Source organism: Sciurus carolinensis, chromosome 15 (genome assembly GCF_902686445.1).
Source record: "Sciurus carolinensis chromosome 15, mSciCar1.2, whole genome shotgun sequence".
NCBI classification, from domain to species: domain Eukaryota; kingdom Metazoa; phylum Chordata; class Mammalia; order Rodentia; family Sciuridae; genus Sciurus; species Sciurus carolinensis.
The window spans coordinates 69,139,478-69,283,656 of record NC_062227.1 but is presented as its reverse complement, the minus strand read 5'-3'; the positions used below and the strand labels follow the sequence as shown (position 1 = coordinate 69,283,656).

Here is a 144,179-nt window from a genome sequence, read left to right as displayed (position 1 = left end):
TGGTGTTCTTACTCCTACTTCATGGACAAGGGAAATGAAACTTAAAGACATTAAACCACTTGCTCAAAGCCACACAGCTGGTAAAACATGGAGCTAGTGGGGATGAACCCAGGGGCATTTTACACTGAGCTTTATCCCCTGTCCTTTGTCATTTTAAGACAGGATCTCACCAAATTTCCAAGGCTGAACTTGTGATCCTCCTACCTCAGCCTTCAGAGTTGCTGGAATTACAAGATTGCAGGCATGTCACACATTCCTGACTTGAAAGCCCAATTCTAACCACTGTTATCTTATGACCCCAACCAGGTTTAAACACCCCCTTTGACCTCCCTGAGTGACTTACCAGTCACATAACCAGTTACCTATCTCCCTATCTATAGAATGGTGTTTCATAGGAGCTATTATGTAACTTTTGTGTATGGAAATTAATTGAGACAATACACAGAGTGTTCATTCAGTGTCTGGCACAAAAAGTAGCTATGTAAATGCAAGATTATGAGAATCTCATTATCTCGAGCGTTTCCATCGCCATCGTAACTTGCTACATTGATTGTTAGGTGACCGTCTCCTTGTTCATTTTAATATCCTCAGAAGCTCGTTGACTGTCTTCAATCTTTATGTTTTTAGTGTACCTGAAACACGTAGTGTGGTGGACACTTAAAAAAGCGATTCCTGATTAAATTGTGACTGAATTACAATAGTCAGAACTAGTAAGACCCTCAGTTTACATGTGATGGGATTACAGGTCCTACTGGGAGTGTGTAATAGTGAGAAGCATTTTCCTCCCTACATCTCAAGTCACCTCAGCTGCACCTCCAAGAGAACATGCCAGAATATAGGTATTCATGTCTCTTGTGATGGCATTTAATGCCACAGCTGCTCTGTATCCTTCCCATGGTTGGACATGCAGATTGTATCCTGCCATTCCAAAATGGTGCTGGTAAAAATTCAGAGAAACATATGCTTATATCTTTAGTGACAGATACCTAAAAATGAAATTCCTAAGTTAAAGGGAATAAAACTTGAAAAAAATCTCTCCAGGCCTATTTTCAAATTTCCTTTTAGAAAAATTGTATTAAAATGCTTTTTTTTTTATGGCCAGTTATTGATCGGTATTTTTGAAAAGTTATTTAATAGTAAAGCACATGATAACCTTGTTCTAATGGCATTTATTGTGTTGTTAAAATGATTAGTATTTTCCAAATGTAGTAATCACTTTTCTCTTATAAAGTATTCTTTTAGGTCCACTGCACATGAACATATTGTTTTAAGGAAGGAGCTTCTTTTAGGTAAAGCATAGTAACCTTTTGCCTATTGGTTTTGACACTAAATAGTTTTCTCTCACATTCCTCTTTAAAAACATTCTGAAGTTCCACCTTGTTTTTAGATTTTTTTTTTTTTTTTTTTTTTCGGTACTGGGGATCGAACTCAGTGCCTTGTGCTTGTGAGGCAAGCACTCTACCAACTGAGCTATATCCCCAGCCCTAGATTTTTAAGTATGTGAGTTTTCTTCCTGAGATTTCAGCCACTCTCATAGAAACTTCTTGATCCCATCCAGAAATGAAACACATACTGACCAAAATCTTCTTTCAATAATTTTCACTGAGCTCTTGAACTAACTGGTAACTCATATTGGTGATTCCAGTAGTTTGGGGTGATTCTTGAAGAACTGTGGTGAGCGGGGGAATCCTAGCTGTTCAAAGCTGAAGCACATGGTGAACATGGTGGCCCTTTGCATAGACAACAGGGATGCCAGGCCATACCTGGATGTGGTCCTCAGGCCAGCAGCACATGAAGAGGAGCATCTCCGGGGACACACAGGTGAAGTTGACCAGAACCATAGGTGATAGGAACTGCATCATACAATGTGACAGTTGGTCTCAAGAAGACTCAGAGAAGCCAGAGTAGCTGCCCTTAAGTATCTGAAATGTTGACATGAAGAAGAAAGCATAGAACAATGAGTCAAAAGGGAGCAAAGGAAAAGTTACAGGAAAGCAGAATTTAGATAAACATGAAAAACTTTCTGACATTAGAATGTTCTGTCTGGTCAAAACCCTTTACTGAAAGCATTTAGGTATTCAAAAAATGCTATCTACCTGATCTGGCCTCATTCTGCACCTTCAAACTGGCCTTCTTTTACCACACTTGATAAATATGAGCTCATAAGGGAAATAGATGCACACAGGAATTGTCTGGAATGAATACACCAAAACATTAGCAATGCATTTCTGAGCATTGGAAGATTATGGTGAATTTTTATTTTCTTCTTTATAAAATTCTGAATTTTCCAAATTTTGTATAGTGAACATCTATTATTTTTATAAGCAGAAACAAATGCTACTAAAAATGTCCCAACTCTCCAGACTAGCCCTCTTATATCACGCATATCAATGTCATCTGTCTTTTTGCTTACTCCTTCCCTATCCTTAGATTCCTATCTCCATCCTGTTTCTCTCTGTCTTTGACTTTGTCCCTTGTTGACACTTCCCGGGTACCAACCTTGGCTTCTCTTTATTCACTGCCATAGGGTCTAACAATTTTGTATGATTAATGTCAACCATGTTTATTCTTGACAGACAGAATGAGACATGGATTCCAGCCACGAATGCTCTTGGTAGGATTAGTCTGCTACGTTAGACAAATTGATGTCTCCAATCCTGCCATTCAATGTGGTCATTGTCTGCCTTTCTCTGATACAGGGTACTGTGTTGCCCTCAGAGTTAGGCTATCAGCTCATAGATAAGGACAACTGGATGGCCCTGTCAGTCGTTGGAAGGGGAAGGAGGTGTTAAGACAAAAAATACAGTTCAGAAGTAGGCTGTGGGTACAGCATGGGAGGGAACCCTATTTCTCTCCAGGCCTAAAGTTAAAGATTCTGATGCCTGGATTTGCAATCCTGGGTGGTAGGCACTGTGACACTCTCATGGGGCAGGAGAGCCCAAGATCAGCATGGCATAGTGCCTTCAACCCCAGAGGGCAAGCCTATTTTGTAAGAGATCGTTGAGTTTTGTGTTGCTCTGTCAGGTTGATTCTGCTGTGTTATTTCGAGGTAAACAGTTTCTACTTTGACTTGCTATTTCTCAGCATATTAAAAAGGAACAAGAATTACCTTCAATCACTGACCTTGAAGGAGCCAGGTTTTATTTTAAGGAAGAACGGTACTTTTATACTTGACTCTAGAGAGTATTATTGGTTTATTCACTGGATTATTTGGTCACATCCCCTTTATTTGAAACTTTAAGCTCTTCTATTATTTTTACAGTAACACTTAAATTGAGTTGTTTTTTTCCTTCTCTTTTACTGGATTGGAAACTGTGATAACAGAGCCCTAGTCTTCCTTCCCCTTAACATCCTGCATCCTCTCACTATTCTCAAATGATGTCAATCAACAATGGTCCTGCATGTTTGTGCAAATCAGGTTTCTCAACCCTGGCACAACAAAGGCTGGCCAGCTCTTTGTTGTGGGGACCATTGTTTACACTGCAGGTCGTTTGATGTCATCTCTGCCCTCTGATGACTAGATGGCAGTGGCAGCTCCCTCACCCCAAGTCTGACCATCAAAAATGTCTCTTGCCAAGTGTCACACGGGGCAAAACCACTCTTGGTTGAAACCAGGATAAGATGATTGTAGCATTCAAAATGCTTTCACATAAAAGGTGGTCATTAAAAGTCGAATGAAAAGAGCTCATGTTAACTTCACATCAAACGGGGTCCATCAATAGTGAGACTTCAGAGGCACAAGAATGCTCACTTAGCATTTCTCTGATAACTAATGTTCTGGAGTCCCTTTTCATGTGCTTATTGGGCACTTGTATATTTCCTTCTGTGAAGTAAGTGTCTGCACAAGCACTTGCATATTTTTTAATTGAGTGTCTTTGAACCTTTACTGTTTTGAATGCAGGACCTTTATCTAAAAAATGTATGCAAATATTTTCTTCCAATCTGTGACTTGCCTGGTTGTTTTATTAATGACTTTTTTCAAGGAGCAAACTTTTTCTATTCTGATATGTTAAATTTTCTTTTTTTTTTCCATTTGTCCTGTGTGCTCTTGGTATTCTGACGAATCAATTTTTTTCCGGTGTTCCGTTTCAAACGCAGGGCCTCACACATGCAAGGCAAGTGCTCTATTGCTGACTTGTGTTCCCATCCTAGTATTCTGAGGAATCTTTGCCTACCCCAAGCTTCTGAAGATTTCCCAGTAGAAGTTTTTCCTGTGTACATTTAAACCTATGATCCCCTTCAAGCAAAACAGATGAGATATATTTAGACAGTAGAATACTACTCAACAATAAAAAGAAACAAATTAATAAACCCAATTCAGATTAATCTCAAAATTACAGGCTCAGTTAATGAAGCCAGACATGAAAGAATGCACATTCTAGAAAATGTGCACTCATGCAAAAAGCAGATTAGTGGTTTCTGAGGAAGGGACCAAAGGCAGGATGGTTTGTGAAAGGGTAGGAGGAAACCTCAGGGGGTGAAGGCGATCTTTTGGAGCTTTGTGCTAGTACATTTACAATTGCCCAACTGATCAAATGTTTCAATATAAATATGTGTAGTTTGTTATATGTAATTAATATCTTAATAAAGTCATAAAAATTCATTTGAGATCAAGAAGATAAGGGATTTTCCTCTAGACAGAATTAAGGTTTTATGCCCACGCCGTGCCAACCTCAGCACCCATCTGACTCTGCTGCACCTAATGCTCTGAAACCTGCCAGTAGCCGGTGATGACTCAAAATCACTCCCTGTGACTCCTGTCCTCTAGGGGTCAGGCTTAGCCAGGCAAAGGATTCAGGAAGCTGGTGAAACATGGGCTCACCTTCATCTAGAAAGTAGCCTTACATGTATGGGAGAGTATGTGTGTGTGTGTGTGTGTGTGTGTGTGTGTGTGGTGTGTTTAATTTGCATGAGAAACCAGTGTGGTTTATTATGAGACCCCCTCTCCCTCTCCACAAAAGAGCATCTCCCCAGAGTAAGGATGGTGACAGTGAATTTTGATGTGAGGGAAAGAGTTTGAGGAGTCCGAAGGGGATCTTATTGGGAAACCCTGGTTCCAAGCAGATTTTCAGCCAGAAGCACTTTACCAAAAATTAATCCCAAGTACCAGGGGATCAGGGAGTGGAAAGCACATTTGCCTAACTACGCAGGGTTTTATGTGCCAAAATGAATGTTGGCACTTAACAAACCATCTCACTCGCGGAGCTTCTGTTATGTTCTGGGATATACATAATAGAACTGCATGTCACCGCATTCACCCTTACAACAACCCTTGAGGCTAACACCAGTCTTATAACTTGGGGGGAAAAGAAGCAGAGGTCCAAAAAGCCATACAGTCTTCATATCCACATGGTGGTAGAAGCTGGCTTGAAGACCAGCCCTTGCTGCCTCCAAAGCTTAAACTCTTCCTACCACAAGATTCTACTTTTTTATTTTAATAAGACTTTTCACACTTGAACCTAAAGGTGCAGTTTTCATATATATGCAATTTTCAGCCATGACTAAAGATTTTGACCAGAGGATTTTTCTTTTTCTCTAGTACTTCCCTTTTCCCTCTCCTCTTCCCTTCCCCTGGCCAAAGGACTTTAAAAAGCTACATGTATCACACTCTGGGACAAAAAGAATCATTGGCTTTATTATTTAATGACTTCCTTGAAGACATGGACAACAAGTCCTTTGGATTTATAGGAGAAAAGAAGAAGCTAAGAGAAAAAGTCTGCCTAGCAGAATATATCAAATTTAAAAATATTAAATCTAAGAGGGGTAGATTTTTGAAAGCCTGTGGAGCTTTGTGAGAAGGACTTAGAGAATACCAGCATCTGGAAAGGGAGCAGCAGACTGCAGGGTGTGAGGTGTGACTCCCTCACCCTACAGGGGCTGAGGGTCCAGACCAGAAAGGGATTATCCAAGGCTCCCATTCAGGCCCTTTAGAGGAAGCAGGGAAGAGGGTAAGTCAAAGCAAAAACTCTACGATTTCTATCCCAACGAAAGTAGAACATACAAGATGAGTGATAGAATTTGGAACTATTTGATGTCATCCAGAGGGACCTAAAGTCCTAATTATCAAGAATACCTATTGGGATCTAGGGATACTGCTTCTTAGTGCTTTATGGAACCAGATGGAAGCCTATTTGCTGGTTTGATTTGAAAATCTGCAAAGGCCCCAAGAAAGTAAAAATGGCCCATATGTTGCACATAATTCCTCCTTCTCTGAGGCAAAAATAGTATTGTGATGAACTAAAAATCTAAGAACCAATTATAAAGGCAAATATTCAGTTCAGAGGGCTCTAACTGCCATAAGGTTGGCCTGTTATACAATCTGGGGAATAACCTTATATCTCAAAGCATCTGAGACACAACTATCCAAGTATGCAAAATTCAAACTTAGGAATTTACATGTCAGTGATTGATCAACAAAATCTCTAACAGCTCATCATCTCCAGAACTCATTGCGCGCCCCCATGGAGACTGAGCTGAGGGACTTTGCTTTCTTACATGACTACTCAGAGCTGATATTTGGTTGGCTGGTCCGCACATAATAGCAGTCCTGCCAAAGTCTGGCAATACTTCCATACCGTAGAACTCCTCCAAAACCCCTCTGAGACCACCACCCTGCCGCCACCCTGCTCCAGCCCTGCCCTGTGCCTCCCTTGAGAATTCCTGGTCACTTTGTGATCTGGTAACTTTACAGTGTCACAGCAGAGGCCTCCGGGATCCTGCTCCTATGCTGCAAACTGGAGTCATCTTGATGGGTTAATGCCCATTGACAGAAGCTATTAAAAATTTAATTAAACAATTTGAGTAACACCTCCCTTTACCTCTTTTGTTTCAATCACTAATTTTAAGCTCTTTAAAATACTGTGTCTTTGTCCACTAACTCAACATTAGAATTAAGTGAGGAATGTTACTGAGAATCTAAAATAGCTGTTTTAACCACTTCTCCTGCAACCTTGCCCAGGATGGTTACCATATTCAACATGCACCGAGAGACTGGCATGAAGGTGGCTGTTGGTTGTGCCCAACTGCAGTTGGCAACTGTTGCTCTGTAGCCCTCCTGTCTTGCATAAATGGAGGCCATCAGTATGCCAGGACCCCAGGATTGAGAACTATTGACCTAGAGATCATGGTAGTTCCTTATCTACTTCCTCCACAGTCTTCTGCTACTCAACCTAGAAGAGTCTTCATATTTGAATAGGTCCCTACTCAAATGTCTCTTCACTATCCCAGAATGCATAGTATACCACATTGTGCTGGGTACCAAAGGACTCTGCAGCCGGGATGGCGGGATCCCGGATACAGCCTTCTACATGTTTTCAGACGCAACTCTGTAGCATCCATGTTCCAAATGTGCTTGGCACACCCGCACCCTTGGGTCTTTATTCAAAGAGTCCTGCTTCTGCAAATGCCCCTTGTCCATCAGATTTCAGCTCAGTCCCAGTGCTTTCATGACGTGTCCTTATTTTCCCAGTAAGCCACCATCCCTCCAGGTTCCAAAAGTAGATTCAATCCCCCTTCTCCCATGTCTCTGTTTAATTTTATAGCACATTATAATGCCCATCAAATAAACCATTAATGCTAAGAGGCAGGGATGCCCTTACCCATTCCAACAGCACCTTCAAACCTCTCACAGTCTTTTCACAGGTATTTCTAATAAACGCTTCTTGAACTGAGGGAATATGTTATGATTTCCTCTTACTACTCACATATGTTACCTGGAGAATCGCACCTCCTGCTTACCTCCTTCAGTTCAGGTAAGTGGGCTGCGGCATTCAGTTCTGGAGGTAAGAAGACAGGTAACCTTGTGAGTTCCTTCTGAATTTGTCCTGATATCAAGACACACTTATGTTTCTCGAAGTGTGCTCTCTTCCAAGAACATTAGAATTCCTATAGCAAAGTGCAATAAAAATGCAAGTATGACCTTCTTTCAAACTGAAAAAGGAAATTTTCACTTTTTCTGATGAAGATCAGCTAAACTGATACTTGTGAGGAGATTATCAGTGATTGGTCATATTTTCAGTGTAACAAAACCCAGCCCTGCCTGGTTCATTTGTCCATCTTGATGATGAAATGATACTTTCAGGACCGCATCATAATAACAATTATTCTAAATGTTTTGTTTGAAAATTGCATAGCAAATGATCGAACTCTATAGGAACGAATTCTATAATCCTAGACACTTGGACATCACCATTAAAAGAACATCCTGAAAACCCCTAGTGATGACTTATCTTCCTTATTGGAGGGTTAGATATTTATAATTAGAATGCATTTGTACTAACATTGCTTCAACCCCAAGTCTCGGTAGACCAGTGACTTCCAACCAGGAGCAATTTTGACCTCTAGGGTTGTTAGTAATGTCTGGGAGACATTTTTTGATGGTCACAACTGGAGAGCATGTGTGTATCTAATATATAGAAGGAAAGAATGCAGCCCGAATGCTTCCACACACAGGACAGCCCATCACAACTCAGCGTCACCCGGTACCTGAGGCTGCGAAAACCTGACGCAGAAGAGGCAAACTCCCTGTGGATAACCATTTGAAAAATTCAAGAGCAACAAAGTAAACACTAGGGGTCAGTAGGGAGACATGAAATGTCACTTTGTAAACAGTTTTCAAACTATCAAAAGGAGTTCAGCTTTGTTTCTAAAATGTTTCTTACATGTCTTGTAGGAAACAAATAAATATACAGTAAAATCTGGGACAGGGTGCGGAACTTGTGGGTTGGATTTGATGTGTAGATTTGTAGATTTTCAGTCTAAACCCATGGACAATGTAATGTAACAGTATTACATACAATGATGTCATGTGTCAATTTTTTGTCTCTATGTAGAGATTTACACAAGAAGATGACCCTAAAGCAAGAAGTGCTCCTCACATCCAGGTCTTACTTTCTAAATACTACTTTCTCTACTCAAAGGAACTAGTTTCTCCGTGGAGTAGGTGATTCCAGGAACTAGACTGGAAGAAGTTGGAATAAATCACTGAGCCAGAGAGTAGGAAAGTGCTTGAAACCGAAATGGAAGACCCTCAAAAGGACACAGGATTTGGCTTGAGGGGCCATATTTGACACAACTGGTGTATGAAAAAGAAAAATTCTAATAGATACAAATCAATACTTTTTGATAAAAAGTATTTATTAATGAGAGAAACTATTACCTATTGAAAAATGACAGCTGAATAAACATAGAAAGGTAGAATCTTAAAACGTGTGATTTTTTTTATCCCAAATGGGGTTGTTGCTTCCAACAAGGATCATCAATGTGATAAAACTACCAGGTGAAAGTTTTGGGGGGAAGAGTATATTCACAGTCTCAGAGCTTCCCCCAGACTGCTTATAAAAACAGGGGAAGTGCATTCTAGGACAGAGAGATCCAACAGCAGGTGGCCAAACAGCTCTGTCAAAGTGGACACCCCGACATCTTGTGTATCTGATGTGACCCTGAGGAAACACGCCACCCGCATAAACACCTTGGGAAAGGTTTAACTTGAATCTAACCACCAGGTAACCATCAGAGAAATCCAGGATGTGGAGCTGTATAAAGACCACTCTCCTGGACCCTTCAGATAGAGTCAAGTTCAGAAAAAAAAATGAAAAACCAAAAAAGTCAAGGATAGATCCAGGTCAATGAGATAAATGGAATATAAACCAAATATAATGTGCAAACTTTTGCTGAATCCTAAGCACCTCCCCCCCCCAAAAAAAAAAAACTATAAATGGCATTTTAAGGGAATTTAGAAATGTAAGTATCATGTATTATGCTTAATTAGGCTTATTTTCTCAAGTAGTATTGCATTGTGGAATGATGGAAGGGGTCCTTATTTTGGGGAGAGATGTATTAAAATGTTAAAAGTATCCCTGTATTTGTAGCTTACATTCTAATTGTTTAAAAGATGATAGATAGATAGATAGATAGATAGATAGATAGATAGATAGATAGACAGAGAGACACACAGGTGATAAAAGCTAGCATATGTAACAAAATGTTGCTGGTGAATCTGCACAGTGTGTTCAGATGTTTGCTGTACAGTTCTTTCAACTATTCTGAAGTTTTGAAACTTTTTCAAAATAAAAATGTAAAGCTTTTGTACAAACCATAACAATTAAAAAAAAAAAAACCTGAAGACAGTTTTCACCTTTCATTACCATTACTAGCCTCGGTGAATTTTTTTAAACTCCATCAGCTTTTGAAGAACACTGACATGTACATGAATGTATTTTTTACATACAGAACAGTGCCTTGTCCTGGATCTGCAAAAATGACAGCCTTAAGTTTTAACACATAAAGCAAGGTTTTCAAACACCTGGGTTTTAAGCAACTTTCTAAAGCTTCATCAGAGACATGCAGCAGCTTCCTGTGTCATTCACTGGTGGCTCCAGGTTGAAGGGAGGTGACCTGCAGGGGCTTGACCCAAGGAGGAGATGAACGCTCCCAAGAAGCACCGGGTGATCCAGGTATTCCTGTAGGATCCCAGTCAGGATGCATGCTCAACGGGAGCTGGATTTGACTCAGAGAACGCTCCAATCAGCCAAGTACCACGATCAATGCTTTGCTACACACCGTTCCCTGAGGACACAAGGGAAGTGAATTTGTGATAATATTGACATCCTCACCGTTCAAAGCAGATGTTCACCCTGGTTGGGGTCCATTGCTAACTCGATTATTTTCCTCAGAGAGGCCTTCCTGGGAATTCACTCTGAGAAGGTCCTTTCTTTGGTTTCTCTTCTAACACACCACACTTATCCTTTATAGTCTGCATCAAAAGTGTAATCGTATACACACTGCCCTATTTGGCTTTTTTAAATATTTCCAAGCTCACAAAGGCTGGGCATTGGCCTTTCGGTCCTCACTGTGTATCTAGGCCCAACCTGGCACCCAGAAGAAGTATCTGCTAGCAGGATGATGGCTCAGGTTGGCCAGACTGCTCCTGGGCATGCCCAGAGGGGGAAGCAGTGTGCCTCACACCCAGGGGCCTCAGGTGTGAATTCTACGCCAAGGTGCTCCCAAAACCAGATGTGTGTGGAGGCCACATTCAGAGCTGCAGGAAGCAGGTGAAACTGCTGAAAGTCAGGGACAGATTCCAAAATATGAAGGACTGACTATAAACTTCCACGTGATTTTATCTGATAATCATTCCACAGCCAGTCTTGCACAAAACACACAATTGCAAGGAGCTGGTGTGTTAGGCAGATGACTGGCAACCCTGTAAAAAAAATCTCAGAAAACAAACCAGTGAACAAACATGTTAAATGCTTGAAAAGAATTCAATCACTTCAGTTTTTTCACCCAGAAATAAACATTTTTAACATTTTATTGAATGCATAAGCAAGTAACAAAGAAATATTAAAGGAAGAACTCGAGGCAGCAAACTGTATTTAATTCATTGCTGTTAAGGGATGACCATTACATGATTTTTAGGACATATAGTCACATAGTCATATTATTTAGTCATATAGTTTAGTCATATAACATGGTCATATTCATATAGTCACATAACATATAGTCATATATGTGTATATAATATATAATATATGTATGCACATAAAGATACGCATAAATGTTCAGGAGAATAATTTTTTCTGAAGTATATATGGGAATAAATGCAGGTGGTGTTCCACAAAGATGATCACAATGTTCAGGAGTGCCAAAAACTTCTGATAGAAATGTTTGTGCACATATGTATCAGGACATCTTTGCCTGGGATCCGTGAACATTTGGAGGTCTGGAGAGTGTGTGCCAGGGCACCCCTCAAAGGCACAGCTCCATGGGTTTGTGTTTAGTGCCCAATTGCCACTTTAAGAATGTTGCTTCCTGAATGTGAAATTTAATTCACAAAAACTCTTGGAAAAAAGCAATGCTATTTGTCGAAATTAAATCATTGTGTCTTTTTGCTCCACCTAAGATAGAAAGATTCTGGAGTTTTATCCTGCATTCACCTTTCAGCCTCCACCCTGCAGATGGGGGTTTCAGGTGCTTCTGTAACTTGGAAGAGCTCTCAGGGGCCACGTTTGGGGTCCAAGGGCTCTGCCCGTTCTGTCTCTGAGTCTCAGACCATGAAAGAAAAACAAACGTGCTTCGTTTCTGTATCTGGCATTTCCAACCATGAAATTGATAAAATTCATAGTTTTCATTCAGTAGAAATGCTCTGATATTCCAAAGGGAAGTGAGTTAACAACTCTGAAGTGCTTCCAGGGCTGCCTGTCCTGGTGGGTTCCTTTCAATGCCCTTTCAAAACTGTGTGTGATGGGGGACAGCAGGACAGAACCCTGAGAAGAGGTGCAGAGAGCCTATGCCCACGTGGCTTCCTCCCGTTCTGACCTGGAAACTTCCAAAGATATTTCACTAAGATGAAATCCGGTCTTTAGTCAGAGTTGTCATTCATCTGTCCCATCCCTCCTGATCGGGCCTGAGTCTAGATTTGATGATGGTCAACTTTTTAAAGGTATGATCAGAAGGTAGGACTACAAACTGTAGGGCCTGGATAAGTCCTGTATTTGAAAATGCCCTCAGCCCAGGGCCTGTATTCTCTAAGAACAGTATACAACCTATAACAGAAAAGATCTTTTAAACTGAAAAAGAGTGTAGCCTCAGCTGAAATGGAAGTAGCCATGGTATTACAAAGGAATAAGCGGTCTTGAGAACAGATTTGGTGAACAAATTCTGGGAGAAAATAGTATTTTCGGTGTTTACCCATTGCCTCATTCTATTTATAAATCTGAATAGTTCCACACAACTCCCTAAGTAGCTTGGCAAAATAGGTAATGCAATAAAATAATATGAGGCATGCATTAAATAATTTAGGTAACATACTGTAACAGTATGTAATACTATCACTATGGCTTCTTATTCATAGAATCTATTAGATCCTGTTTCAAAAAAGAGCTGCACAAAAACTAAACCACTTATAAATCAGAATTATCTCTGAAATCTGTATGCTAAAGGAATTATTATAGTTTCAAACATCCTTCCTCACTTGATTATTGATTTGTTACCTCATCTAGGGTTTTAATGAAAAGAACATTATAACAAATAAAGATCCCTGGCCAGGTTGAAAATGAAACTCATACACCCGAGTTGTTCCTTTTAAAATGGCAAGAAAGGAAACGTCGGCCACCATGACGGGCCACTGCAGGGAGTGCCTTCAGGTCCCCAGGGAGTTGCATGAATTCAAGCACTTGCCTCATTTCACCTTTCTTATGTGGTTTCCTCTTGTTTCTCCATAGATTCAAAATTCTACACAATTTTATAAATATGAGTGTCAGCCTCCAACTTAAGCAAATCATGACCCAAATAAAATCATTCATTAAAATTTGAAGCAAATAAGTACGATTTATATTATCGTATTTTAATTTTTTCATTATTGTTCATTATTACTTATTACTATTATAATAACTATTTTATTGCCTGTATTAAAATTGTTCATCAGTTGGATGAGAGAGTATAGACCATGGGTTCTATAGAACAGTTCCAGGAATGGAAGCTTGCTTCTTTTCTAGAAATTTCTATATTTCAATAGAAAAAAATGTCCAGAGCTTTTATGATTTTCTGTTTCAGAAACAATCCTAAGTAGAAAGCTTGATTCTAGACAACAATTTTTTTTATTTATATCTCAGACAATATTATAGAAATATATGATTTCTGTTCTGAACATTTAATTATTCCCATAAAATCAGCTCCTTACTCCCTCTGATCCTTTGAACATCAAGTTCTCTTAGTCTGAGCTAGCGCCAGGTGGAGTTTATTTTCAGAGTTCAATGTAATGATTTATTCATTATTTTCACATATTTTCTACCCTCATTCATTTTTCTCAAATTTTAAATGTCAAGATCCAGGAGATTAGTTCATGATATATTTCATTTCAAATGTTATCTTTCATCTGATGCCAACATTTTCTTAAGACAGACATGCAGTGACTCAACACGTCTGCTGGTCCAGGGCTGCTCTGAGAGCCGCAGGCAGCCTCTGTGCATCCCGCCCTGTAATGACAGCTCTGAGGAGCCGGCTTCTTAAGCAATGGAGTCTCCTTATTGCTGTGCTGAAGGCTGGGAATCTTTGGGTGGCACCGTGTTGCCTATGGATGCTCAAACAACAGGCTGTGGTGACTGACTTTCTGACTAACTTCTTCAATGTTCTAATCTTCTCTAATATAAATCCAAGTTTAGCTGCCCCTTAAGAGAGTGAGTGATCTGCAGCATCAGGTATGAAAAGATGGAAGTTTTGGTGAAACAGTTTTATTAATTACAAATAAGAAATTTCTTTGAGCCAAGACATGAACTAGAACTTTCTTTGAGCCAAAGGCATGAACAAAAACTTCATGCTATTATTCAACTCTAGGGTGTGTGTGTATTCCATATATATTTCACATTCCAGACTCTTAAACATGATTTTGTTCTGTTTTGTTTTGTTTTTGGATGCTAGGAATTGAATCTAGTTGTGCTTTACCACTGAGCTTTATCCCAGTCCCTTTTTATTTTTTTATTTTGAGACAGGGTCTCACTAAGCTGCTGAGGCTGACCTTGAACTTGAGATCCTCCTGCCTCAGTTTCCTGAGTTGCTGGAATTACAGGCAGGTTTCAATCAGAAACCCACGCTGTCCACTCAACACTGACATCCAAGGCTCGGAAGTCAGAATGGCTTGAATTTCAGAAAAGAAGAAAATATTAGTGGAATAAGGAACCGATCAGGTACCTCGGGACACAGTCCAATGTGAAATTCAGAAAGAACATAATCAATCTAACCATTCAGGGACAAATCCATGAATTTGGCGAATTCATTCATGAAATATATCTGAAGTGATTTCAATACTTTTTTCTTTTTATCAATGTCTTTTGTATAATTGGAGCCAAAAGCACCCCATAAAAAGTCAATTAAAAATGGGGGTGGGGTGGGGAGGGAGAGAAGAATGGGGGAACTTTAGATTATGTAGAAGGAAATGAGAGGGAGGGGGTATAAAAATGGTGGAGTGAGACAGACGTCATTACCCTATGTACATGGATGATTACACGAATGGTGTGAATCTACATCGTGCACAACCATAGAAATGAAATGATGTACCCCATTTGTGTCCAATGAATCAAAATGCAGTCTGTAAAAATAAAAGATAAATTAAAAAAAAAAAAAAAAAACTCAGTTAAGCTCTGTGCCTCCACTTGCCGGGAGGGGCCTGACAGACATTCCATGACCAGCCATCTTCCCGTCAGCAGAGCGAGCCACACCCAGCAGGCAGTCACACCCTCCGGAAGCATGTCTCTGGCAATGAAAAGCCTTGGGGAAGGGTACCTTTCCTCCTCAGCATTCATTCTTGGGAAGCTGTGCATTCTTGTTTGCGTGTTTGTTCTGTTTTTGTTAGAGAGAGGGCTGGTGTAGGACTTGGCTTCTCTGTGTGCCATTTGAACTAAGCATTAGACACTTAGACTTTTTTTGGGGGGGGGAATAGTTTCCATAAACATGTGTGTGTGGGGGTGTCCAATTCCCCTAATACCATTTTTTTGTTTTGTTTTGTTTTGCTTTTCTCTTCCCCTATTGAGCTGACCCACAACATGGGTATAAATTTTTAAGGAGAAGAAGGAAAGGAGAAGGAGGAGAAGGAGGAGGAGAAGACCCTCAAAATTAAAATGAGGAAATAAAAAGTTGAAATGCTTCTATGCATGGTACACTTTCCCCCTGTTCCACAGCCCTGTTTCCTTTCTTACTTGCTTGGGTTAACCAGCATTAGTTGTCTCCTGATACCTCTTTGGCTGCTTCTGGAGCTACTTAATTTGGAAACTACAGTGACTCAGATGTCAGCAAAGGCAGTGGAAGGTACTAACAGATTCTGGGAATGTGTTCTTAGGGTGTAACAAGCCACTTGTGCAGCACAGGACACAGAGTTACTGGATGAGGAATACTTTCCGTGACCAGTAAGCACGTCACAGTGCAATATTCCTCAGTTATAGACTTTTTTCAGTTCTGTCGAAATACAATTGCTATCCCACCTACGAAGCTATTAAAATCCAGATTGAGAGACTGTGGGGTTGAGAGACAATCTCATTGCACTGCACAGGCCCCTGGGAATAATTCCCTGGACCAACATGATCAATCAACTGAGTTAAGGGAAGTCATGAATGTTAGGTTCCTTGTATCAGAATATTTTACTTTGAACAGTAGGAATGTTTTAAAGATTCTGACATAAGCCAAGAGATTGAACTAGCTGTGAGTTGCAATGTGTCTCCAACTCCCTCTCCTCCTCCTCCTCCTCCCCCTCCTCCTCTGTGAGGCAGAATTTACATTCAGGAAATGCTCAACTTTTCAGCGAGCGTACTCAGTTGTACTCAGCTGTTTTTGACCAACGCACATCAAGACAGGCCATTTCCAGCACCCAGAGTTCCTATTCATCCGCTCCAAGGAACCACTGATTGAATTTCTATCATCAGAGATTAGTTCTATCTATTCTGAAATTTCAAATAAATGGCATCATACGGCCTAGACTTTCATATGTTCTGTTTTTTAAACTTAACATATTATTTTTGAGACCAATCTACACTGTTGAGAAGGGGTAGAAATCTGAGCTCTGTTCTTATCTTTGGTCTTGTTTTCAACCCATAAATTAATTTACATTCTGGCTTCTTCTATATTCTAATACAGATTTTCAGGTTTCAGTTTGTATAATTGTTCAATGCAGTCCAAGTATTTCTCTAAGGTGAACATAGAAAAAAATAGACACAAAATAAATATAATCTTAATACATTTAGATCATACATGATAGAAACTATTTGTAAACAGAGGCAGAAATCTATCAAGTATCCTTATGAAGGACTAGACCAAATTAATAAACGTGCATTTTTGTCATGTTTGAAGAAGACGTTCAAGTAAACAAACATAGAGGTTGATAATTCAATTACAAGGACATTTATCTTTTTCTCAGTCTCTGAGATTGTACTTTATGCCTAGAACTGCCCATATCTTAATGATGGATAGCAAAGATAGGATAATTAGTCTTCTCAGACTGGACTTCCAAGACATCAAGTCTAATTTTATTTCTAATATCAAAATTTTACTAATGTTGTTGTTCTTAATCATAAACTATGTAAATTCTTGGGTTTTCTGCAGTCTAAAATAAGATTGAAATTGTCGTAAACTGGCATATAAAACGTAGAACATAAACCTTCATATTATGTAGGAAAAGCAAAGTATATATAAACTATTTTTAAATGATGTCCATCTGTCGATATATTTTCTATTGTTTTAATCATACAATGCTAGCAGAGATTAAATAAAGAAATTAATCAGGGAAATATGTGTTATTTTAACTCACCAGGAGAAATGGATAGGCTTCTTGTGCAAAAAGTCCACTTGTCACCTGAACTCAATTGCAGCCAGACTTGTTGAGTCCAGAAAGGAATGCTTGCCATGTTCATACTGAGATACAGTTTAAAAGATTTGAACATGGGATTATGATATACAGCACTTTAGTATCAACTGAGGTTGACAAGAGGGTTTGGGGTTTGCATTATGGCATGCTTATTGCAGAATAAAATAGAATTAAAAACTACTCATTCCACCACTTGTACTTACTGACATACTTGGTTTTCACCAAAATGTGTACCTCGACAGTCTGCACACAGGTGGAGAGCAGGCACTTGGCCAGGCAGTGCAGACCCTCAGAGAAATGAGGGGCCACTTGACTCCGTCCACATCCCAGTCAGAACTCATCCTGTCTTCTGCACCAGCTGGCTCAGAGTGCATGATACTGACATGAATCTTAGTACAAATGACATCAAGAAAAATGTATTTGCCATATGTTATGATTTAGATACGAGGTATTCCCCAAAAACTCCTGTTTTAATTCAGGAGTATTCGTAAGTGAAATAACTGGATTGTGAGAGTTGTAACCTAATAAGCCCATCCCAGTTTGAATGGAGTAACTGGGTGTTAACTGCAGGCAGGAAGGGCATGACTGGAGGAGGTGGGCCAGTGGAGGATGCCCTGAAAGGGTGCATCCTTCCTGCAGCCCCTTCCTCTCTCTCTCTGCTTCCTGACCCCACCATGAGCTGAGCAGTTCTGCTCTGCTGGGCCCTTCCCCATGATGTGCTGCCTCACCTTTGACCCAGAGCAATAGAAGCAGCCATTTATGGACTGAGTCCTCTGAAACCATAGGCCCCAAAATACTTTTCCTTCTCTAAGTTGTTCAGGTATGTTAGTCACAATGACAAAAACTAAGATACTGTATGTTTTAATAAATCAGAATTACAGACAATAAAGTTTGGTCTTGGTAATCCCACCACAGGTAATAACAGGGAAGGCAACATCTTCTAGGAAACTTCAGACCACCTAGACTATTGAAGGTATACCTTATGTAATTTCCCCAGAAATTAACAATATGAAAAAAAAGCAATGAAATTCATAAAGTTAAACCATCTTTACATGGTTTTATATTCAAAAATATCATTTATGTTTTTATACTTAGTATTCCCACAGTAACCTACATGTTCCTTGATCCTCAATCAACTTGATTAATATTTTTAAAGCAGCATAGTAGGAAGTGGAGTGTTTATATCTAATTCTGTGCTCAAACGACATGTGAAGTAAATACAAATGTTCCACAAACTTTTAGACCTCAAAAACTAAATATGCACTGCCCTAAAAGAAGGAAGAAGGACAGTTGGGATAGTAAGTACCTTTGCATTTCAAGAATTTGAAGTTCTTGTTAATTCGTGTCCAGTGGAGCACCTGCAATGGGAAACGAGTAGTTAGGTCCACAGACTCTGCAAAGTCGGCTCCAGAGGCTGCAGGGTGGCAGAGCAAACTGTTTTGTACTATAAATGTGGTACTCTTTAGATTTTATGAACTTTTTATTAATCACTCCACTTTTATCTGCTTAACTTTACTCCCATTTACTTATTTATTTATTTGGGGGAGGTACCAGGGATTGAACTCAGGGGCACTTGACCACTGAGCCAAATCCCCAAACATACTTTGTTTTTTTAAAAAAATTTTTATTTGTTCTAATCTGTTGTACATGATATAAGAATGCATTTATACATTTTGATAGATCATACATAAACTGTACTTATTGAAGGATCACATCAGTCATACAGTCATATACATACATGAGGTAATAATGTCTATTTCACTCCACTATCACTCCTTCCCCTATGCCTCTTCCCCTCCCTTCACTCCCCTCTACCTAATATAAAGTAATTCTATTCTTCCCTATCCTCCCACTTATTGTGAATTAGCATCGGCATATCAAAGAAAACATTCACCTTTGTTTTTTTGGATTTGGCTTGTTTCACTTAGCATGATATTCTCTAACTCCATCCATTTACCAACAAATGTCATAATTTCATTTTTCTTTAAAGCTGAGCAATATTCCATCATATATATATATATATATATACACACACACCACATTTTCTTTTTTTAATTAATTATTTTTCTACATTGTAAACAAATGGGGTACATCTTGTTTCTCTGTACATGAAGTAAAGGCATACCATTTGTGTAATCATACATTTACATAGGGTAATGGTGTTTGATTCATTCTGTTATTTTTCCTTCCCCACTCCCCTCCCACCCCCTTTTTCCCTCTATACAATCCCACCTTCCTCCATTCTTGCCTCCCTCCCACCCCCTATTATGTATCATCATCTGCTTATCAGCGAGATCATTTGTCCTTTGGGTTTTTGAGATTGGCTTATCTCACTTAATATGATATTCTCGAATTTCATCCATTTGCCTGCAAATGCCATACTTTTATTATTCTTTATGGCTGAGTTATATTCCATTGTGTGTGTGTGTGTGTGTGTGTGTGTGTGTGTGTATCACAATTTCTTTATTCATTTATCAATTGGTTCCACAATCTGGCTATTGTGAATTGAGCAGCTATGAACATTGATGTGACTGTATCTCTGTAGTATGCTGATTTTAGGTCCTTTGGGTATAGGCCAAGGAGTGGGATAGCTGGGTCAAATGATGGTTCCATTCCAAGTTTTCTAAGGAATCTCCATACTGCTTTCCAGAGTGGTTGCACTAATTTGCAACCCCACCAGCAATGTATGAGAGTACCTTTTTCCCCCACATCCCCGCCAACACCTATTGTTGCTTGTATTCTTGATAATCGCCATTCTAATTGGGGTGAGATGGAATCTTAGGGTAGTTTTAATTTGCATTTCTCTTATTACTAGAGATGTTGAACACTTTTTCATATGTTTGTTGATTGCTTGTAGATCTTCTGTGAAGTGTCTGTTCATATCCTTAGCCCATTTGTTGATTGGGTTATTTGTATTCTTCGTGTAGAGTTTTTTTGAGTTCTTCATATATTCTGGAAATTAGTGCTCTATCTGAAGTATGAGTGGCAAAGATTTTCTCCCACTCTGTAGGCTCTCTCTTCACATTGCTGATAGTTTCCTTTGCTGAGAGAAAGCTGTTTAGTTTGAATCTATCCCAGTTATTGATTCTTGCTTTTATTTCTTGTGCTATGGGAGTCCTGTTAAGGAAGTCTGATCCTAAGTCGACATGTTGAAGATTTGGACCTACTTTTTCTTCTATAAGATGCAGGGTCTCTGGTCATATTCCAAGGTCCTTGATCCATTTTGAGTTGAGTTTTGTGCATTGTGAGAGATAGGGGTTTATTTTCATTCTGTTGCATATGGATTTCCAGTTTTCCCAGCACCATTTGTTGAAGAGGCTATCTTTTCTCTATTGCATGTTTTTGGCACCTTTGTCTAGTATGAGAAAATTGTATTTATTTGGGTTTGTGACCATGTCCTCTATTCTGTACCATTGATCTACCTATCTATTTTGGTACCAATACCATGCTGTTTTTGTTACTATTGCTTTGTAGTATAGTTGAAATTCTGGTGTTGTGATACCCCCTGCTTCACTCTTCCTGCGGAGGATTGCTTTAGCTATTCTGGGTTTCTTATTCTTCCAGATAAATTTTATGATTGCTTGCTCTATTTCTGTAAGGTACATCATTGGGATTTTAATTGGAATTGCATTGAATCTGTATAGCACTTTTGGTAGTATGGCCATTTTGACAATATTAATTCTGCCTATCCAGGAACATGGGAGATCTTTCCATCTTCTTAGGTTTTCTTTAATTTCTTTCTTTAGTGTTCTGTAGTTCTCATTGTAGAGGTCTTTCACCTCTTTTGTTAGATTGATTTCCAAGTATTTTTTTTTTTTGAGGCTATTGTGAATAGGGTAGTTTTCCTAACTTTTCTTTCTGAGGATTCATCACTTATGTATAAAAATGCATTAGATTTATGAGCATTGATCTTATATCCTGCTACTTTACTGAATTCACTTATGAGTTCTAAAAGTTTTTTGGTAGAATTTCCTGCTTCCTCTAAGTATATAATCATATCATCAGCAAATAGGGATAGTTTGAGTTCTTCTTTTCCTATTCATATCTCTTTAATTTCTTTGGTCTGTCGAATTGCTCTGGCTAGAGTTTCCAGGACTATGTTGAGTAGAAGTGGTGAAAGAGGGCATCCCTGCCTTGTCCCAGTTTTTAGGGGGAATGCTTTCAGTTTTTCGCCATTTAGAATGATATTGGCCATGGGCTTAGCATAGATGGCCTTTACAATGTTAAGGAATATTCCCACTATCCCTATTTTTTCTAGTGTTTTGAACATAAAGGGATGCTGTATTTTATCAAATTCTTTTTCTGCATCTATCAAAATAATCATGTGATTCTTGACTTTAAGTCTGTTGATATACACCACATTTTCTTTATCCATTCACCTGTTGAAGGGTATCTAGGTTGGTTCCATATTTTAGTATATTTTGTATTTTATTTAGAGACAGGGTCTCACTAAGTTACTTAGCATCTCGCTTTTCCTGAGGCTGGCTTTGAACTCTCAATCCTCCTGCCTCAGTCTCCCAAGTCGCTGGGATTACAGGCATGCACCACCGCTGAGTTTGCTCCTATAATTTTTTAAAAAATAGGAGGAAAAAGTTAGTTTGGAAAACAAAATTTTTCCAGTGCTCTTAGACAGGAGATGTGTGGGGAATAGACAGTAGCTCATATATAAGTGCAGTCATCTCTACAGCCCTCATGGTAGAATCCAAGCTGGAAGCTGAAAAGGTGTTTAGAAATCATTCCAGGCTTGCTCCTTCATGCTGTCACTGAAAAATATTTTGTTCATACCTGTATTACTAGAAACACAGTAAGAAACCCACAGATATGTATTGAAACTGAGTATGGATAGATTCATGAATCTTAATATAATTTGTAGGCAGTTAGTATCATTGGCTACTCACTAGGCATACAAAAACACTGGCTTGAACTCATTTAATATTTAATTATTTTCAAACTACTTTCACAAACATTATCTGATTTGGTGCTCATAGTATTTTTCTCAGATTCTAGTAGCTTGCATCATTTTCTCTTGCTACTAGTTAATAGGGTTCCTATAGTCCTCTAGTTACAAGGCAGTCTTTGACTTAGTCGAGACCTAGCTATAATTTCCTAAGGCCTCCAACAGAGAACAATTGAAATAAAACACTACAATTATCTTCAAACATTTAAAGACTGCTTGTTTTTAACATATTTTGTGTGGTTCCCAAGAATGGAAATGGGAAAAGAGGGAGTAAATACAGGGAAAATACTATAATTTGATTAATGTAAAAATGGAAGAGGGACTATTTTTGCGCAAGTGTCTTTTATGAAGAGAAAAATTATAATGGAACAATGATTATTGAAAGGCAGACTTCAGTTCAAGTCAAGGAAGACATTTTTAACATTTAGAGTTGTCTGGACACTTATTAATGGGCTCCTTTGTCACCTTAAGTTGTGCCTTATTGGAGATCTTCAGACAAGCTGAACAAATCTTGCCTACTGAGCTACAGTGGAGATTCCATCATGGAGGGTTTGAATTGCATGAGTCTTTCCATTTCTGAGATTGTCTACTGGTCTTCTATTGTCAAAGAGGTCACAGAGCTTCATAATCCAGGGATGGCATGAATGGTACCCCTGGTGTCCCTTCCTTCATGGTAACCACCATGATCAAAAGAAGAAACAATTTTTCAACCTGGACACTCTCAGCATTCCATTCAGTGTTGTAGGAGAGAAGCATTAACAAGACAAAAACACAAGGGATTTGTCTCCATTCTGTGTGAGAAACAACAAAAGAAAAATTTGAATATTGGGGCTCTCCTGTAACTGAGGTCGATTGGCTGTCAGTGAGATGAAGAATGATTTCCAGTCCAAACTCTCTCTTCCTGACTTGTGCCTGCAGCCCTGTGGGACATGCCATCTTTCTGGATGCACACTCTGAAGCAAGTGCATGGGTAGATGGAGCCATCAGATGGTCTCTCACATTGATGGGAGGGTGGGGCAGGAGTGACTCCACCCTCACCCACATCCCAAAGCAACTTGTGGAGATCACGTATCTTCCTCGTTCCCAACTACCTTTCCATCTCCACAAGTGTGGATCTACAGAACACCTACACCAGGTGAGTCACTTGGAAGCTACTTTTCCAGTGCATGGACAAAGAAGCAAATGAAACAAGGGAGTTTTCACATTTTATTTTTCTCCTGCTTAAAATTTTTTAATTCAGCGTTAGATTCTAGCTTTTCAAATTAATTGCCAAATTAATCGGGAGAAACTTGGCTCCACTTGTTGACCAAGCCTTCGAACCTAAGCAGGGAGGTGAATGATGTTGAAAGATCCCTACTAAGAAATACTTCTTGCACTCGCTTGCAATTCTCAGTTGAGTTAAAATACTAGCGATGCCCTTGAAAATGGAATTGTGTAGAATACAAATTCTTCCCTTGAATTACTAACTCCTTGGAAGAAGCCTTGTAAAAAACCCTTTATGGGATACACAGCCATTCATTTATTTAACCAGCAATTATTTCAACAGTCTATAGTCAGAACAGCTCTTGAAAGGCTCCTGAGTGCTGGGTGCTGGGGCATCTGCTAACCACGAGAGTCAGTTTAGCACAATCTTGAGCAGGTTATCCATATGTTTCTTAAAACTTTGCATTCAGTCCACTTAGCACAGCATTGTGTTTTGAGCAAACAGAACATGTAAGGAACAATAGGTAGGATGGTAAAAGTTCTGAATTTGAGAAATATTTTGGGATGATGACCTATGGCAAGAAGGTTCTGGGAATCTGAAAACGCACAGGTTGGGTGGAGTAAGACTCCCAATTTCCCCTGGATCAGGTTGACATTGCTGAGTGCATCCATCTGCTCAGAGTTCTGCTATGTCCATTCTTCCTCTGCACTCGGGACAAAGCTATGGGAACTCTTACCTCCTATATCCCTTTATGAAGAAGGTGGTTTTCTAGGAACCCTTCAGTGAAAGTGGGCATATTTTCATGCTGACAGAGTTGGGTGCTTATGAAAGCTTTGTAAGAAAACTGGAATCAACACTTGATTGTCATGGATTTAAGTGTACTTGTGATGTACCTTGTCCATCTGACATGCACTGTCACCTCTGGCCCTAAAGAGCACCACAGCCAGGGCACATAGGAGAGCCAAGGGAGAAAAGAAGAGTTTCTCAGGTCATAGGAAATGGTCATAGTTCATCTCCCTGAAGACACTGAAGGAAAACTGTGCATTTGCTGCACTGAGAAAGCCCCCTCCTGCAACTGGGGAATGGAACGCACACAAACACCAATCCCAACACCACCTGGTTGAAACTCCATCATTTAGCCCTTTGCTTCGAATTAAGGCAAGAGTCCCTTCTACCTATCAGCGCAAATGCTCTAAAAGGGGCTTTTTGGAAGCAAAAAGAAGGCAGACATTAAAATCAAAGGCATATTCAGCTCTGCCACGCTCTAAATTTAGGAACAATATCTGAAGATCTCCTGGCCTCTGTTTTCTCTTCTGTGAAAGTGGATAAATAACAGCTTCTTTAAGGATTAGTGTGATGATGAAATGAAGCCATGTTTGCAGAGTTCCCAGGACAGTGCCTACCTATAGTGGTGGGCGACAGTGAATAGTGTTATATTGTTGTGACTCTTAGCTAGTTTAGCTCACTAGGTCAGGCTAATGACAAAGAGGGCAGGGTAATAGTTTTGATCCCAATAGCCACATGACATCACTGAGTCTTACAAAAGTACACAAAGGGCCAGGCCTGGCCAGGCACACCTGTAATCCCAGTGACTCAGGAGGCTGAGGCAGGAGGATCGCAAGTTCAAGGATAGGCTGGGCAACTTGGTGAGATCCTGTCTCAAAATTAAAAATAAATAAATAAAACGTGCTGGGGATGTAGCTCAGTGATAGAGCACCCCTGAGTTCAATCCCCGGTACCACAAAATAAACAAGTAAATAAATAAATAAAAGTTGTTTAAAGGAAAGCTGTGGTTGCAGGGTTTTGGTGAGAATATTAATAGGAAAGTCATAATCCTTGCTTCTGGATTATTTATTTTAAGTCATGTCATGCCAATATCCAAACTCCCAGCAGGAACCATCCCAGTCTAGGGGTGTGGTTCCAGTAAAACAGCTTTAAAAACTCCTACGCAGAGGAGAGCCAGCTTAAGCAATTTGTGTGGTTGCCTGATAGATATTTCATAGGAATTGGAAATTATATCACTTGCTTGGAAAGCTACGACTCTTCAGGTCAACACAGAAACAAAAGCCTCAGAGACCCACTTCTTAAATAAATACTGATAGAAATTCAATAAATTGTTTTTACAACCCACTAGAAGATCCCATTCCACAGCTGAAAAACACTGATATAGCCTAGTTGACTAATTTTTTAAAAGGAGAAACTAAGCAGTAGGTAAGTCATTTAACGTAGTACATAGACTAGAAAGGATCAGTCTCCTGGAATTGTTTAGTACGCAGAGGAAATTTATTTGCAGGACAATTTTGTACATTTTTGTCCAATCCATTCACAGAAATTGTTATCTATATGCAGATAGTAAATATCCTGGTTGACTTAATTAACTTCATCTGGATTCTCTAAGAATCTTTGCTTTCATTCTACTCCTCCCTATTCCTTAAACTACTATGCCTTTTAAGATTCAAGATGGCAGATTAGAGGAAGGTTGCATTTCCAGTTGCTCCACAGATTGAGATTCAAGCAGCAAGAACACTGCTTCTCATTGAAGTGGGTGAAAGAGATAATTCACTGAAATTCAGTCTTAGACAGAGACTCTAAAGAGACTCAGAAAGTTGGGTGCATTGAAGGAAGGACAAAAAAGGGTGCATTGGAGCCAAGCTGGCCACAGCCGCAGTGAATCCAGTTCAATAGCGAGGGAAGGAATAATATAAACAGAGAAACACGATGGACACATTTGGCATGGCAAAGCAGAAAACAGCCTGAACCTACCTGAGGCAGAGCCTGCGCAGTGAACTGGAATTTGGAAAGTACTGTTTCTTAACTGGCAAGCAGAGAGCTGAGGCTGGAAGCTGAAGCCATGCTACAGCTTGCTTCTGTGGAAGCCCAGGAGATCATAGCAAATATGGCCACAGTGTCCCAGTAAGCACCTACCATGAGGCCTAGGGTGCACCTCAAGGAATGTAAATGAAACAGGCACAGAGAAGATTGTACCCAGAGGGATTCAAGGCAGTCCAGCTCACTTTCCCTTTGAGTCTTGTAGCTCGAAAGACCAGCTGAAAAGAGTTGGGAAACTGAATAGGTGGGTATGAATACCCTCAAGGACTGAGCCTGGGAAGGCTGTATTCACGGGCAGTGGGGTGTGTGGAGGGTTGTCTTCCCTGTTCTAAAGTCTTAGGAGATTCTTGAGATCCAAACTTCCTGCAGGGATCATCATCTGCCCAACCCTAGGTTTGTATTGATCTAATCTCTCCAGAGCAAATACCCCCCAAAAAGTCCCTATGGCCAGATTAGACCTAAGCCTCAGCCCCCAAACATCCCACTTGGACCCCGGCAGCAGCCCCATCCTGGAAGTGCATTGATCTGGTCTGTCCAGACAAAACTCCAACCCATAGTACTTCCCACTCCATCCTACCTTATACAGTTGAGAACACAAGCTGAAAGCTGCTTCAACATTTCAGTTTGGGACCACTTCAGCTAGCAGCTCTGTGAGCAACACTAAAAAAGGAAGTGAAGGGGCAATGGGTTAACAAGGCTGCAGCCATTTCTCCCCTGATTCTGCCCCTCGCCACACCATGCTACAACCTAGTTTGTTACTGACTGTGAACAACTGAGATAACTCACTACCTTCCTAGATGGTTAGCCTGCGATCTTCCTCATCAGTCATTGATCCAATTGTTATTAGCCCACAAATTTCCACTACTTAAGAATAGTTCCCCCACCTACCTACCCCTCTCTCCTCTCTACTCTCTCCTCTCTCTCTCCCTCTTTCTCACCCTTGAGGGCAACACTCTGTTCACCTGCTTAATAAATCTCTTGTGTGTGTTCCCGCATCCGGAGTGGTTTTTGGAGTGCTTTCATTGGTGCCGTGACTCAGATAGGCTCTTCTATCACCACTTAGGCGAGTGGAATTCCATTTGACGCCCCAGAGCCTGGGACACTGGGCTCACCTTCCATTTGCCCAGTCCTTGGTTCCACATCCACAACGGTCTTCGGATTGGTGAGTTTTCCCCTAGGTCAACTTAAACACTCCTCTACTGACCTGAGATGCTACCATTGATCATCTGGTGCCCTCAAGGTTGTTGAGGAGTGGGCTCCCCTATCCTTGACTTTTACAGTTAAGGCTGGCCCTTTTAGTTGACCTTATCTGACGGGTGGGTCCCCGGACTTTACGGTAGAGATTCCCTCCCTGGTTTGAGGCTCCTCTTCACTTTTCCTCTCAAACTTCCTGGCTCCAGGTCCTCAACCCCCTCAGATTTTTCCCAGCACAGGCTGATGGGGGTGATGACCCCCATCATTGTGCTGCTTCCTCAATCCCAGCCAACGAGTCTGTGACCTCGGGACACCTTGGACAATGACTCTGCTGTTTATCAGTCTCCACCGTGGGATCTGGGTTCTCCATTCTGGCAGATTCACCCCTGGAGTACTTACTAGACAATCTTAAACCACTTCACCTGACCCCCATCCTAGAGTCACCAAAACTTGTTTGCTTGTGTAATGGTATTTGGCCACAGTATCCTTTAGCTAATCAGTCCAAATGACCAATTAATGGCACCCTGAATCCCAACATTTTATGGGACTTATACAACTTCTGTGAGCGAGCAGGCAAATGGAAGGAGACTCCTGACCTTTAAACTTTCTTTCTTGTGCACTAAACCTGATCTTTGATCTTCCTGCAAACCCAAACACCTCCTTTTGGCAATGAAACCTTCACTCCCCACTACTTCTTCTTCCCCTCTTAATCCCTCCTCCTCCTCTGACTTCAACTGGGCTAACCAACCACCCCCATACCAGTCTCCTGCAGCAAAGGCCCCTCTGGCCCCTGCTGCTCCATCTCCTTTCCCCACACTGTTTCTGCTTCTGCTCCCCTGCCCAGCCCACCCAGTCCTCCCACCACATGATCCCACACACATGTTCTAGCCCCACTACGGGATGTGGCCAGTGTGGAGGGAGTGACCAGAGTCCATGCTCCTTTCTCACTCTCAGATCTTTCCCAGATAGAGAAGTAGTTAGGCTCCTTCACCTCCAACTCTGCAAATTTCATTAAGGAATTTCAATATCTTATGTAGTCTTATGACTTTACCTGGCATGGCATTTATATGATCATATCCAACACCTTAACCTATGAGGAGTGCAGGAGACTCTGGGAATAGGCATGCAATTATGCAGATGAGGATCACCAATCAACCCTGGTCCACCTCATTGGGGCTGAAGCAGTACAGATAGGGAACCCCAATGGGACTATAACAAGGGGACCAGGCATCTGCAGCAGGTCACGTTCAAAACCTGCATCCTTGCAGGTCTCCAAAAAGCTGTCATTAAGCCCATTAATTATGATAAACTTCAGGAAGTAACACAGGACAAAACTGAAAACCCATCCACCTTTCTGAGTCGCCTCATAGAGGTCGTGCTCAAATATACTAATCAAGACCCTGAAACTGTGAAGGGATGACAGCTACTCATGACTTATTATTTTTCCCAAAGGTACCCAGAAGAAAAGGCTAAATTGAGGTGGTTGGATAGGGGGTCCCTTACCCCACAGCTACAGGTTCTAGTGGTAGCATTCAGGGTGTATAACAGAAGGGAAGAAAAAAAAACAAAAACTAAAATACCACATGCTGGCCAAAGCCTTTCAGCCAGCTAGACCTGCCCAGCTGGTCACTACTAGGGGCACCCTAGCTCCCAGAAGACCTCCAGGCCCATGCCTCAAGTGCAGAAAAGAGGGCCACTGGGCACAAGCCGGCCCCAACCCCCAGCAGCCCCCAGGTCCTTGTCCAAAATGCCACAAACCGGGACATTGGACAGTGGATTGCCCTGGTGCTCAGAGATGTGCCAGGTCACCTCACTCCCTTCCCCCAGTGACTTACTGGGGTTGATTGAAGGGGCCCGGGACTTCTATACCCGACAACCATCACCACTCAGGAGCCCCGGCTGACTCTTACAGGGGCAGACAAGTAGATCCCTTTCCTTATAGACACTGGAGCCACCTTCTCAGTGCTGTGGGAGTTCTGGGGACCCACTTCCCCTGCCAAGTCCTCTACTGTTGGGGTAGAGGGAAAACCACACAACCCCCCACAAACCCCTCCAATAAGTTGCCATATAGGACAAATCTGCTTCACTCATTCCTTTTTGATAATTCCTATGTGTCCTATTTCCCTCCTGGGAAGGGACATCCTAACCAAATTGGGTGCCTCTATTCCCTTCTCACCCACCATGTGCCTCCACCAAGACTCCTCTGCTATTCCTCTCTTCATGACCTTGCAGGCATATACAACCCAACATAAATCTTCATATCCCCTTCCTCCCTCCCTTGCAGGACCCCAAGGTCTGGGACACTCACACACCCTCTGTAGCCACATGCTTGCCTATACTCATTTGCCTAAAGGATCCAACATCCTATCCAGTCTAGGCCCAATATCCCCTTCCCCAAAGGAGCCTTTTAGGGCTTCAACCAGTCATCCTGCACCCTGCCAACTCACCTTATAACACTCCCATCTTGGCTGTTAAAAAGCCTAATGGATCTTACCATTTGGTGCAAGATCTGCTCATCATCAACTTGGCAGTTGTCCCCATCTTCCCATCATGCCCAATCCTTACGCCTTGCTTTCCTCCATCCCCTCCTCCACCATGCACATCTCTGTGTTGGATTTGAAGGATGCGTTTTTCACTGTCCTCTTCATCCTGACACACGGGATCTCTTTGCCTTCACCTGGACTGACCCTCTCACTCAAATTGCTTCTCAGCTGACCTGGACGGTTTTCCCACAGGGATTTTGGGACAACCTTCTCCTCTTTAGCCAAACACTAGCTCATGATCTTGCCTCTCTTACTTTCATTTCCTCCTTCCTCTTACAGTATGTTGGTGATCTTTTTCTATGTAGTCCCTCTCTCTAGGACTCCCAAGGGGACACTCCTAAGCTTCTGGCTCTCAGAGGGTATAGGGTCTCTCCAGCAAAGGTACATCTTTTACAACCTCAGGTTATTTACTTAGGAGTCAACCTCTCACCTGGATTTAAGGCCATCACTATAGAGAAAAAAGTATTGTTGTAGGACATGCCCACTCCATCTACCAAGGAAGAAATCCTTTCCTTTCTAGGGCTAGCAGGATGTTTATGATTCTGGATCCCAAATTTTTCCATCCTGGCAGCCCCCTTGTATGAGACTTCAAAGGGCACACTCACTGAACCTCTTCTCAACCCGGTAGAAGCCCCTTTCCAGACCCTAAGGAAATCCCTTCTTCAAACCCCGGCCCTATACCTCCCTGACATCACCAGACCATTCTACCTGTTTGCCTCTGAGAAAAGTAGGTTCACTCTGGGGATCTTAGGACACATGTTCAGCCCCACAGTCAGCCCAGTGGCATACCTATCAAAAAGGCTAGACCCCACCGTAAGAGGCTGGGCACCTTGTCTTAGGACATCGGCCGCAGCATTTGTCTTAACCCAGGAATCAAAAAATAAAAATAAAACTTTCCTTCGGGGCTCCCACTGAAGTGTTCTCACTTCATCATCTGTCTGAGCTTCTCACTTATAAGGGTCTGCAAATTCTGTTGGGTGTTAGCTTTGCAATCTGCTTCTATTGAGAACTCTTCCATTTCCTTTAAGACATGCTCTCCTTTAAATCCAGCCACCCTCTTACCCCCGCCTCTGACATACGTGCTTCAGCAACCCATAGCTGCCTTGAGATTCCATAAGAGTTACTCCCCTGCCCCTCCAATGTTCAGGAGGGGTCCTTCCACAACACTACTTTCATATGGTTCACTGATGGGAGCTCTTTTCTCCATGAAGGGATCTGATGGGCTGGATATGCCATTGTCTCCCTGGAAAAGGTTATAGAGTCAGGACCACTACCTAACAACACCACCAACCAACAAGTGGAACTAATCGCCCTCACCTGTGCATTCACCCTCGCAAAGGGAGAATCCCTCACAGTCTACACTGACTCCAAGTACACTTTTCACATTATCCCTTCCCATGCCATATTTGGAAATAGAGTGACCTTCTTACCATGAAAGGGAACTCCATCACCAACTCTAGCTACATCCCAAACCTCCTTGAGACTCTTTGCCTCCCAGCAACCACAGGCCTTATACATTGCCAAGCCCATCAGATAGACCAATCATTCATCTCTTCAGGCAACAACAAGACAGATGAGGAGGCTAGAAGAGCAGCCCTATCATCCACACCAGTCCTCATCATGACTCTCCATAATCCCTTACCTCCACTGACCCCCAACAGGGAGATACTTTCCTACCTCCACCAGCTATTCTACCCCAACTTTTCTTCACTCTCACAATTCGCTAAGACTCATTTGCAACTATACTCCTCTGACATCTCATTTTTGAAGGAACTCTCTCCCACCTGTGAAGTTTGTCTACAATCCTATCCAACAGCCATCAGACCCCCCCAATTTTCCAACTCATCAGGCCCATTGTGCCATTCCAGGGGTAGACTGGCAACTTGACTTCACTCACATGCCCACAGTAAGAAAATCTAAATACCTTTTGGTCATGGTAGACACCTTCTCAGGATGAGGTGAAGCCATCCCCCCTCCAACAAAAGGGCACTGTCTCTACCTTCAATCTTCATGAAATCATTTCTCACTTTGGAATGCCTACCTCCTTCCAGTCAGATAATCGGCCTGAATTCATCTCCCAAGTTTCCCAACTTGCCAAGGCTCTTGGAGTCCCTTGGCATTTCCACATTCCCTTTTACCCAAAGTCATCTGGTAAAGTAGAACAAGAAACCAAACTCTTAAAAAAATGTCTTAACCAAACTTTCTTTAGTACTTTGCCTTGACTGGTTAAACTCCTGATTCTTGCTCTTCTGCATCTTCACTCACTCCTAAAGAAAACTGCCAATATCTCCCCTTTTGAGTTGATGTACAATCATCCCATCCTTCCCCCCCTGGGATAATGCCCCTTCCTTCCTCTCTTTCTTTTCTTATATTCATTCCTCTCCCAAACCACATTCAGTCACTCCTATGGGATTACGCCAACTCCTCCCTGCCTAGACCCTTGTCTGGCCCACTGGCTCAACCTCTTCAAATAGGAGACCAAGTTCTTATCTCTCCTCCTCAGGAGGCTACAGCCCCTCTATCTCCCAAATGGCAGGGACCCCATATGGTGATCCTGGCTACACCAATGGCTGTCAAGTTGCCAGGTTTACTGGGATGGCTACATATTTCCTGGGTTAAGCTCTACTTTCAATCCACAAACTCCTCTCCAGCTTCTAACCTGCAGGTTTCTTCCAACCAATACTCAGTCACCTTGGTGGGACCTCTTTGCCTCAGACTGAAGGCCATCAAGCCCTGTACCATTCTTCCCATTTTGGGAACTGAGGACCAAAACACTGAGACACGAGACAACCACACCCAGCCATGAGGACTGGACTGCCAGCTACATTCTTCTCTCCCCTACCATTTGCCCTGTCTGTCGTTTTCCTCCCAAATAGATCTGTCCAGGTGTTAGCCATTTTCTCCCTCCCAGATTGCCTTCAGGACTGCTGGATGACTGACTCCTACTGTCCCCAGGGATGATTTTACCCATTTTAAAGGATGAATCAGAGCCTAGCACTTCCCAGGGGAACTATCCAGTCCCCTGCAATATCATATCAATATCCACCTACTGCAATAACATCTCCCTCCCCTGAATCAGCTCTATGTCCACACCCAGCTGGAAGTAGTTACTGAAGATGGATATTCACCCATATGCCAAAAAGGGATCTTCTTATAAAAACAAAAATGGGGGAATGAAGGGACAATAGGTTAACAAGGATGCAGCCATTTCTCCCTGATTTTACCCCTCCCCACACAACCTAGATTGTTACTGACTGTGAACAATCAATTGAGATAACTCACTACCTTCCTAGATTGTTAGCCCTCGAACTTCCTTGTCAGTCATTGGTGAGATTGTTATTAGCCCGTAAACTTCCACTACTTAAGAATAGCTCCACCACCACTGCCTCTCTCTCTTGCCTTAAAGACAGACACTCTGTTCTTATGCTTAGTAAAATCTCTTGTGTGAGTTCCCACATCTGAAGTGACTTTCTGGGTGATTTCAGGAAGTGTTTAACAACCCCCAGTCCTTGCTGTAAGGGGTACACACCCAATAAGAAATGGAAAGAACAATAGTAAGACCCATAGGCAGTGACCACCCATCCTTCTTGACAGTTTTGACCACATCCATGGATACAATTTTTCATTTTTCATCACAAATGTTTCCTTATTTATTTATTTATTTAGGGTGGAGTCTTGCTATGCTGATTGGTTCACACTTTATGTGCATATGTATAGACATACATACATATTTGTTTCTTTTCCACTTTGGCATTTTATTGCTATTTTTCATTGTCTTGCCTTTGGAGGGTTAGGATTTTTTATTCTTTTTTTTTCTTTCTTTCTATCTTTGTTTTTCTCACCTTTTCTCTTCAATAGTCAGTTCTCTTGTTCTCTTGTTCTCTCTCTCTCTCCCTTTCTACTTATTTTGTTTCTTTTATTTATTTTTTCCATCCTCCTCTTTAGCCATCATGCAACATCTCTTCTGAATCCTCTGTTCACAATTTGAACTTTCTAAACTTCATCTTACCTTCCTATCACATTTTTTTCTTTCAATGAACAGTATTTTTTATCATCTTTTAAGACTATTAGGTTTATATAAATCCTGCCATCATAATTCATGTTGCTACAGATATTAGTACTGTATATGGTATTGTTGCTATCTTTTGTTTATTCTAATGCCAGATATAGTTCATGGAAATTTATTGTTTATGCTGTTGGCAATTGCTGACCCCAACAATCAAGTTTTGGGGCAATTAGTATTGTTTATATCATAGTGTGTGGGAAGCCATCCTTATTTAGCAGAATCAGACTAGGTTGAACCATGGGACACAGAGGCCTGACTTCTAGGAACTGCCAAGAAGCACATGGCACTGTGTGGGAGTGGTTCCCTGTCTCCTTCTGCAATTTCCCCCCTAAGAGAATAGCTTCCCTAACTCCACCCTATCCTGTTCATCACAGAAGAAGCTCCTCCATGTCCTTGCCCCCTTTACCTGTATATTATAAATAAAGGAGAGTTGTTGTTGTAAGAGGCCAGGGCTGGTATTGTCAGACCTGTCATGTCCCCTTTCATATAAAAAGAATATTAGCTCTTGGGTGTTTATTGAGTAGATAAGTTTTTGGGGTAATAGGTAGAAAAACTGCCAACATCCTCCTCCAGCAATTAACACTTTTCTCTTTCACAAGGGACATGGCAGATAAAACCCACACAATAGTGGGCATCAGGTATTTACTTTAGTGCTATAAACTGTTTACTGAAGTTGTTGACATCATTTCCACATGCTTTTGAGGTAGGGAATCTGGGAACACTTCAGGTTCACAGGGTAGAGATTTTGCTGCTGAGCTAAACCCAGCCAAGAGACAGTGCACCTTTCTCCACACACAAACTAACCATGCTCAAATTTCAACAATACTTTAATACAAAAAAAAATAACAGAAAAAACCACCAAATAAATGAGCAGTTCCCCAAGTAGGAAAGGGTAAGTGGGGTTCTCAGGTCCCACTCATGGGCACCCACTCCTACAACAAAAAGAGATAATTAATACAAAGGTTGTGGGTGCCTACAAGGGGTCTCAGTCTATATCACTCCCATAACCCTCTAGAATATACAGAGTCTAAGAAGAGCAACCACAGAGTTTGTACCTCATATACCCTGCTGTATACAACCCAATTACCAGATCTATAAGAAAGACCTCACAATTTTGAGACCTGCAGGGACAGTGAGATCCTCAAGCTATTACACAGGGCACAGAGTACCAAACTACACTAATCATTAAAGAGCTAGCAAGGGAAATGTACTACAAAACTCATTTGGAAATATATTGAAAATTCACAATGGTCTGATATTCCAAAACACTTTGGTAAAATAAGGCTGTGTCCTAATAAATCCCACAATAAGAGTGGAATTTAAATCTATCCCAACAGATGCATAAAACCCAACAGAGTAATATAAGAAATATGAAAAAATGAGGTAAACAACACTTACTAAAATTCACAATTTGCCACCAATGGATTCCAAAGATATATAAGTGTATTAAATACCAAATAAAAAATTCAAAAGAATGTTTATTAAAATGATTAATGAATTCCAAGAGAATACAGAAAAACAACTGAATGAATTAAGGAAGTCAGTATAGGATATGCATGAGAAAATCAATAAGGAGATAGTACTATTGAAAAAGAATGAAAGGGAAATCTTAGAAATGGAAGACCAAATAAAATCAAATAAAATGTTCAGTTGAAAATCTCTTTAATAGACTATCCCAGGCTGAAGACAGAATCTTAGAACTGGATGACAAAGTGGTCAACCTTGAACAGACAATATTAAAGAAAAGAAAATATGTAATGATGACCAAAATATACAAAACCCCTGAGATAAAATTCAGAGAACAAATTTAAGAATAAATGGAATTGAAGAGGGTTGTGAAATGCAGGCTAATGGCATGGATAACCTCTTCAGGGAAATAGTAACAGAAAAATTTCCAAACCTTGAGAATGAGATGGACATCCAGATACAGGAACATTCTGAATCCTAAACAGATAAGATCAAAAAAGAGACTTGTCCACAACACATTATAATTTAAATGCCTAACATACAGAGCAAGGATAGCATTTTAAAAGCATCAAGAGAAAAATGTCAGGTTACATTTAGAGACAACAAAATCAGAATCACTTCTGATTTCTCAGCACAAACTCTGAAATACATGAGTGCTTGGAACGATGTGTTCCAGGCCCTGGAAGAAAATAACTGTCAACCAATATTGCTATATGCAGCAAACTTATCTTTTGGAATCAAGGCAAAGATTAAAAACTTCAAAGATAAGTGGAAACTTAAAGAATTCCTCACTAATAAGTGGACACTACAGAAAACACATAAACAAATAATGCACACAGAAGAAATCAAAAACAAACTCCAGAGCTCACAAATGGACAGCTCTCATTTGAAGAATAGCTAAGCAAATGAGAAACAGGACCAAATAAATATTAGAAATAAAACAAAATAGCAGGAGTTAATAAACATCTCTCTCTAATAACTTTGAACATAATCACTTCAACTCTCCAATTAAAGACATAATCTGGAAGAATGGATTAGAAACAGACTAAACTATATGCTATTTGCAAGAAACTCACATTACAGGCAAAACCCACAGCTGAAAGTGAAAGCATAGAAATTGATAGATCATGTAAATTGAGCCCTAAAACTAAATTAGGTGCATCTACTCTCATACCCAACAAAGCAGGCTTCAAACCAACATTAATCAGAAGGGACAAAAGTTATTTTTTACTAGTAAAGGGTATAATCAAACAAGAAGTTATAATGATAGATATTTATGCTCCATATGTAGGTCCACCTAATTATAAAATTCCAACACTACTCAAAGACTCAATAATACTGGGTGAATTCAACATGCTTCTCATCAACACATAGGTGTAATAACTTAACTTTTTAGACTTAAACAATATTATAAATCAAATGGACTTCACAGATACCTATAGAATATGTTATACAACAAATGATGAATTAATTCACTTTCTTCTCAGCAGTTCATGAAATCTTTCTTCAAAAAAGACATATTTTTGGTTGCAAAGTAACTCCTATCAAATATAGAAAAATCAGTGTAATTCCTTGCATCTTATTTGATCATGAGGAAATGAAATTAGAAATCAACACCAAAAAAAAAAATACTACAGAAACTATATAAACACAAAAGCATTAAACAATGCAATTTGGAATAATGAATGGGTGGTAAAAATCAGGGAAGAAACTGAAAAATACTTAGAATCAAATGATTACAGTGACCCAAGAAACCAGAATCTCTGGTACACTAAGATGTTGATTCTAAGAAGACAGTTTATAGTTATGAGTGCCTATCAAAGGAAATCAGGAGTCAGGCAAAGTGATGCACACCTGCAATCCCAGCAGCTTTGGAGGCTGAGGAAGGAGGATATCAAAATAAAGCCTGCTTCAACAACTTATGCAGGTCTTAAGCAATTTAGTGATACCCTGTCACAAAATTTAAAAATAAAAAAAAGAAGGGTTCGGGTTGTGGTTCAATGGTTAAGCACCCTGGGCTCAAACCTGGTTAAAAGAAAGATGGACGGAAGGAAGGAAGGAAGGAAGGAAGGGAGGGAGGATGAAAATCAGAAATATCTTAAAGAAACAAGCTAATGATTCATTTTGAGATTCATGAAAAACAACATCAAACTAATTTCAAAACCTGTAGAAGAAAAGGAATAATTAAAATCAGAACTGAAGTCAAAGAAGTAGAGAATGAAAAAATACAAAGGATCAATGAAATGAAGACTTGGTTCTTTGAAAAAAAGAAATTGAATAACCCTTAGCCAAACCAACCAAAACAAAAAAATAGAAGACCCAAATTAATAAATTTTGAGATGAAAAAGGAAAGATCACCACAGACATCACAGAAATCCAGAGAATAATTAAGGACTATTTTAAATTGGAAAGCCTAAAATAAGTGGATACATTTCTAGACACATCAATGAGTAGAATCTCCAGTCATTAAAGTGATATAGAATATGCTGGAAAGGAATTATAAAGGGAACTAAAGATAACTGTCCCTTCTCTCAAAGAGTTAATAATCAGGAGAACTTATTATTAAATTTATTACTGTTATCATCATTATTATATAAAGTCTCAGAACGTTTGTTATTATAAATAATACCTAGCCAAATGAAGTCACCTAAAAGTGTAAATGACCCAAACATAAGAACACAAAGTCATGTCATTATGCACTTGATCAAATTTGTAAGAGGCGTAGTGTCCCAGGAAATCCTGAGGCCATCAGAGGTGCTTGGTCCTTCACAGGCACATGCCAAGGCAGGAGTGAGCCAGCTGAAGTGCTGGGTCAGGAGAGGACCCTGAGCTCAGTTGGGGCACAAGCCAGACTTGGTATGAAAGTAAGCTGCCTGTTCTGAGGAAAAGGGCACATGAATTGGGGACAATTGCCATCCTCCCTAAACCTTATTTTTCTCATAAAGTGAGGATGACAATCATAATCATAGTAATTTTCTCTTCACAGGACGATAGTGGCCTTGGGCCTGGGTCTGTGGCAGTGTCAGGATGATGAAGATGAGGATGGTGAAGGCGCTGGGGGAATGTTTCCATCTGCCTTGAAGCATGAGTGGAAATCACTCCTTCCTCTTACAGAAACGGATCCTCCCTGCTCCTTCCCCACCTCAGCTCCTGCCTTTCTGTGGCTTGTGAGCAGCAGAGCACAGAGTCTCCAAGGAGCCCCTGGTGGAGCTGGGAAGGAGAGCTGGCAAGGGAGCCTGCCATCGGGCCACCAGAGTCTGCATTTGCAATCTGTCTGGTTTTGTTTCCTTCTTGGAGCCATAAGGGAACGTATTCATTTAAAATGAGGACAGCATGCTTTCCATATGCCATTCTCTTCCCTTCCAGGGTTTATAATCTAGACACACACACACACACACATGCAAACACACATGCACACAAGCACGGACAACATGGCAAGAAATTAGAACACAGCTCTCATGTCATATTTCCTCCCTTCGGCCATGTTCATGGATTCCACAACATCTGCTGAAAATCACGTAGCTGCCAGGCCTGGTACTGAGCGCCACAGCGCTCCGCCGCAGGCTACTCTGATTTATCGGTTTCTATTTAGGAGACAATATTTTGTGGTGAAAACACAATGCAACAAGCTGGCATTGTTTATCAACTGCTAAGTAAGCTCAGTCTGGTCTACTGGGTTCCACTCATGATTAATCTATTTGTGAAGTTACTTATGGCTTATAGTTATATTGATGAATCATTTCCCTCCTGAATTTAAATCCTAGTACTGATGATTAGCTCATCAGTCTGTAGAGCTGTGAAAGTAATTTTATGTGTAATAAATTAGTGAAATTGAACCAAATCAGACTTATTTTACAAAAACATTTTTTCCTTTCATAGCTTTTCTGTTAGGCCTAGAAAAAAAAAGAAGTGCTGTTAGTCTCACAATTGGTCAGAGGAGAACAACCACACTGTACAGATGTCATATTTCTTTATTTTGATAAACAAAGGAAAAACTTGTAAACTTTACAACATTGATCCAACAGTTGAAAGGTGTTTAATATCTGCAAAACTATGTACATATTAAGTCTCCTAAGGAGAGCCCAAAAATGTCAATTTGAAATCATTAATGAATTATTTTTGTTGATCCCAGTCCCAAGTCCATATTTTTTTAGCATCTAGAGTATACACTGAGTTAAACAAATGCATTAAAGTCAGCTTCACACTGATTTCTAGGAAGCACAGGGCTTATTTCCTAGATCATTCATAACCACCCTAGAAAATCTGCAGTATCTGGAGTTTCAAAAAGGATTCCTAGTGCTGCTTCTACCTTCTCAGTGCCAGTAAGCAAGCTCCGTAATCCCCAGATGGGCCATAGGAAAGAAGTGCAGAAACGAGTGAGGTGGAAGGCCAATGAAATTAGAAGCCAGGGGAGCAAATGGAAGTAGAAAGGCTAAGCTCAGAGATCAAGACAACCAACCAGGCATCTGAGAAGGGTCGGATCACCAAAATTATCTGCTGGCCAATATTAGGAGGAAAGAAAGTCAAAGGAAACACCATGTGATTACAACTAAACAAATCTATTCACGTAGGTCTTTGATGTCGCAGGGACTATTATAATAGAAACATATGATGTTCAAGGACAAGCAACTTTGCCACCAAATAAGATAATGTCATTCTTCCTGATGACAAACAGGAAGGGGTGATCGGCCCTAAACACCGTCGAGTCGGGGAGCTGCTTTTCCACGATGTTACCTTCTGTGGCAGCGGTTGCCAGGGAGCCCTCCTCGGTGACCTCTATGTAAGACTTGTGCATTAGTTTGGATATATAGAGACGACCTCCCGAAGCTATTCCAGAGAGGTCAGCTCTGGACTCATCGAAGATATCTTTCAGCCCCAGGGCTCTCAAATGCCCTTTCATTTCATAGTTCTTCTCTATCTTGAATTTCGGAAGAAACACCTCCACATACTGAGAGGTCATTTTTCTTGGATTGGTCCAGTCCATTAGGTTACGAAAGGACAGTTTGTTCTCAACCTGTAAGGATATTTAAAATGTAATTTACAATCATATTGTTAAGAAAATATGAAGCAGCAAAAACAAAGACCCATGGTTTTCCATGATTACTCCCCTCTTGAATTTTCGTATTTAAGCACGTGAATGGGCCCTGGGGAAGCCTGGAAAGGGAATATGATTTAAATAATAGTTCAAGTACTTTTTCAAAATAAATCTCATATTTAATTTCTCTGCTATGACAAGGCCTGACTCATGAGCACTTCCAGGTTTCTCTGTTCTCTACCCACATTAGGAACAGATACAGCCAAAGTGAAATATGAATGGATGAAAGATCTACAGAAAATGTAGATCATCCAGTTGAAACAAGAGCTCAGCAGTCATTTAAATCAGTGTTTTCTAATTAATCATTTGCCTTTCGTGAAAGACAGAAAATAATAATGTTTGCACGATTTACAGGGTAAACCAATGAAAACCAGAATGGCTTGAATAAAAAGACCCAGAGTCCCAGCCCTGGGAGCTTGGGTGAGCAACCCAAGTACAACCACCCCCACAGGGAAGCTTGGATCCAATAACTCTCTTGCCCAACACATGAGACAATGGAAGTTCAAGAGGATGTCAGGAGGTGTGCCCAGGGTGCACAGACCACAACCTCATTTACACAACTGGAAGCCCATACCTCCCTCCAATGTCATTGCCACCCCAAACGACTCACAAATTGAATTGCCAGTTCTTGAATACTAAGAATTGACCAGATTCTTCCAGATTTAGAATAGGGATATTTTTCATGAACATTGTTTAGAAATCTCATATATGGATGTTCTTTTCAAATTAAGATTCACTGAAATCTTTTAACATCACTTTTCATACATATCAAACTTCACTTGTATTTTTATCAAGAACATGAATTTATATAATCAAGTTCAGTACATTTGAAATTTCTGTGTGTAAATTTTCCAGTTTGTGACTAATCTGTAATGACTTTTTATTCTAAGTTGGAAAATTTTTCCTTAACTTACTAAGTGCCAACTTCCTCATTGTTATCTGGTTATGTAGAAATATGTAAGTATTTAAGTTTTTATTGTATGAAAATTTATATGAATCTAATTCACACATTATTAGGTAAACTATTAAAGGAAAAAACTCAGATAATAAGTACAAGAGCAAATCTTTCTTTTGCACTAATTTTTGTTTTATGTGGGCTATTTTTTCCATTAATACTGATAATTTAAGGTAAATAATGTATGTGTTATAAAACCTAATTGTCATGAGGATTATCAAGTGAATTGTTGATTTCATCTAAGTACTAATATTTGATATTAGCATGTTTTAGATTTAATCATGATTTTTCTCTTGTGGTTCCTTACTAAAAAGGATATTAAGTTGAAAAACTAAGAAAAGTCATTACAAAAACTCAGTGGCCTTCTATGTAGAAACTAAATTACCAAAGCTTTAAAGTTTTGGTTTTGAATCACAGGTAGAAGATACAAATAATGCCCCTGGATAGTGAAAACATCAACTTCCTTACACTGTTTCTACTTGTTCTACAATGAACTTTCCTTGAGTTTCAGATCAAAACATAGCCAATATTTTAAAATGTACTTGTAACTTTCTACTGTAGCTGAGATACATATGTGTGCCCCCACACACAGATACATATGTTTGCATATATGTGCATATAAATAGTCCTTAATAATCATATATTTGTCTATCAGACTAATTAAATCCCATGAGTCTCCTTTCCCTTTCTCACAAGGTTGCTGTAAGAATCAAATGAAATAGAATAAATGAAATGCAGAGCACATGGCCTGGAATGTAGGAGATATTCAATAAATGGTATTGATTATTTGTTTTTATCAGGAGAACAGAGAAGGGAGAGGTGACCAACCAAGGCCTCTGCAATGGCAGGTCGCAAACAGAAAGAGCCAAGTTCAGGGGGAGGATAAATGGAAGAAGGGCTGGAAGAAGAGCAGGATCTGAGACAGAGTGATGGCACCTGGTTTGCACAGCCAGCACCATCTGTTCCTGCACTCTGCTGGTCTGTTTCTCCTGTGACATCAGTCACAGGGCAATCCCTAAGCACCGCTTCACACCAGAGACACAGTGGCATGACCTGATACTATACATTTTATTCCCAAAAGCTTGCAACTCCACCATTTCATGTTATCTAAAAGTGGTTAGCCAAAAACTTGCATGACATTAAAGGCTATTCTTAGCCAAGAATTAAAAAAGACCTAAGCTCATGTATTTTGAACTTCATGGCTAATCTAAGAGGGTCCCAAGTTTATAACTATTCAACCACCATTGTGATAAACTGAGATATTTCAATCTCAACATCTGTAATGGTGTTTGGCACATTAGTAGGTATGTATTTGTCAAATAAATGAATCAGTATCTAATATCCTAACCTGACATCTTAAAATTGATGGATAAAAACACAATGAAGAGTATCCTAAAGGTCCTCTTATTCCCCAGGAGTGGAAGTGGCAAGTCACTTACTTGGGATAGGTCGCTCTCAGGCAGCAGAATGTACATGCTTATACCACCATGATATCTGAGCTGGAGAACCTGCATGGATGGATCCTGAATAGTAGACAAGTTGAACTTCCGTTCCTGATGCATCATGGCAATTGCTTTCCCAGAACACTGCAAGTCAAGTCACAAAGAGTAATTCATAATCCCACTTCACTTTACTTACTGGTTGAATGCATAAAAAATATTGTACTTGGTGAGTCAATGCTGTAGACTTTTTCTGACATGCTTCTTTCATTGATACACATCCTAGTGATAAAAGCACAGACTTTGAGTTTACTCTCTGGCCTCAACTATGTGACTTGGGTAAGCTACTTCCCCTGTCTGCATCTCTGTTTCTACACCTACATGACGGAGATGGCAAGAATCCTTGCTGTACTAGATGGTGAAGACTGTGTCAGCTAATGTATCCTGCAGCTGGAGCTTGGCCTTGCACTTACTGTTAAAACTGAAAAGTGTAACAGGTTATGGATAATTACTAAACAGTGATACAATGAAACATGAATGCTATGGATTTTTTCTCTTATCAGAAGTAAAATATAGACTAGTATTATCAAAATTACACAATTTAAGAATGAAGTCTTAGAAAAATTAAAAACCTGCGAAATATTTGATACTGCCCCTTAAGTTCACTTGAGGAAGCACAATAGCCCTTGTCTTGAAGATGCTGTTTGTAGAGTTAGGAACACCAGAGAGGTGCAAGGGGCTGTCTTTTGGCTAATGATATTATGATCTGCAAACTGGTCAACATTTCTGTAATACCTCCTTTCATGACAAAAGTTTTCACATGGGAGGTCAATCCTCTGTCCTTGAACCAAAGGTCCTTCTCCCTTGGGAAAGTTGCCCTTTTTGACTTAGAGTCTAATCCTCAGAAAGGACACATATAAGCAATGAAGAGGTAGCATTTGCCTAGTGAGTCAGAAGAATCAAGCTTGGTACAAGTGGGAGCTGGGATTTCATGCTATAACATTTCATTTCTATCTTGAGGCAGAGAAAGAATCACAGATGCTAAAGAGGTGATTTCACCAATTTTTAATTTGGTGCAACCAACATTAATTGCCAGCAATCAAGATTCCATCGCGTATTCCATGATGGAGCTTGCTGCGGTTTGGATATGAGGTGTCCCCCAAAAGCTCACATGTGAGACAATGCAAGAAGGTTCAGAGGAGAAATAATTGGGTTACAAGAGTCTTACCCCAATCAGTGAATTAATTCCTGATTGGATTAATTGAAGTGGTAGGGTGTGGCTGGAGGAGATGGGAATTGGGGCATGGTTATGGAGTATGTATTTTGTATCTGGAGGTTTCTCTCTTTGCTTTCTGATCTCACATGAGCTGCTTCTTTCTGCCACACACTCTGCCATGATGTTCAGCCTCACCTCAAGTCCGAGGGAATGGAGCTGGCCTTCTGTGTACTAAGACCTCTGAAACAGTGAGTCCTCTAATAGGCTTTTTCTCCTTTAAAATTGTTCTAGTAAGATCATGTAGTCACAGCAATGAAATAGCTGACTAAAACAGAGCTGTATTTTATAGCTATGTTACACAGGGTCTGTGATTGGCAGGAAGAGTGTTGAAAACAAGGTTATTATATGGTAATACTTTAGAAAACCAAAACTCCATTAGAAGCAAGACAAAAAACCCAATCCAGAAGACAGGAATGTTTTATGCTTTGCCTTCACTGTTGGAAAGGAGGCAACAAATGCAATGTACTATAGAACGGTGCCATCGCCTGGGGGAAGCACTGCAGGAAGGAGTGGGAAACAAGAGCTCACTTGGAATCCTGTCCCTCCCAGTCACTGAAGTTCTAATACTCCCTGGTGTGCTCCTATGACTATTATACGGGTAATATCTTTAGAAGACGGAGCTGTATTTTGTTAGGATTTATCATATGTATTATTTTGTCGTATACAATTTTCAAAATATATCTGTGCCCAACTCTTTCTTCCCACAGAGACACATACATCATGAACTTGCTCCACCAGGCTCTGACTTAGGACCCCCAGGTCAGGGACACAGAGCGGGGCTGGCCTTCAGTCCAGGCAGGCTGCCAGAGGCAAGTCTTGGCAGCCAACCCGGCCCAGCCTAGTCCCAGTTCTGCTCTGCACTCCAGTCTCCTCTCACTGTCGCTGGACTCACCCTACCTCCACACACTGCCTGCCTCGCTCACCTTTTACTTCCCACCTCCTGACTCATCCACTAATCTTTAACTGTGGTCAACTCTCAGTACTTCCGTGTCTAAAACTTCCGAAGTGAGAAAGTGCAGACAATACCAAAATGCCACTTGAAAAATAAAACTAAGTTTTAAAGTTAAATCTGAATTTCTCTGCTTCAGCATAAAAGGCTGAGTGAATTGAAAGGAATCATCTTAAATATCAACTAAGCGAATCACTTCATTTTGCACGTGAGGAGGAGGTCCATCAGGTTGACTTGCCTCAGACAACACAGCTTCAGCGAAGCAAGGCAGGGACCCCAACGTGGCACGCCTAACTCTAAGGCTGCCGATGTTTCCACTATGCTATTACAGACACATGGCTGAAACAAAAAAGGAGCCGCGTGTAAAGCAGCCAAGTGTAAGCTTATGAACTTGGTAATAAGATGCTTTAGGTTAAAAAAAAAAAAGAAAAACAACTAAATAAAGAAGTAGATATATTTATAAAGGTATAACTTTGCTAACTATAACTTTATCCTTTATAAAAAGAAACATTCATTCTTTGACTCAGGAAAATCATCAGTGGTAAATAACTGTTAGAACCACAGTTAAAAATCACAAAACATAAGATACATTTTTGTCATGTTTCCTTTTTCATAGTCTTCCAACTAGAATACCTTAAAATAAATTCATACTTCAATACTTCTTTCGATACAGACTATATCTAAAGACATATCAATTTCTGAGGGCCCCTTCGGTCGTGCTTTGTAACCTGAGCTAGCGTTGGCTTTGTAAAGCATTGCTTGGTAATGCTGAAGAAATGGCAAGCCCACCATTTGCCTGTGTAAATACCACAATTTCCTGCAAAGAACTACTCCTGGGGAAGAGCCTCCCAGGTTAGGCAGGAGATGTACAAACCTTGGGAGACTTGAACCGGCAGTTTAAGGTCTCGCTCTTGGTGAAGGCTGACTCCCACTTGCCCTTGAAGTACACGGCGTTCACCAGCACCATGACCGCGGAGGAGCTGATGCTGCCGTCGCTGAACACCTTCTTTATTTTCCCTTTTGAAAAATAAGTTGAGGAAAAAAATGTTCATTCTTAATGTAAAATGTAAAACCTGCTTTCAAAGATCATTAATGGGCTTGAAGTTTTTCTCTAACCATAATAATTATACTGATAATCATGATTATTAGTAATAATCATGTTATTACTAATGTTATCCATAAGCAAAGAATGGGTCTGGCACTTTCTAAATGCTTCAAGCACAATATTTGGTTTAATCCTTCTAAAACCTCTATGAGGTCGGCACTATTACCATTATCTGTTTCCTGTTAGAAAACTGGGACACTGAGAGATTAAGGAACTAATATAAAGTCACACGACAAGAAAGCAGTGGCCATAGGATTTCCCACCTGGGACAACAGTCCCCAGAGCCCCTGTTCCAGGCACCAAACCACCTTTACTGCACTGATGAGGCCACCTGGGCCACTGTAGCACTCCAGGTGTAAGTAACTTCATTCAGCTGAAAGGGCTGGTTCTCTCCTTCATTCCACATCAATGAGATTTTTTGCTAGATGCATCCACTATTCTAAGAACTTGAATTGAAACCATAAAAGTCATAGTTCATGCCACCTTCCAGCCCATAGTCTAACACAGGATTTAACAACCAAACAAGCAGTTTGGACAGTCCAGTAACACAGATAGGACCAGTTTAGGGGTATGTCACCGTAGAAAGGGCTCTCTGCTTGAACTGAGGGCAATTTAAGGGAGCAAAGGGATCTTCCAGAAAGCAAGACTGCTTATTCAAAGATATGGAAGTCTGGAAGGGGAAGTATACATGGAGAAATCCTAATTCATTCCTATGTGTTAGGTAGAAAGACTGGAAAGGTTGAAAGCAGGTCTGGTAAGAACTTTGGATTGTCCTGAAGGTGATGGGAGACATTCAGATTTCACTGAAAGACAAGGAAAAGGCAGGTCATGATGGGTGAGATCTACTTCTCAAATAATGTTGTATAGAGAGAGGGGCAGTAAGATATGGGTGGGTTGTTTAGAATATTGGCAATGATTTGAAATTTCTTCCCCAAATAAGTGTTAAGGACATATGCTTATACAAATGATAATTATATACAGGTTGCATGAGAAAGGCAGAGAATAAATAACTGAGCCAAAGCAAAAAAGATACTAGCAATCTGATTCTTTTAAATACTACACAGAATTCCATTCAGTTATTGGAAAAGTAACAATTACACAGTTCCTCTGGATTTATAAGTACTATATTTGAAACTCAGGATAACTAAAATCAAAGTAATCCACTACTGATATAATGATGAATGAATGAACAAAAAGGAAATTGAGACATCATATTCTCATTCCCAGGATTAACTGTATACAGCTAAACCTTTGCTTTAGGAGTATAAGTTATATGTTTCACATTTCTGAGGCAAAGACAAACTCAATAAATACAGTTATAATTCTCAGTACAAATCAACCCTTAAGTAAAGAAATAACTACTATCTTTGGAATCAGTTGATTAACAAATGAAAGGATGAATAGATTTCCTTATTTGTTTTGCAATAAACCAAAACATTTTTAGTTGTGAAATAGACTTACCAATAAACAGTTGTACTTTCTCTGGAAGATAACTCCTTTGCCAAATAAGTTATTGTGATAAGTAAAGAGAATTTTAAAAAATAAGAAAAACTGTAATCCTTTAGTGAAAGCAATGACATGAAGATATATTTCTTTGATGGTAGAACATTATCATCTTAAGAGCTAGACCAAGTAGGAACAGTCAGATATGAAAATTAGCCCAATCCTAATGAAGCGTATGGACCCACTAGGATGAAATACTACTTTGTGGTCATGAAAAATGTGCTGTAAACAAATCTTAGTTTTTGTTCCCTAGGTGAAAAATTACTTCAGGTTATTGTTGGTTTATAAAAAGGTCATAATATGTGTTTGTCTCACAGGTTTGTTTCCCAGTCAAAAAAGATAATATAAAAAACAAGATTTTTGAAAAGTACAAAGCATTCTAAAGATTACTCAAAACCACATTGCAGACAAATATTAAGGCAGTTTTAAATGGCAGCAATCATGACTTTGGATTGACAGGAGCCATTCCTTACATGCACAAAAACTCCCAGTTTTAAAGTTGGTAGTTCTCCATATTCATGTATAACTGACATATCTTATAGAAAAATAAGGCATTGCACTCACCATGCGTCTCATTTTCAATCCATTTATTAATCTTATTTCTGGTATCATCTACATCATTTGTAAAGTCCACTCTTTCCACTTTGGCATTATATAATTTTTCAGCACATTCAATATAATTCTAGAAATAAGAACACAGTGCTTGTAGTTACAAATGACCACCAACTGAGTATATAAGAAATGTACCTTTGAACCTGTCTCTTGATTTCTACTGCTTTATTCACAGCCCCACCTGTGCCTCAAACGTGAGTACATGTATGTAGCTGTATACATAGCAACATGACTAGAAGGGGTCTGGAGAATATGAAGTAGAATTTGTATAGCACTTTCAACTTCATATTATCTTAAGGGATTGCAGAGGCTAATGGAGAGTATGCCTGAGGCCCACTCCCTGGGTTTACCCGCTGCTGCCTCATCAAAACCTCCCAACAGCCTCTAACTCAACCCATTCACAGAAGAGAAAAGCAGGCCCATGGACCTAGCCCTTAGACTCTGATCTGCACCCAGCTGGTCTCATTTCCCTTCACTTTTCCCTTCATCCTCGGCCCTCTCACCACACCCAGTTCCTTACAGTCCCTCCAAAGGGCATTGAGGTGCCCTCTCTCCCTTGAGGTCTTTGAACAACATTCCTTCTCCCTGGAATGTCTCACATTTCTCATGATTGTCTTGCTTATTTTCCCAGTGTCACTGTCTCTCTTTGACAGACAGTCTTTCCAAGGTCCCTCCTGTGTCTTCCAACAGTCACTTTACCTTTGTTTTTCTTTTCTTTTTTTAAATTGAGAAAGAACATTTGTACTTCTTTGAAAGAGAACAAGGAGAGCCAGAAGGCCTGGGATCAGGAGATCTGGTTTGTTTATGAGCCTGCAGATGCCCACTGGAGGACATACACTGGGAAGGGACAGCGTTGAGCCTGGCACTGAGGAATAAGGGATGGCTTGTCACATGACTGTGGAGAAATGCACAAATACCGAGGACAAACTCCAGAAACCTCCAGAGACTATATGCTGTATTAATGGATCACCTTTCCCTTGTAAGAAGGTGGACTGAAAGTGGAAGACCACCAAGATAAGATCCTAAAGAACATTCCGGTTTGACTACTCAGTAGTCAACCAAGAGTCTAGCTGGGATGGGAGACCATGGTGCTATAGTGGCAACCACATACTTTGAGGCTTTCCCAGGAACAGTTGCTGAGGGAATTTGTGGCATTGATATAGATTTGGAGGTTTGTTGGGGAAAGAGAGGGTTGGTAAGAGAGTGTTTAGGGAGTGGATCCATGAGTAGTTTGGTATAATGGTGAATATGTTCAGAAAAATTGGACAGGTCAAGAGACTGAATGACTCAATCAAAACAGTAAAGAACAGGTGGAGTGGAAGTGAAAGAGAAGAAGCGTGGGATCCTGTGGATACAGTATGGAATGCTCTTACTAAAACAGTATGGAGAGAGGATCAAGAAACAGAAGTTGGCAAATGGGGCAAAACATCCCCTTACATGGTTGTCCCAATCCTCAGCAACATTGAGGTTAGCCAGACGGTGGCAGAAGTTGAGGAAATATGGAGTTGTATTTAGAGAAGTCTGGCCAAGTCATATTCAGCATAAAAAAAAAGGGAGAAGATACCAGAGATGACAGTTGAGTCTTCTACAATTTCATACATTTTGTAAAAGCTATTATTCTAATAGATTCATTCATACTCAAATATGAGTGGAAAGAGCATTATAAATCAAAATATAAGTAGTTTGGCAATTATTGACCTTCATGCTGATTTAAATGATTAAAAATTATCATTTATTACATTCAATACCAAAAGTGCTTTTCAGAGTAACTAAATGCATTATTTCCCTTACCACCACCCTGCCCAGTATTGGGGGTTGAACCCTGTGGTTACCACTGAACTCCACCCCCAACCCTTTTTTATCTTTCATTTTAAGACAGGGTCTGAAACTGGCCTCAAACTTTGATTCCCCTGCCTCAGCCTTCTGAGTAGATGGGATTACAGGCATGTGCCACCTCACCCGCTTGCATTGCTTTCTTTACATGATATGCATACAAAATAAAAACATGGAAATCTGCTATAAATAGTAGCAAGATTGACAAAGCAACCCCCAATTTAAAAGAGCTAGTAGTCTCTCATGGGGACAGCAGTGAATATAGGAAAGGATAAATCAGATGTGATGAACATACAAACTGGCTCCTGTAAAACTTGTGCAGAATCTTTTTCAAAGAGTAAAAAAATGGACTCATGCTTCATAATTGGCTGGAGACCAAAGATTTGGGAGTGGTTCTGGGAGGGGCAAAAAATTTGAGTGGGTGACAGACAGAGGGGACAATAATGATTGGGTGGAACAGAGAGAGGTGACAAAGATGAAGGTGGAGATTAGCCCAGCAATGTCACTGAGGCAGAGTTTTATAGATAGTTGTCTGAGGAGTGGAGAATTAAAAGGAAGAGAAAATATGTTCATAAAACTATGGGCAGTGTGTGTGCTTCACAGTCCTAACCAGGTAAGCAGCTTCTGGTAGTCATTGCAACCATGGGACCCAGGTATGAGTTGGGCATAGTGACTTAGAGCATTCTGGGCCTCACAGGCCTGGGAGTAGGCAAGATGCTATGACGAATGCATCCATTACCAACATTACACGGAAGTACTAAAACTTAGTCTGCTGACCCCCTTTCCTGCCTCTGCATTGGATTTGAGCTACTCTTTTGCTAATGGCTGATCTTATCTGGCCATATCTCCCAAGAAGAACTCATTTATAAACAGTCTCACTTTAATACAAGAAAATGACTGCTGGAAGGAGAGGTGAAAAGCACAGCTGAGAAAGGAGAACTCACACCAAGGATGCCGAACTGTCTCACTAGACCCAAAGCTCAAAGGAAGAGTGACAGACACTTCCTGTGACCATGGTCTCCCCTAAGTGTGCTGCATGCCCTCCACCTACGGCTCCAAGTTCTTCCAATGCAGAAGTGCTCTTCTAATTTAGAGTCCATCAGTCTGGAGACTCTGCATATGTGGATTCTATATTCAGATATTCATATACGTCAGTCTGGAGATTCATGAATATGTGGAAGGAAAACTTGAGCTTTGGAAACAGTGATGATATTTTGAAGACATTTGGCAATGTAATTAGCCATAAAAAAAAAAAATCACTTTGTATGACTAAGTAGAAAGGCTTGTGCCTTTCTTCACAAAACAAATTCCAGGTCCAGAGTAAAAATAATCTTCTCAAATAAGCAGTTTCACTTACCTTATGAATGTCAAACACTTTTTCTGCAAAAAGACCATTGGCAATGCTGAGTTCATAATCTTTGTGGGATGAATTTATATTGGAAAGAACTCTTTTCAGTTGAGTCTGGAGTCCCGGCTGCTATTAAAAAGAGGTATAAAAAAAAAGTTGTGTAAAAATTTATTCTTGAACTTCAGGTATATACATAATCTCATTTACATGTGAAATAAAACATGTATATTATACTATAAAAGAATTTAAAATGATGCTATCAAAGCAGCAAGCAATGCCATATTCAAATCCAATGTTTTACCTTTCCTCATAATAATGTCTCTTATGAAATTAAAGAATTTACTGAAATGGACTTAGAATAAAACTGTTCATTTGAAACAGTTTGTTTAATATGTGTACCAAAAAATTGATTTTCACCAAAAGTTAACTATGAATAACAAGGGAGAAAGGCATATCATTTAGTTCCATTTGAACATACCAAAATCTGACCAAAACACAAGTAAAATATTGGTAAATTAATAATTAACGAGTAAACTATCAAAAGTTTTATTTGAAATATCCCTAATCTGGGGATTTGAAACCAGTTTCATTGTTTTAAAAGAATACAGGACATACTAAAATATATTCATGAAACAATAATTCTTCTCAATTTAATCTCATTATCTTTTTAAAAAGATCATATTATCTTTACCTGGTTATTGGAAGAGTTTCCCCGTCCTGAGCCAGTGTTAAAGTAAAGGGCCTGCCAACAGAATGGAAGGAGAGCAGTTATCAGAATCAGAGATTACTAGGGAAAAGGTTGGCAAGAGGTCTTATAGATAAAAATATTTCTTCCCCAATACATCTGTCTAATTGCCATTCCAAGTTCACCAGCATCCTAGAGTGCTTCTCCCTGTGACACCAGACAAACACAGTGGGCTGAGGAGGGAAGCGTGTTCTAGTTTTCTTTTTATTTCATTTTCTTCCTTCTCCACATGCTGACTTCTCAGCTTCACCAGGATTCTGGAATTCAAGTTAATGCATACAAACGCTACAGTGACTTGCTTCCAGGAAAACGTGCTCCTGGGTGGTGTGTTCACACTGGATGCTAACGCTATGGTGTCCACCCAGCCTAACTTCACACTGAACAGAAAGCCTAACTGAACAGCTGAACCCAACAGTTGACCATGTAGTCATGAATTCTGCCAAAGTCCTCATGACATAACTCAAGATACCTGTGGACTGTTTTACGATCTGTCAAATGACTCAGTCTTTTTTTTTTTTTTTTTTGACCTGGCAGTTGTCATTTTAGCATTTAAGCCAATACAAATTAGGTCATCCACCCATGAGCTCATTTAATATTTATTTATATTTTATCTACTAGATCCCCACACAACTTACTTTTAAGTAATTTTTGGATCATATAACCCACTGGCATTTCCTACTGATTTTTATTCCTAAATTTCTTGAAATTTAATTTTATAAAATAGCCTTCAGTTTTACTTTGATTGACTAGGTCCTAAAACACTGTGTCATTCCCATTTGAACACTTGAAGGTCTTTCTTCCTTCCCCTTTTTCCTACTCCTTGATCTTACAGAATCCTCAGTATGTGGAACTTCCCTTAATTTTCAAATTACTGGTAATAAAAAACTCAATATTGTGTGAAATACATGCCTTACTTGATCCAAAGGATTTCAGCACAGAAACTCAGGTTTTTGCTAACATTTGATCCTATTCTTTATACCTACACATTGACACATTCAAACAAGACACAAAACAAATTTAGTTCAGGTAGTCACTTGTATTGACCAAATTTTGAAAGTACATGTTGTGTACCAGGTGTGATTTTGATTATGAAAAGACCATTTCAGTCTGATAGAGGATTTCCTTGTATGAATGTGCAGTGTATAGTGGTTATGAAATTGCTTCCTCACCAAAGTTCTTTTCAGTAAAACCCTCCATCACTGCTACCACCACCCCCAGCAGCCCTGCCCTCTGGGTCATTGTGGAAGCTTGACTCAAGGTCACATTTTGGTCACATTCAGACAAAAGAAGAGAACTTTTTAAACTCTTTCTCCTCTGTTCCCTTAATTCAAGATTATGCTTGCAGAGGTTTATTGAATGTAAAATGTTATAAATTTGCAGTTTTATATTAAAGGAGTTTATTTTTTAAAAGATATGCTATATTCATGATAAAATAGAACTGGAAAGCTTAATTTTTTTCAGTTTAAAAACTTCCTAAGTTCAAACATCATTGCTGTATTAAGGTATACTTCTGACCAGCATTAATTCTTTACAAGGGAATTTTGTTCCATTTGTGAGTGATTACACATAGCACATGTTCATCTGTAAAAAGACTATTAAAAGTTTTGAACTAGAACCTAAAGTGACCATGTGCCAGAACATGAACACTTCTGGTCTGGCAGCCCACGGAAACACCAGCATTTGCCATGTGAAAAAAACTTCCCTCATAAATCTGTAGATTTGGTAAACTGTTATTTGTGAGAGTACAGAAATAAAAGCCACAAGTCATACCAGTCCACAAAAAAATGTGTGTGTGTTGTGATGAAGAAAATACGAAAAAGTAAGATATCTTTTTAATCTTAAACTTTCACTATATTATGAGAATCTTGCTTCTTTCCAATATTTCTACTAGATAATAGAATAATTAACCCTCACTGCCCAAATCAGAAAGGAAGAACATAACTGACTGCTCTCACTGTCAATCATCAAGTTTAGGAGGCAGGCAGGTGACTTCAAAGGAGAGAAGTAGAGGCCACTGCACATCCACTGCGATTTTCAGTAAGCAAAAAGTTTTGTTGGATTCCCTTAAAATAGAAGAGCAGAGAGGCATCCAGGTACACTCAAAGGATTTATTAACCTTTTGGATTGATGCTTAATATGTGAATTTTTGGAGATCTTGGAGTTCTGAATTGTTCATTCACTACCTCAGAGAAAAGAAAATTATATCATAATGCGAAACCCAGCAAAAATAAGAGCTTTTCTGCCTCTTTTGGCAAAAGCAAAACAAAACCAAAAAAGTGTTCTAAAACATACTTCTGTGGTGGCCACAATGAAGGAATGAATTTAAATTTTAATGTACTGTTGAGTAAAGGAGAGGATTCCCCTCTTGTAATAGCTTTTATGTTGAAAATGATTTAATGATTTGATAGTCCCTCATTTCCCCCACCAGGAAATTTTAAGATACTCATAAACTAGGATTAGTGGTCCAAAATTCTCATAGCACAATGAATTTTGTCCTTCAAATGGAAAAGACTTTCCCTTAGGAATGTCCTAAAACATCATCATTAGCCTCCCTTGTGGCAGTCATGGTATTAGCTCCTGGAGCCAGAAATCTGTGAAGTTTCCAGCATTACTAAGAGAAAAAGTAGAAAAATATCATACGAAGAATATAATTAAGCAGAGGATTAAAAAAAAAAACCTCTGTACACTTAAAATGGCACTCGTTTATAAAGAATGTCAAAAGAAGTAAGTAACCTACCAGCCTCCTATAAATTTATGCAGTTAATATCCACCACAATAATTGAAATAATATTTCAAGTTACCTTTTTTTAAAAAAAAAAGGTATGCGATGATGATAAGATATTGACATCTCAACACACAAGATGATCTAGAAAGGATTACATTTAAAGCCTGGGCTGGACTCCCTGGGACCACAGTCACCCAGGCAATTTTTTCCAGATTCCAAAAAAAGGCAGAGGGTGGCATTTGGAGGAGCAATCAAAAGCCTCATCCTCATCTCCAGCCCAGAAAGTTCCTCTCTGCTTGTCTTCCTGGTCCTTCGCTTTAGGGAATAAATGCTGTTGTCCTCTAACAAAATCATCTCTGGTACATCCACAAGTACTAGAGAGGTGGAAGCCAAGCTGTGGGGGGAGCACCAGAGGCCACTGACATGGGCCTTCGGTCTGCCTCCCCTCCCAGCAGGTGCAGCAGGGCTACAGAAAGGGCTACCATGTCCCAGCACAGGGTCTTCATCATCATGAACCTCTAGCAGGATGTCTAAATCTCAGTTGTTGCTTCCCTGATGCAAAATGCCTCATTCAGAGACCACAGAGGAGCTGTAGTACTGACAGATGGATAAAAAGAAAGTGGGTCAGACCTCTGCTCTGTATTTCATCATTGAACAGGAAAGGACCTGGTGAACAAAAGCAACAACAAAAGTGACAAGTCGGTGAGGTGATGAATATGTTAATTGACTGGATCTAATCTTTCTGCTGATATACATCAATCAAAACAGCCATTGTACCCTATAAACATAACAATTTTTATTTGTCAATTAAAAATCCATTTTAAAAATAAAAAGCTAAATTATCTTTTTTGAAATGGCAGTGGTAAAATAAAATAAGGAGTGGAGACTTTGTTGGCAGTGGTTGTGTTGATGGGTTGGTTGGTTAGCACACATGGCAGGAAGTAAAAGTACACTGTGCTACTGACTTGGTTAAACAGGTTATTCATCTAGAAAAAGCATAAACTGGAAGAGTTAATTCAATGACTGCAAAATTAAATGTGTTCGATTATTTTTGTTTGCACATTCTGAGGAGCAATTTAATGATTACTCCATGATTCAACCTAGATAATTTGAAAAGAGTAAAATAAAAAATTTAAAATTTCATCAAGTGGGAGACAGGAACAGGGCTCATTACCTAGACAGCAATACATAAAATTCAAAACTAAACATTGAATATCTAGGAAATATAAGATAAAAAGTTCAATCAGGACTTGAGAGATAAAATTTAAGATCCTGCAATTATTTGAAATTAGTCAGTTTTAGATTATTCCTTTTAAAATATGGTTCATATTATAACCCATTTTTCTAATAGTTGCTACTATGCCCAAGTGTGATTTCCTTTTGGACTTTGTATGAGTTTTCCCCAGGTCCTCCAGGTTATGAGATCTGAAATGCAAAGTGTCGCTCTACTGGGAAGTGATAAAATTGTACTGTACATTTTAGGCAAAAAGCACATGCACCTCCCCCAGGCATGGATGAGCCATACCCAGAGGCAGTGATGGATTCATTCCACTTCTGTCCCTCCAACCAACTGAGGAAAGGTCTAAAGAACTGCTAGGCAAAGGTGATATGTTCTGCTGCCCCTGTTTATAACTGCCAGAATCTTGATCATGTTTCTGTAAAACAACAAAGGTGTGGGGTTCCTTAAAGTGGTCATATGTGTTTATTTGATCACTTCGCTACTTTGAGAGGGTAGACTTGAGAAAGGGAGGATCATTCTGACACTGGGGTAATAAATTTTGTATGGGACCCATTAAACCAGCCAGGGTCACCATTAGTGTCTCTGTGAAGGTTTCCAAATAAAGGACATCAGACACATAATAAACAATATCACATCATAGACTAGGGGAAAGTGAGACCACTCAGAAGGAGGTATGAAAACTTTAAAAGGCTCTAATTTTCCACCTTAGTCTTAATAGGCTACAGAGAATTGGAACCTACTTCAATTTCCACTTCCTCTTAATCTGGAATGATAATACAAGAAAGGCGAACTTAAAACAGATTAGTTATTTAAAATTCAGAAGTAAGGTCTCTGCAGACATCACAGTGGCAGTCTGTAATATCCCCTGGGGGCCCCTTATCCCCAGTTCTGCTATTGTGGAACTTGAAGAACATCAGCCATCTTCCTCATTTTGCCTTGGTCAGACACGTGGATTTTCAATGCCTTAAGGGATATGGTCATCATCTCTTCCTAATGGATGGAAACAATGAATTCAGGGTAGAATGTGTTTAAGTTCTCTGGGTCTCTGTTTTATGGTCAGGCTCATAGTGACTGTGACTCCAAGAGAGTTGGCAACTTGTCATTAGGACAGGAAGGTTCAACAAGGACCTTACTCCTCCATGGAATTATTTATTTTTCGCTACACCAAGGGAGGAAATAAAAACATGAATCTGTATAACTTGGACCATGTCATTACAATTGTTTCATTCTTATGGCTTCATGTCATCCGTCTTAGAAAATAAATGAAGTTTGCCTCTCAGTACTCCCAAAATTACAAGGAAAGTTTGCAACTGGAAGTCATTCCTGTCAATCATCCAGTTGAAAAAGGAAAGGGAAACAGTGTCCAACTTGCATCTACCGACCTTGAACATGAGTGGTCCCTTTGTACCTTTTTTTTTTTTTTTTCCCTAAAATGAGGGATCAGGAGTAGGAAGGTCCAAATTTCTGACCTTTGAAACAGTTCAGGGAGAAACATGAGAACACAGAAAAAGCTATATTAGGTTTTCACTTAATATTGTCTTGATTAAACTACAAATGGCTTTGTAAATTTATATAAATAAAATTGTAAAACATAATTTGACTAATGTCTGCTCTTCAGAATTTTAAACCTTTACTCATCACCTTCTAAAAAGAATCTAATAATTAATGTGAAGGAATAGGAAAAGAACCAGGGCTGTGGTTCTAGGAGCATACTTGCCGCCTTCTGGCTCAAAAATAAGGTTGGGCTTGCAGGTGGCTGGGGGTATAGCTCCATGGTAAAGTTCTCACCTTTTATTCACAAGGCCCTGGGTTCAATCTGCAGCACCTAAAAAAATAATGCTGCAAACTACAGAGGGTTCCTGGAGAGGTGTGAAGATGTGACACCCTGTACTCTCACAATGTCCTGCATCGATATGGGGATCATTGTGGTGAGATATTCTCTTGGGGAAAACAGTTTGTCCCAATGATTAATTGCAAAAGCCAAGACTGACCTTATCAATTTGCTGTGCACAGTCCCCTTGAGCGCCCAAACGGACCAGGCTCAGGGCAGTGAAGATGCTCAGAAATGACAAGAACACATTTTCATTTCCCTGATTGTTGTCCATCTCTCTGAACAGGTCAAAGCCAAATTCTGCATTTGCTGCAGCAAGGGAGGCCATTGTGAAATGGAGTGCAGCCTAGGAGACAAGGAAATTCAATGAGTTCAGAGCACATTTTCTACGAACATTGAGATCTTCATATACATTTGTTGATTAAATTCAAAGTTTCATCTCGTCAGACATAAGTGCAATAATCAAAAAGCTTATAACAGAAAGCAAACTTTCCTTTGGCTCAACATTCTTGTTACCAATACTCCAAAACTCTGTCATCAGGCGACAATATCATGATACACTGATTTTTCTCACATTGATATTCTTCAGTGCAGCATTTCTACCTGTGCTGTCCTATTTTCGTATGCAGGGAATACTCCCGATTCTTTTGAGGGGGCATTTCTGCCCTCAAGTAGCCTGGTGACACATGAGCATTTCCACCCTTTGAGTACCTCTGGTTTCAAGTTCCAAGCAGAAGCTTTCAGGGATCACAATCTCTGTGTATACTGAAAGAGTGAAATTTCTGTTTCAACATTAGACTCTTCCATAGTCTAGCCAAGGTGCTATAGCCTTTGCTTTCTAAACCATCTGTAACTGAATAAAGTGTTGAAATTTGGAGGTTAAAATAACACTTCCTTATCTTTTCTCTCCATTATGACCTCCATACATATTGTTAGAGCAATCATTCATTATGATTTTTCCAGGACCATCTTCATTTAAAGTATTACACATTCTTAATCTCATAAGTGTGTTTATTCTTTGAAGACAACTTTCTGACTCTTATTGAAAAACGTGGTGACTGTAGTATTTATTAAGGTCATAAAAAGTTTCCAAAACACAGATCTATCAGTTGGTAGAAAACCAAGGCTGCAGTAGAAAATTAGAGTTGAAAATGAAAACCAGATTATCTTTAAATTCTGGGTAGTGTTGTTTCTGAAATGTAGGCGACTGCCACCACCATGACATTTTCAGGAATCTGTGTTGGTATTTCTTTGAAGAACTTCTCCACAACTCAATGATCTTTTTTTTTTTTTTTTTTTTTTTTTTTTTTTTTCCCTGCAGGGCTGGGGATTGAACCCAGGTACTCTACCAACTGAGCTATCTCCCCAGCCCCTCCCACAGTTTGGGTTGTCTCAGACTAAATGAACTTTTGTGGATGCTCCAAATTATTCCCTTTGAATATTCCAAGATATTACATCTAGTGACAGGTTCCAAGAATTGTAACTCCTTAGGAAGCCCAATCCTACTCTCAATCTTGCTGTTTGAAGTTGTGTGACTTGGATCAAGTCTTTAATTTCTCTGCACTTCTAAGATGCACCACATCTCATGAGGTGATCTGTTTATAGGATCTAGCATAGCTATGCTCAACAGAATATCATACATTTCTCTACCTTTCACCCCATGAGAGGAGCACACCATAATAGCAGGTATCCCACACAGGTTATTTAAGGAGACTTCTTCAGATATTATGTAAGGGAGGTTTCTCTACTGCCCGGTCACTCACACAGGGAGCCTAATACAGCCCCTTTAGTCTTTCTGATGCTCTGTGACCCATTCTTGTCTTACATATTAAATCCCCTTTGTTTGTAATATTTGGTAAAATTGAACGATACCTATTCTAGTAGTAGACATTCAACGAATCAAATCTGATAAAATAGCAACAACATAATCAATCCTAAATGACAACAAATGAGATTTTCTAGAAAGAGCATTCCTGAGGAATTTATACTGTAGGTTTTAGAATGCCAAGCCCGGAGAACATCATCGAGGCAAGAGACCATAAATAATGGTTTCTTAGGGTTAAATTCATCTATTTGTGATTCATTGTACATCCCATTCCTCGGTTACACTCCAGGATAATAAGGTGTGAACGTCATTCACATCCCACATACCCTTTATTTCAAGAAAGATCATCTACATCTTCTAAAAGTTATCCAGGGCTGGGAGCAGTTCAGTGGTAAAGTGCTCTTCTGGCACACATGAAGTCCTGGGTTTAATCCCCCAGCACCACCAAAAAGTCAAAAAAAAAATAAAAATTATCCAGAAAAATATTAAATTGATTTAATTTCTAATGGAAGTACTCTAGGGTGAAGAACTGTGGCAGCCGTCATCGATGCAACAGGAGAAACCTTGCAGGAAAGGAGGGGAGGAAAATGAAAGCTGGAGGCACAGCCAGCTGCACCCGCAGGACCTATGTTAAGGGATTCTAATCATATTTTAGATGTAAAAAAAAAAAAATGAGTTTTGTGCTGGGCGCAGTTGCACACTCCTATAATCCTAGGGACTCAGGAGTCTAAGGCAGGAGGATTGCAAGTTCAAACTCAGGTTCAGCAACTTATGGAGGCCCTAAGCAACTCAGCAAGGCCCCATCTCTAGTAAAATACAAAATAAGGCCTGGGATGTGGCTCGTGGTTAAGCAGCCCTGGGTACAATCCCTGGTGTCAAAAAAAAAAAAACAAAAATAATAAAGAGCATTGCTTCTTAAATATGAAAAAATAAGCTTGATGTTAACAAATATACAATTAAATTTATGAAAATGAAACAAACAATGATTTTTATATTAAATTAAGTAGTCATGATAATATCATTTCTTGTAAGGGGAAATTGTACGCTAAATTCTCTCCCATCTAAAGAATTTCCAAGACTTTGTGCTGATTGCTGAAAATCAGGGGCAGTAATAAATGAAATGAATCATTCTTAGAAAGTAATTTCCAAGGCAAAAATCCCAATAATCTTTTCCAAATATTGACTGTGAAAATTATGTTTGGTTGAAGATTGTAGGTCTATTTCAACACTGAAGTAATGTGGGTAAGATCCTTTAAAATAAGACCTGAAAGATTTTAATGACCCTGTATGCAGACCTGCTTGCGCAGTCCAATGGGGGTCTGCAAACTACCTGGTACCATATCCCAAAGTGCATTTTTCCTTGCTGAAATCCCAATTCTTCTTGTGGATTTGCAAGTTCTGTCTTATACCACTTTATTCCTTGTAAAATAAAAGCATTTTCCTATTTTTCAACATTATTTTCCAATTACTTTCAAAGCAATAATCATAGACGTTCAAGTTTGAAGCTTTCAGTCATCCTTGTACCTTACCACAAAACTGTCATCATATTGAAGAGAAGAAAAGCGACACAGGGATTTGTTCATTCAAGAAACAGGGTATATAATTTTCTTGGCTAGGGTAATCTTATGGCAGAGGAATCAGAGTAGATAAAAAAATAATAATTACAGGAAACCAAGAGCCAAGACATTCCTAGACACTTATAAATTCTCAAGTAATAACTTTTAGAGTGACAGATAGCACTAAATATGATGTACTTAAACACCCTTGTTCAGACATGTTCATGAATGCTGAAAATAAATCCCAAAAATGTGTTCTTCTTCCCATAATTATTTTTATTATCTTTCTTTATGCAGGTGCACTATAGTTTCTAGAAATGAAAATAAGATTATTTCCTCTTTAACTGAGAGCAAGTCTGAGTCCCTGTGGCAAGCAGACAATTCTATGTCTCAAGGTTCCATCAGGGATGACAGAATCAAGATTAGCATGGGACCAAAACTGTGATTTTCCTTCCTCCCTTAATTACTTTCACAGGAACTTAAGAACAAATAAATAAAGCACCAACAAAAAAATAAACTAAATTCAGAAAGCTTCAAAGCAGTACCAAATTACTGGGGGGTGGCAGTTAAATAACTAAGAATACTAAAAAGAAAATAGATTACATTAAAGTTGCAGAAGATGCCACTGTGACATTACCCTGTAAGCCATTGTGCAGACAGAGCAATGAGGAGATTCTTTTTAAATCATAAGAGAACTTGGCTTTAAGAAGCTAATTTTTCAAGCACTGAAACATACAATATTTTGAGGTTTCTTGTGTAAATATCTTAATATACAACTAGGTAATTAATTTAGAATTTTCAAGTTAATACAAATTAGCAAATACTCATGAATGTTCTTACATCCTAAATGTAGACTTGAGGCCCTAAAACCCGATGGCAGACTGAGACTTACTTGATTATTTACATATATTTCAATCCAAGAACTTTTTTACCCTTTCCTTCCTGGAGTCAACATGCTATTGATGTTAAAATAACAAAAATAGACATATGTTCACTGACGCATTGTTTTAAAAGTCTAATAAAAATACAAGAAAAATAATTTTTAAATAAGGTGTAAGAAAACCAGACACAAAATAAATTCAATAGACATAAAATTATAATGACGATATTTCATGAACCTAGACTTATTACATCTAATTGATAAATTATCTGCATTAAATGCCTGTTAAAATATTATCTAATCTTAGAATAATTTTGGCTGTACACAGAAAATTAATCATAGTTCATGCTGCATTTTTGGCAAACAAGTCTTCATTTACCAAATTGAAATAAATACATTAGAAGTGAATGAATAACTATTGAACATGCTTAGTTTTTCTTATCAATAAGTCAAAGGCAATGCTATAAAAATATTTGCAACTCTACAAAAGTATTTTCAAATCTTTCCACAGATTCAAATTTTGATAAATGTCTCATCAGATGAGTAACTCATTACACTATTAAATAGAGTTCAATTCTAGTCTCAAAAATTAGTATATTCCAACATGTAATGCCTTAAGTAGGAACTCTAGAAATACAGAATCTGGATTGTACTAATTATCTATTTAGAGGTGGGACAAAGTTCTCCACTGGAACTGATCCCCTGTACCGTGGTGTATGCTAGTCTCCAGGTCACCGAAGAAAACCAGGCACCAACAGGCCGTAAAGGAGAGAAGCGAACAGGATGAGATGGTTTGATAGTTAGATGAGTTTAATGTCTCAGATACAGAGAAGCAGCCAAGATTCACTCATTTCTCCTCTCTCTCTCCCTCCTGCCTCCCTCTTTACCTGGTCAGATTTAAGGGTGAACTTTGGAAATATTTACCTTACTGTCTTCATAGAGGAGGTTGGCAGCTGGTTGGGCGAGTCTGAAAGAGTTCCCTGCACATCTTTGAAATATAAAGCCTCTGACTCAGACACTCCCTGCTTGCTTTTGTGATGACCACGATAGGTTTAAATAACGCCATTAAAATGAAATTATGTTCAGGCCCTTTGTGGAATGAACTAAAAGAAGTTTATAGAGTACTAGCTACAGCTGCAATTCAAAATAGTCAAAACAGATACTTTGAACAAATGAATGAACTTTTAGTATGAAATTGTATTTAATCTGATATTTAATATTGCATGGTATTTTTTTATTTTTGTTTAGTATATTGGTCATCTTTCTAATATAAACTGTGAGAAAGCAATTCTGATTTAATGGAAGAGATGCTGAAAGAGTCAAGATTAATGCCATCCATTATTAGCATGTAAAACTGAGGGAAAGATCGGTGAATGGTGCTCATAGAATTCTGCCCCCATGGGTCAAGTTCAAAGCCACCTTTGGGAAACATGAAGAAAGATGGACTCTCAGAGCGTGGGTTTCTGGTTAGAATCTGTTTTTGCTCACTAGGTCAATTTTTTCTCCTAGCCCCCTCAGGCTGATTCTCTAAGCTAACAAGGTGGAGACCTGTTTGCTGTAGTAGAGAAAGGAAGTGGTCCTGGTATTTCTGTATAGTATATGCAGTTATCCCTATGCTAGGCATGACTGGAAATTCAATCACTGATTTTTCTTATTGCTATTTGTTTGATCCCTCCCCCCTCCAGTTTTGGTATAGAACAAGAGACACAACAGAGTCCCTTCTTTGAGATTCATATTCTGTAAGCAGCAAGTTCACCATTACAAAGGAGTACAAGTGCAATCCTAGAGATGTGAAGAAAGCAAAGATCTGGAGAATAGCATGCATGTTTCCTCATCCATAAAACAAGAATTCAGATCAATCACATTTCATTAAATATGTACGTAATATATATTTGATATATATATTAGAGGAGCAATATCATCCTTAGTGTTTGACATTACCTTACACATTATTCCTACAAGCATTTGCCCCCACAGTTTTCATTTTAATTGTATGGATTACTGTTAAAATTGAATATCTTGATCATCAGAAGCTCTCTAAGGTAAATATACTGTCAAAGAGCTAGATGTGTTTTTAATATATTGAACACTTGGAGGAAATATCTAGCTCCATAAGAAGAGGATTACATTAGTGATAGAAGGATAGAAAAATAACAACACAAGAAAAATGAGACAATGCATCATGATTAACTCCAGAGAAAATAGATTATACTCTGAAGCATATACCACAGTACACTTGATTTCAGCAGAGGCACTGCTGAGGATTGAACACAGGGGTGCTTTACCACTGAGCTTCTTTCCCAGTCCTTTTTGTTGTTTATTTTGACAGAGGGTCATGTTAAGTTGCTGAAGGTGGCCTGAAACTTGCCATCCTCCTGCCTCAGTCTCCTAGATCACTGGGATTATAGATGTGCACCATTGAACCCAGCTCATGGTACACTCTGGATAAAATTCTCTTCATTGTAATAATTTAAAAGTTGAACATTGAGCTAAACAAAACTTACGATGTATTTCTCCAGGGAGATTAGGAGGAGATTGTAGAGGGTGGGGTGGAACAAAGTTTTGAATTAGTTTGCTGTTTAGACATCAGGAGGAAGATATAAGAAGTAGCATCAAAAGCATTTGATCATGTTGTTCCTACTAAGTGAAAAGCAGAGTGGGAGGTGAAGGGCCAGCAGAGACTGTTGATTGACATGGTAAGCTTTGTGATCTCAAGCAGATTCCTCATCACTTAGATCACATGTAAATTAGAAGTAAAACAATGAAAAAATTACAAGATCTAGGATTAAATCTCAACTTAGTTACTCTAATTGTGTGATCTAGAACAAGTAACTTAATTTCTCTGTGCTTCTTTTTTTAATTCACGAAATAAGAATTCAGATCAATATTCATTATATGAATAATCAACAACCTGGCACTTGTGGTAGGACAGACCCTCAACAATGTTTCTACCTCTTCTCTACCAACACTTTGGCCTTGCTATATATATTATATATCATTACTATGCATGTAACATTAAAAAATTTTGATCACTTCAGTCATTCTCATGTAGTACTTTATGTTCCAAAATCTGGGTTTTGCCCCTAAAATCCCTCTGATATGGTACTTTGGTTCTCTCAGGAAAATAATGCAGTGGCTTCTACTAGGACTTTAATCATAGGTGGACTGGGTGAGATTAGGCATTTGGGAGTGAAAGTTCAGAGCTAACAGCTGGGAGAAGAAATGACCAGCTGTGTGGATATTGGTGTGTGGAGGAAAGGGTGAGGGTCACCAGCTTGTCCCAGATTTCCTGGAACTTTCTGGATTTAGCAACCTGGAACTCTCTCAGTCCTGGTTGGATGTTCATGGGGTCTCACCTCCTCCCTTCAGGTACTGCTTCCAGAACTCTCTCAAGACCTGCTTATCTAATGCACCCAACCATGCTCCACACCAGGATACAATGGGTCAACTCTCACCAGAAGGCATTTCTGCCACCAAATTTGCCATCATCTGCTCACTGGTGCCTGATATTTCTATGATAAGAGACTTGGACTCCCATTCCGTTGACAGAAGTGAGTTTGAGAAACCAAATAAATCAAAAAAGAAACAGAAACCAAAGAAATCAACCCCAAAGAATACACAGAGCATGATTCCTTTATGAAAAGATCAAGTCAAGCAAAAGCGTACTTTTCAGAATACTTCTATGGGTGGACACACCGTGCTAAAGGGATGATTCATTTAGGTTATGAATACAAAAGGGGGCTTCAGGGGTTCTGGCAATGTTCTGCTACATTGCATGCACATATTGAGTACATTTTTATGTAAATGAGCTATATTTTGTAATATTTAAAAATTCGGTGAGGAAACAAAGACATCACATGCCTCAGAGATAGGGCCATGGCACATCGAATACCACTGATAATTGATCTAATCCTGAGAGCAAGTTTTGATGGAAGATGGGCTGGGATCCTGAACCAAGAGCAAATAAGTGAGAATCAAATGCTGGGAAGACTGATAGATATGGTTCATGGCAGGGAGCAGGGATCACACACTCCTCCTGCAGCCCCCAAACCCAAGCAGATTTGCTAGTGGTGATATAGGCTGGCCCATCAGAAGAGGAATTCCTCAAGGAAACAACCTGAAGACATTTCAGTTCTCTGCACGGAATCACTGGTCATCTACAGCTTTCTTCAGATTCAGTAGTGAACCTAAGTCCCAACTACAACAGCAGCCAGGGACAGCATATTTGCATAGCAACAATGTATTCACACCAGCATCCTGATGCACACAAGCAGTGATGAGAATCTGATCCTCTTTCTCTAAGTTCTCACTCCCAATGTTTCCACACTACTGTGGTCTATTTGGTCCTAAATGTTTTCCATATGCCCTTAGGTGACAAAGAAGGGTGATATACCATTATTTAGTGAACCAAAGTAAGGATATCTTAACAAAATTTTGTTCTAAAAACCTTAGAATTAGGTTTCAACATCTTTCCATAAGTGCAGTCTGCACCCAGCCCAGGTACTTACTTATTGATGTTTGAACCTCTCTTCTGAGATTGTTTTCCTGTGACTCAGAGCACAGAACTGTCTCTGAAGAAGCTTACATGCATTTAGTTTTCCACCAGGTTTCAAAATAGCATCTGACTAAGGCGGTCATTATGTGGTTCATTCAGCTGGTATATGATCAGATTTGAAGAGGTAATTTTCCTATCTCTATTCTTTATAGTGACAATGGTGCACAACAAATCAAGGACCAACAGTATTTATCAGTCTGTCTCAAAACATATCCCTCAGAAAGAAGATGCATCATTTGACTGAAATGGACATGAAAAGACTAAAGCTAAACCGAAGTAACAGCTGCAACTCTTTGTGTTTTGTATCCAACTGTATTGTAATTTGTCATTGATCTCGGAGCCCAAGTTTTTTCACCCTATCTTGTGCAAATTTGCCTGTCAAAATAGCCTTAAATAAAATGTATACAACATGCTTATCATTCCTTTGGACCCCTAACTGGCTTCTATTTGTACTGCTTTCCATCCTTTCCTGCTCCCTCTTCTTCCCAGTTTGCCTGGATTGGAATTTTCCAGAGTGCATCTGTTGGGTTCGTTATCTCATTTGGCCTCTCCAGATGCCTACCTGAACTCAGCAGCTTCAGATAGCAGCTGAAACTCTGAGTGTTCATTCATTCCTGTCTCCCTGCCAGCCTCTCCCTTATGACCTGGCAATGGAAAGCCACATCTGCACCACCCAGTTCCTCCCTGCAGTAATGCAGGCTTGGGTTCAGTGAGGTGGTTTTGCCCCATGAAAAGTGGCCAGGGGTAGGGAAAGGTAGATTGGAACCATTGGTTGCTTATGCCTTTCCCATCAGAATGCACTGCACAGGGGCAGCAGCACATCCCAGTTGTGGTTTTAGCATCATCACAGTGTCATGCTGTATATTGTACCCATCTTCACCTGCTGTACACAAAAAGGTTTACAATCCTGGTTTTTCCAGCTGAATGTTTTCCAAAGTACAATGTTTACCAAAATGACTATTCCTGTGTTGTGCAAAACTGTTGGAATTAGAAGTTACCATCAACTTACAGTTGCTTGGCTATTGATTTTGTCTGCTTTTCTTCCTTCCCATGAAGAAGGAGACCTTGCTAGATTTTCTAAAATCAAACAGAGTAGTTATTCTTCACCTCTGTGATGGTTTGTGAATAGAGAAGAATAAAGTAACAGAGCATCCCTGAAACTAATTTTTTAGTTTCTCTGATGGAGAAAGTTGTTGTTGACATGGGAAATATAAGCATAAAATGAATTTCCTATTTTCTGTATCCTCACTCTCATGATAACTGGTCTGAGTGAGCTGAAACACTTTTAATCCCACTTCCTACCTATTGTAGAGGTAAAGTGTTTTCAGGTGGTGAAATTGTTGGCAGGTTACAAGCAAGGGATCCAAATGACACACAAACTGGATAATCCTTCTGGAATTACCCAGTCAACCATAATTAAAGACTACTCATCATTGTTTTCTTCTCCACTTTAACTCAGAAATTCCTCCCACTACTGTCCGCAACAGTTTATTTACAACTAGCCAATCCCAAAGTGACTTAAGTCCAAGAAGGAAACAGCCATGGGAACTGGCATGTCATGTCAATTCTCCCTTGCCATTCAATGATAACCCAAATTCCCATAGACCTGTCCAGCTCACAGTATTGATGATGTCACACTGAATTGTAATAACCTGTTTTACTGTCTCTTTTCCTCATTTATTTACCAAGAGGTGAAGCCACTAGGGGTTTTGAACCCAAGGAAACCAGTCTGCCCATCAGCTTTAGCTATCACATGGGTCTTCCATGGTTTTATTTGTCCACTTTGACTGATCATCCATTTTCTCAGTCTTCAGGCAGCACCAGTGTCCCTGCCAATAATATGATCTCCTCATGCCCTTGTGGGTGCCTTCTCACAGGGTCAGCACCAACACATGGTCATATGGAGAACTGAGAAGCTCTTACCACACTTTGTTGCCAGGCACCTAGCAGAGATGCTTACTGTACCTGAGTCTTCTGGAACTTGTCATCTAAACAGATCCTTTGTCTGATGCTTATCTTTGGGACCAGATGAATAACAGACATTCTTCTGTGCTTTTTGTTCACCCACTATACCCAGTTACCCACACATAAAGGTCCTTTCTGTAGGTTCCTTGTCTCAGGTAAAAATTGTTACAAATGGCACTTTGGGGGATAATCAAGCCATCCTATGACCCAAATATGTTTTAATTTCCTCTATTATTACCACTGGATTTTCTATCTTTCAAATTTTATCTGAAGTATATTCTCCTGTTACTATTTCCAAATGAACCACTATCCATACCTTCTCTTTAAGTGCATATGACTACAGAATGATCGCTATTTCCAATAAAAGGCCTGTAATAAGGTAAACTGCTCTATCTGGATCCAAAGTGATTCTCTTCTCCCAAACTAGAGAGTCATTTTATACAGATTTAGGGGAAGGTACAGCCTTCTCATAGTCATCTTCAGGCTAACTTCACAAGAAAAGAGATGATTTTTCCATGTAACTTTGATATTGTGATTGCCAATCTTAGAAAGTTTTTATTCATAGTAGTTTTATAGCTACTTAAATTATTTTTTTCATATTTTTAAGATTGAAGAAGCAATAGCTCAAATTCAACACTTGGATGCCCATTATGGTAAAGTTATACTCTAGGTATTAGAAAGCAAACTCATTCAGGCCAGAAATCAAGGCTTTCTTCTCTTTCTGCCCCCATGTGTATTATAGTGAATGAATAAAATATATTGAATTAATGGAATGACCCAGGGAAAAATGAAATAAGTATTGGAAAAGAAAGTCAAGCAAGTGCAATCACTGAGGAAGAAATCATGAATTAGAAGTGAGAATCTTAATGAGCTGGCGTTTGATCTAGATGTTGAGAAATGAAGATGAAAAGCTTTTGGGGGAGAAAACAGAATGAGCAAAAGCCTATGGGAGTCAATGTGCATGAGTTTTGTGTGTAGACGGCACTTCAGGCTCTGCTGGCTGGATGGTTATGATGTCATTAACAGGGTGAGAAAATTCATCAGGAAGAGTATGCATGATGGAGGGAGGGAAATAATTTGATGTGCTTTGAATAGAGCAAATTCAAGATGCCCAGAGGACATCTGGTTGAAAATTCAAGTTTGTATATGAAAGAAGTGGTTAGTGATATGTAGATGGGTCTTTGATACACAGATGGTTAAAACCATGGATGAGACTCCTAGACAATGGAAATGGAACAAAAAGAAGAAAAAACAGATTGGGAAGAACCTTTGAGAAATTCTTGAAGAATAACCATAATAATGATTCAAAGTCTAAAGGAAACTTAGAATGACTAGTCAACTAATTGTGACTAGGAATTAAATATTTCTGGGATCCAAGTAGCATGGTTATGCGATTTTGCTGCAGTAGAAGTTGTCAGACCAAGAACAGGGCAGAAAATATGAATGGTTAGTCTATGAACTATGAAAGAAGATGTGATAGTGAGAGTGTAGTTGCAATGGTGGACCATGAAGTCCAGATTAGACGCAGCATAATAAAGAGAAAACTTAGCCTGAGAGATTGTTTCAGGACCATGGACATCAGCCCATCAGGCTCCCACCCCAAACTGTTGTAACTGATGAGCATTGTAAATCTTTACAGGATCAGAAGGGAAGCTAAGAGGCTTGATATACTTTAAGATTTTGGACATCATTGCACTGGAATACAAGACATTAAGCCTATTTAAGAGGAATGTGGAGTATACAAAGGTCAGTAAGATATGACCATGGGCAAAGAACTCAGAATTTCAAATGTGGACCAGAATTTCAAATGTGGACCATTTTTTCAAAGATAACAAACTAGATAGTAGAGGGCATCACAATGTGAAATTCAAGCCTGGGAGGAACAAAAAGGGATAAAAACCAAGATCCAGAAGACAAAAATCCTTAAAGATTCTGCAGGGATAGTTGAGTTGGGCAGCTGGTCACAACCAAGACTGGAAAGAAGGAATCAATGTAGATGTTTAGAGCTTTAAAGGAAGAATGGCAGTAAAAACTGATTTTTTTTTTAAAAAAATTGAAAATGGTGATGGAGAATCAGAAGGTAGCTCTTGTTTGCTCTTGACCTGAGTTAAGGGACACAAAGGAGAGGAGCAGTTTCTACTTGAGAGGCATTTGAGGAAAGCACAAGGGATAAATTCAAGATTACATGAGACATTAGGAGAGGAAGATGTGGACTCTGGTTGGACTACAATTAGTCTGGGAGTATAAAAACTCTCTGGTGATGGAATACTGATGGAAAGGGCATGATACTGAGTGCTAGATTTAGAGTGGTACTCTAGAAAGGGAAATGACCTGAGTGGGATGGTTTTTCCAAATTAAGGAAAATTTCCTGAACATCCTAAAATATTTCAGCCTATGCAATGGAAGCTGATGTCATTTATGTTTTATTTGTTTGTTTAATATTTTGTTTGCTTGTTCCAAATTTCAGGTTGAAATTTTAAATAAACTGTGTTTACTATATCTAATCCTTCCAATCTAAGTTATATATTTGAATAAAATCTTGTAGTGGCAAGTTCCAGGGCTTAATTGCATGTTGTATCATGGGAAATTCATTCTATGGGATTGCTTGTTAGGTCTATTTTTATTTCTTGGTGTATTCTTTGTTGCTTTACTGTGGGCAGGGCACAAAATATTCAACTAATCTACATGTCTTGTTTATGTGTTAATATTTACCCCATTCTCCTCTTGATCTACTTCCCCTACCTTCTTCTCTTCTACATGTGAAATGAACAACCTTGGCTTTCACTTGGCAGTAAATACCATGGTATATTGTTCTTCTCAGACACTTAAATGCAGGCAACCTTTGAGATTTCCTCTAATCAATTATTGTCAGAATTCCAAATACCAATCCCAAGGCCTCCTTGGTTTCCCCTTATATGTGCCTTGTCACATTGTTATGGTCATAACTAACAGAAAAATGAATACTAAATTCACAAAGAATTGAATCACTATTGTTGCTTATTAGTGACAATTTCTGTTTTAATTCTTTTAGTTCTATGATGTTTATGAACAGACTAATGCAGGAGTTTCCCAAATAAAATCCAATTCTAATTCCTTAAAAAGCAAATTAAAGTTCACTTTTCACCTCAGAATTTCAACATCATGAAGAAAAGTAATAATTAGTTCCATTTGATTTGCTAAATTATGCTATCATCTGAATAATAATATCGTTCATGAAGAATAAATATTCTGAACTTCCAGATTAATTCCAGTGTTAAGGTTCAATGTAAATGATGCATTTAGTTTATCTATAATCTTCTACTTTTCTTAACCTTTAAAGTACTGTTCTACTCAATGGTAACTTAAAAACCATGGTATTCCACTTTTGGAATAATTTTAAAATCTGTCCCTCCTGACTATAGAGTTTGAGGGAGATCACAAAGAAGTAAGAAATAAAGGAAAAATATCCTCTCAATTGTTTGTTTGTTTATTTTAGATATACGTGACAGTAGAGTGCATTTTGACATTTTATACATCCATGGAGTACAACCGATTCCAATTAGGATCCCATTCTCGTGGTAGTACATAATGTGGAGTTACACTGGTCATGTGTTCACATATGAGCAAAGGAAAGTTATGTCCAATTTATTCTACTGTCTTTACTGTTTCCAACCCCCCCTTCCCTTCATTCCCCTTTGTCTAATCCAATGAACTTCTTCCATCTAAATTTGTATATGAAATCCTTCTCTCTCCCTTGCTGAATTAATCTGTGAAACTGAGCAGAACCAATAAAGAAAAATCTTTGCGAATTGCCACTGGGCATTAAGAAAGCATTGAAAGGAATATTGTGAGTTCAAAGCCAGCCTTAACAATACAGAGAATACTACTTCACAACCAAGAAAGACTTATGTCAGTAACGTGAGACTAATTCAGTATCAGGAAGTTAATCAGTATGATTCATTATATTAACAATCTGAAGAAAAGGAGATTGAGTAAACAGAATCCTCCCTTTATCTCACACAGACTTACCTGCAAAATCTGGAAAGAATGCCTGAACAGATTCTTTAAAATACTAAAATGTAAGTAACAGCTGATTCACCATGGAAGACCAGAATTCTAAGTACAACAAGACAATGAAGAGGGGTTTTTGGTTGCTGTTGCTGTTGCTGTTTGTTTATTTATTTGTTTGCTCCCCGCTTAATACCATCCTAAACTTGTTCCAGTCCAAAACTTTGAGTTGAGCACTGGGAAACAGATAGAGTATGATCCAGGAAAATCCCTGCTGTTCTGGCTCAAATAGCAAAGAGAGCTCCAAAACATTCTGTGATTAAGAGGGAAATCCCTCTGAAATATTTTCTCCCCACTTTCTCTGTTCTCACACTGTCTCCAAGTGACCCTGTGACGGGGCTGTCTTGACTGCCATAGCAAGTGTGACTGGAACCCTCAAACTCATTCAACATAGAGCCAGAAGTTAAGGGCACAATGTATAAGTAAAATTGTACCAAAAATAACAGATGACAAGATCATGTATGTGTAAATTAATTCCAAAGACAACAAGTCTGTCAGAAGTTTTCTACAACTAATAAGGAAGTGAGTTCATCAGGGTTTCAGGACACAAGGTCCACAGACAAAAGAATCAATTGCATTTCTATGAGTTACAATAAATAAATGGAAACTAAAATTGAAAACACAAAAGCATTTTCATGCACAAAGAGGGATGTGTATGTGTTTAACAAAACATATACAAGATCTATATGCTAAAAACCATAAAAAAGAAAACAACATGATCTAAATAAATAGAGAAACATACTATGTTTGTACATTGGAAAACTCAACACGTAAAGATGTGAATTCTCCCCTAATTTCTCTAAGGTTTAACATAATTACTATGAAAATTCTAGCAGGATTTTTAATCAATAGAGACAAGATAATTCTAAAATTTAAGTGAAATAGAAAAGGAACTAAAATATCCAAAATAATGCTTAATAACAGGTTTGGAGGTATCATAATATCCAATTTCAAGATTCAATAATCCAGACCTAGACACATAAATCACTATAACAGACTGAAGCCTGGAAATAAATCCTCACAAATAGGGCCAGTCTGTTTTTAACAAGTGTGCAAAGACAGTTTAGTGCAGAAAGGATTGTCTTTTCAACAAATGGTCTTGAAACAATTGTGTATACATACAGGAAAAAAGAACATCACATAATACACAAAAAGTGAAAGGAAATGTATCATAGATATAAGCCTAACATATAAGACATAAAACTATAAAATTTTTGAAAGAAAACATGGCAGAATATTTTTATGATCTAAACTAGGAGAGTTTTATAACATGACACCAAAATCATGACCCATAAAAGTAAAAAGATACACTGAGCTAAATTAAAATTTGAAAGATTTGCTCTGTGAAAGATGTTCATGAGAGAAGGAAAATGTACATGTTGTTGGGAAATATTAACACTTCGCCAAAGAGGGCACATAGATATGTCAAAGAAGCACATGAGGTTCTCAACTTCTTTAGCCATTAGTGAAATGCAAATCAAAACCACAAGGAAGCACCCTTAAGGCCTATCAAAACAGCTAAAATTAAAAATACTGACTATAATAAGTGCTGATGGAGGATGTGGACTAACAGACCTATGGAAAGTTAGACTATGATAGAGACGACATCTCAAATCAATGGAGTAAAGATACACATTGAAATAAATTATGTACATATCTCATGCCATACACAGGAATAAACTATGACTATATTACTGATGTAAATGAGAAATAAAACCACACAACTACAAGGAAAAAAGAAGGCTCAGTTCCCCTTTAACTCTGGTGTATGAAGAAGTTTCTAATTATGGTTCAAAATCCAGAGCGATAACAAAAAGTTTGATTAATTTGATCAAAAATAAAAATTTTTATATGTCAAAAGTCACCAAAAACCAAGTCAAAAATATAACTGAGAAGCTGGCAAAAATATTCACAACATACAAAACACACAACAATCTAATATTTTAAATATGCAAAGAACTCTTTAACTTGAGGGACAAAGTAACAAAAAACTTGGTAGAAAATTGTAGAAAAATACAAACAATTAAAAAATATATAAAAAAATCATCAAACACATAAAAATATTCAAATTCACTAATATGGTGGAATGTAAATTGAAGCATCATGTCTCACCTACCAAATGGGGAAAAACTGTAAATGTCATTGAAGCAACAGGTAAACAAGCATTCTCACATACTGCCCGTGGGGTGAAAAAGCAATACTCATTGGAGTAAATCCAATTCCTGACAAAGTTACACTTCTGACCAAGCAATTCCAATTCTGGGACTCTGAAGGTATACTTCCAATATGAAAACACCTGTACACAAGATTGTTCACTACAGCATTGTTGATAATTGCCAAGACCACGAATAACCTAAATGTCTACATATAGGAAGCAGCTGAATAATCTGTGAAGCAGCCACACAATGGGGTACAGGCAGTAATAGGGAAGGATGAGGAAGGTAATTCTAATACAGAGTGATTTTTTTCAGAATATAATACATGAAATAACAAAACTCTTCAAGTAGCTGTGGTCCACTACCTTTCAGGAAAGAAAGAAAGGAATGTAAGAAAATGCAAATCTACTTAGCTGTGCAAAAAAGGAGGCAATAATCAGGCAATAAATATGAATCATTTTAATATATATGCAAATATAATCAAATTCACCTATCCATCAATCTACATATCTACCCTTCTATATCTGTAATATATTGTATCTGTAACTTTTTATAATATTAGATTGATAGAATAAAGTAAATATCCATGAGTTCATACTGATATAAATAGATAAATAAATTAAAAATAAGGGAGAAGTGACCACTGGCTTTCACAGAAAGGTCCCACTTAAATGTAAAAGAGAGGAAAATGTAAAATGGCAAAAGTAAAATACTAATAATGAAATACCTAAAAATTTTTTGCAGGCAAAATCCACTGATATATACTAAAAGTAGAGACCAAAAGTTTGAGGAGAAGCTGAATACTAGCATAGTCTCAAATATCTCCTTCACACACACAGTAATTGACTGCAAAGGCAAAAATAATAATAATTTACAGCAAAGAAACCTGAAGACACTACCATAACCAAGTGGTCAAGATCAATACCCCACTAATAAGAAATATTGATATCATGAACCCTATGAGATTATGCACACAATACCATTGTCATAGTATTCTTGCCCAAAATACATAAACTCTTTCCGACCATAACAAAACATCAGATAAGCCCTAAGCATGGGGAGTGGGGTTGTATAAATAACTAACCAATAGCTTTCAAACATATCAAATTCATGGCAGAAAAGAGAAGACTAAGGAAATAGACTGAAGGAAACCAAGGAGAATCAGACAACTGCATTGTGGGCAATGAGTTCAGAGTCCAGAATGGCAAAGAGAAGAGCGGAGAGGCAGAGACACTGGGACAGGAGGGGCTTAGCACAGCTCTGAGCAGAGAAGTAGGGAAGTAGGTGGATGCACTCAATGCTTGAGGTATGTTTAGCAGAACTTACTGTGGATTGGATAGGGAATGTAAAGTCAGAGTAGAAGAATCTCCTCAAGTGTCTTTGGACTGAGTAACAAGGTAGATGCCTTGGGTTGTACTGAGGAGGAAAAGGAGAGCGAATCAAAAGTTCTCTTTTGATGACGTCAAGCTAGAGTAGCCTATGATTTATCTAGACACTTCGTCAGATAAGAGTTATACACAGTCCAAGTAAGAAGTCAGGGCTGGAGCTGTGAACGTGGCAATCACCATATAGATCATTGCAAACCCAGGCACTAAATGAGATCACATAGAAAGAGAAACACATGGCAGAGAGTAGAGGGTCTGGGGTGCTCCAGCCCAGCGGAGATAAAGAGGCAAAGTCAGTAGAAGATATTGCAAAGGAGTGACGGGGGCCGAGGAACCAGAAGCCCCAGAGCCAAGGGGAAGGTGTGTGAAGCAGGAGTGCCAGCCGACACAGATGATGGGGGCAGGGGTCTCCTGGAAACGAGGAGAGGCCAGGGAGCCCACCATTGGAGGCCACTGTGACTTTAACAAACCTGTGCAGGGGAGCTGTGGGCACTGCAGGCTGAAGAGCGCTGGGGGGGAGGAGGGGAGCAGAGGAAGCGGAGTCACACATGGCTCTCTCCAGGATTTTGGAAGAAGGAATCAGAGCATGGTTGGATATGTACTTTCCAGTCGGAAGATATTAAATCAGGGCTTGCTCATTGGAATAATCTCTGGTGATACGGAGGAGAGAGAGGTGATGATTTCAGAAGAGAAGCCTGCCAGCCCTCCAGCAAGAGCGCAGACATCTTCCTGCCGTGGAACCTGTGCACCTGGAGTCAGCCTCCCTGACCCAGTGTGTTCAGGAAACACCACACCATGGTAACAGGAAGTTAATTTGCTCCACAATTTATTGAGCTTACTAGATCCTGGGTATGTGTTTCTTGGAAAATAAAAGATGATTTCACCTTTAAGGAGCTGAGGGTCTACTAGGAAAAACACTTTTAATAAACAAACATATATGCTGTGGCCAAGAATGCTAATTGCTTACCCAGTACGCATTCTTCCTATTTTCCTTTCAAAAGATAATTAATTGTGTGGGGAGAGGCCATTGCGGCCAGTTTAAAAAACGCATTCCCTACATCCCTTGTAGACAGGGATGGAATGGGTATCTAGATTTTGGCCAATAGTTACAAAAGCAGAAACTGCTGGGTGGGGCTTTCAGAAAACTCTTCTGGAGGACAAGCGACTCCATTGTTCTGGGCTTATTTTACTTTTCACTCTCTCTCCCCTTTTTCTTGCCTAGAATGTACGATGCTAGGTAGAAGAATCTCCCTGTGATCTGGAGACAATTCTGAGGGAAAAAACAAAGGAGTTACAGAGACATCTGTCCTGATAGCTTTGAACCAGCCGCACAGGTGCCCAGGTGCCAGCAAGCACTTTTCCAATTGTGAACTTCTAATTACTCGAGAGAAGAAAGGTGTTTGACATTTGCCAAACTAATCCTAAGATTATGAAACAAAAACACATGACAATAAATGTTCAGAAGGAAAAGAATAGAAGAGGATAATGGGATGGGAGGTATTAGTTCAGACAACATAGACGAGGGAGGTTTTTCTGAGGAACATCTATGTTAGTATCTAAACTCTACTCAAGAGCGGAGCTGGAATATATGAGGAGGTGGGAGTCATGGTGAGCAGAAGGGAAGGGAGAGAGCATTCCAGAAAGAAGCTGCCTTGAGGAGAAGCATGGTGTGTGATGAGGAAGGAAGAGAAAGCAAGGCGCAGACTAGGTGGAGCCTCACAGGCTATCCAGAGGAATCTGCGTTTTATCCCACATGGAAAAGGGGGTCCCTTAAAAGCTAAGTACTAAAAAGATGTTTTGGGGTGGTTTTTCCTAATTCTACTTTCTGCTTATTTTATAGTCTTAGCAGCTCCCTAGAGAACAGATCCTTAGAAGGAGAATCTTCAGCCTAAATATGGATTTAATATGGGAAGGGAGGAAAGTGGAAGAAGGAAGGTATCATATGGACTGAGATTTGGGGACTCGAGTTTGAGGTGCTGGTCAGCTGTTCAGAGTTGGACTGTGGCTGTGAAACGCAGAAGAACATGCTGGGCCACTCGTGTGAATTGAATCTCAAAGGCCCTAAGAACAGCCCAGATCACCTAGAGAGAGAGAGGGCTCAGCACTCAGCACTGAGGCAGCCAGATACTTGGAGGTTGGACAAGGAATTGTGGGTCTAACACAGGAGACTCAAAGGAGAATCCAGGGAATGAGGAAACCTGGGGACTGTGGTTTCACTGAGTTTAAGAGAAGGAAGGTTTGGGCACTTTGCTGAGGAGGGCCTGGTGACAGAAACAGAGCGATATCAATGAGATTGACAACATAGGAGTAAGTGATGAGCTTCAGGAGGCAGTTTGGCTGCAATTGTGTTATGTTGGTGCCAGTTTGGGAAAAGTTAAAGGTCAGTGAAAGTTGAAGATATGAAGAAAACAGGTGATGAACCACTGCTTCAAAAACCTGGCTGCAAGGGAGAGCACAGGGCCAAAGAGCTCCATGCTGTGTCCTGACATAGGTAACTCCAGAGCACGATCAAGTGCAACAGGTACGGTTTGCTCAGGAGAGGGAGGGCTGGATGAGGAAGGGTCCACAAAGAGTTAAATATTTTTTGCTAGTCATTTATATTTCCCCTTTCCTCTGATATTCCATAGGGAATTTAGTACTTAGCTTATTAATTTGCACTAAATCTTTACAAAGTTAGGGATATAAAACTTTTATTTGTCAGAAATAAATTTTTCAATGGGTTGTTTGCCTTTTAATTTTTCTGGCTATAATCTTTACATGAATATTATTTAAAATTTTATGCAGCTAAAAATATGATTTCTTCCATAACTCTTGCCTTTAGAAACTCCTTCCCTGCTCTGTGATCTGAAGTCTAATTATTCATCTATCTGTTTTGTTTTGCTTTCCCTCCCTTTGTCATTCTGTGGTATAAAGGGATAATATACATATTTAATAATAATAATTACAATGATAGTTCATCAATTGTCCTAAAATTCTTTTGTTAAACACTTTCCCCCAAATATGTGTGATACCCATTCACCATAAGTTAAATTTTACCTAAATAAGAGTCTACTTCTGAGCTACATTTTGTTCTATTCACTGGTTCATTCATTTGTTTGTAGGCTTAATAACTAAAGTGTTCAATATTTTATAGAATAAGACCGTCATAATTGCTCATAAATTTCAAATTATTTTGACAATTTTATTCCAATTTTTCCCCAGAAATTTTATATTTTTTAAGAAAAACATCTCATTATGAAAAATAGTAAGATTATTACTTTTTATCTTTTAAAAAATACATTGAGTGGCATGTTACTTAAGGAGACTCGACCTGTACTTGCTCTGGAACCGCCCTTCCAGGATGGTTAATAAGAAGTTTCCTGGCAACATTTCACTCAGCTCCCTGGGAAGAGAGGAAGCAACCAGATGGGATGTGGAAATTGATGGGGACAGTCAGAGCCCAGCAAGCAGAAATCTGATGTCCTTTGAGAAAGGGACAAACCATTTAGTCACTCAATGTTTACTTGACCATGAATCAGTCAGAACAAGTTTGTCTGTGAATCCCCTAAACACAGAGAACCTGGGGAAGGGCTGCAGATGAGTGGAGAGTCCGTGGTTTCCTGGGTTAGCAACCTGACCCCATGCCTGGGCGCCAAGGCTGGAAGTGGTCGAGAAAAATTCTCCCAAACGTAATGCATCAGTCATACCTGCAAAAGCCCAACTCTTGCAGGAATTCATTTGTTTTCCCCTGAAAGCTGGTTAAGTTTCACTCTAGGGCCTGCCTTGCATTTAGCTCATACCATGCAAACGGCATGCCCAGTTTCTGTTTTCATAACTTGGGAAATGCGACACAATTACAATTGTATTGTAATGCAATTCTTTATAGTGACCTATTTAGTAACACAGGACAAACTTGTTCTTTTCTGGGTTCCTTAGTCTGGAACATGTTCCCAAGTCATGGAATTCTCAAAGCATAGTATGGTGAGATGTTAGGATTGAAAACATCAAAAGTTAGTCCTTGACTTAGTAAAATAACTTAACTAGTGCACAGTCCAAAGACATAATTTTTAACAAAGGAAAATAATTACAATATTCTTTGTCCAGTGGCCAGTAATTTCTGCTTGGCTAAATCCAAAGTGAAAGTCTCAGAAAAAGCTACAAGTCACCTATGTTATAGCTCCTTAACTCTTAAACTCCTTCTCTAAGTTCCTATTGTTTAAAGTGCTTTCCACGAATGCATTATAGTCTCATAACACCTGAATGCCAATTGCTTAAGTTTTGGTCTAGTAATTATCCTTTAGATCAAATATCTGATGAATTTTAACACTATCCAACCTAACTGCTCACCATGATTTTATCAGGATTATTTTAAAATAAAAGAAACCTATTTTTAGATCTTCTCATAAGCTTAAAGTAGATTATTTGCTGATTTTTAAAATATTAAAATATTTAGACCAAGTCAAACATGAAATCATTTTAGGTTGAGATTTTTTAAATATTCAACTAGTAACAACAGAAACACAATAGAACAGCTAACTCTTGTGGTAAAATTACTTTCTGGAAGCTGCAGCAAGTTGTTTTCATTTGTTAGCATTCCATTTATACTTATTCGAAAAAAAAAATAGTGCCAGGAAAATTTGAAAGGCAAAGCTGCAGGATAGAGATACCATTTTCAAGAATTTCCTGTAACAATTCAGAAGTCACATCCACATTTTGATAATGAAAGGCAGAGCCTGTGGAATATTAGCAAAGGTGCCCAGACTCTGTCTGGAGCAGGGTTTTCATTCATCTTCCTGGTCTAACCCCAATCCATTCAAGTCCCGAGGTGACGGGATATGTTTAATACTAGACTATAGTGGCAGAAACTTCTTTACTTGAATCTAAACAATAGGGAGATAACCAAACCTTAAAATATCTACTATCTGCTATATATATATGTATATATATATATATATATATATATATATATTTTTTTTTTTTTTTTTTTTTTTTTTTTTTTTTTTTTTGCGGTGCTGGGGATTAAACCTAGGGCCTAGTGCTTGCGAGGTAAGCACTCTACCAACTGAGCTATATCCCCAGCCCACTATCCACTATCTGCTATTTTTATGGAAGCAAGGATAATTGAGAAATTACAATCAAACCATAATGTATTGCCAAACTCAGCAAAATATGTCATCACATTAAATGATTCTTCTCCCTATAAACATTTGTGTATGAAAAGGCAAGCGTTTTAAAACCCAATCATAAACACATATTTTAAAAAGTAATTGTTTCAAAGCACTTTGAAACTGAAGGCTCAAAACCACAGAACAAGTGAGTCTCAAATGTGAGGACAAAACTCAGGTCCTCTGAGTTTCAGCACCCTCCACCACCACAAGTGTTTCTGCAGATAGAAGACTGCTGGAACCCAGGTCATGGCCTGGCGATCTCCTGGCTGACTCCTCCTGTTCACTGTGTGCTCCAAATATCTGTCCCTCTTCTCCTGACTCTCACTACAGATCTCACTCACTCCCATGCCTCCCAGTCCACGGAGGACTCTCCCACCTAACCTGCCCCAGGACTCTTATACCAGGGCTTGTTTGACACCCCACAGACAGTTTAAATGTCTCACATTAAAACATGCATCTGGAATGTTCCTCCCAAACCTGCTCTTCCTCTCCAGGCTTCCCCATCTCAGGAAATGGCCCTTCCCTCACCCAGTTTTTCAAGTGTGAAATCTAAGTGACCTTTGACACTCCTCCATCCTTATGCAATCCAGTGACGAATGCTTCTGATTCCTCCTGCACAGCACAGCTCAGGGCTGTCCCCTCCCCATCATTCCTCCAGAGATGAGCTTCATTTAAGCCACTAAAACTTTCACCTGGACTCCTGCAATAGGCTTCTCACTGGCCTCACTCTTGTGCCCTGGTCCTTCAATCAGTTCTCTGATGTCATCGACAGTGATGCCTTCAAACCTAAAGTGGATCCTCTTAGTTCCCTTCTGAGACTCCTTCAAACACTTTTCTGTGTTCTTGGTATTGCCCGTGGCCAGCCTCTTCTCCAAACCTGTCCTCCTCGCTCCTGTAGTGAGTTATTATTTGCCCTCAAAAGGTAAGTCCAAGACCTGTGAATGTGACTGTATTTGGAAATAGGATCTTTGCAGATTTAATTAAGGATCTCTGAAGTGAGATCATCTTGAAATACCCAAGTGGGCCCTACGCACAATGATGCGTGAGTCCCTCAGAAGAAAAGGTGTGCTTTCAGACACAGACGCAGGGGAGCAGGCTCGTGAAGACAGAGGCAGACACCCTACAGACAGGATGTGTCAGCAGTCAATCATGTCCGAGTCAACAGAGACTGGAAGAGACAACAAATCCAGCAAGATTCTCCAGAGAGCCTTCAGAAGGAGCACGGGGCTGCCAACTCTTTGATTTCATCCCTGTAGCCCCCAAAATATAGAGCATAGATGTGTGTTGCTTTAAGCCACCAACTTGGCCCTAAGAAACAAATATACTCCCTAAGCTTCCACGATACTGATTTCTCCTTTTTTTTTTCCAAAGGACCAAACTCTTTTCCTTCCTAGAGATTTCTCATAGGAATGAGACTCAATTGTGGCAACAATCTCAGGCTCTTAGCTCAGAGGCCCTCCCTCCCAGCATTAGAAGAGTGGGACTGTATCAATCAGTGCCAGTATTTGCTGAATGCTGAACTCCAGTCTAGACACTGAGTTCCATGAGGATGATATACATGTTCACTGGGTTACAACAGCAGTCTTTATCCTAGCACAGAGTAGTCACTCAAACCAGTTCTCCCATAAATGAAATTATACAGACAAAAAGGGACTGAATGGTCTCCTTTCATTGGTAAGAATCTTGAGACTCAGAAGAATGAAGTGTCTTTTGTACCATGTTGAGTTAGCTGAAGCCAATAAACTGTTAAAGTTACATTTTAAACTTCAGAATAAATATTCTAATAGATAAATATAGAAATAATTCCATTAAAACAGTATAAAATTCAAAGTGAAAAGCCATTATGGAAAAAATACACTTCCTCATTGACATTTGTTCTGCTGGCAAGTCAAGTCTCATTGTTTATTTGCACACACCAACTGCTTCCAGAACTGGCTGAGACAGCTGGAATATGTTGCTCAAAATTATTCAGGAATTACAGGGCAGACTGAATCCTGGGCACATTCAGCTTTCCATTAAATTAAGTTCCGTTACATACATAATCTCCCAATTCCTTTCATCCCAAATGCACACCCCGGAGGTCTCAGTGTCTTGTAGCACCTAATACATCCAACACCTAACCTTCTCAATAGGCGTCTGCTACAGAGGAACATTTCTACCCAGAGAGTTTTAAATCAGCACACAAGGGCTATTTGGCCAGAGATTAGAAAATAATATCAGAATTTTATTTCAGAGGGAAATTCCATGAAAATGTTGGCATTATATGTGGAATCAAAGAATATTAACTCTAGTCGAATTTATTTCAATGAATTCATCCATTCCAATGTCTTCATCTAAAGGCCTTTCCCCCTGCACACCTCCATTCAGTAGATTCGTTCAACCACTCATCAATTCAGCACTGGCCTTGGAGGTGCTGAGCCTGCTTGCCCATGGATAATGACCCAGTTCTCGCCCCACCTGGGCCCACATCTGCTAAGGGAGACAATTTTCAAGCAATTACAAGGCAGCATGAGAGGTATCATAAGGTTGGTTGTTTGAACAACAGATAGAAGTTGTTGGGCACCACAGGGCTCAGGAACTTCTCCCCACAGAAACATGAACCTGAAAGGTAAGTGAAAAGTGGCCAACCCTGGCTGGGCAGGGAGGTAGCAGGAGCTGTTCTTGTTGGTGCAAGGGAAGGAGAGAGGGAGTCACTGGTCAGGGACAGATAGAAAAGACAGAACAGAAGAGACAGAAAGAAGAAAAAACTAGATAATAAAATAAAATAAAGCAGGATTTCAAAAATTCAGTCGTGGAAGAAGAAAATGCATATGGACTCAGAGAAACCTGAATGCTCCAGGTAAGCTCATGCCTCTGCCAATCATGCTTCCCCAACCTGCACTTCGGTAGGAAAGAACCAGTAATTCCCACATTTCCTGGGACATTGTCTTTCATACTGCAGATTATAATCAACTGGGGATAAGAAGGAAAATTTAGTGGATGGACATCAGAACTTTGCAAAACTGTGACATGCAGTAAAATAAGACAAGAGGAATAGGCTAGGATAGGATAGCAATGGATTGGATAATCAGAACGGAAGGACAGAGTCCATCTCAGAGGCTGTTCATAGTAAGGTAAAGTATTGTTTTACATGTGTGCATCCACACAGATGATCAATTACAACATCACTGGGAGTCATGATCAAATGATTTGAGAGCCACTGACCAAGAACAAGACCCACATTCAGTAAGGATTTCTCTCTCCAGCCTTGACAGCCCTTTGAAGTTTTCTTAAAAATTTAGGGCTTAATACAAAAACTGTTGTGTTCCAGTCACACAAGGCAGCAATTGGAATCCTCTTAGTACTTATTCTTCTTGGTGAGAGGATGGTAGGGGGATTACAGACTGCCACCAGGTTCACCAAGAGACTTTGCTTTTTTCTTTATGAAGCATCTGTCTACCATCAAGTGCTAACCTCTGCAGGGGCCCAAAGATCTGCGACTGGCTAACAATAGACACCTTGTTATTATTTAGAACCAGTGTCTAGGCATGGTTAGGTTGCTGTTTCAGGAAAGCAGAAAGCATCTTTAATAAGTAGCTCATGACTTTGCTCCACTCTCCATTAGCTGCTCTGTTTCAGAAAGCAGAACTTGATCACTACGAAATTAACTCATAAGTGTCACTTTTTATCACCCAAGAAACACACACATATCTGAGGAAAGAGAGCTCATTGCTGTGGGTGGGGTCTGGCTGTGCACAGGGCTGGTCAGCCGGAATCAGTCACAGTCACAATACCAGGGAAAAGGCCTGGGGATTTATGTCTGTGAACATAAAGTCAGACATAGCATGCATTTGTTGTCTGCTGTAAAGACCAAGGTTGGCAATGGCATTAATACAGTGTGTGTGTGTGTGTGGGTGGGTGGGTGTGTGTCAGAGAGAGAGAGAGGACACAGTGACAGAGACACAGAGAGAGGTGAAGAGAAGTCAGGTGCCATGAGAACGTGGCACTGAGACAGTCACACCAGGTGTGAAGAAATGCTTATTAAAATACGAGGACAACACACCCTCTTGATGAAGCCTGTAGTTGAGGGAGCAGGTTAGGGATGAACACACAAACAGGAAGTGATCCCTTGGAAACTAAAACTTACCAGAAAGGCAAACGGAACATGAAGGGGAGCCCCACTGGGGTTTCACTTGGCAAGGCCCCCAGTACTTACAGTTGAATGAAAGATGAAGGGATCACTGTGGGATCTCACAGAACACATTTGTCAGAAACTCCTGAGAGCAGAAGCTGGCAAGTTTTTTCTACAGGAGACCAAATAGTAAATATTGGGCTTGGTGGGCTGATTTGGCCACCTGTTAGGACCAAATTTTCAGTTGTAACATAAAATCAGACATAGCAAGTAAACAAATAAGACATGGCTGTATTCCATTAAAATTTTATTTATAGAATTTTATTTATAGAATTATTAATTTATAGGTTTAGACAGAAAGCCAGGGTTTGCCAGTCCTGCCCTAAATTCCTAAAGGGCACCTAAAGGTCAGATATGACCTAAAGACTTTGAAAAGCCACATCACCAATTCTTGAAAGATCTGTAGCTGGCTTTACAACTTAAAAACTCCTTCACTGATTCAATCTAACAAAAGATGATAGCCAATTAACATCTCTCTTGATTCTTACAAGCATTAATCCTCACTGCTATTTAGTTGATTATTCCCATTTTCTGCTGAGAAATGAGATTTCAAGTTATTCAGTTGCTTTTCCATTTTGTAATGGAAGGAGCAGTCAAAACATTATGCTTGAGATATAAAAATCAGAAAATTCGGACTCTATAAATTTCCTTTCTGTAGTTGACTTAATTTCCGAGAAAAAGAAGATGAACTTCCTGTGCTACAAACTCTTAACGTAGAACAAAAGTTTTCATAGTAGTGATAGTGATTAGTGTAAGAAGAGGCAGAGAATGTGAGGGAAGGAAGGGTTTTAATTCAAAATAATGCCAGTTACAACTACAAAGGAGAGAGAGTTCTTGGAAGTTTTCTATTCCCTCTCGAGAGGGGGCGGTGGAGAAAAGAGCCCATTCACCCTGGATCCCTGAAAACAACTGGCAAAACTTAAAATGCAGGACAGGAGTTTGGGAGAAAAGCAGAGCCAGGCCCACCTGCCCTAGATGAATTATCAATGCCTCAGATCTCAAGGAACCTCCTCCAGTAACTCGAGTGTGGAGGCGATAGCTCCGCTTATCTCCAGCCTGATTATCATCTGTGTGATGGAGATCCGACCACCATGCCATGGAAGAGTCCATGTGCATGGCTTTGAAAGACCTTTACCAATACACCAGGCTGGGCTCCTGGGTCCAGGAGAGAGCTCTCCTCATCCCTCTGCTGGGTCCTGCAGGAGAGTCTGGGATCAGACTCCTCACAAACTGGCACTCCACATCCCATGGACAGAAATGACAAGTCACTGTATGACATACAGGAAGTCCACTCCAAACCAGTTTGCCCAAACGCCTCACACACCCATACGGCATAATGGTTTTATGGAACCTGGTACACAGTAGACTTCAGGATTTGGGACTGAAACAAGTAACAACATGTAGTAGAAAAAGTATTTCTGGTTTTTTGTTTGTATCTCCTAAGGCGTGTTCTTCTTACATAACTGCATGCATCCTACTTTTAAACTCAAAAGTTGGCTCATGGATTAACCCTAAATCTATTGTCATCCCTCAGTATCCCTGAGGGACCCCTTCCCCACGACACCAAAATATGAGGGTTCACAAGTCCCTTCTATGAAACAGTGTAACCTTTTTATATATCTCCTTATACGTTTTTCTTTGTACTTGGTAGCTCTAGATTGCTTCTAATATCTAATGAAACATATACACTATGCAAATAGTTGCTATACACTACTGTTTAGAGAATAATGACAAGAGAAAATGTCAGTACATGTTTTCAGTACAGACCTTTTTTCCCTAGTACTAGGAATTGAACCCAGGGAGCTCTACCACTGAGCCACAACCCCAGTCCTTATTTTTTATTTTGAGACAGAGTCTCGCCAAGTTGCCCAGGATGGCCTTGAACTTGTGATCCTCTTGCCTCAGCAGCTCAAGTGGCTGGAATTACAGGTGTGTGCCATCACATCCAGCTCAGACATAATTTTTTCTTCAAATACTTTTGATCCACAGTCAGTTGAATCCACAGATGTGGGAGGTGGGGATACAGAGGGCTGACCTATAGTAATAATATAAATGTTATTACTACTTGTTTTCACTGTTCATGATAGATTTCAACATATTGGTTAATGACTCATAGAGAACTTTGTCCTTTTTATTCATGAAGTGATTTAATTTTTGCTGGTAGTCAGGTATTTTAAACGTTCTTCAAAATACAGGTCGATTAAGCGTATCTTGCCTCACTAGCTTACCTTCTAAAATCAAGCTTTCTCAAGTGAATTTTGCTCAGCTAATTCCCACACTCCAGGGTCCCTTTAAAATAAGCTAATTCCATAACAAGGAAACCAGTAAGAAGAAACTAGGGTTGTTCTCATTTTTCTCTCTAATTTTTGTCCCTCCTTAAGCCACCTTCAACCCCCAAATTTTTCTTGATTTCTCACAGGAAAAGAACATTTGAAAAGAAGGGAGAAATGAGGCAAAAGAAAACAGTAACATGTTTTTCATTATTTCAGAAGAAATAGGGCAATACAATCAAAAAGTTTCTGGTGATGACCTGAATTAAATGCTTCTAAAAATTAAAAGTTCCTAAAGCTTCTAACGCTTTAGTGCATTTAAGCACTGCTGGGCCACAAGAAAGTGTTAAGACACTGTCCTGGCCCCTCTCCCAGCAGTTTATGATCTAGAAGGGAGGTTGAAAAGTAGACCACAGCATGAGGACTGAGAGGGTGGAAATCTTTGTGAAGTGCTTTGGGAGCTGGAGGGGTTGCAGAAAGAATGATGCAGTAAGTCCACCTGGCAGGAGGAAGGAGAGGAGTGGGCAGGAACCGCATCACTCTCTCCGGGCCTTCCTGATGACCAGTGTTATCCCTGACCAGCATCTCTTACTCCTTCAAGGAAAATCCAAAGGCTGTGGGAATTGTACCCACCCAAGGTCACTCAGGAGGCTTTTATCTCTCTACCAGTATTCCAGTTAACATACATGGTGTGTGGCAACACAACCAAGTGCAGTCAGGAAAACAGAATCCCAAATTTGCTTTAATTTTAATTTATTTAATTTATTTCCAAAGAATAAATTAAGAAATCTGTGTTTAATTTGAAACAAACTCAAACCCAAACCCAGTCTTCACTCACTAAATATGAATGAAACTGCTCAGTTACCTGATGGAAATTTACTGCTTCCTATTTCTACTGCCCATTAGTCTCTAAAATCACTCTTCAAATGGAAGACTTTAAATTTCTTCTTAAGAAAAACTTCCAAGGTAGTTGTACAAAACCTCTAGAGAGAAACCAATGGAATTTTATTTATCTCAATATACATGTCTCTATTCAATGTTAGCATTAAAAATTCTGCCAGACTTTAGGTCAAAATATTCCAGACACAATTATGATTAAATGTGAGGTTTCCTGCTGTTAACATATCTGTTCTAACCACCAAAGATGTTACGGCCTGACATATATAAATAGTGCTTTTTCTCCCTATGAGCAGCTCTCTTGAGTTGATTTTTATTGTGTGTAAAAATACTAGCAGAGATGTCAAAGCTCCAAATCACTGTAGGAGCATATAACCATAGTACAGAAAAACTTTAAAGCTCAACTGGACCCAGCTGTGTTTTCTGGAGAACTCCTGGCTCTGTATAAGTCCATCGAAGTTCTCCAAAATGCCTGTTATTACTAAAATAGAAAATAAAATTCAAATCTCTCACTATTTTTAAGTTGTTAAATTTCACTAATTAAAAGGAAAATATAATCAGAAAGGAGTGTCCAACACCTAGCTGAAATTTGGGGAAATTAATTCCAATAATTAATTATTGTACTGTTGTCTCTAGTTCTGGGATTGGATACAACTTGTCGCCTAGGTTTTGAATCATTTGCTTAAAAAACAGGTAGAGAGACTGGCTCATAAATCATCATTCATTCATTCATTCATTCACACATAATTTTTCAGTTTTGCTGTGACTCCCAGAGATAGACAGCCCAAGCACTGATACTTGAATATTAAACATATCCCTTGTGCAGGCTATTTTTATCATCTTCAGGATCTGTACAGCAGCTGGCAGGCCTTTTGCCCATAAGATGAAGAATAAAGTCCGTTTTCCCATATACCATATTTTGGCCCACGAGATTAACATCACCGTCCACTGTCTCTCTAACCCTAACGGTGACTCCACAACAACCCTGTAGAAGCTAGATATTAGATAGGGGGCTGCACATGCCTTCAGGGGAGAGCAGGAGGCTGTCGTTCACCAAGCAGCAGTGTGTGACTGCCAGAAGTGCAGCTGATAGAGGTGAAGCTGCTACTTTGGCAGATGAAGACCCACAACATGCAGGGCCGTGAGACCAGGGGCTGTTCCTCTCTCTAGGAAGTCTGAGCATACTCAGAAGCCTGGAATAACCAGGGTGTGTAAGAATGCCACTCACCTCCTGCACTGCTGGGCTCCAATTCCTCCTGCCTCCTTCCTCCTAAGATCTTCACTCCTCCCAGGACACTTCTGCCACGGCTCAGGGAAGAGTCCCAGACTTCCCATTGGCTCATCTCCCAAGGGAGAGGTTGGCAACAAGAACAGCAGCAGAGAACCAAATCCCTCCTCCCTCCCAGATGCACTAGGAGGAAACTCATGTTATGAAGGGACACCAAGGAGGGGCTCCCTGGGCTCTCCTGTTCTGCTCAGCAGGAAGCTCAGAGCAGTGCCATGGTGCCACTGCTATCCATCCTTCCTCTAATCAAGTAGCCCAGCAAACCAGAGAGGCAAAGCTTCTAAAAATTCTCCATACACATCCCCAGCTAGACTGTGTGTACCTGGCCATAGGGCAGGATGCAGGTTAAGAGTCAGGGATGAGAGCCAGAAGAAAGGATGGACAAGGAGTGAGCCAGAGCCAAGAGGGGATGAGCACCAGGTACAGAACTGAGAGAGTCTGGTCCTCCACCCAGGACTAAGGTCGGATGCTGGGTTTTATCCATTTCAGGGCAGTCATTATCTAGACTACAAATGGTGTCCCTGGAAAATGAAGTGACTCAAGTCCCAGACCTCATGATAAGCGTTACCAATAACAGGTGGCAATGTGCCGCTCAGGGGAAATGCTGACAGCCCAGCTACACAGCAGAAACCAGAGATTCTGAGCCAAGCCTCAGTGTGCATCTTCTGGAAGGTGGGCTTTTGATAGCAGAGTATGTAGTGCCAGTCACAAAACCTGGGTTCAAATTCCAATTTCCCCCCTTGTACCCATGGGACCTTCAGCGAGCTGTTTCACCTATGTCCTGCTTTACTTGTTTGAAAGATGGGGAGAATTTTGGTAACTTTATGGTTGAAATGATTGTAATTAACATGTAAAGCACATAGTATACAGTAATCACTTAATGAATGTAGCTATTATTATAATAATAGGTTGAGACTGTCCTGGAAAATCCAGGATGTAGGTGCACTCCACCCATGATATCCCTCTATATATTACCTATTGCTCAAGAGTCACCTCAAGTCACAATTTCTATCACCTTCCATATCACCATGAGCCCACGTTGATTTATTCCTTGATAATAGACCTTGATCATGTGCTTTTACTCAGTTTTTCCACTTGTTAATATATAATTTTATATTATCACTCATAAGTTACTTCAATAAGCTGTGCTGTTTAAAAATTCCCATGGTGCTGAACATACCATAACAGGTACAAAGTTCAGGTTAGACAGGAGGAATCAGTTCTCCATAGTAGGATGATAAAATTAACAATCAAGTATCACCTATTTCAAACTAGCTACAAGAGGAAATTTTGGATATTCTCACCACAAAGAAATGATGAATATTTAAGGTGATAGGCATGCTAATTACCTTTATTTGATCATTATGCAATGTGTATATATATATATATATTATGACATATATGAATGTATTCATATATGTTATGAATATATATTTGACATATATTGTGTCAAAAACTTTTCAGTAAGACTAAATTTCTTCTAAATAAGTTTTTAAATATGAAGAATGTGAACACTTAAAAAGAAAAATAGTTCATATCTTTTTGAGTTTGTACTATAAGACACATTGTTCTAGACAGACACATGAGTAAAGCAGTCAAATTCCCTACAATCTGATTCACACTCCTTTAACAGATTTGGGATACATGGAACAAATAAATAAGTGGAGCTATGAAATTCAAGCCAAAGAAACTTCAAGTAGAAATTTAGTACAGATTTGTAGTGCCGGATCAAACTTGGCCATAAGCGAGCTAGTTTACCAGGAAGATTGAAGATAAGATTTACAAATTAAATACCATCCATCTACCACACCCTTCTCTCTCTGCCGACACCAAGTCTGCCATCTAGTGATGGGACAGTAAGCTGCCATCCATGGCTCAATAGAATCTACCCAAAAACCTTCCCACAGATTTTTAACCTGATAGCATGTATGAATTCAATCCAGTTACCTCTTTTAAACAAAGATGCCAAATGCTCTCTACTGCCTTCTAATAAAGTCCAAGTTTCTATATTTGGAATCCAAGTGAGTATACAAGCTTTACCAAGTGTAAAGAGATAAGAACTCTGGAATGCAGTCCCATTATAGTACTAACTCCTGTGCTTTCTTGGACAAGTCTTACAATTTTTTATGTCTATTTTTGTTATTTTGGTTTTAGGTAATTTATGTCTAGTGATGACTTATGACCTAATGACCTCAAGGAACCATCATGGTATAAGATAAGTTGTGATAAACCTATGTTTTTGTAGCCCCTTTTCTTCTCCTTCCCCACAGAAACCCCTCCAGTTAGTTTGGTCACCTTCCTGATGATGTCCTGCTGCATCTTGGCTTCCCTAATCCTAAGTAATGCTTCAAAGTCAGCTAAAGTCCTGCTTCTCCACAAACCCTTCTTTGACAAAGTTCTCTCCTTCATTGAATTCCCGCACCTGCCTGGAGTATATTGTCCAAACCCAAAACGCTAAACGTGAATTTGGAAAAGTTTTTTTCTGACTTGCAAATATTGCATAAAATTTTTTAATGGGCTAGAAATTAATAACTTTTGATTATACCATTAATCTACCTTGTTTCCTTAAAAAAATGATACTAAGATATCAAAGCTAGAAAACCCAGGGCATGGCTAACGTGCCAGTGCTGCTTCAGAGAAGCAATGTAACCTAGTGGCAACACACCTAGGCAAAGACTCAAGGGACCTGTCACAACACAAGTCACCAAACCCTTCTCAGTTCCACCCCAGGTGACTCCAACTTTAACTTCATCCCGTAATAAAATATAGATACCATGATGTTAAATGGGACTTTCCCACTGCTGAGTTTGTTTGAAGGTCCAATGCAGACATTAGCTGATAACAGGCAACCCCCATGCTGTGAAGACACTAGGGAATACACTCAGATGAAACCAAGAGGCCTGGTCTGGTAAACCTGAGCTCAAAGTTGAGGGTCAGACATTGGAGAGGAGGATGAGGATTGGACAGTAAAAGTTGGAGGATGGAATTTTCTTTGGAGGAAAAGGGAAAGAAAGGGCGCTTCACCTCTCCACATGAGGAAGCGAATGAATTTCCCATAGTTTAAAACACTGGGTAGGGACTGGACTTAAAGGAAAACATTCACAAAGTGATGTACTTCCCACTGAGACAAACTGATATCTACCAGGCAACTGGATGTTTGCAGTGATGCAGAAATCTTTAGCTTTGTGAAATAAGGAGGTCAGAGCTAAGTCAAAGAGGACCTCCAGCTCAAAGTCTAGAGAGCACTGCTCTATCACCTGTGGATCAGGTTCAGAGATAAAGAGTGACTTTGAGCAAACCATTTGAGTCCTAGGGTCACGCCCCACCCCACACTTGAGCCCCAGTGCCAGGGAGGAAAAGCTTCGTGGAACAGTTTTGATAGCCTCTACACCATCTATAAACAAGACTAGGAGGACAAGGCAGTCAAGTTCAAAGAAAGGTGGGATACAGTCAACTGATGGTGAGAGACTTCCCTCTGCAGCTTTGTGAACACAGAAGTGCTTGACCACACCACATCCTCCAGCCCTGTGGGCAGGAACAGCAACTTCAGGACAGGAGACTGATAAGAGACCAAGGCTAGTACTGGATCTGGCACCAGCAGAGGGTGGTAGCTTCCTGGATATAATGGCCAAGTCACAGTCTTCACCACTGCTTCATGTGTGCCAGGGTCCTTGGAACAGATCCAACAAGCACAAGGAGAAGGGTGGTGAGTACCAGTGAGGGTTTGGGAGCCTGAGGAGAGGCAGGAGTGCGATTCCAAAGGATCCACAATTATCTAGGAGCTCTAACCCCAAAATAAACTATTAGTTTGATGTGGTCTGGAAGACACATGCCATGCAAGGTCATACAAAGATGTAATTAAAGCAATATTTATATAAATAAATCAGCAGCTGACATATAGAAGCTGGAAACCCTGCCAAATCCCAGTCTAATAAATCTCAGACCAATGCCCTTATTACTTCTTAACAAGGGGAGTTTTCAACATTGATAGTCAAAGATGCTTAGGAGTCAGACCAGGGAATTCTTGGTACGGTCAATCATGAGTGTTGTGGGCAACACTGACTCATGTCCACATTGCTGGACAATTCCATCATCCAATTAAGTTCTGAATGGTGCCTCTCACTGTGACACCAAAATTGCCAGAGATGCTATCTATACATAACCAAAATAAATCACAAACAGGTATGTTATCCCAGCCTTTAAACTACTCTAGTTCTGCCAAAGTGTTTACTAGTATAGAAAGTGCTGTTTATTTCCTGTAGCTTATTATGAATCTTTCTCATCATAAATATGGCCATTTGGAAGTCAAAGTGACCTTTCTGGAACATAAATCTGACCAAGTTTCTTTCCTGCTTCCTGAGCTGGCTTGTGGGGCTTTCCACTAAGAGAACCCCACTCATAGAATCCCCATAACACCCATCCCCATTTTAATTACTATTTTAAAAATCTATCTTCTCTGCTGAAATAAATATGAGCTCATGAAGACAAGGACTAAAGCTTTGTGTTATCCATTGTATATCTCTATGCCTCAGCATGGTACACAGAACTTAATAGATGCTCAAGAAAGATTTGTTGAAGAAATGAATCAGGGTATTGATGAACAACAAAATGTCAAGACTCTCTTAAAGTCATTCTCTATAGAGCTATAAATCTGGAGGATCATATGCCTTTTGGGGTCTTGTAGAAGTTGAACCAGTACCTCATTGATTTCTGCCTTCTCTCTTGACACAAAGACAACAAAACAAGTGCCATCATTGGAAAAAACAAAAGAGGAAGCTTCCTCTCAGACACTATGGTCCCAGAGAAAGACAATAGAGGTGAAAGGAATACAGACACTGGAGTCACAGATGGGCTGTGATAGAACGTCAGGAGTTGCTGTCACCAGAGACCTGAATAGGATGACCACAGACCATGACATAATACCCAGTAGCATTAAGGTCAGATGGCCACATCATTTATCATCTAAATCAAGATGCTCTGAGAGTGGAATAGGAAGCCACTGATCATGACAACAGAACAGCAGGAGTAAATCAGGACTGAGGAAGACGTACCAGCCACAGTCACCTGTTAACCCAGGGACATGTGGGGAAAAAGCTGGATTCTACAAATGCAGGGGTTTGGGGGTTTCCCCTTGGAGAGTGTTCTCTATTATATTTTCACTTCTGCCTTCCATCTGCTCCTGAGAATTTTTGAGGGAGAGAGAGAGAGAGAGAGAGAGAGAGAGAGAGAGAGAGAGAGAGAGAGTCTGAGAGACAGAGAAAGAGAGAAGCTGTAAATGAAAAGACTACACTCCTGGCCAGTAAGCATGCCAGCCTCAACCTGAACCACTGCACAAACGTGGACTTTTTTTTTTCCACTTTATTCTTTTAATTTACAGCAAGTTAACCTGGAAGAGCCCCTCCAAAACCCTAGAAAAGTTGCCCTTTTATACCCTATGCCCTTTCTATGCTGCATCAATGCACCATGATTCAGAAGCTGGGTGGATTCTACTACTGCCCCTGGGGAAATACCATTCTTCCCTAGCCATTAAGGGTGTGGACTTGGACACTTTTAGGAAAGAGGTAATTTTCCTGAGTCACTATGGTATGAACAAAACACGAACTTAGGGGTTCAGCATTTGTGCAAAAAGAAGCGGGGGAAAGGCCGTTGATAAACTCAGAAGAACCTTTAACTACCAGAAGGAAAATAACCAATAAAATGAAAATGAAACACTATTCAAGAACATCTAAGAAAGAAGAAATGTTTGCTTTGCTTTTTTGAAATCCAGGTCAAGGAGATCTACCTCCTTTCTCACTTCTCAGCTTCTTTACAGTTTTCTTTAATTAGTGGTCTTTAATTTTTTTGAGGAGTTTTAGGTTTCCCCAAAAAGAAAAAAGAAGCAGAACTCTGATAAACTGCCTTGGTCCCCCTCTCCCAGTTTATTATAAAAAATTTGCCTTAGTGGAATACATTTGTTATAATCATGAGTCAATATTATTATTAGCTTATTTACCTACACGTAATAGCAATATATTATTATTAACTTAATCCCATAGTTCACATTAGGATTTAATCTTTGTGGTACATCCTATGGGTTTTAGCAAATGTAGAGTGGTATGTATCCTCCATTAGAGGAGCATACAAAAGAGTTTTACACCACATAAATCTGCTGTACTTCACCTATTTATTCCTTTCTTCCTCTTCTCAGGCAAGTCCCTGGAAACCACTGATCTTTTCATTGTTGTTATAGTTTTTACTTTTCCAACATGACATGAATTGGAATTATACCATAGGTAGCATTTCAGAGCGACATTTTTTATTTGGAAATACATATTTAAGTTTCTTTCATGTCTTTTCATTCATTTATTTTTACGGGTAATATTCCATTACATGGATATACTAACTTTTATTATTCATTCAGCTATTGAAAAATATCTTGGTTGCTCCCAATTTTTGAAATAATGAATAAACATGTTATAAACAGTGGTGTGAAGTTCTTTGCATGGTCATAGTTTCAACTCACTTGGGTAGCTGCTAAGGAGCACAGTTATTGGATTATTTAGAAGCAGTGTGTTGAGTTTTGTTAGACACTGCCAAGCTGTCTTCCAAAATGCCAACTTGGGATGACTGAGCATTACTGATGTTCCATATCCTCACTAGTATTTTGTGTTGCCAGTGATTTTATTTGCAGTTCTTTAATGCAACATATGATATTGAATAGAGTTTCACTTGCTTATGTGCCATCTCTGAATCTTCTTTGTAAGGTGCCTGTATCTTCTCCCCACTTATTAATTGGTTGTTTGCCCTCTTATTGTTGAATTTTAAGAATTCTTTGCATAGTTTAGAAACAAATTCTTTACTATATATATGTTTCATAAACATTTTTCTTTCACTCTTTGGCTTCTTTTTCTCTTAATGGTGTTTTTATAGATAAGATTTTTAATGAAGTTCAACTCACACGTTTTTTTCTTACATAGATTGTGTCTGTGATTTTGTATCAGAAAAGTCATTGCCAAATGCAAAGTCACCTAGGTTTCTTCCTCCATTACCTTCTTGGAATTACACAGTTTTGCATTTTATACTTTGGCTTATGATCCATTTTGAGTCAGTATCTAGATTCATTTTTTGAAATTAGCAGACATGATATCAAGTTATTCTAGCACCATATGTTGAAAAGACTGTCCCTTTGGAACTCCCCTTGCTTCTTTATCAAAGCTCAATGAACTTTATTTGTGTGGGTCTGTTCCTAAGCTCTGTATTCTGCTCCACTGACCCATTGATCTTTTAATCATACCATCTCAATTACTTTATAGGAAGTCTTGAAATTAGGTACCTTTTACTAAGTTCTTCAATATTGTGTGAATCTTCTGAATCTTTTCCAACCTCCTTTCCACTTAATACAGGTGAAAGCATGTAGGAGTCTTTGTTTTCTCAGTCTTCTACTTCATTTTGGCATGAGCCCAAGCCACAGTGACATCTAGACACATGAGTGATTTACATATTTTTCCACTTCCATCAATTTTCTCCCATGTTTCAAAAGACTTTAATCCACCAAACTGTATTAATTTCACAGATTTAGTTCATCTGAGACATGTATAACTTCCAATGAGAGATTTTGGTCAGCACAAGATACAGTTATTACTGCCAATTTTGATACTTGCTGCCCCCAAAGTAAAGAGAAATATGCAAACCTGATGGTGGCGAGTATAGTAGGATGCCAAATTAAGCTTAGCTGAAGCACTGAGACTAATCAGGAGCTGCCTTCCAAAGAAGGTATTAGAACAAATGTAGGTCACACACACACACACACAGACAAAAATTGGTATGAGACTCTTGAATGCCCAGACTGGTCCTATAGATATAATAGGATTAAAAGAATGGAGATTAAGAAGGAGACTAGTGAAGAGAATTGCTTTGAAGAGAGGCTTGCAAAGGGGCACACTTCTTCTCACACCGTGTCTTCAGAACTGCTTCCTTAGGACTACCACGAGGACCTGGTATGTGTTCCTTGCTATTAGGATTTGGCCTGAGAAACTAGAGAGCAGAGGGCCATGGCATCTGGGAAGGAGTAAGATTTCTGGGGACCAGATGTAGACCCTAGTGGGAATGACAGCCTGGTGTCACTGTACAGAGATCCTGGATCTGGTGACCACCCAGCAGTTTTTCAGCCCAGAAACCCACAGATCTTTTCTTCTTGGAGGGCCTGACTATCTCAGGTGAGGCCCTGACTCTACCAAGATTCCACTGCACAGTGAAGTTTCAGAGGGCAGCAGGTGTGGGAGCAGAGAGAACTGGGCAGAGGGAGCACCCACTTGGTGTCAGTGGCTTACAACACTGTCCCTCAAGAGCAGTGTCCACTAGCCATATAAAACTAGGTGACAGGCTGGACTCAGCCCCTAGACTACAGGCACTGATCCCTATCCTCAAGGAAGAGCTAATCTAGTTCCACCCTAACAAAGCCCCCAAAACAAGTTTCAGCAGGATGAGGTAAAATAGTTAAAGAAAAATATGTGTGTGTGTGTGTGTGTGTGTGTGTGTGTGTTTGAAGAAATAATGACTGGACATTCCCAAAATCTGATAGAAAAATTTTACCAGCAATCCCAAGAAATTCCATAAACCTTAAGTAGGAGAAAAGAACCCTGTTGAAAAAGGCAAGGGAACTTAATTATTTGGGTAGAGGGATGTGTCCCTTAGGGGGGCTGCTGCTAACTAGTAGAAAGGACAGTGTCTCCAGGAACAGTGTGGCCTCAGTCCAGAGAGCCCACTAGAGCTCCCACTGGCAAAATGGTCACTCTAGAGTGTGACATCAGCTTGTAAATCAGAATGTCCCATCTTTTAGGATCTCTCCTGACCCCTCCTTAGGAGTGTATGTACATCAGTGGCAGGATGCATGTTAAGCATGCAAAGACCCTGGGTTCAACTCCCAGCATGAACAGAACAGAGGGAGCGGGGTGGACAGAAGAAAGCAGGTGGACAAGGACTAGCGGGAGGGAGGAGGGAGAAGAAGAGGGGGTCACCTTGACTCCCAGATCCCAGGCTTCTCCTGGTACCTTCCCGTGCTAGGAGGTGGGATGCAATGGACTATTAAATCAGGATTACAGGAGAAATTGGGAGGGAAGGGAAGGGGAAGACAAAAGAAAAGGATTGCAGACAAGAAGAGGTGGAATGAAAGCCCAAGGCTGCGACCAGGAAAGTCCCGTTCCTTCCTCATCATGCACACTATTATTGCTCTACTTGTTTTCTTAACATTTTCTCTTCCGCTGTCCGTTCCCTTTACCACTGCGTTCGGCTTTCCCCTACCCTACACAAATTCCTTGAACCCTGACTAAACTCCTATCCATCCACCCACAAAAGTGCCTGCCTCTTGGCTATTTCCAGAAGATTTTCAACCAAAAAGTGATCTACGCTCCAGGCGGGGCCGGTCAGCTTCGCAGAATTTGACTGACATCCTTCGGACCTACAGGCCACGGGCTGGCGGGTGTCAGTCACGGTGGCAAGAGCGCCAAGGCGCCTCGGTAACTGTCGAGTGCCACCAAAACCACGGGGAAGTCCGACCCGTCGCCAAGCGCAGGAGGACACCGGGCCTCCACGGTCGGCCGGCTTCCCACCACCACGGCGGCGGCCAACAGCAGAAGTCAGCGGAGGCTCGTCCCCGAGACTGACGTGCCCATAACCCGAGGAAAAGCCCAACAGCGCCAAGTCTCGCGCCAAGTCTCGGGGGCGGGCCCTACGCTCGAAGCATCGCGAGGCAAGAGGGTTTTCCCGCGAGGGAGAGGCGCGCCTTTTCCTCTGGATGTGTGTCGCGGAGGAGGCCAGCTCGCCCGCTGCCGCGAGGAGTGCGCGCTCGGCATTGCTGCCGCCAGCAGCGAGCCCGGGCTCCCCGGAGGCGCCCAGCGGAGCGGCCCGCGAGCAGCGGCGGGCCCCGGGCTCCAGGAATGGTAGAAGGAGAGGAGACCGCCAGGAGGACCCCGGCCGTGCTAGAGGAGGCGGGCAACGGAGGCTGCGGGTTGAGAGGCCGCGGAAGACGCTGCTGAAGTGCCTTGGTACAGAATCCACAGGAATTCGGTACCGTGGACTTGAACGTTTGCTTGAAAAAAGTAGTATCCACATTCTTGTTGACCAAAAAGGAGCAGCAGCAGTTATCGGAACAGAGGAAGAAGAAGAAATGGAAGAGAAAAAAAAGCAATCTTTAAAAGTTAACAACGGGTAAAAATTCAGTTGGTGGAAGTGGAGAGAATCCAGCCATGTAAAAGTAGAGGAAGAGAAACCGAATCGTATAATATTTGAGGTCATGTCCAAAAGAGGGAATTCTGTCTGTGGCTAAAAAAATAAAAAGAATGACGATCAAAGTTCCTCCCCTGCTCATCTCTGTGTAGAAGGTCTTCAGAAAAATGAAGATTCAAATAGTATAATTAAAGCTAGATTGTCTCAAACTGTTAGGCGGAATGCTGAGAATTATTTTTTGGCCCATTTCGGAAGTGTAGTGGACACCCGGTGCCCTTTCAACAACCACAGTACACAGGAGGAGTGATGGGATGGTACCAAGTAGAAGGCATGGAATGGCTTAGGATGCTTTGGGAAAACGGGATTAGTGGCATTTTAGCAGATGAAATGGTATTGGGAAAGACCATTCAGTGCATTGCTACAATTGCATTGATGATTCAGGGAGGAGAACCTGGACCTTTTCTTGTTTGTGTGTCTACACTTCCTAACTGGATGGCTGAATTCAAAAGGTTTACACCAGAAATGTGAGCACCTTATATCATGAAACCCAGCAAGACCGTCGAGAATTGGTAAGGAAGATTCACAAAAGGAAAGGGACGTTGCAGATTCATTCTGTGGTAATTACATCATTTGACATTGCCATGAGAGACCCAAATGTGTTACAGCATTGTTATTAGAAATACTTAATAGTAGATGAAGGACACAGGATTAAGACTATGAAATGCCATCAAATCGAGAAATTAAAACAGTTCAGTGCTGATAACAAACTTTTGTGACTGGTACCCCCTTACGAAACAATTTATCAGATCTTTGGTCATTGCTAAACGTTCTGTTCCTAGATGTATTTGATGACTTGAAAAGCTTTGAGTCTTGATTGACATCACTAGCCTTTCTGAAACTGCTGAAGACATGGCCAAAGAAAGAGAACAGAATTCATCTGCTGTACCACATTCTCACCCCTTTCTTACTGAGAAGACTAAAATATGAAGTTGCTCTTGAAGTTCCTCCTAAACAAGAAGTAATTGTTTATGCACTGCTTGAGAAGAAATGAGAAGTCTTTTACACAGCAATTGTAAATCGTACAATTGCAAATATGTTTGGAACCAGTGAGAAAGAAACAGTTGAGCTAAGTCCTACTGGACAACCAAAATGGCAAACTAGAAAATCAATAAATTACAGCAAAATAGATAATTTTCCTAATGAATTGGAAAGAATGATCAGTCAAATACAACCAGAGGTGTACAGAGAAAGAATTGTGGTAAAAGTGAATGTGCCTGTAGAATGTGACGTTAATCTGAAGCTGCAGAATATAATGCTGTAATCATTCATATCTGATTGAATATCCTATAGACCCTGTTACACAAGAGTTTAAGATTGATGAAGAATTGGTAACAAATTCTGGGAAATTCTTAATTTTGGACCGAAAGCTGCCCAAACTAAAAAAAGTAAATAAAAATAAATAAATAAATAAATAAATAAACAGTCACAAGGTGCTGCTTTTCTCACAAATGACAAGAATGTTGGATATTTTGATGGATTACTGCTATCTTAGAAATTTCAACTTTAGCAGGCTTGATGGGTTTATGCCTTATTCTGAGGGGAAAATATCCACAATTTCAACACAGATCCAGATGTGTTTACCTTCTTAGTGAGTACAAGAGCTGGTAGTCTGGGCATTAATTGACAGCAGCAGATAACAGTTACCTTTGTGATAGCGATTGGAACCCCCAGTCTGATCTTCAGGCCAAAGATGGATGTCGTAGAATTGGTCAGACAAAGCCAGTTGTTATATGTCACCTTGTTACAGCAAATACTGTTGATCAGAAAATTGTGGGAAGAGCAGCTACTAAAAGAAAATTAGAAAAGTTGATCATCCACAAAAATCATTTCAAAGGTGGTCAATCTGGATTAAATTAAGAATTTCTTAGATACTAAGGAATTAAAGGAGTTATTAAAACCTAGAGATTATGAAAGGGGAGTCAAAGGACCAAGAGAAGAGATCATTAGTGATAAAGATTTTGAGTTGTTGTTAGATCAAAGTGAACTTATTGATCAAATGAAGGCCCCAGGACCAATTAAAGAGAGGACAGGGATATTCAAGATACTAGAAAATTTCAGTCCTGAATGTTTGTTTTAAATTGAAGCTAAAGAATGACTTTTAAAGTTTCTGTTTACAGCTAGTAATTTACTTATTGGTTTGGAAAATAAAATTGTCTACTATTTTTTCCATTATATCATCTTATATAATGTAACTAGTACCATTGCATACTTAATAGATTATAATTTTCTAAGCCTATCTAAGAAAAAAACATCAGGTTTACAGTAAGGTTTGGGGCATCTCATACCACTGTTCACCTGGGGTCTTGTTAAGCCACAGGTCTGGGTTGGACCCAGAGACTGCACTCCTAAAAAGCCCCTGTGTGAGGTCAATAATGTTGCACCCATTTCTTGAATAGTGAGGGTTTGAACTAATATCTGTGCCTAAGTATTTTAAATTACTGACTGGAGGCTGTAACCTGAAGCAATCAGACTTGCTAGTGTTCAAGTTTGACCAGAAAATCATGAGACCTACAGCAGTTCCTTGCTGGCACTAGAGGGCTCTCACATCAAGCAGTTTTATAGGGGCAATGAAAGACAAAAATAAGACTTTTTGTAATTAAATTTCATGCGCCCTTCTGGTTTTTCATATTATTTACACTGCTAAAAGCACAGTTTCTCTTAGCTCTTTGAAAGAGTGAAAATAATTTGCATTCATCTTCTTCCCAGCATTCTGAGGGTTGATTTTATGTGTCAACTTGCCCAGGCCCCAGTACCCAGGTATATGTTCATACTCATCAGGATGTTGGTGTGAAGGCATTTTTTAGATGAAATGAACATTGAAATCAGAGCACTTTGAATAAAGTAGATTAGCCTCCAAAGTAGGTAAACCAATGCAATTAGTTGAAGACCTTAAAGGAAAATAGATTGAAGTTCTCTGAGGAGAAGGAACTTCTGCCTCCTGTCTTCAGATTCCAGATTCAAGACTGCACGAGCCACCTTTTTTAAATCTCTCTCTATATTTTATATATATCCGAAGGGTTAGGAAATAGGTGCATGTGTGTGTAGATAGAGAGATAAATACTGATGTGGAGATACGTACATTGGCAGAAGTTTATATGGTCACTGTATTAGTTCAGAATTCTCCAGAACATATGCTATTGGTTGTGTTTTTCTGGAGGATCCTAAATCTATAGTCTCCCTACAAGCTTCTGCCTCAGAAGTCCTCCAGCTCCCTCTCACTTCAGCTCTTAAGTCAGTCTCTCCAAGTCCTTTTCTTATCACCAGCATCTACATCAGTACCTTTGAAGCCCTCTCCATAAATTACCCCAGAAGAATTCTGTATACGAATTTACCACCCTTCAGTGAACCACACTGCCTCTTTAACTGTTGAAGGAAACTCAGTGTCACACAGCTCTGTCATCATTACATTGAGGACATTTGGTCATATTAACTTTCTATTGCTATGACAAAATACCTGAGAACATCAACTTAAAGAGAAGAAAGATTTATTTTGGCTCATGGTTTCAGAGATTTCAGTCCATGATTCCTTGGCCCTGTTGCCTTTGGGCTTGTGGTGAGGCAAACCATCACAGTGGGGAGCATATAGCAGAAGAAACTGCCCACTTCACAGTGGCTAGGAATCAGAGGAGGAGGGAGAAGCTGGAGTCCCAGTATCCACTTCAAGGCACCCCCGTTGACCTAACTTCCTTCCACTAGGCCCCACCTTCTAAAGGTTGCACTACTTCCTCACGCCAGCACCAGCAGCCCAGGACCAAACCTGAAATACCTGAGCCTTTGGGGACATTTGAGATCCCAACCACAGCACTGGTGCAGGTGGTACCTCTGTGCTCCTGCCCAGCACGTGCCAGGTACCACCCAGAAGGACTTGGCCTTCCTTAGCAGACTTCATGATATCTTCAAGATGTTCACCGTGTAAAGCAGATGCCAAGAAACCCCTCCCATCTCTTACACAGGTCATCAGTGCTTCTTACCTCCCCCTGTTACCTCATTATGACTGTCATTATCTGATTCTTGCTCCATGTTATCCCAGGCACAAAATGCGGAGGCTTTCTCTAATGTAAAACTACCTGGTTGGCATCTGTCTTTTGATCTTCTCAACTCTTACTCCTGGAATTACTTTTTCAAAGCAAGAACTGTGTTACTCAATTTGGTACCTAACAATGATTTGGCCAAAAATTCCAATAAAATATGCATTGAATTAGAGTTGACCTTATTCAAAATCTCCCCTTATAAGTTATTTAATTGCTGCAGTGTAAGTCTTCAAAGAACTTAAGACATTTCACACTTTTATTATGGTCAATACAGAATTTTGAACTAAAATTCTATTTAAACAGCAAAGAAATCATAATAGAAATCATAAGTAGAAACCCTTAAATTGTTTTTCAGAAGGCAGAGCAGTCACTTATTCATGATCTCACTGGTATATACAAGTCAAGAGAATCTAAGCCTTTAACTGTTTCCTCACTGACTTGATCATGTCACCTGGGTAGCACTCACACAAGGCCCCAAAGATAAGAAAGCCAGAAAAGCTTTTGTGTAATTTTTTTTCTTCCATGATGATCACAGCCTCAGTTTTACCAACTCATGGATGAGCTGGAAGAGATCATAGACCTGTTTTGCAGAAGAGCAAACTGAGGCACAGAGGACTGTGAGGTGCAGATGCAGCCACCTGTTTGCCCTCACAACTCCTCTGTGTCTCTGTCTCATCCAGCCCTTCTGTTTATGGAGAGGCGAGCTTGCCCCCAAAGAGAATCATTTTGGTACAAATATCCCTTATGAAGAACAAGAAGGGACGATTCGCCAAGAACCGATCTCGGATGGGGAGTCTTTTCACAGCGATGCTGTCCCCAGAGGCTGCCGCTGCCTCCGTGCCCTCCTCGTTGACATCCACATAGGATTTGTGGATGACTTTTGATAAGTAGAGGCGTCTGTCCGGTGACATCCCAGAGAGATCCGCTTTGGCCTGGTTGAAGATGTCTGTCATCCCCAGCGATTTGAGCAGGGAGTTCAGCTCGTACTTGATCTCGAGTTTGAATCGGGGGACGTACACTTCCACCTCTCTTTCCGTCATGTTAGGCGAGCTGGTCCACTCCTGGAAGGTCCTGGCATTCAGCTGCTTCTCTATCTAGGAGACAAAGCACAGATGAGCCCACCTGGGCCAACACAGCCTTTGCATTAAATGCGTTTTGGGGGTTTTTGTTTGTTTGTTTGTTTTTAATAAATTCTCAATGGGAATGGCTCACTTTCACTGCTTTCTTCTCTAGCTTGAAAGCATGCTTGCCCTGCCTCTCTGGAATTTGGCCTAACTTCCCTTCGCTATGGTCTACCTCTCGTCTGCATTTCATCCTTCAGCCTGCGTGCATCCTTGATCCCCTGGGTATGTAGGCTTCACCTGTGGTCCTCTCTGAATGGTTCCTGAAGTCATTGTGTGTCTGCTTCCTGCATGAGTTCAACCATTTCTTCTCAGTCTGCATATGGGAAATATTTAATCACACCCTTCTTTACGAACTTGGCTTCTCTTGGCTTCTCAGATGCCAGGTCCCCTGTCCTCCTTTCACTCTGACAGCTCTCATCGCCTCCTGTCCTTCATTTTCTGTTGTGCTGCTTCTGAAGCTGAACTCAGGTGCTCACTGACACCTTTATGCCTCTACCTACCATTTCACCTTCCACATCTGCTCCGGCTTCCCAAAGCAGACTCAGCAACCCGGACTTCTTATTCTCTATCAAGTTTCAACATTTTCTGTTGACCCTCAGAATGTCTCCCCTTGGGTTGAGACCCTCCAGCCAGCCCTCCCACAGGGTCACACTACCACGCTGGGTCACATCCCATCTTCCTAGTCAAGAGTTTAAAATTTTTTCACCACCTCCTGCCCTAATCACATAAAATCCTTTATAAAGTACGGGTAGTTTTTCTTCTGAAGTATCTTTTCATTTTTTTCTTTTTCTGCCCTAATCCAAGTTACCATGACCTCAGGACACAAAACCTCACACTTTTGGTGAGGTGGAGGTACTGGGGATTGAACCCAGGATCAATTAACCACTCAGCCTCATTCCCAGCCCTTTTTTTAAAAATATTTTTATTTTGAGACAGAGTCTCACTAAGTTACTCAGGGCCTACCTCAACCTCCCAAGCCACTGGGATTACAGGTGTGCACCACCCCGCCTGGCAAACCCTCAGACTTCTGAGATATTTGCTCATGTTCTTTGCTTTGCCTGGAGCAGCACGGTCCCTTTACTTTACCTGTCCATCTTCAACTCATCTGGCGAGACTCAACTGGAGATTATCCTCTAGAAACCTTCTCTGAGCTCCCTGTTCTAATTTACACCCTTTCTACTCCCACGGGACTTGCTGCAGAATCTAAACTGCTTCCAAACTGCTGTATGCCTCCAAATATCTTCCATCCCAGCTAACCACAGGCCCTGGAGACTGATCCTTTCTGAATTGGCAACACCTGTAAGTACACCTGTTCCCAGGCCCCCGGTCATGTTTCTCTTACTACCGTTCCCTCTGGACTTGTACCTGTCTCACTTCTTGAACTAAAACACACACCCCAGCCCATCTCTTTCGCGAACACTCCCTGCCCTCTGCCCCCACCTGGACCACACTGGTTTTACCTAAGCCAACACTCCACAACTGACCGTGAGCTTCTGCAGGCTCCCAGAGGTTCAGCTGTCCTCCTGAGGACTGTCACTCTACAGAGTCTCGGGAGTTCCCAATTAGTTTGGGGGAGGAAGTGTGGTGGCTCCACGGCCCCCCGTGCAGGGCATCTTTGGCTGTGGCCATGAAGAGGGATTGGACCCAAACTCCCGCCACCACTATGACCTCTTCTTCAAGGCTGTAGTGCTCATTTCCCCACAAAACAAGGAATGTTAAAAATGGTTAGGATTTTATAAATGAAGATACTGCCCCCCACAAGAGTGTAATAGCTTGATTAGATTTCTGTGGACTAGGAGCACCACCTACCATTTCATTACCTAGAAGGATGTCTCCCAAGTGTCAAGGAAGGGCATGTGTGTATTTGTGCAGTACGGCACTCTGCCCCCATGTACCTTTTAACTTAAGAAGAGCCTGTCCTACCTGAGGATCAGGGTCACTGTGCCCTTCCTCTCATGGTTCCTGGGGTGATAGTACTGAGCCCAGATCATGAATCGGTGACTGGCTGCAAAGCACCATGCGATACAGGGTGTGTGCAGGAGTGGGTGTGTGCACGTGCCCTCTTGCTCTAGCTGCAGGCTAATGCTCTTGTGTTTTACCTGTTCTAGATCAGCCGTGCCCCCTGGAAGCAGAATGATCATGCTCAGTTTGTTGTCAGCATAGGGCAGCTCAAGGACCTGCATCTGTGGCTTATTGATGGAGGCCAACTTAAATGTCCCAGTTTGATACATCATTTCCACAATGACACTTTTATCCTAGTAAAAGAAAAGATTGCGATTAGACAGTACAGTTACATATGTGAATCGGTATGTAACTGATTTTATTGTATATTATGAATATCTACATTAACCCTCCAAAGGCAGTGGTAGAATGTAAATTAACAAGTATATCTTTTTATTGCTTTTCTTTGCACAGTTTATTGATTTTTTAAAATTTTAAAGTAAGTCATGGTTAAAGACTGAGTAGTTCTAATGCACATAGATGACTTGAGTCTACAAAAAAATCAATGCAGTTTCTAGCTAATATGGGAAAATGAAGTCATAAGATCAAATTATTTTTTAATTCAGTTACAGAAACTCTCTAGAAGAAAAATAGCACAGGTAATTTTATTGAGCCACTGGAGAAAGTAATCTCAGTATGTGCAAAGAATGCCCAGATAGAACATTAGGAAAAGCATAGGTGTTTTCTCTTCCAGGGACTCTCAGTGTCTAAAGACTTGTTAGGTGCTCCCATGAGAAAGGTTACTGTCATTCAACGAGGAAAAAAATAAAAGTTTATTGAAAACACAATGACAAGAACCTACAGGAACTTAGGCCTATATGTTCACTAAAGATTTCTAAATTGTCCTTAAATGATTATCACAGTCTCCAAAATTTGCCATCAGTCTGAAAATGAAACACTTACCTCACTTAGCTGAAAGGGGGTTTTAACAGTCTCTCTTTCCTGAAATTTATTTTGCCATTGTCCTTTGAAATATATGGCACTCACCAGGACCATTACAGAGGAAGGGTCAATTGTGCCCTTTCCAAAGAGGTTTGTAATTTTTCCTTGTAGTAAAAGAAAAAAAGATAATTGGATTTGAACTTGATGATAATAAAGTTGAACAGTCACAAGAAGTGTGCATCTATTACTTAAGCTTATTGTACACTTGAGATGCCTTTCATCTGGCCATAGACTCCTCCCTGTCAAAGGATTTATTTTAATGAATACTGAAGATTTTTCTAATCAAAAGATAGCAACCAGGGAGAAGCTAGTATCTCAGTACTAGTACCCTGTGTCTAATTATATCCAAGGCATTATTATATATTATTGCTTTTTTAGAAAATTCTTTACTAATTTATTGTTGCTTATTTTTACTATTTATCATCCTTTATATTTACCAGAACCTCACTACATGCAAACAGGCTAAGTTTTTAGAAAGAATCACTCATTCTTAAAATGTACTAGAATTAGTATATCACGAATATACAGTAGCATTTGAAATAAATGCATATTTGAAAATCAAGAACTTATACAAATATATCAGGAATTGCTTGCTTTGGAAACATACTGATCAAAATTGAACACAATGCCATCTTGGGGCATTTGGGTGCACTGCAATCTACCAAAGTTTTCTGGAATGCAATCTATCATACAGTTTAAAACAGGCATATCTAGAACATAAGACTCTAAGTGACCAAGATTTTAAATTGCATTGAACCTTTGGGCCTAACACAATAACTAGCATGTGATAAAACAATATCTAAACTTAAATACTCAAAATGTATTTCTGAATGAATGAATTAATAAACATGAATGCATGATAGCAGTAATATTCTAAATAAATCCACATTTAGCTCCCTAATGCATACAGAGAATCTTATCCACTAGGCCTTCATGCTTAACAATTTTTAACTGATTTGCATGCGCCAAGCACTGTTCTAGATACTAGAACCAAACCAAGGTTATGACACTAAACTAAACCTGAAAACTAATCCTACTGCCCTGAAGTTATCATCTCAATTGTGGGCTTTTTCTCAGACTCTTTTTTAACACAGGGTTCCCAAGCAGCCACTAGGAGCAGATCAGAGTTGGCACATGAGATAAAACACATTTTTGTACTATTGCACTAAGTAAATAAAAAGATTTGAAAAATTTATAAATACTTCCTAACTTAATAAAAAAGAAACGGATAGATACATATTTTAACCTGGGCACCTGTTACTAAAGGTGAGTAAGATCTGTGAGTCCATCAACAAAGAAGATATTGTTGAGAGCTCATCACTGTTAAATGATGTAATGGGATACATACATGGGAAAGCGTGGCCCTGTGCTCAGAGAAGTATTTATTTTATGTTGCTGACATGCTCTCCACAAGTGCAATTAGCTCTAATAGTAATCTGGTGTCATTTGATTCTAATCTTAATTTATTATTCATCAGATTCAGTTTCTTCTCCTATCAAGGAGTGGGACTGCCTAACTTTCAAGACTTCAGGAACTAATGGTACTGAGTTGGTGGCATAACCACACAGAGAGGGATTATTTCAACAGGTAATTCCACCACACACCTCTAGGGGGATAAACCCCAATGACAAAAGAACTGAAAAAAAAGTTATCTTAAGCTACTGATTTTTATTGTTTTAATTAGTATCATCATTTTAAAAATTATGTGTATTATGGGATGAGGTGAGCTTGCAAAAATCTTAGTGACTTTATGAAATGGGATTTTGACATGAGCTAAAAGAAATGGGTGTATAAGGGAGATTTTTTTTTGCAGGGGAGTGGGAGGGAGGACAGTGATACTGGGAATTGAACTTTGGGGCACTCGACCACTGCGCCACATCCCCAGCCCTATTTTGGACTTTATTTAGAGATGGGATCTCATTGAGTTGCTTAGCACCTCGCTTTTGCTGAAGCTGACTTTGAACTCGAAATCTTCCTGCCTCAGCCTCCAGAGATGCTGGGATTACAGGCATGAACAAGAGGGATTTTTTTTTTTTTTAAGTAAAAATCCCATGAATCTATATTGGAATAAGTAATATATGTAAGAGATGATGCAGTCATTTAAAAAAAATAAGTACTCCTTAGTTATATTCACTTAGAAAATCTGACCAAATCATTAGCAATGAGCATTCATACCCAGATTATGGTCTCTAAATATTGCTTCCTATTAAAAGAATAACACTTAGAATAATAATTCATATGAGCTAAAATTCAACAAACTTCTCAAATATCTAGACGCAATTTATCAAAGGAGGCACAAGACTTCAAGATAGAGAAACACAAATGTTACTGGAAGAAATTAAGGAAACCCTAGATACATAGAGGTGAGTGTCATGGTCACAGATTGGAGGCTGAATAAAGATGTCTTTTCTCCCCAACTCTATAGATTCAATGTGATTCCTATTAAAATGCAGGGTAGTATGGAGGATACAAGATGATGGAGCTAATTTTAAAGGGCACATGGAAATGCAAAGGATAGAGATTAGCAGAAACAACCCTAGAAGAGCAGTTCAGTGCTGGAGAACTTCCCCGTCCAGCACTAAGGACTCATAAAACTGCCACAATCATGGCATCGTCATGAGAATAAGCACATAGACAAATGGAACAGAATGGAGACCAGGAGCAAACTCACACAGGCATCTAATTTGCAATGAAGCTCTGATTGTACAGGAAGGATTTTCTTCTTAATAAATAGTGCTATGCTAATCAGATATCCATGAAGAGGGGAATGATTTTTAAAATGAACCTTAAAGGTAGTTGACCTACAAAAAGCCTTCTGGAAGTTGATATATGAAAATATTTTCATGAACTAGGAGTAAGCAAAGTTTTCTTTAACAATACCTGAGGGCACCAACTGTAAAGGAAAAGATTGATACATTTTATTCCTTTGAAATTAGGCATTCCATTCATCCAAAGCATCATTAAGAAAGACAGGTACAAAGTGCTGGAAGTCTCTTGCAACGTATGTATTCCGTATGTGTAAGGAGCTCTTAAATTTTATATGAAAAAAGCAGACAAATCATCTTTACATATTACAATAGCACTTCACAAAAGATAATGTGAAGCAAATGAAAAAGTGTTCCCCTATATAATTCAGAAGAGAAATGCAAATTAAAATAAAAATAAGTGACTAAAATTAATATGACTGATAATGCTAAGTCTGGGCATGAATAACAAATAAAATTCTCATTTATTGCTTAGACAAGTAAATTGATGCAACCAGTTAATAAGAATGCTTGGCACTGACTGAAATCAAGTGTGCACTTACCTCGGGAACAGCAATCTCATTTCAAGTTCTGTCCCTGGTGGCACTGCAGGCATATGTGAACCAAAAGATGTGCATCAAAACTCACCTAGGGATGCTATTCATACTTGACCTGAGCTAAAACTATCCCAAATGTTCATTAACAGTAGGATGGATAAATATACTTGGGATATTCAGAGAGCAAAATACACATGGATGGAAATGAACAAGGTAGGCAGCACATTACCACGAGCTAAATATCAACTAAAAATGCCAAACACATACTTGTGGTCCCAACTGCATGAACTCTAAAGACAGGCAGAACTGCTGTGTGGTAACAGAAGTCAACATTGGGTGGCAGTAGGGTTACCTTTAGGGAGGGGACCTTCAGAGGCTCGGCAGTGCCTTTCCTAGTAGCTAATGTTTTATTTTCATGACCTGCTGTGGCAATGGGCATGTTCACTTTGTGATCATTTATCCATACGGTAGTTTACTTCTCTGTACGTGTGGGGGGTATTGTTTTGGTTTTGTTTTTTTGCTTTGTTGTTGTTGTTGTTGTTGGTACTGGGGATTTAACCCATGGTCACTTTGCCCCTAAGCCATATCCTCAGTCCATTTTATTTTTCATTCTCAGACAGGGTCTCAGTAAATTGTCGAGGGCTTCATTAAGTCTCTGAGACTGGTCTCGAACTTGCAATCCTCCTTTCTCAGCCTCCTGCACTGCTGAGATTATCAAGTATGTATATCTTTTAAAAATCAATATTTTGGGAACATATTGATCAACTGCAGTGTATAAATGTCATTTGGGTCCTGATTCAGACAAAAAAGAAGCAACTGGGGAAATAAGAAAACTCACCAAATATCTATTAATATTAAATGATTATTTTCAGTTTTGTAGGTTTGATAAGAGTGTTGTCATTTTAAAAGTCTACATTTTTTAGAGAGAAAATTAATGTAAGTATAGAAAAAATGATGACTTCTGGAATTTGCTCCAAAATCATCTGAAAGAGGTGGCTGGAAAAAGATGAGAATACAGAGCAGTAAGGCTGCTCACTAGTGATCAGGGGTCAGTTGAGGGACATTAAGCTCATTATATATTCTCACTAACTGTATATCCTTAAGTCTTTCCTTCACTAAATATTTTTAAATAAAAGAAATGAACACGTCTTTGCATCAAATATGTAATGTGCCAATTTTAAAAAGTAATGCTTAACAATATATAGGGCTTTTTAAATTGCAAAAGGGAGACTTATTTTTAAATAAATAATCTGCACAATTTAAAATATTTCTCTAAAGTACAGGTGATATTCACTCAGAGCCACTGGACATCGATCCTTCAGAAAATATGGTTGTATGGGGTCTATTGAATAATGGCCCCCATGCTTCATTGCTGATCTGTCTCTGTCAGGTTCCGGACTTGCTCAGCTTCCCGGTTAGCATATTGACTCAGCAAATTTATCAATACAGCACAGATAAAGTCTGTAGACATGTATGTGATTCATTCTTACCATTAGTTTTATTTTCAACCCAAGCATTAATGGTTTTTCTCACTTCTTCTGTAGACTGTTCAAAATCAACTGTTTGTAGCCTGGCTTGATACAGTTTCTCAGAACAGCTTAAATATTGCTATAAAAGAAAGCACAGCTAAATAAACCACAAAAAAAAAAAAAGACAAAACAAACACAGATCAATGCATTCAAACATTCCAACAGAGATGAAAGCAGTTCATGGATACAAGTTTGAATGAAAGCAAAATCCATATGTGCTTGTTATTATTTTATTATTTATCTACTTATTTTTGGTGGTACTGGGAATTGAACTCAGGGGCATTCTTCTACTGAGCTACTTCTCCAACCCTTATTTATTTATTTATGTATTTAGAGACAGGATCTCACTAAGTTTCCCAGGCTGGCCTCAAACTTGTGATCCTCCTGCCCTCTGGGTAACTGAGATTACAGACCTGTGCCTCCACACCTGGCTGGTACTTTATTTTTAATAAAACAGATACCCTTAAGAAAATCCAAAGCCTTTCCCCCAAAAATGTTTTGTTGTTGCTTCCGTCATATCATCAGCTTTCTTATTTCTAAAACCATTCAAAACAAAATGACATTGCATCTCACACTATCCCTCCTCTTTTCTCTTCAAAGCAAAGAAACGAAGAGTGATTTTGTGACTGCTGTCATGTTACAGACAAGTAAATCAAAAACCAGAATGGTTAAGTGACTACCTCATCTGAGATCTACCAGAAGGTCTCCCATGGTGTGTGTGTGTAAGAATTTCTTCACAAATCATCCTATATAAAATTAATAATAATAATAATAGTAATAATGATATCTGGTATTGATGATTGGTATTTTTAAAATGTCTTTTAAAATATTGTAAGGTATTCACTGTTTTGTTCACCTGTAACATATTATTCAGGGACACAAACTCCACATAAAGACACTAGCCTTCCCTTAACCGAATCCCCACTCCAAAGCCCCTTCCATGTGGCATTCTGGAGCCATATTGACTACGATGCATGGCCCTTGATTCCTACGACCAGGAACTTTCCACCACCTCACTGCCAGGGCAGCAGCTAAATCTTCCTGGACCCAAATCAAATTGTCCGTGATTTTAGACTTGAGATCCTGAGGTCGTACCCCATAACCCAGCAGGCTCCACTGCCCCACCATGAACTGACTAGGTTACCTTGAGACTATGCAGTTGTGAAAGTGGCTGCCTGGGTGTAGTTTTTCACTGGCCTAACTAGACTCCATAGTGCCTTAACTAAGTGCCACCAAGCTTAACCAAGGCAAAAACCGGGCCTCAGGATGATTCTTGTCCTAAGTTAAGTACAATTATGACTGGAACATCCTTAAGTGACTCCCAAAACCCCATGAGATGGGAGTTTTTCCAGTCAGTATCCTGAGGTAATAGTCTATCTCGTGACACAGTTCACAACAGTCTTCATGATACTAGTGAGAAGTATTATAGTTTGGATATGGAATGGCCCACAAAGATTCATGGGTTGAAGGTTTTGTCTCAGTGCAGCAATGTTCCGAGGTGGGCTTTTGAGAAATGATTGGATCCTGAAGGCTCTACCTCATCAGCAGGTTAATCCATCAATGGATTCATAATTTGAAAGGACTTCTGGGAGGTGGTGGAAACTCTAGGAGGTAGGACTTAGTTGAAAGGTCCGTAGAAGTTATGCCATTGGGGCATATCTACCCTGCACCCTATTTCTTTCTCTCTCTCCTTCCTGGGTGCCATGAGATGATCAGTTTTGTGCTGCCATGCCCTTCCGCCATGATGCTCTGGCTCACCTCTGGCCCAGAAACAAAGGAGCCAGCTAGCCATGGAATGAAACCTCTGAAACTGTGATCCAAAATAAACTGTTCCTCCTTAAGTTGTTTTTCTCAGGTATTTTGTCACAGCAACAAAATTCTGACTAACACAAGGAGCACCTCACTTCAGGAACAGATACAATCACTATCAACCTAAGTCAACATTTATCTACCATTTTATCTGAATCACTCTTCTGGGGAGACAGAGAGGTGAGACAGAGCATTCCAACTCAAAGGACCATGAATGTTAGTTCTAACCATGTTAGGCACTCTTCATAAAACATTTCCTATATGCTTCTAGGGCAGTAGAAGGAAATACCCCTGAACTGTCTATAGTAGAAAAGTGGTTCACCTACCCCAAGAGGCAAAAATTCTGACTATTGGAACTTGTCACAACTAAGACCCAGCCTGGGCTACGAGGCTGGATGAGAACAGTAGAAACTCAGGTTTCATCCCAATTCACCTAGCTTGTATTTAAGTAATGTCAGTCAAGCAAAACTACATCACTAACACTAGCATATCACCTCAACCACAGCAGTTAGATGTAACAATCAAAAACAAGAATATTGACTTGGATAAGGTCAAATCTAGGTCTTGCCATTTAATTTCCTGTATCCTTTCCAACTTGACTTTTCAGTGTCTTCTTCACAATCTAGAATTAGTGGCAATTTGTGACTCTGTGTAAGGAGTACATGAGATAATGACTATAATGTGCTAAGTAGAGTGATTGCCATGTAGTGAACACTCAGTAAAACTACATATTGCATTACTGTTGGGAAAGGGCATAAATAATACTCTAATTTTGGAGCAGGAAAAACAATTTACTTTAATCCTCTCATTTTAAAGATAGAAGTGACTTGTCCAACCATCTGTCTAAAGGGGAACAGAACTCATGTCTCTTGGCTCCTAGTTCAACGTACTTTCAAATACCTTTTAATGCTCTGCCATTAAGGGCCTTTGAAGAAGATATGAAAAAATGTGTTTAGTTTTTATTCTGGTCCCTAGGGATAATTCTTACGTATGTTGTTTTGTGCTTCATCTCTTACGTTGGTTCTTGGACAGCTTTAGGGGTTTTTATAGCTAATAAAGAATTTTTATGTGATGTTACACAACTCTAATGAGAGTTTTGATAAAAACCATTTCCCTGAAACTCTAAGTCAGATCAAATTCAGTCTCTTAAAGTTAAATGCCACATGCCTTTTTTTATCCTTCATGGATTTCATTGTATGAAATTCAGAGGGTGCCAGATGGGCTTACCTGATGGAATTCCATTGCCTTTGTCCCATAGAGTCTGTTGGCAATGCTGAGGGTATAGTTAGTGCCTGGTTGATTGATTTGAGAGAGGAGGACTCCAAACTCTGAATGCAGCCTTCCGGCTCGACTGCACTGATGTGAATAAACAGAGTAATTTGTCAAGTCACTTGATTTCTTGCCACCAGAGAGTCATATATAACATGAAAACAGTACCCAGAGAGCAAGGTGTTCGCCTCTGAAGAACAGAGGAGTAAATACAAAGATTAAACCAGTTTTTCTTTTCTTAATTTCCTTTAGTACCATAGTGTCACCACTCTGTGACTTTGGTTGCAGATTGTGTGGAGAATCATAAGCGTTAGTTGGCTCTAATGTTTAATTCAAAAGTTGGAGTTTCCATGAATAAAGAGATCTTAGTGGTGTGTTCTGAGCAATAATCCAAGTTTTGTCACTGCCTTTAAACTGAAAATCATTTTTCTTCTCTGCCACACTCTTTCTGAGGTCTCAGTTTTCTATGTGCTTCTTAATCAAACACTTTTGTCCTTTACTGGACAGTTCCAACACACTCATTTGTCCCTCAGGGATGGAATTCTGATAAGCTTGCAGCTTTGATGATTTGAAAGGTGGCTAAGAACTCACTGACACTACAGAATCTAGGCCTGTGTTCCCTGAAGCAGTGAATCCCCAGCTAGCGCTTTGGTCTCCCGATAATAAGTTGGGTTCTTTGAAGCAAGTTTTCAGTCAATCTGTATGTATTTATGTATATTCTCAAGCAGTGCCAAATACTACTTTCATGTGGGAGTCCAAGATAACTTTGATGTCAAAACGGATGCTCCCGTTAGAAAGAACTAAGGACCATTGTCCCAAAGCAAGTGGGTGGGACAACCTCAGGCCCAGTCTGTAGTTACATGCAAAGCATCAGGGTCCTTTCTCGGTGTCCTCAGTAGCTGAAAACTTCTAACACTGCATAGGTAAAGCTGGCAAACTCAACAAGAGGTACAGATCAGAAGTATGTGAGAAAGAGGACAATAGTCAAATCTGGGGGACTTTGACTTTACTAATATTATTAGTAATAACAGTATTATTAATAGCAGTCATATCATCACTGTTGTTAACATTGTGTTAAATAGGCTGGAGTGATTGCCAGAAACAGTAAAGGAGGAGACCACGGGAGACAGTTCTGCCCTGGACTAGCCTCTCTCAGGGCTCTTCTTATGTTAAAGTGCAGTTGACAGCTGAGCAATGACATCATCATACCTCTGCTGAGTCCTTGAACTCTGGTTTTAAGAAAGCTGCCATACGATTATAGTGAAGCACCTAGAAAAAGAAAAGGGATCAGTTGGTATCAAAAGTAAAAGCATCCACAAAAGTTGAGAGTTGTATTTATTCTTTCATTTAGAGCAAGACTGATAGTGATAGCATTAAGAATTCTATGGCTGAAGTCCTGAATTGTCTTTACACGTTATTTAACCCTCCCAACAACTTTATGAATAGACACTACTGTCCCCATTTTATATTAGGGAAACTGAGGTCAGAAGGTCAAGCAGTTGCTCCAGACCACTAAGCATCAGGCTCCAGGGACTGAACTCTTAGGCCTTTATCTCTTCTCCCCTCTCCTACTCTTCTTGGCTCATTAACTAGGATGGCACCCGCCTGGGACCAGGTAAAGTATTACATTTTCCCAGCACAGACAATAGTAAGATAACAGGACAAGAGTAAGATAAGCAAGTGTCTTAAGAGTTATTAAGAGTTGTCTTCTAGGAGTTCTACAGCAGTAACATATATATGGAAATCACCGTTATGAGCCTATGAAACCTGAAAAGTCAACTTTCTCTCCAAGTCTATTTTCCCATCTGTGAAATGGGGATAACAGTCCCTAACTGCTACACAGAGTTGCCATGAAGAAATGTAGTAATGAATATTTTTTTAAAACTTAAATAATTTCTAAGATGGCATTAAGTTTCATCGAATTAAGTTTAAACTTCTATAGGGAAAGAAAAGTACAATACGTGTGCTCTCTATCACACTTACATCACTGAAAGTAGGCACTCTGAGAGTAAACCACAGAGATCTGTGAGGTCACATGAGGTTCCCCCAGAAGCTCATGTGTTAGGCAATGAGAATGCAGCATAATGAGTGGATCGATCCTTTTGGTGGATTAATAATTTAAAGGGACTGGTGACACCTGGTGGCAACTGTAGGTATGTGGGGTGTGACTGGAGGAAGTAGGGCATGGGGGCATGGCTTTGGGGTTTATGTTTTGTCCCTGGTGCCTCAATCTCTCTCTGCTTCTGACTGCCCTGAGCTGAGCCACTTTTCTGTGCTAAGCTCTTCCGCCATGATGTTTGCCTCACCTCAGGCCCAGAGCTGTGGAGTCGGCTGATTATGGGCTGAACCTCTGAAACCATGAGCCCAAAATAAACATTTCCTCCTCTAAGTTGTTCTTGTCAGGTATTTTGGTCACAGTGACACAAGGCTGACTAAAACACACTGCTGACAATAAGGAAGAGACTATACGTTGTATGGATCACACCATTTGCATTACAATGTATTCTGTTACGTAAGCCATTTTCCCTTTTTAAGAATGTGATCTGCCCGAGTGTGTTGTATTCATTTACAAGAAGGCAGTTTTCTCTACATAAAGATAGAAGTCATTTGGTGGAGCAGAGGGGACGTGGAGGGAGGGGACCATGGTCAGCATGGGGCTCCCGGGAAACCCCCATGCATTCCTCACCTTTTCTATTTGCTCTGCACTGTTCCCTCTGGCACCGAGGAGGAGCATGCTCAGCGCAGAGAGCAGACTCAGGGGAGAAAAGAAGACATTGTCTCCTACGTTGTTACTGCTCAGCTCCTTGAACACATCCAGGCAGAATTCAACGTTTGCAGTGCCCAGGGAGCCCATTTTGACACCAAGCACTGCCTGAGAACAGGAAGGAGAAAACAATCTCAGAACATCACTTGATGATATCAGAGTTCAGTGTTTAAATGTCATGAATGTAGGCATCTGATCTCATGGCTTCAGTAAAACCTGTACCTCTATCACAGCTTCTGACAAATCAGCAAATGCTAGAAGGAGGAACTCACTTAGTTTTAGATGCTGATGGATAGAGCTACTCTCCTCCAGCCAGGGGTTCAAAGCTATCCCACTCTCTTGTATGGTCTGTGGGGCCATCCCTGCATGGTGTCCTTCTGTCCCTGCAAGAGCTCTGTCTCCATCCATCACACTTGAACAAGTCTTTTCACTCTTACCAAAAAAATGATCTATAATTGTTCTGGAGCAAAAGAGCATAGGGAATTGGATCTTTTTGTGCTTGATTTCCATGCTTTATGAGAAATCCTCACCCTGGAATTCATTCAGAAAAATTCTTGAACTAAACAAACTCAGCCAAACAAGATATCTTCCCGCTAGACTGACTACTTCGCAGCCTCATAGGAGAGGAACGCCTCCATCCCAGTCAGTATTGCACAAATAATCTGATAATAATGTAAACTTAGGCAACATTCTCTACACATTTTTTTCACTTAATTTTCATTGGTACATTATAGATGTACATCACAGTGGCATTCGTTATGAAATATTCACACATCTTTATCTCCTTGATGGGTCTCACTCCCTGTACCCCTCCAAGAAAGGACAGCAACACTATTAAACCGGCAACACCACAGGAAGGTGGTCACAGCCCAGTCCTGGGCTCACTACCATGTCAGTGGCAACCGAGGAATGAAGAGGAATGCTGAGATAGAACAGATGACCGGCACACGAGTTATCTTAGGAAAAGAGCATGCTGGGAGGGAGTGTTCATCCTGTTCACTGCACAAACACTCAGGCAGCCGACTGCAGGGAGTTACAGAAACAGCACTGATGGAGAATCGTTTCTGTCCTCTGCAGGCTCTGTTCTCCATTGCCATCAAATGCTTCCGGGCCCTGACTTCCAGCTGACTGTCTCTCCTGGTTCCACCCGCCTCCTGTCTCACACGGGATCTCCTTCCACTTTCAACCTCTATGCAGAATTCATCAGGCTTCAGATCTTGGGCCTCTGCTGCATTGCTCAGACCCCAGTTGACCTCATCCAGCTGACACACTCTGAGCTCCTGCATTTACACCGCCCCATCCATCCAGCAGCACATTCAGCCTCTCCTCTTGACAGCTAATGGGGCTCCCAAACCCCATGCCCCTAGCCTTCTCCACTGTAAATAGTGCCCTTGCTTCTTGATTCGTTCAGGTTAAAAAGCTTGGGCTTGCCCTTAAATGTTTTCTCATTCTCATTAACATCATTCTATGAAAACATCCTGTTTTCTCTATCCTCAACAATATTCACCATCTGCCCGTGCCTCACACTCTCTAGTTACCACCCTGGTCAGAGTTACCGTCCTCTCTCTGGACGAACTCACCCTGGAGTATTGAAATATTCACTAAGTTGCCTAGGTCAGTCTTTACCCGCCTCCATTGTGTGTTCTAGAGAAGCCAGAGGGATATTTTTTAACGGTCATTTATGTTCTCTCCTACTCAAAGGCTCTGGTGTTTTCCTCCCTCTCAAGAAAGAAATCAAAGTCCTTACCATGATAAGCAAGTCTCTCTGGGCTGGCCCCAGCTCCACTCAGACCTCATCCCCCGCCACTCTCCCACCAGCTTACTCTGCTTGAACCATGTCACCTCCTTCCATTCCTTCAGCGTGACAAGTGTGTCTACCTTGGAGCCTTTGCACATCCTCTTATAAGACACTTCTCCCAAAGATGTCCAAACGGCTTCCTCCAGCAAAGTGTTCATGTTTCTGTTCTCATTAATAAGTCTCCCTACTTAAAATCAGCATACTACAATAACACAGCCACATCAATGTTCATAGCAGTTCAGTTCACAATAGCTAGATTGTGGAACCAACCTAGATGCCCTTTAACAGATGAATGGATAAAGAAGCTGGTTTATATACACAATGGAATATTATTCAGTCATTAAGAAGAATAATATTATGGCATTTGCAAATAAATGGGTGGAATTGGAGAATATCATGCTAAGTGAAATAAGCCAATCTCAAAAAACCAAAGGCTGAAAGTCTTCCCTGATAAGCAGATGATGATACATAATGGGAGTGGGAGGTGGGGGTGAGAAAAGAATGGAGGAACTTTATGTAGAGGGAAATGAGAGGGGTGAGAGGGCAGGGGTATGAAGTATGGTGGAGTGAGACAGACATCATCACCCTATGCACATTTATGATTACACGAATGGTGTGAACCTACATCATGCACAACCATAGAGATGAAATGATGAACCCCATTTGTGTACAATGAATCAAAATGCAGTCTGCAAAAAATAAATAAATAATTAATTAATTCTAAAAGACATAATATTCATACTGAAGATTAGGAAGTCAAAAAAAGGAGCATACGATCTCATTAATCGTTGAAATTATCATTTTGTAAACCCATAAATGACACTAAAATTTAAAAAAATAAATAAATCTCCCTGACCCTCGCATTTGAAAAGGCAGCCCACAAGGTCACAGCACCTTGGCTTGTTTTTCTCCCTGGCACATGTCACCCGCAGGCTGAATGACTGCATGCATTTACTGTTGGATCCTCTCCCTCTAGGGTGCCGCCTCCATCACAGCAAGGCTATGTTTTGCCCTTTCCAGCGCCTAGACCAGACCTGGGCACACGGTAGCCACTGAGTAACCACCTGTGAAAGAAGCACCGGAGGGAATTTCAGCCCGCTGAACATGAGGATGCAGGTGTGCGGGGACATCCTGGAAGCCCCGGGCGGCGGGTGCAGAGCCAACCCGGGAGGTGCGCTAGACCTGCTGGCGCAGGAGCGGTCCGGCTGCCTCTGGAAGAGTTCCCTCGGAAGGAGCGGCATGAGCAGAGACTGGACGCCCCAGAGAAATGCCGGGTCACAAAAATATGAAACAGGAAGTCGAGACATGGCTGGAGGCAGGCCGGCTGCGTCCTTGGAAGCTCCGTGAACCCCGTTTCAGAGAAGCCACTCCCGAGGGGCCCAGCCCACGCGGGGCCGGAGTTCAGACCAGCTCCACGAGGCTCTCTCCCTCCCCTTCCTCTCGGACCTTCTCAAGGGTCCTCCCAGGGTTCTCTTCTCATCACCGGCCTCCCACCTCCCACCCTCAGATTGCTCTGCCCGCCACCACGGGAATTCCCTCCCAAGCTCCCGTCCTCGAGAGACCTTTTCTCTTTCTAGGCACCTTCGAATCCTCCCCAGACAGCATTTTTCTAAACCGTGGATTGCCCTCTCTTCAGCCCTCCCCTCCCAGTCCCTCCTGTGCTCAGGGAACCTGCTTTGCTTCAGGTTCCACGCAGTCACAGCTGCAGAGAAGGCTGCACCCTCCTCGGCCCCAGGAGCCAGCCTCGGTTGGCCTAACCCGATTGAGACAAGTCTGCGTCCCAGGCCTGTGACTGATTTAGGACTCAGATGGGGCCGTGATTTTTTTTCCAATAAAAGCGATTGCAACCGTCGCTGGAGAGCTGCTGGAAGAGTCTTCTCTCTGATAAGAGGAGATCCACAGGAGAAAACCAGCTTTTGCATTCTTCTCAGAGTAGTGTCATCTACATGTGACTACTATGGTAGCAGCTGTTTTGTGACCATGAGGCAGCAGCCAAAGAGGACAACCAGCATCTCAGAGAGAAAAGATGGAAAACCTTAGTCCTCCATGACACATCATCTAGGGTGATTAGCAACCCGGGCTCTGCCCTTCTTTGGGACTTCTTGTCACATCACATGAAAGCTTTTCCTTATTTTTAAATAAGCCATTTTAACTGAGTGTCTTGTCACTTGCAGTTAAAGCATCCCCACTCTCCTTCAGAATTTCCATATTTACCCTTTCACTCAGACTGATGAGCCCTCACCCCACATTCACACTTTCCTAGTCAGCTATATATTTTCTCTTATTTAGTCCCCTAAGAACCTGAGAATATTTCCCTCTTTTACCTTTGACCTTCTAGGTTACAGCTTTGCCCTCTTTTAGAACCTGAGTCAAGGCTTACATTCGCTGTGACATTATGACAAATGACTGGTGCTCCTCCCCACCTGTGCACATTTATTCCAGGTACTAACTTGTCTTTGGCCTGCACATATCTGAGCTGAGTTCACAGGAGGTGTGTTCTCTGGAATGTGAACTTGTCACTGGTTCAGGCATTTGTGGCATGCTTCTTGCCAAAACAGTGCTACTCTGCCCTGATTGTCAAAGAGCTAACAGAACCCAGTCATGGACTCTGGGGGAGGAGGAGAGAGCAGGGGCATCCACTGTCAGGCAGAGAGGGACCGTAAGTCAGTGTGTCACTTTTGGACTTCCAAAATAATGACCCATGGCATTTATAAGGTAGAAATGATGCTCACACATCCCTGTAATCAAAACTGGTTGCCCTAAAATTATCATTAAGGAGTGGATATTGTGCATTCCAGTTGTTAGACTACCAAGCAAAGTATAATAGGGCCTGGCGGTTACGCTAGACCAAGCCTGGACTATACTTTTCTTTGCTCTTGATGTTTTGGATTTTTTTTTAAAGTATAACAGAGGACTTTGATCATTTTATTTCACTAAACTACAACCCTATGCTTTTAGCAGGATGCTGTCTTTCAAGTTAATTTGAATATGGTTCTCTGTAACATGTCTAATGATAACAGTGTCCTGGACTTTGTTTAATGACTTTAATAATGAACACTCGCCCAATAATGAAGACTGTCCAAGCCTGACACTCTTCATATTATATTTGTATCTTAGTGAATGGAGTTAGCTAGTGGAATCAGGTTCTGGAATGTATGTTCAAGTATGTTCAGGTATACAAGCAAAGGTAAACTTTTTTTCTTCAGTTTATGTCATAGCATAACTATAAAAAGGCCTGTCCACTCATACCACTGAAGGCCTATTGTTACCTAAGAAAAGACTTTGGAATAAGCTACCAGACCACTTACCATATGTCCAGCACATTTATTAGTCTGTCTGCCATCTGTCTTCTTTTGTAACTCCAAGGGCAGAAGGCTGAAGTAATCTCACTCCTCTCTCCTGTCACAAGTCATCACTGGACTACAAAGACCATTCTCTTCTTTGCTTATTGCCGTGGGCCTATTTCATTCTCTTGCCCCTCCACCCCATAGACAATGCTTTTGTTTCAGCATATCTTTTATTATATGTCCTTATAAAATAGCAACTTCCTTAAATTATGCACTTTTTAATTTTCATAGATGAGCTTCTGTGAAATGGTTCCTCGCTTAGTACTGTATGTTTTAAGATGCGTCCATGCGACTCGAAACGGAATCCGTGACTGCTAACTGCTGCCTTCCTGTGCTTCCTGCACATTTTTGTCTGTCCACTCTGCAGCCCAGACACCTATGTGGCCTCTTGCTTTACACCATCACAAAGAGCGCTGTGATGAACGTCCTCATACACACCCGCTTACACTCCTGTTCAAGAATTTCCTGTAAAGGAAACCTCTAAACCACTGAGTTCGTGATGGGTGCAGCACTACGCCTGTACCATTCTCAGTCTGAAGTTTCGTGGGGCCAGCCACGTTTCTGCAGTTCTGCAAAGGAGACAGCGAGGGCTTGGGAGGTCACGTGCTGTGGTCAAGGAGTGAGGATCTGAACAGCGTCCATCTCTTCTCAAACCTATGCTTCTCCCACTTGCTGCCATATGCTAGTAAGATAACTGTTATTTGAGATAAAACAATGATTGTATTGCACTAAGTTTATTATCCATTTGTATTAATGACTGTGCCTTATCAGAAAAATTAGGAAATTGTGTGTAAGACATAGAGCATTAATAGACTAATGATACTTAACGAACATGTTATTTTCCTTACTTCACAGATCTCATGACTCTTCAAGAGTTCACAGCTCACAGTACAAAAAAGGGAAGATTTGGGGTTCAAGTTTTTCTTAAAAAATTATTGGAAATATATAATTAGAGGGAGTCTGTGAACTTTGGTACTTGGCAGGCTTATCGGCAAGATGGAGATTTAACTGTCTTCCTTGTAGCATGGAGGATGTCTACGATCCCTAATCATTTTCAAAAATTCTACCTTTCTAATAGCAGAAACCTTTCACAACTGAATTGGTCTGAGTTTGTGCAGTAGACTACATTGTCTTCACATGGGCCAAGAAATGTGTGGATGAATTTACAGATTTGGATTCATTGAACACATTGGTCTTTCTCACTGGACTGACCATTCCCAGACACAGGGAAAACATTTCTGTGAAATTATTAGTGTTTTCACATTCATCCAAGAATCTATATAAATTAGAGAAATCAACATTCTGAATATTTTGCAACTTCTAATTCATTTCATGGAAGAGGGACTCACACTGGACAGATCCCAAAGTACACAGAATTTATCAGAAATGGACAGATGCCGGAGAAGGTCCCACTCAGGTGGTGAGAGAAAGCTGGGGGGGGGGGGTCCTCAAAGTAGACCAGCTTCAAATCAAATGAATTATAGAAATGAATTATAGAAAACTCCTTTGCACCTTTCTGTTTACTTTTTAGGATAAGAAAATTCTCTGCCAAGAAAATGGATCGTGACCCCAGAAGGCTGCTATGGGAGAGAGGCAGGAAAAGGAAGTTGCTGTGGTCCTTCTGAGTTGCCAGGGACGTTTCTAGAAGAGACACCACTCTCCAGGAAATGTGAGGAAGGGAGTATATCTCACAAGGTGATACTGACATTAAAGGACTGCTTGGGGACAGAGGGTCTAGGTTAGTACCAGGGGAGAAGCATCTCCAAAGATTGCTAAGACATCAGCCTCGTATAACCTACAACGCAGCCATTCACAGGACTCGTCTTGTGACAGCTTTTCTAGTGCCTACCCCTACCAGAAATGAGAGCTATTCCTTTGCTCTCCTTTTCTGTGCTTCAAACTTTGTAAATGTTTGCTTATTCTTAGACATAGTAGAAATGTCCAAATGCACACCACATCACACAAACATAAACCCTGAAGCTTTATGCCCATGTGCAAGAATACACGTAATATTCAAGAGACTAATTTTATAGCCATAAGAAAAAAAAAAAAAAAAACAGAACAATCAAAATAAAGAAATTCTTCCTAACACATGGTGATTGATAAGACCAGTTGAGTGGAAACAAGACCTTCCAAGGAACTGAGAGAGACTTCATCAGACAGGGACACAGCCATGCATGACTAGCTCCGTTTCAAATAAGGATTATTAGGAAGTAGAAAAAAATCATGGAGTTCCATTTTACTAAACAAATCAGAGGCTTAAAATCAAAGGAGCCTGCCTCAAAAATTTTAAAATAGACATTATCATGATATGCCAACCTATTCATGAATTCATCAAAGAATCAACAAAAGCCACATTTATTAAAATACTAAGCTTCCCCCTCATTTGGATCACATCTCTAAAGGAATTACTTTACTTTCATTTGTTCCCCTTTGACAATAAGCTCGACCAAGATAAAATACAGAAATATTTCTCTTTACCTTGGCTGCTTTCTGATGGTGAAGTGGTCAGCGGTCAGCGTGGCAGGTTGGACTGGTGCTGTGTCCCTCAAGGAAATGCAAGTCTTCACTTTTTTGCCCCTCCCTTTCCATTTGTGTCCTTAGTGATTCAACTCCCCACCTGCTGGGCAGAAAGCCCAGCCCTAAGAAGGAAGTGCTTGTAAAGGGCCCTCAGAGCTGCTGCTGCGAGAGGCTCTCGAATGGACAGGGCTCTCCGGAGAAGCTCGACGTTCTTACCCTCTTTCTGCTTTACTAATAGGGAAACGTTGACAAACCCAGCCCTGATGCAAGCAAGATGAGCTGTCTTTCTAAAGAGAATCACATCAACACGTCACGTTGGCAAGGCCATACTCAAAATTCCAGGGATTGCCAGTGTCGGAGTACATGACACAAAGCTACTCAACAGGAAAGATTCCAGTTGTGACAGATGCTTCCCGGTCTGAGGCACATCGATCCCAAGATCTTCTGGGTTTTTCTGCACGGAGCATATGTTTTTATGTGGCATTTTGGCAATCGACCAGCTGGCAAAATCTGTCCCATAAAAAAAAAAAAACACAAGAATGTGTTCAACGAGGAGTTATTCTGTGGTTTCCTTTTAAAAGCTTGGCAGGAAGAACAAGCCTCTACTACCCACAATGCGTTCTAGGACTGAGACATAATTAAGAACTGGGGGAGAAAAACTACAGCTGAGAGGTGGGGTGAGAGGAGGGTGAGAACTGGAGATGGGGTGTACCTTGGGGTGTACAACAGCCAGGAGCAGCAGCAGAAGTAAACACCTGCTCCAGGCAACACACAGCCCAGCTTCCCCAGGACACCACTGCCAGCCTTAAGCTATAAAGGCAGACTGCACTATTTGTGATGGGAGAAAGTCCTTTACACCTCAGATTTTCTCTTCTTTCTCAGCATGGAGTATGCCTTCCCTCAGTCAAAACTAAACCATTCTATCCAGCACAAGAATCAGAAACTTTGATCTGAAATTATGGTCCTAAGACTCATTGGCCCCCTAGGTTCTCATAAGAACAAAAGTACATAAGCAACCACATGGAACTAAAAGCAGTCCACCATCTTCCTATTCCTTTGTGCTTACGGGAAGTATTTTTGGACATGAGCCAGTTCCCCAATCCCACTGGGGGCGTCCATGGTTGGGAAGATTCGTATCCCCTGTTGACAACTGATCGTCTGCCTCTGATTCTGTTTTCATCTTTCTTGAAATCCCATAAGAAGAGAAATAAATGTCTGAACTTTCTCGCTATATAAATATTAGGCTCATTAAAGAAACTCTTTTGGTATCCTTGATCTAGATCATGTCTCTGTTGTTCTCCCTACTGGAGAGGCACTTATTTCTGATTTTTCTTTCCATGTGGAAGGATGTATGTTGGCATAGCACTCTTGCCTCTGTTGACCTTCTCAGTCACTCCTCCTCCCCTAAGGTCCTAACCTGGGTTCCTTGGAAGAAGAGACTTACATTCATGTCATGTATTTGGGACATGATCATAAAGAATAGACGTAGGAGAGAAAAAGATGGGAAGGGAAGGAAGAAAGGCTACTGCCATGTTTGTTATCAAGTTAGTCACTGGTACCTGATCCCTCAGACCTTCCAAGGAACCTTGCAAACTGTACCTCAGAAATTTCCACCCAGGGGGAAAACAGGGAAAGCAGTTGGTCAAGGAGGGCTCCACAGGTACTAACATGGGCTGGAGCCACAATTTATTAGTAATTTACAGTGAGAATGATACACTAACAAGGGTATTTTTCTGTGGCTTGCAAAGTTGCCTCCTCTCAGGCTTCCCAGATCCCTGGAATGTGATCTCCACAACCAACCTCCATTTTTTTGCAAAAGTTTCATCATTTTCTGACAGGACATTAAAAAAAAAAATGGTACTTTTTCAATGAGACACTTCAACTTTTACTTTCCCACACATAAGGCAATTTTTTAAAAAATTTTTAAAATAAGTCATGTGGTGTGAAACTAAGAATTTTTTAAACATCTAGAACACTTTCCATTCAGTCAGACTAGTCCTTGATAAAGAACTATATATGCAAAAAAAAAAGAATAGAAAAAGAAAATGTGCAAGGCACACATCCAAGAAAAATAATCAACAATGCCCTTGTTGTACTTTCCAAATTATAAAGGGAGAGCCCTTCAACTATAATGGGCGCTTCTATGTCCCTGAAGGGTGGATGCTTCAAGTCTCACGTGGGCTTCTGGACCTATCTTTACACTTGGAAATTTTTCTCAGGGAAGTCAAGAAGAATTTCCTACTGAAAGATAAACCAAGAGAGATCTGGACTTGTAAAAATACGCTGTAAAGTTCATCAATAAACACTGTTAGGAATGTAAACAAGCTGCAGAGTGGGAGAGGATATTCACAAGGTAGATTTTAAATGGTATTCACACACAGATACACAAAGAACTGCAACTCAAAAAGTTACAATAAACAAATAGGCAAATATTTTGAACCCGCACTTCACTGAAGAACATGCAAATGGCCCGCAAGCACACAGAGTGCTCAACACGGTTAGTCATCAGTGTACTGTGAACTAAAATCATAGGGACACACCACATCACACCCATGAGAATGAGCAAATGACAAAGAGGGACCACCCCAAACTGACAGGGTGTGGAGCAACCAGAACTCTTCCACAGTGCCCGACTGTTTGGATAGTTAGTGGGTTCTAGAAATACCTCCAAAGTGCTTCTCCAAAACAATTCAAAGTATGCCTACTACAAGTCATTTACAAGAACAAAAGTAGAACTCCTAACGTAAGATTCACGCACTGGGTGCCCACTAAGAGGAAACCATGAAGAAACCATATTGTGCCATGAGATGAAGCGCCAACCAGCCTCAGAAAAGAACAAAGCACTGGCACACACAGTGCAGATGAAGCTCAAAAGCACCATGCCGAGTTACAAAAAAGGCAGAAACTTTTTAGCCAAACTATTAAATAATAACAAAATCCATGATTAGTTATCATGGGGGAGGATTGGCTAAGAAAGGGTGAAAAGGAACTTTCTGGAATGACAGAAATACCTCCTTTCTTGATAGGCGTATGGCTTACCTAAGTCCAGAATGACCTGACTGGTTTGAGCATTTCACTACATGTAAATTATACATCAATAATAGTGTTTTACCTTAAATTAAACTTCTTAAAAAAATAGTTGTATATGAGCACAACACCTTTTGTGGTGCTGAGGACTGAACCCAGTGCTTCACACGTGTTAGGCAAGTGCTCTACCACTGAGCCCCAACCCCTTAAATTAAACTTTTTATTCTGAGATAATTGTGGATTCACTCATAGACATTTATAAGAAATAATGCAGTGATCCTGCGTATTTCTCAAGGGTAGTATTTCAGAAAGTTACAGTACAACTCTCAACCAGGATATTGACATTAACAAAGTCAATTCTCATAATCTTGTCATCTCAATAATGTCAAATAAATGGAATTGTGCAGTTTGTAACCTTTGGGGTTTGGCTTCTTTTTCCCTCACCACAATTTTCTGGAGACCCATCCAGGTTGCTGCATATATCAGTGCATTCCTTTCTATGTCTGGGTGGCGTCTCCTGGTACGGAGATAGCACAGTATATTTAACCATTTTCTGGTTGAATGATAACTGGGTTCTCTACACTTTGTGGGTCTCATAAATGAAGATGGGTCATACGGTAATTGAATTTTTTAAAGAAACTGCCAAATCCTTTTCCAAGAATACCAACAGCAATGAGTGAGTGATAAAGTTCACATCCTAGCCAGCATTTGGGACTGTCACTGTACTTACATAAATGCTGGGACTGTCACCACACTTAAATCTTTGCCATTTTGATAGTTGTGTAGGGATATCTAACTGTAGTTTTAGTTGGTATTCCCTAATAGATATTGGATTTTTTTTCTTATGGTTATTTGTTATTTTCTTACATCTTCTTTGCTGAAATGTCTCTTCGTGACTTATTAACCATTTGCTAATTGAATTGTTTCATGATGTTGAGATTTGAGACTCTCAATATTCGTATAACTTGTCCTTTGTTGGATAAACCAATAGTTTTATCTTCTGCCCAAGGTCTTGTACAGAGAAAAGGGTTTTACTCTTGGTGAGGTCCAATTTATCAATTTTTTCTTCTACGACTCTTGTTTTTGGTGTCAGGTCTAAGAATTCTTTGCCTAGCCCTAGATCCCAAAGATCTCATCCTATCTTTTTGCTTATAAAGTTTTATCATTTTATATTTGCACCTAAGTCTGTGGTTAATTGTGAATAAGGTATGAGGTTTAGATCCAGTTTTCACTGCTGCTGGTGTTTGGTTTTGCTCTGAGTTTTAAGGAAGACTGTTATCTCCTTTCCTGTAGGTTCTAAGCCCCATGTGTTGAAAAGTCCATCCTTCCTCCATGAGTTGCTTTTGTACCTCGTCACAAACCTGCTGAGCATATTCCTGTGGCTCTATTTCTGTACTCTCCACGCTGCTTCATTCTGCCAACACCACAGTCTTGACTACATCTGTAAATAAGTCTTGAAATCTTTTCTACTTTATTCTTCTTTTTCAAAGTAATTATTTTAAAAACACTTTCAAGTGATGTTAAGCTTAGAGTTGTTTTTAACATACTGTAATTTGGAGGCAGGATTTACAAACCAAGAGAAAGTCACCAAGTCTTGGTAGCCCTGACACCGTCAAGGAACTTTCTGAATTTTACAACACTCCCTCTGCCCATGCTAAAAACGACTTCCAATATTTTTGTAGGATTTTTCAGCACCATAGCAATGAGCAGAAAGAAGTAGGTACCTATGGGTTCTATAATAGTTTCATACATATAAATGACTTCTCTGACATGGAGGCCTCTTATATTGGTGGTCCCCAATGAACCTCTCAATATTCACACATTATATAGTCTCCTCCCCTGCTGACTGGTGTAAGTATTAGAATATGTCAAAAATGACATTTTATTAATATGCAAAAGTTCCCTGCTTTCTTATATACTAAAAAATGAACAAATGGAACTTGAAATTTAAAACATAGCACTATTTATATTAGCACAAAAATATGTATAAGTCAAACAAAATATGTAAAGGACCTAGACCAGGAAAACTGCATAATTGTGATAAAATGACTCAAAGAAGGATCAAAATAAATGGAGAGATATTTCATGTTCATAGTTAAAAACCCTCAATTGTATTCAAACGTTAGTTCTTTCCAACTTGATACATAGATTCAATATATTCACAATCAAAATTCTGGAAAATTACTTTGTGTATATCTGCAACTTGATTCTAAATTTGCATGGAAAAGCAAAAGACTCAAAATACCAACACAATATTAAAGGAAAATACCAGTCTTTTTGGTAGACAACTGATATCACCCAACTTTAAACTTTACCATACAACTGTAGTCATGGAGACATGTTACTGGTGAAAGAGAGGGCAAGTGAATCGATGGATAGAAAAAAGAGCCCAGAAAGACCTACAAGTACAGTCCACTGATTTTTGACAAAGGAACAAGGGCAGCTCAACAGAGAAAAGATATTCTTCTTAACAAAGATGCTGGAATAGGTGGACAAGCACATACCAAAAAATCATTCTATACACTAACCCTACACTTTGCATTAAAAGTAACTCAAAATTAATCATAGATTTAAAATAAAATTGTAAAACTTCAAGAAGACCGCTTAAGAACAATCTAGGCAACCTCTGGTTTCATAATGAGGTTTTAGGCCCAACACCAAAAGCATGACCTAAGAAAGAAAAAAAAAAATGATGGTAGGCTTAATTAAAATCAGAAACTTCTGTGCTACAAAAGACAGTTAAGAGAACAAACAGATAATCCCACAGACAGGGAAAAAAATATCCGCAAAACACTCATCTAATAAAGGACTTGTTGCCAACATATACAAAGCACTCTTAAAACTCATAATAAGAAAACAAACAACTCAATTAAAAAGTAGGCAAAATGTCTGGACACTCCACCCAAGAAAATATATAAATGGCAAATAAGCACATTAAAAGATACTTAGCATCATACATCACTAGGGAATTGTAAATTAAGATAATTTAGAATGGTTAAAATTCAAAGCACTGACAGTGTCAGATGCCTACTGAGGATATGAAGCAACAGGTACTCTCAGTCACTGTGCTGGGAATGCACACTGGTCCTGTCACTTTGGAGGACAGTTTGACAGTTTCATAACAAAACTAAATATAGTCTTATCATTCAATCCAGCAATCGTACTCCCAAGCATTTGCCTAAATGATTTGAAAACTTACGTGCATACAAACACCTGCACACACAAGTTTACAGAAGCTTTTTTCACAATGGTCAAAAATTGGAAGCACCAAAAATGTCCTTTAATAGGCAGATGGATAAACAAACTGTGGGACATCCACACTGTGGAATATTAATCACCACTAAAATCAATGTGCTATTAAGCTATGAAAAGACATAGAAAGAACCTTAAATGTATATTGTTAAGTGAAGTCACTCAGAGAAAGCCAAATGCTGGATGAAAGTATGGAGACAATAAAAAGATAAGTGGTTTCCAGGACCTCAGGTAATGGAAAGGAACTGAGAGAGTTAAAGAGGTGGAATATGGGGAATTTTTAGGGTTGTGAGACTTTTCTACCTGACACTGTAATGGCATTTGTTAGAGCACATAAAGCTGTAATACAAAGAGTGAAACCTATTATAAATATATAGAATTAATTAATGATATATCCATATTGGTCCATCAAATGTAACAAAGTTACCACATTAATATGAGATATTGATAATAGGAGCAGATGTGGTGGGGAGACAGAGTATAGGGGAACTCTCTGTTTTTTCTGCTCAATTTTTCCAAAAATCTGAAACAGCTACTGAAAATAATCTACTAATTTAAAAAATGACTTGCTGGACTTGTTTCAGGCCTAAGTTTTAAGAAGACCTGATAATTTCAACTCATGCTCTTAGGAGCCTATAGACACTGTGTAAAAGCCCTACTCCACTACCTTTCTGGAGAGACCACGTGGAGAGACCACATGGGGATGTCCAGTAGAAATGAAGAGGTCTGGCAACAGAAATAACCCTGCTAACAGAGAGAGCTATGGCCCAGTCGTTTGCCCTGGTGTGACACTACAGCCCGCCCCAAACCATCCCAGATACCTTAGCAGAGCTAGCACCAAACATGTGAGTGAAGGAGACTTATTGGACTTCCCAACCTCATCAGATATCACACCCCTACTGTAACATCTGAATTCCTGACCCACAGAATTGGAAGTGAATAAAATTGTCATTGTGTTAAGAATACTTCATTTTGTGAATTTTTTTTGTTGTTATACAGAATGTATTGGTCAGTTTTCTGTTACTATAGCAAAATATTTGAGATAATCAACTTTAAAAAAGGAAAGGTTCACTTTGACTCACAGCCTCAGAGGTTCGAGTCCATAATCAGTTGACCCCGTTGCTTTGGACGTCTCATGAGGCAGCATGCTGTGGCAGAAAGCATACAGTACAGCAACCTGCACACCTCATGACAGCCAGAAACCAAAGATGGAGGAGGGGCCAGGATTCCCATTTCCCCTTCAAGGGCACAACACCTATAATTTACGCCAAGTAAATTAAAAGCAGTTCAAGAAAAGAAGATACTTTATTTCACTTCTCCTCCATTTAATGTTTGGGTCTATGAAATGGAAAGTATGATTCTTCAGAAGGCAATCCTGCTAGTTTAGGCATGCTGTCTTCATTCCACTGTTCTACCAGAATCTCAGCTATAGGCAGCTGGAAAAGTACACCCAGTTCAGATAACTACTTATACGATCCTTTAACTTGGAATCTTGTGAGGGAAGTCAAGGATTAGTTGATCTCACGCTGAGAAATGAGCATGTTTAGTGGATGAACCAAAATATCCACAACCAAGGAAGTGTGGTATGCGTGGTGACCCCCGAGTCTTCATTTCTAGTTCTTCCTCACTAAAACTCATCAAAAGCCTTAACTGGGTGTTCTACCAACCTTTACTGAGCACCTCCTGGGTACTGTTCCAGCATGGTGCATACAGCAGGGGAATTCAGGAGTCCCTGCCATGGGGTTCTTTTCTGTAGGGATCACGTGGGAACTGGTGAGCTAGGCTGGGCTACACTAGATTGATCTTATGTTATGCCAACTTTGTGAATCCTGCTTTCCCATGGTTCCAGGTGGCTTCTGATGCTGTTGCTACAAAAATGAATAAATCATAAAAACAGTAATAGAGAAACCCTTATTACTCATGAATTACAGAAATTTTCAAGTCTCCATCTGCAGTTCAGATTTTTGACACAGCATCTACAACGACTGTGCTGAAAGCCGAGCTCTTTCTTCCACAGCTGCCAATGTCCTCTGCTTTAGGAAAACATTTTGTGCTAGGAAACACTCCTGCCACCTTCAGACCCTGAAGCTTCTGTCTGGGAAGTACGATCTCTGTTCAGCTGCCATTTTGTCCATATCTTGACTTGAAGAGTGGGAGACTGTGTCTGTAATGAAACAGAAAGTCGGTAGTGCCAAAACCAGGCATCTCTGATCTTCCTGTGAACCCTAGTAAACCCCTCCTCTGGAGGCCACTGACCTGGGGTTTTAGAATCTCACTGGTTCAATTTTCTAGAACTAATCTGTCTCCTGAGTTTCTCGATCTCTCAAAAATTCTTCATCCTCCACCCTGTCCTCACACCACTCTCTGCTTCCATGTTCCTTAAAGACTGTGTTTGTGAATGGAATGGGGAGGCAGAATTCAGCTTGCCAAATAAAGGCTTAGCCAGAGAAAGGTACTGGTGTTGTTTTAGCTGTGTACTGAGTGAGGCTGAGAACAGGAAATAGCAGGAGGTGTTTCTGTTACTTGAGGTTTACGCATGCAATAGAGTCTTCACTGGAGAAAAGAGAAAGAAGAAAGAGAGAGGAAGAGAGGGGAAGAGTGGAAGGAAGGAAAGAAAAGAGGAAGAGAAATGGAAAGAAGGAAAAGGGAGCGTCCTGAGGAGGGAGGAAAGAGGTTCCTTGTGGGGGCAGAATTCAAATCACAGTGTCAGAGACACTGTGCTCTTTTATTTGAGAGAGATAAATGTAAAAGATTTAATATATCTACCTATAAAATAACAGAGTATTGATTTAATAAGGATGAGGACAGTAAAACGGGATGCCAAGGAAAGAAGAGCAGAAGGTACTACCCTCGTGGAGGGTTCCAAATGGAGAGATAAAGAGGTGTGGGGTGTGGGAAGAGGGCGAAAAGGGGCCAATGGGAAGGGAAGATGAGGGAGCCCAAGGGAAGGAGAAAAGGAGCAGCTGGAGCACAGGACCCCTCGGGGCTCTGGAGGTGGAGACCACACCCCTCCTCTGACTCTGACTCACCTGGACGACTAGGCCCTCCTGAGGCAGCCCTGGGGAAATCCTCCCAGCCTTGTATCCCCCAGTGGCAAATCACAGAGAATGCAGCCCTTTTCTGGAGTCCCTCCCTTCCTGTCCTGTTAGGCCCTTCTCCAAGGTCTGCAGCTGGTCCCAGGCAGGGCCACAGCTGACCAGACCTACTAACTCATTACTTATATTTTTTTCACCTTTAAGTGTATGTAGTCATTGAATTCATGTTTACTACTTATTTTGCTTTAAAGTCCTTTTTGGTTCTGGAACCAAGGCTGTCTGATTACCTGCTTCTCACAGCACAGTGTCCAGAGCCTCTGAAAGGAGTCGCTGTGCTATTCACCAAGAAAGAGTCTACAAAGTGTTGGATTGCAAGATTCTGTAACCGTCCCGGGCACACATGTTGGAAGACTGGTCTGTGGCCTACCTGGTTGCTTCACAAGGAAGAGACAAGCTAGAATTTCTTCTTCCATTTACACAGCACAATGAACAGAGACAAGACAACGGCGCTTGTAGTTCATGTTTGCACAAGTTATTAAAGAACAAAAGCTTGCAGATTAACTGGAGCTTGCTCATAGAGGCCAAGGAGTGCTGAGGCCTTGGGATTCATTGTGTTGAAACAATGGTGCCAGATTTCCTGGGCAGCTTCACAGACTCAGTGCCAATATCTTACACTTTGAGTCGACACACATTCAATGCCTTGGCTTCTCAAGTTACTTATTCATGTTATTTAATGGGGATGTATTGGCAGACAGTGCTGAAGGAATGGCTGAGCACCATGAAGGTAGACTCTGCCTCATTGTATTTTTTTATCTTTTACAGAATACAATACTGGCACTGAGTAAGTGTGCCAAAACCAGAATTGGTTAGTGACAATAAACTAAATGAACTAGTAAATTATTAATGAATAAATGACCCAGTAGTGGTTCCAGGGCACACAGATATACGAGACCTCCTTCTGGTTTTTAACAACCCTAATTGCCTCAACTGCTGAGAGAAATTTCTGGAAGAAACCTGGCATATCCTCCTTACTTAGCTAAGTGTAAAAAGAATAAATTCCAGTTTGCTAAAGGAGTACAAAGTTCATCTAGGCCAGACTACTCATCTTACAGAAGGAAAAAACTGGAAACTTAGCGTAGACTAAACCCAATATATTGGTTAGGGACGGAGCTAAGACTGGAGCTAGTTCATACCTGATCTCCACCAGACCCACTGGGTCCCTTTACCTTGGTATCTGAATCTTCTTTCATTCAGCAACTGTCTGTGTCCAATCAAACAAGACCTATAGAAAATTCTGAGGGTATCCTTTCTCATTTGAAACATTAACATCCTAAAAAGCAAAGAAATATCGTATATATTCTTTTATTTTGATTCATTGAACACAAAGGGGGTACAATTTTCGTTTCTCTGGTTGTACACAAAGTAAAGTCACACTGTTTCTGTAATCATGCACATAGGGTAATGACGTCTGTCTCATTCTATTATCTTTCCTTCCCTCCACACCCTTCCTACCCCTCATTTTCCTCTATACAATCCATCTTCCTCTATTCTTGCCACCCTTCCCCATTATGTATCATCATTCATTTATCAGAGAAATGATTCGGTCTTTGGTTTTTTGGGATTGGCTTATCTCACTTAGCATGATATTCTCCAACTCCATCTATTTACCTGCAAATACCATAATTTTATTCATCTTTATGACTGAATAATATTTCATTGTGTATAGATACCACAGTTTCTTTATCCATTCATCTATTGAAGGGCACCTAGGTTGGTTCCACAATCTAGCTATTGTGAATTGAGCTGCTATAAACATTGATGTGGCTGTGTCACTGTAGTATACTGATTTTAAGTCCTTTGGGTATAGGCCAAGGAGTGGGATAACTGGGTCAAATGGTGGTTCCATTCCAGGTTTTCTAAGGAATCTCCATACTGCTTTCCAGAGTGGCTGCACCAATTTGCAACTCCACCAGCAATGTATGAGTGTACCTTTTCCCCCACATTCATGCCAACATCTATTATTGCTTGTATTATTGATAATCGCCATTCTAATTGGGGTGAGATGGAATCTTAGGGTAGTTTTGATTTGCATTTCTCTTATTACTAGAGATATTGAACCAGAATAGAGGGCACAGAGACAAATCCACATAAATACGGTTATCTCATACTAGACAAAGGTGCCAAAAACATACGATGGAGAAAAGATAGCCTCTTCAACAAATACTGCTGGGAAAACTGGAAATCCATATGTAGCAAAATGAAACTAACCCCTATCTCTCACCCTGCACAAAACTCAACTAAAAATGGATCAAGGACCTAGGAATTAGACCTGCACCTAATAGAAGAAAAAGTAGGTCCAAATCTTCATCATGTCAGCTTAGGACCAAACTTCTTTAACATGACTCCCAAAGCATAAGAAATAAAAGCAGGAATCAATAAATGGGATAGATTCAAACTAAAAAGCTTTTTCTCAGCAAAGGAAACAATCAACAATGTGAAGAGAGAGCCTACAGAGTGGGAGAAAATCTTTGCCACATTTACTTCAGATAGAGCGCTAATCTCCAGGATTTATAAAGAACTGAAAAAACTACACCAAGTTTACAAATAACCCAGTCAATAAATGGGCTAAGGAACTGAGCAGATACTTCACAGAAGAAGATCTACAGATATATGAAAAAAATATATTCAACATTGTATATTTAATACTTAAAAATGAAAGAGAGACTTGAGCCCAGACAAGATGGGGTGAACTTGTTTCTCCCCAGTCCTGATGCTAAGTAGAAATATAAGACCCAGAAATCACACAAGGACCAGCCTAGGGCATACTCTGAAAGATGCTGAGAAAAAGCCAGTTGGCTTGTGCCCCCAGATCTGGAGGAACCACCCAGCATCAGAGTGTCTTCTGTCCTCTCGCCCAACAGAAGGAGGGACCCAGACCCTGCGCTCCCTAGATGAGAACTTAACCTAGGTGGGCTCGCTCCTCCCTCCTCCCCTGAAGGAGCAGAAGCACCTCTGTCAGCACCAGGTGGGCCAGTGGCATGGGAGCAACTGGAAGTTCTGCTAATAATAATCAGCCAGGGATGTGCTGCCTCTCCTGAGACTCGACTCCTCCTTGGAGGGGCACTAGGTAACCAGGCAGCACCAACAAGGAGGACCATGGGAGGAGCTAAAATAGTATCATATACTGATTATTTACATTAAAGGTGCTTGGAAAACACCTGGGGCAAAAAGATCATTCTGACCTTCATGCTATTTCTTAAAAGCAGAAGATGAAATTCTTATGTAAAAGACAGCCGGCCTGTGGAAAAAGGAATAGCATCCTTAAACTCAACGATGAGAAGCTGCCACCAAAGGAACTCTGCCCAGACCCTGTTAAAACAACTCTCACCTGTGAAACCCCTGCACACAATCTTTGTGCCTCTTCACAACCTACCATTCTTTGCTCAATGTGTTACATGAGTAACTAACTCGACCTGCTTCTTTGGGCCTTCATTCCTCTGTGACGGCTGCCATGCCAGGTAATACTAGCAGTGGATTCATGCCTATGCTTTCCTCCTGTTCATCTATCTTGTGTCAATTTGATTCTCAGACCCAGCCAGGACCCTAATTGGATGGAGATGGAGTTTAGAGTACTATCCAGTGAGAAAAGGAAAGGATTACAGACACCTGCAACAATTGAGATGAACCTTGAGGGAATAGTGCTCAGCAGAAATCCCTGACCCCAAAGGTTACATATCGCATGATCCATCCATCAATTTTTATAACATTATTGAAATGGCAAAGTTACAGAAATAGAAAATAGACTAATGGATGCCAGGGTTGAGGGACAGAAGGCAGGAGAAGAAGAGCAGAGTAGTTATAAGAGAAGTATGAAGTCTCCTTATGGCGATGGAACTGCTGTGTCTTCACAATCCTGGTGAATATTCAAGCCTACCCATGATGAATCGCAGAGAATGAAATGTGTATATACACCACACGCGCACGTGCACAAACATAAAATCGAACAAGGTCAGTGGGTTGCATCAATGCCAACGTCCTGGTTGTGATACTGTACCATAATTTTACATCATTATCACTACCTTCTTTGCAAAGGGCGCATGAATCTATAATTATCTATAATTATTTCAAAATAAAAACTTAGAAAAAGTGTGAAAACAGTGTTATATTTGTTTTCCTTTCCAGCTTTTCTTGCACCCAAACCTGAACCTCTTCTGGTGTTAGAAAATTTCAAAGGAAGTAACTGGGAAACTTCTTCCTGCTTATCGCTCAAAGGATCAGGACTATTTCAGTATATTCAGATTCTGTGAGCTTATACTGTCCTAGGCCAGCCTTTCAATCTTTTGGTTTAAAGATTTCTCTTCAAAAAAATGAATTGCCTCCAGATTCAATAGCTATAGAAAGAGGGTTAGAAAGATAAGCCCCAGGAAGTTTCTAGCTATTGGATATAGTTTGTCTGAACTTACCTCTGCTCTGGGTTTGACCATCCTCTGGGTAAGGTGTATGAGGTTTCATGCAACTAAGTACCTTTGCCCTCAACCGTTCCTGGTTCTCACATAGGAGAGCAGTAAATAGGTTCTGTTCCCTTCTACTGACCTTCCTCTTTCCTTCAGTCCCCTCTTTTCTGAACATCCATCTCTATGCACCCTGTTATCCAGGATTTGGGGTTTCTTGTAGTTTTTAAGTCTGTCCTTTATATATATTTAATCATGACATCAATAGTGTTTTATGCATTTAATAAGTATGTTTACATAATAAATAATTTTATTAATTCTATTAGTTATCTAAATAAAAATACCGTTATCTGAAGTTGTTGGAGAGTTGAATCTTTTGTCTGTTCTGTTCACCAAATTTTTCTGTTTCCTAGTTCAACATTTCACAGCCCTAGGAAACTGCCACCTTGAGTGTTCTGTGATTTTGGATTTGTGAGCTCAACTTCAAGGGAGAATTCAGTGCAGACCAGGTTACCCGCCAGGACAGCTTTGTGCTTTCTTTTCCCAGAAACCCTAGGGGCATTTTCACACCACTTTTTGTATAAGTTTCTCAGCATGGTGGTTCTCAAGTTAATCCACTAATATAAATTCAAGTCAATAGAATAGCAGGTCAATGGTAATAATTTGCTATTGATTATTATTGTTATTTAGAATTTAGGCCAAGATAGTGAGGCCTCCTTTAAATCTCTTTTCAATGTAGTTAAATTATTTTCCTAATTCAACATCTCATCGCTTATGGTTGCCCATTAAGGGGCTCCAGTTTGATGCAGTTTCTCAGTTCCAACAATTTTGAGTTTTGGTATAGTTTCAAAATATGATATCACAGTAAATTGAAAAGCCTATAAATATTCTTCAATTACACACGTCTGTGTGTACTTTAAACAACATACCCTAACTGATTGAATACTTGTGCAGAAATTTAAATCTAGGCAGACATCAGTTATACTGTCAACATGAAAGGGATTTGCAAAAGTGTAAATACAAATACCTCTTTTACCACTTTTTTGGGGGGTATTGGAAAACAGGTTCTTGAACAAAAAGTTTGTATTAACAAGCAATGGTTGCATTGTTACTTTAATGTTAAGATGTTATTTATATATTTAAGGTTTTTGGTTTAAATTTCTTATACAGTGAATATCATTAGAGAAATGCACAAAAACAAAAATTCCTCAAGACCCTTAATTCTGACAAGCATGAAGGGACCCTGAGCCACAGTGTCTGACACCGCCATGCGGGACATTTCTTCCATTTCACAGGTGGATCGTTCTCCCCTGTTGTCCCTTCTCACCTCTCTCAATGAATGACTCTAGCTCCTGTTCCTCTTTCCACCACTGGCTTCCTCCTAGTTTCCAACCTCCCCCCGCCCCCACTTAATTATTAGATCATGTCTTTCCTCAGCCATTCACATTGTTTTAACGACTTCCTGAATGACACCCAAATCTGATTACATCACCAGACTCTATACCTGTAAAACCAGTCACCAGCACCTTTGATGTTTCTTGGAAAGCCAAATTCAAACATTCCCAAACTGAGTGTGCATAAATGGTACCATCATTAAATCCTGCCACCTAAGTCAGAAATTTGTGAGTCACCTAAATTCCTGTCTTTCTTCTACCGCCTCTGTCAGTAACCGAGACCTAAAGCTTTTCCTTCTTACGTATTTCTGGAATTTCTCTTCTTATCCTACTTTCCATCTATCGTATTTCTTCAAACTTCTTGACCTAGATTACTACAAACCTTCCTAATGGGCTTCTTGCTGTTAATCCTTCAGCCTTCAAAAAATCCGTAGTTATCATTCTGAAATATAAATCCATGCAAGCTACCGGCTGCTTAAAACACTTCCGTAGCTCCCAGGACCTCCGCATAAAAACAAAACACAGCAAAAAAACATTAAAAACCCTCAGGCCTTCCATCATGACACAGGAGGCGTCCTGGTCACCAGGCCATTTTTCCTTCCCGATCTTTCGATCTCATCTTCTAACGTGTCCCTTCCTGTATTTTGTTTGTTTGTTTTTGCTGTAACACATGGGAATCATTTTCTTTAACCAAACAGAATTATTTGTTTTTCTCTAACCCCCGTTTGCATCTCTGCTTCCTTCTCTGTGAGGCACCTCCCTCCCAGACTTACCGCTTGTTGAACTTCTATTCATCTTTTAAACTCTGAACAAGAAGTATCCTCTCTTCTTCCAAAAAGTCATTTGACCTGCACCATCGCCAGTGCCTGGCTTCTTTGTTTGTGCTCTAGTTATTCGAAATGTTACTATTGGGGAAAACTGGTGGAAGAGTACAGAGAACCTCCTGGTACAGTTTTTGGCAACTTCCTGCAAATGTGTTACTTCAAAGTTTTTAAAAGGTGCTTTATCTGTGTGCCCTTGAACCAGTTATTTATCCTCTCTGAACTTTTTAGCTTCCTTATCTAGATAACGGAAGCAATACTACCTGTTTTAGACAGGAAATTAGGGAAAGGTTCATTTTTTAAGAGTCTGGAGTGATAAAGAGTGTTGATATTTCTAAAATGTGTACACACCATCAAACTCAAAGGGAAAAGATCCTACTTTTTAAATCTGTACTGGGAAAACATAACTAATTGGCAAGGGAAATGAGAGATCTAGCGATAGTTTCTATAGCTAATAAAGAGCTCACATAAATCAATAAGTGAAGAACAATCATACAAACAAAATTATGAACAAGGAGTTTAGAGGGAAACATGCTTGTGTCCAATACTATGGTCTGAATGTTTGCATCCCCCAACTTCTTATGTTGGGAGGTGAGTAGCTCATGAGGGTTCCAGATTAGCACCCCGTTGAATAGCCCAAGAGAGCTAGTTCACCTCTCCTATACAAGCACAGGCAAGAAGGTCCCATCTTTGAACCAGGAAAAATAACCATTCAGATCAAACACCAAATCTGCTGGCATTTTGCTGGTGGATTCCAATCTCTAGAACTGTGAAAAATAAGTGTCTGTTTTTAATAAGTCATTTAACCTAGGCATTTTGTTATGGCAGTTGAATTGACCAAAACAGTCAATAAACAAAAGAAAAATGTCAAAAAAATAAAAAGGTGCTTTATGTTTATCTTCCATTTTATCACACAAAGTATTTTAAAATGTACACTCAAAAGTTGAGCTTTAATGAAACTTAATTTCCACTGCTCCTTCAAGGACACTCCAAAGTGGAAGTGGCATCTTCCCATACTAGACATGTGACAGTCCAGCTGGGAGCCAAGACCTGCTTCCTAATGAATTAACAGTCTGGTCCACCCTCTGACACCATC

At 40.1% G+C, this 144,179-nt stretch overlaps 2 protein-coding genes and 1 pseudogene across 7 annotated transcripts; 1 reads left to right on the top strand and 2 right to left on the bottom strand.

Annotated features, from left to right (window-relative positions):
* Window positions 1-39,563: 39,563 nt before the first annotated feature.
* On the bottom strand, window positions 39,564-90,494 carry Serpinb7 (serpin family B member 7). Of its 5 annotated transcripts, none has more exons than XM_047526664.1 (8): window positions 90,349-90,494; window positions 58,427-58,612; window positions 52,417-52,467; window positions 51,735-51,854; window positions 48,497-48,614; window positions 46,199-46,341; window positions 43,100-43,246; window positions 39,564-40,624 (listed from the first exon to the last, which is right to left on the bottom strand). In XM_047526664.1, the coding sequence occupies exons 2-8, from the start codon at window positions 58,592-58,594 to the stop codon at window positions 40,226-40,228; spliced, it is 1,146 nt and encodes a 381-aa protein (XP_047382620.1). In that variant the 5' UTR covers window positions 58,595-58,612; window positions 90,349-90,494; the 3' UTR covers window positions 39,564-40,225. The 5 variants fall into 5 exon arrangements, with proteins under 5 accessions (XP_047382620.1, XP_047382621.1, XP_047382619.1 ...); XM_047526665.1 differs by lacking the exon at window positions 90,349-90,494 and adding an exon at window positions 76,577-76,653; XM_047526663.1 differs by lacking the exon at window positions 90,349-90,494 and adding an exon at window positions 63,452-63,558.
* A 9,711-nt stretch (window positions 90,495-100,205) lies between these two features.
* On the top strand, window positions 100,206-102,745 carry LOC124965645 (lymphoid-specific helicase-like; annotated as a pseudogene).
* A 2,196-nt stretch (window positions 102,746-104,941) lies between these two features.
* On the bottom strand, window positions 104,942-127,533 carry Serpinb11 (serpin family B member 11). Of its 2 annotated transcripts, XM_047526619.1 has the most exons (9): window positions 127,065-127,533; window positions 122,131-122,300; window positions 119,361-119,546; window positions 117,884-117,943; window positions 116,633-116,761; window positions 113,558-113,675; window positions 108,728-108,870; window positions 107,923-108,078; window positions 104,942-105,793 (listed from the first exon to the last, which is right to left on the bottom strand). In XM_047526619.1, exons 2-9 carry the CDS (start codon window positions 122,185-122,187, stop codon window positions 105,389-105,391), a joined length of 1,254 nt encoding a protein of 417 aa, XP_047382575.1. In that variant the 5' UTR covers window positions 122,188-122,300; window positions 127,065-127,533; the 3' UTR covers window positions 104,942-105,388. The 2 variants fall into 2 exon arrangements, with proteins under 2 accessions (XP_047382575.1, XP_047382576.1); XM_047526620.1 differs by lacking the exon at window positions 122,131-122,300 and having other exon boundaries at window positions 127,065-127,531.
* Between the last annotated feature and the right edge of the window lie 16,646 nt (window positions 127,534-144,179).

Excerpts from the sequence above, each read along its gene's own strand:
- Serpinb11 (XM_047526619.1), bottom strand. The coding sequence starts at position 122,187 with ATGCATGCAGTCATTCAGCCTGCGGGTGACATGTGCCAGGGAGAAAAA. Across the intron at positions 113,676-116,632 it reads AGGCAATGGAATTCCATCAG|CAATATTTAAGCTGTTCTGA; the intron begins GTAAGCCCATCT and ends TTTCTTTTATAG. Across the intron at positions 108,871-113,557 it reads GGTTGAAAATAAAACTAATG|GAAAAATTACAAACCTCTTT; the intron begins GTAAGAATGAAT and ends TTTTACTACAAG.
- Serpinb7 (XM_047526664.1), bottom strand. The coding sequence starts at position 58,594 with ATGGCCTCCCTTGCTGCAGCAAATGCAGAATTTGGCTTTGACCTGTTC. Across the intron at positions 48,615-51,734 it reads AAGTGTTTGACATTCATAAG|AATTATATTGAATGTGCTGA; the intron begins GTAAGTGAAACT and ends TCTTATTTCTAG. Across the intron at positions 40,625-43,099 it reads CTGAGAGCGACCTATCCCAA|GTTGAGAACAAACTGTCCTT; the intron begins GTAAGTGACTTG and ends ATATCCTTACAG.